At 40.6% G+C, this 134,246-nt stretch overlaps 7 protein-coding genes and 1 long non-coding RNA gene across 14 annotated transcripts in view; 3 read left to right on the top strand and 5 right to left on the bottom strand.

The window, feature by feature from the left end:
- Positions 1–20,206: 20,206 nt before the first annotated feature.
- tmdd1 (transmembrane and death domain 1) lies at positions 20,207–23,011 on the top strand. The gene is made up of 5 exons (XM_026331553.1): positions 20,207–20,276; positions 20,732–20,923; positions 21,216–21,335; positions 22,140–22,292; positions 22,767–23,011. The coding sequence occupies exons 1-5, from the start codon at positions 20,207–20,209 to the stop codon at positions 23,009–23,011; spliced, it is 780 nt and encodes a 259-aa protein (XP_026187338.1).
- Positions 23,012–29,255: 6,244 nt separating this feature from the next.
- Positions 29,256–38,752, bottom strand: LOC113145786 (solute carrier family 26 member 9). 2 transcript variants are annotated; one of them, XM_026332864.1, is made up of 20 exons: positions 38,628–38,752; positions 38,320–38,459; positions 38,082–38,192; positions 37,759–37,934; positions 37,492–37,656; positions 37,247–37,399; positions 37,022–37,104; positions 36,780–36,927; positions 36,590–36,703; positions 36,369–36,446; positions 36,164–36,259; positions 35,957–36,063; positions 35,785–35,854; positions 35,608–35,700; positions 35,361–35,501; positions 34,956–35,195; positions 31,857–31,911; positions 31,395–31,531; positions 30,357–30,410; positions 29,256–29,477 (listed from the first exon to the last, which is right to left on the bottom strand). In XM_026332864.1, the coding sequence occupies exons 1-20, from the start codon at positions 38,750–38,752 to the stop codon at positions 29,316–29,318; spliced, it is 2,448 nt and encodes an 815-aa protein (XP_026188649.1). In that variant the 3' UTR covers positions 29,256–29,315. The 2 variants fall into 2 exon arrangements, with proteins under 2 accessions (XP_026188649.1, XP_026188650.1); XM_026332865.1 differs by having other exon boundaries at positions 29,432–30,247.
- Positions 38,753–39,766: 1,014 nt separating this feature from the next.
- On the bottom strand, positions 39,767–42,607 carry slc48a1a (solute carrier family 48 member 1a). Its single transcript, XM_026333610.2, has 3 exons — positions 42,017–42,607; positions 41,277–41,444; positions 39,767–41,111 (listed from the first exon to the last, which is right to left on the bottom strand). Exons 1-3 carry the CDS (start codon positions 42,144–42,146, stop codon positions 40,975–40,977), a joined length of 435 nt encoding a protein of 144 aa, XP_026189395.1. The 5' UTR covers positions 42,147–42,607; the 3' UTR covers positions 39,767–40,974.
- Positions 42,608–43,865: 1,258 nt separating this feature from the next.
- rapgef3 (Rap guanine nucleotide exchange factor (GEF) 3) lies at positions 43,866–64,355 on the top strand. 4 transcript variants are annotated; one of them, XM_026331400.2, is made up of 28 exons: positions 43,866–43,954; positions 46,430–46,515; positions 51,004–51,048; positions 54,662–54,768; positions 54,863–54,984; positions 55,624–55,801; positions 56,009–56,093; positions 56,548–56,608; positions 56,945–57,021; positions 57,112–57,258; positions 57,401–57,507; positions 58,226–58,314; positions 58,425–58,503; positions 58,676–58,826; positions 58,954–59,036; positions 59,147–59,177; positions 59,316–59,391; positions 59,626–59,763; positions 59,931–60,028; positions 60,194–60,319; positions 61,665–61,846; positions 62,372–62,462; positions 62,575–62,625; positions 62,796–62,883; positions 62,979–63,043; positions 63,157–63,211; positions 63,372–63,443; positions 63,651–64,355. In XM_026331400.2, exons 2-28 carry the CDS (start codon positions 46,453–46,455, stop codon positions 63,767–63,769), a joined length of 2,586 nt encoding a protein of 861 aa, XP_026187185.1. In that variant the 5' UTR covers positions 43,866–43,954; positions 46,430–46,452; the 3' UTR covers positions 63,770–64,355. The 4 variants fall into 4 exon arrangements, with proteins under 4 accessions (XP_026187185.1, XP_026187183.1, XP_026187186.1 ...); XM_026331398.1 differs by lacking the exon at positions 43,866–43,954 and adding an exon at positions 45,126–45,832; XM_026331401.2 differs by lacking the exons at positions 43,866–43,954; positions 46,430–46,515 and adding an exon at positions 47,211–47,492.
- A 1,046-nt stretch (positions 64,356–65,401) lies between these two features.
- On the bottom strand, positions 65,402–95,673 carry itga5 (integrin, alpha 5 (fibronectin receptor, alpha polypeptide)). The gene is made up of 30 exons (XM_026331396.1): positions 95,222–95,673; positions 86,884–87,014; positions 83,449–83,549; positions 82,822–82,945; positions 82,661–82,722; positions 82,527–82,572; positions 82,296–82,421; positions 82,136–82,180; positions 81,844–81,887; positions 81,569–81,625; positions 80,889–80,941; positions 80,487–80,695; positions 79,814–80,005; positions 79,662–79,707; positions 79,450–79,563; positions 78,183–78,238; positions 77,610–77,767; positions 77,377–77,514; positions 74,881–74,948; positions 73,313–73,463; positions 73,122–73,214; positions 72,370–72,449; positions 72,169–72,249; positions 71,963–72,068; positions 71,488–71,646; positions 70,785–70,892; positions 68,416–68,529; positions 67,642–67,743; positions 67,417–67,539; positions 65,402–67,276 (listed from the first exon to the last, which is right to left on the bottom strand). Exons 1-30 carry the CDS (start codon positions 95,428–95,430, stop codon positions 67,193–67,195), a joined length of 3,180 nt encoding a protein of 1,059 aa, XP_026187181.1. The 5' UTR covers positions 95,431–95,673; the 3' UTR covers positions 65,402–67,192.
- A 21,255-nt stretch (positions 95,674–116,928) lies between these two features.
- On the bottom strand, positions 116,929–124,809 carry csrnp2 (cysteine-serine-rich nuclear protein 2). 2 transcript variants are annotated; one of them, XM_026333270.1, is made up of 5 exons: positions 124,118–124,809; positions 122,437–122,609; positions 122,084–122,346; positions 121,173–121,496; positions 116,929–120,100 (listed from the first exon to the last, which is right to left on the bottom strand). In XM_026333270.1, the coding sequence occupies exons 2-5, from the start codon at positions 122,594–122,596 to the stop codon at positions 119,153–119,155; spliced, it is 1,695 nt and encodes a 564-aa protein (XP_026189055.1). In that variant the 5' UTR covers positions 122,597–122,609; positions 124,118–124,809; the 3' UTR covers positions 116,929–119,152. The 2 variants fall into 2 exon arrangements, with proteins under 2 accessions (XP_026189055.1, XP_026189056.1); XM_026333271.1 differs by having other exon boundaries at positions 121,173–121,469.
- Positions 124,810–125,196: 387 nt separating this feature from the next.
- On the bottom strand, positions 125,197–133,718 carry tfcp2 (transcription factor CP2). Of its 2 annotated transcripts, XM_026331777.2 has the most exons (17): positions 133,370–133,718; positions 132,884–133,085; positions 131,800–131,951; positions 131,132–131,208; positions 130,934–131,039; positions 130,464–130,570; positions 129,554–129,706; positions 129,338–129,448; positions 128,629–128,717; positions 128,397–128,445; positions 128,245–128,292; positions 127,890–127,983; positions 127,496–127,586; positions 127,287–127,393; positions 126,739–126,881; positions 126,554–126,605; positions 125,197–126,419 (listed from the first exon to the last, which is right to left on the bottom strand). In XM_026331777.2, exons 2-17 carry the CDS (start codon positions 133,003–133,005, stop codon positions 126,382–126,384), a joined length of 1,539 nt encoding a protein of 512 aa, XP_026187562.1. In that variant the 5' UTR covers positions 133,006–133,085; positions 133,370–133,718; the 3' UTR covers positions 125,197–126,381. The 2 variants fall into 2 exon arrangements, with proteins under 2 accessions (XP_026187562.1, XP_026187563.1); XM_026331778.2 differs by lacking the exon at positions 128,245–128,292.
- LOC117152668 (uncharacterized) overlaps positions 133,120–134,246 on the top strand; it is a 10,220-nt gene continuing 9,093 nt past the window's right edge. The window contains exon 1 of the long non-coding RNA XR_004463109.1: positions 133,120–133,311. This is a non-coding gene — a long non-coding RNA (uncharacterized LOC117152668). The remainder of the gene's footprint in view (positions 133,312–134,246) is intronic.

Genomic DNA, 134,246 nt, shown 5'->3' with positions numbered 1-134,246 from the left:
TGGTGATCAGTCTTAGGTGAGCCAGGTGTGATAGGCTGCACAGCAGGCTTAACAAAGACAGATTGGGACCTGCAGGGCACAGCACATCCTTTCACACACTCCAGCTCTGAAATGTGACTGTGCATGGATCACTACTGAAAGAACAGTGATTCTACAGGACATATGCAAGGCAATATATATTTCTAAAAGTTTGGATGTCACCAATAGCAACTTAATTTATAGTAGCAGTAAATTATCAACTAATTCTCCCCTCAGCAGGCACATATCTGTAACTCCTTGGATAAGGGGCTATATAGCATGATATAATTGTAGTAAATGAAAGACTGACAGAATCCTCTTTAAAGTGTCTACAATTTCCCACGACAGGTTGGGTGGTCACTTTTACTACAAAATTCCGCATAACTGAAAAGAATCAAAGTGCAGCCTTAATGACAAAACATATGTCAATCCCTCCTTCGGTACCCTTCATTTGAGGTGAGCTCTAGTTTAATATTCAGAGCATGTGAGGTTGAACCAGCCTTTGGACAAGTGCACACATCCCTCGCATGAGCTTCTCTTTACCCTATTGACTGAGGATGAGCCTGTCACTGGATCCGGATTAAAGTCTTAAGACTATCTATAAAAGGGGTATGGGCAATGAGGGGGACTTGTCAAAGATTTGTTTGCTGTCACTGCCTTGTTAATGCCAGGAGAAGGTATGGCTGCAGAATAGCAAAAGCCTCGATCTCCCTTCCTTTTCCAAAGTCACTTCAAGATCAAACCCCTCTCTTGCCACAGTAATAATGAAAATCACTCTCTTAATTAATCATTAGCATCCTGTCATTATATTAACAAGTCAGGAACCTGGTGCCACAAGAGGCTCTCAAATCAAATCTATAAAACCCATGAATTGTAATTTAGCTGCCCCCCAGATGTTCATCAGCCTACTCTCTGTTCCAGTCTGCTCTTACGCAAGTCACAACTTTTCAACACAGAGTCCAGTGAACATGTGAAACTTCTAATCAATTGTGGCAGCTATTGTTAAAGCACAAACTATTCTGCATAAACATGCAGTATATGCATTGTTCCAGGTAGATGGACTCATTGTTTGTCTCCTATTTATACTCAGATAGGCCTAAAGCTTTCTTGGCTACAGTTAGCTGACCTGTGTGTATGTGTACCTTTTTAACTATTGTTTCACCTTAGTGAAACAGTGATGGTTGCAATGGTGGTGCAGTACTGACTGATCCTTCCCAGCAAGAATATTCTGGCTTTGACCCTGTGGTGTTTCTGTGTGAAGTATGCATGTATGCATGCGTGTCTTGTGGGTTTTCTCAGTGTACTCTGGCTTCCAGTCCAAAGACATGCAGGTTGGGGTTAGGATAATTGGTGACTCTAAATTGCCTGTAGGTGTGAGCATCAATCTGTATGCATCAGCGACAGGCTGGTGATCTGTCCAGGGTGTAGCTTTTGCCCAGTGTTACCTGGGATTGGCTCCAGCCCACTGTGACCCTGAAGTGGACTAAGTGGTATGGATAATGGATGGAACTTGTTTAACTAAGTCTACTAAAAAAACAAGGATACCCAGAAATCATCCCCATCATTATATGAGGTCTAATTTCCTCTAAAAGCAATTAGAAATTACATCTGTTCTGTTCACCATGATAAGAGATCAAATTATACTTCTGTCTCTGTGAAAAATGCAAATGAAAAGCCACCAAGTGGCTGAATACTGGCAAGTACGTCTCTGGAACCCACGTGCAGATTACCTGCCCATCGACCTGTTCCTAATTGTTATTCATGTTTACAAACTTTCATCTCTTGGGACAGGCCACAGAATCAGCTGCATACTAGATGAGTAAACAGAGGCTGCTGCAGCACACAGGAGTGGACATGAATTTATTCATGGTGAAAAGAGCCCATCCATGCAAGGGCCCCTGCGACTTCCCTCTGCCTCCCTAGAGAGCAGACATTTATGAAGACATTGCCTCAAATTCATTATAATAGCATTACCATTTCAAGCAGCCACTATACCTGCATCATATTTGCATTTGTGCTCTGCCAACCCTCCATCTAACCAACCCTCCCAGCCAGCCGTCATACCACTACCACACCATTTAGCACCATTTCCTCTATCCTACATATGTAAGTAAGCGAGGTAAAGGGAGATTGCAGTGTCTGCATTTCCCTTGGGATGTCTGGAGAGGTGCTTAGTAGCAGCACGTTTTACACCCATGTCTCACAGTGAGAGTACTCCACCACCCGCAATGGGGGAACAGCCGGCTGACTTGCAGCTATGGCACAGCAATCTGTGGGGGATAAATTGTTAAAAAGAAAGAAGGAAAAATACACAGTCCCAGTGGACCTCTTCCTTCCTCTCTCCATTACACACACACACACACACACACACACACACACACACACGCACACACACACGTTTGTGCAGCTTTGTGAGGACACTCACTAGTCTATTACCTTATCCATTCCAACTAAATGCCTAAATCCCCGCCATCTCTAATACTAATCTAAAGCTAATTCTAAATTTAGCCTGTTTGAAGATGGGACAGCGATAACCAACCATCATGTCCTCCAAACTGCCTTTACTCCCGTCATCTGAACTCAAACTGGTCTTCACAATGTACAGCAATTAATACACACCCACACACACACACACACACACACACACAAGCTTGTTGAAGCTTTTCTTTTACTACTTCACTACATGGATCATCAAACTTTAAGGTTATTTACTATATGTGGTTTTCAGTTCTTATATACTATTTTACATGTCCTGATAGTTTCCACTGTGACACGTCTTTATGCAACCACACAAAGATGCCTACTTTTTTTGTTGGTTTTGTTTGCTACGCAGGTGTATTTGCATCAGCTCAGCCCAATTAACATGTAGACAATGCTGGTGGCTTCATCGCTGATGGCAACTGAATGTGCTGTCAGCTTTGTGTCAGTCAGCTCTATCAAAACAGGAAGCTCGGTCCACAATTACAGCTCGCTGTCACTGCTTGATGAGGCTTTAAGACAACAGAACAAGTTGTCAGATTGAAGCTCACGCTGCTCAGATATTGTATACATGACACGAAACACACAACGCCTGATTTCTCATCCCACCACACAGAAAGCACATTTTGATATGAAAAAAATAAATAAAGAAAATTTGAGTGACAAATTAATCAACAATTATATTGCTTCATAGTGAATAGAAGATGTTGCCATACTAAAGTTGTGAGATGCTCTCATCACCGAATTGTCCCACACAGGCTAGAAAACCCTTAGACACCAAGGTTAAATGTGTTTTGTTTGTAGCAGCTATTAAAACAGAAACGGTTACTCCCATTAGCTAAATGGGTGATTAATGCACTAATGAATCATTAGATGAGATCATTCCGGGTTAGAGTATGCCATCTCATGAAGTAATTGAGCTTAATTAAACCAATCTCTGAAGGGTTTGCCTGGTTCTCCCTGTGTCTGACCACTGTCTGTTTAACCTCCAGTCAGCAGCTGAAGCTGTCCAGTCAGGGCCGCTCTGGAGGGTCAACAAGAGCAGATGAAAACCCTGTGAGAGAGCAGGATGTGAAGAAAGAGAGGGAGCAGCTCCAAAATAATTCTATGCTCCCAAAACAAATTGGCACTCGTCTCGACTCTGAGTGCTGCAAGGATGGGCCACAGGGAAAAGAATCAATTCCACCTGACCTTCCAACTTAATCACCACTCGCTCCACTGCTGTTCTGTTGAGACCTCAAGCTCTGTGAGGTGATGCAAAGGGCAAGGCCTGCGGTGGGCCAAAAGTCACTGGAGAAAGCTACAGTAAGCATTTTTGATTTGCTCCAGAGCAATGTCCAAGCCAGTAAGTCCTCAAAGTAACTTGTCTTCAACATTTAAGTAGCTAAGCTAAAATATATAATGATTAGTAAAGTATTTTAATAATTAAAATGTGGTTTTGATATTTTCCTTTCATGAATTCGTATTAAATTTTACTATCAAGGAAATGCTTCCAGTTCATCCTCATCCATGATTTTCAATGTGCATGACAAAATAAATTATATTTAGAAACTGTTACTGTAAACCTATTTTTATTTGTCTAAAATATTCAAATAACTATTCAATTAGAAACATGATTTTATGATGTATATCTACAGTTAAACTATACGACAAATGTTTAAGTGGTTCAACATAACAGTACTGATTCATACAGTAAATAAATATAATTTTAGGAATTGTTGTGGCAGCATAAGATTAATACTGACAGAGTGTGCATTTGTCAAAGCTTGTTTGTCATTATCCAGATATACAGGAGCTGAACTACTATGTTAGTCTAACAAGCAGTCATTCTGACATATGATTGTTTTAAAAATCATCTGGTTTAGAAAAATCTGGCATTACTTCAGGTACTTTGTCAGGTACAAGCTTCTGCACAGATAGGACTAACTATTTCAATTAAAGAGGCACAAAGGTCAAGTTAAGGTGTGAACTGGTCCTCGGTCAGAGTTTTATTCTGCTGATGTTTGGCAACTCACAATCTGTTTTACACAGCAAGACTCCTTTGCATCTTGATTGAGCTCACCAACCCCAGTTCCACTGAGCAAGCACTTCATAAATAGCTGCTAATTAAAACAAAGCAATCCTCAACATAACTATGTCATTTTGTTTTTACATGGGTATGTCATTTCATTATTCTGCATAACAAACATGATAAATGATTTTATTTTGTTTCATGGTCATTTCACATACTCATTTATTGTAATTTCTTCTCCCTGTCTAAAGATTGGTATTTATGTATACTTCATAGTTAGCCCTACCTGTGCAGAAGCCTCTCCAGGTGCCCTTCATTGAAGGATATGGGAAAATAGCTTCTCTCTTATTCTTGCTGATAAGCACACCCAGGCACAGGCAGGCCTCCTGAGACAGAGCTGCTTTTCTCCACAACACATGAGTCTGCCCTGCAGAAGGTCAGTGAGAGAGAAATCTGCTTCTGCCTGCCAGGGGCCCGGGCTGTGGAGAAGACTCAATGACCTGACACCACAGACCACTGGCTGGGCTGCACAAGTCCAACCAGTTAAAGAGTAAATTATGTATGTTCTAGTTTGTAGACAGCAAATTTATCCTTGTTTGGCCTCATACACCTGAGAACATGAGGTGTATAGAAAGGACAGTGGACTTGTTAAGTCAAACATATGGCTAAAGAAATTGAAGTAATGCTGCAGACTGCCTCAGGACTTTGCAGGCACTATGGCTTCCCACTACATTTCACAGGTCAATATTTGCTGGGTGTATTGTCTCCAGTAAATACTGCAGTCCACACACAATTCTCATTCCAGCAGACTTTGGGAATACAGTTCTGAACCAGCTGTACAGTATGAAATTTGTTGTGTCCCAGTAATGACACCACACAAAGCCAGGCAGGTGGTAATAAAGATTGTCTTTCTGCAGAGAGACCTCATACCCTCACTCTCCCTCACCCTTAATTTATTCCCTGAGGTGCTATGAGTGATTTTGTCTGTTCTTTCCCTTATATTAAACATCGCACACTATTAGCTCTCAATAATCATTTGCTGCAGCCCAGGACACAATGATTTCCCATGACACATAAAACTGCAATAACGTCAACTCAGTTTCAGAAATAATATCGCCAACATTCTTTTTTTTAAGTGTCTCTCCCGGCTGGAGAAAATGCCTCCGCATGACTCGCCCACTCTAATATGGAGAAAAGAGATTGCACAAACCATTTGTAACTTTCAAAAGTTACAAAAAAATCGAGTTTCTGCATATTTCTTCAAAAATCCATATCTTGAGTTCGAAAAGCAAAAAAAAAAAAAAACATTTCATGAGTGAAAATAGGCTACACGCTAGGAGACACAGATATTGAAAGATGTCTCATCCATGTACATACTACACTGTGTATGGTGTTCAACAGTTTCATGAATCTAATAATTACTACAAACCTACATAAATCATTGGTTCTTATACTTTGTACTTTTCTGAACAATTGTGCAGCATTTTGGAGTCTCAATATCTAAAGGTTTGCAATGAAACATATAGTAGATAATACTTCACATCATACACTATTTAGGTTGCTTTATGGTTTATTCAAGTAATATTCTCTAAAAGAAGATATCAAAGGCTGTAAACTCTCCTGTTTGATGACAATAATAAGGAACCTTTGTCAAGCTTTTTTATGAAATCACAGGTCAGGTTTGCACTCTGTGTCAAACACGTATTAGGGTAAGTTAAAGAGCAAAATTAAATTAGATGTCAAAAAGGGAAGAAATGGCTGGAACTTACTGAACAAGGGCAGGGGAGGCTACTCATTTCACATTTCTCCAGGCGCACACTGTGGACACACCATGAATTTCTATGGTAATCAAATAAAAGTTCCAGTGAAGTGTCAGACAGTGTGGGTACAAAACGGTCCCGGAGAGTTTCTAAAATTAAATCAGACAGAGAAGACAAATTCCACAGAATGTCAGGTTTCACATAATATTTTACTCTAGTAGGATCTCCTTGGCAAAAGAGCATGTTGTTTGTACTGTAGACAACACCTGAAATCCAAACCTATTCCATATCCAGCACAACTCTAGATGACTGGTCTGATCGCTTTTTCATCTCTTTCTCATCATGATGGGGTAAAGTAGAAAGATGCAAGGTGACATGAAGTGCTCAGAGAAATACAAGCATATCTACAAGAACAAAACAAAAACAAGCAGTTTTCTAAAGTTCCTTTACATTACAAGCAAAACATTCAACAAAGATGAATGTCCAGTGTAGTGCAGGGCTGTGCAGTGTAATATTTACCACGATTGTGCACATTATACTAAGACTCCATCATGATACTCCCACTTGATCTATTTGAAGTTAGAAAACATCTGTTGACACTTTGGCTTTGGTATTCAAAAGTTAAAAGTTTACTGTATTTTTGCATTGCACATGTAATTCGGTTTTGCCAACTGACTAAAAACACAGTGGCTCTTTTGGATAGAAGCCTGCCTAAAGTACATACAGTATAGATTTTACTCTGCTTCAGTAGATGGCGCACAAGTACATTGTCAGTCTCGCAGTTTGCCAGGCAAAGCAAATTCTTAATGATCTTCCTGCAGGTTATCAGTTGATCTCTGCTCTAAAGGTTCTCATTGTCCTTATACAATTAATTTTGTTTCATTTTACACTCGAATAAATTGAGTCTCTTCACTAAGTATTTTTCTTATTAAAGGGTAATCGGGTCATGTTTGTCTAATTCAGGGATCTCTCCTAATCTTTATCAGCATCAAGGCAAATAATGGTCAAGTATTGCTGGTGCTGCAGCTTAACTACCCTGCTAAAATGAGGTTTCAAATTATACACCATTATCAGGGACCCTGATCCCATTACCTACACAGAGATGTGTTGCACTGATGCATTTTGATGGTACACCCACATAATAGAGAGTGTCAAGGAGCATCTAACCGTTATCTACACTTGAGGCAGACAAACTGTATTACCTTTCCATTTCAAAGAAAATCTCACTAGTGGATCAGGTTTCTCAAGCATGCAGGACCAGTGACTTAACCAGAGCTGATCACAGAGGAACGAGAATCTTTACAGAGCTGCAGCTCATGTTGCCCTGTGTCAGCATCATTCAGCAGGAAAATAAAGGCATCCTCCACTCTGTCAGATCCCTGCAGTAACCTCAGTAGGATACTTCAGTGAGTTAGGAATGAAGGTGGAGGAGGAGGAGGTGAAAGCAAAACATTCATTTGTGAGTCAGCCCAAAGCACATGTAGAGCTTTGTCTGAGTTTTGTGGTAAAACCTTAGTTTGCAACTTCTCTCTTCCCTTTTTCCTCTCAGTTGCACGGCATGAAACATTTCAGCTGAATATTAAAGACTTGAGCATCAAATGATAGTGTATGTTAAAGCAGTTGAAAGGTCTCCCAGTACTTTTCTTCTTTATTTCTGCATTTGCTCACATCTGCTCTGCCTATACTGTTATTACACTAAATGCCTCAAATAGTTTACTATGAATTGCAATAAACAGGCTATATTCAAATGATGTACTGTACTTTGAATTGTGGAAAGTGAAGTTTTTAAGTCTGAGGTAGTTTGCGCAGACACTTGAGGACATATTCTGAGGACGTGCTCCATCCTGTCAGCATTCCTCAGATCTGCAGAAACACTTCTGGAAATTTCCCACCTGAAGGAATATCAGATGGGGGAGGAGAATTCTAAAGAAGCATAAGAAAGACAAAATGTTAAATAAATCTTTGATTGTTGGACAATTCCTTTAAACCAACATCACCTTCTTGCAGCAGGACATTCAAAGCCCTCCCTGACTATGGAGTTTTCACGCAGATGAGACTGATATGAATCTACAGTGCCTCTTTGAGCTGACCAGAAAAACTTCCCAGTAATTCTGGGCTCCTCAACTACTGAATAAGAAAGGCCAAGAGATAACTATTTATCACAGGGTAGATATCAGTACTTTCAATCAAATAGAAAACCCAGAACACCATTCTTTGGGTTAAGGTTAAAATATAAAGTGGGAAGTGGTTACTGTAGCTTCACGTACTTCATCGGGATAAATAGGCACTTGCTCATCTATACATCTACCCTACTTGTTGCCCTCTCCTCATAGAGAGCTTGGCCCATGAAGAGGAATCAGCATTAGATGATGATACATAATTTAGGTTTCCAGCTGCATTATCCAACCTTTGCTACCAAATAAATATGTAAAACCGGTGGCTGTGGCTCTTATTTTTCAGAAGTCAGAAACTCATTCTGCTCCTCATGCTCTATTCAGATAAGCAGAGGATAGAAAATAACCAATGCCAGATTACAACCTCTCATTTTAGTGCCAATAACTTCTAGAAATTGAATGATGTAGGATTTCTCCCTGGGCTAAATTATCAACCACGCTCTCTCTGTGTTTGTCATTCAGGACCGTGATTGTGTTGCAAACATTCATTTGGGTTGATTAAATATGCTTACTATCTTCAAGTCACTTGAAGACATTCCAGTATATCCTCCCTGTAACTTCTTAAAGTTGAACAACATCCACATCCTTCAAATGAATGATGGGTAAGTAACCACTTTCAGCCACATTTTTGTATTCCATTCATTTTCTTAAGTTTGTAATAGCTCAAACAGTGAAACACACATACATACCAACACCTGTAAGATGTATGTGTCATACTTGCATCTCTACATCTCCCCTCTGAATAAACTTTTCCACCCAACAGGAACCAAACATTCCTAGGAAAATCAGACATTGACAACACACCTATGCATTTCCACCTGTCACATAGAAAACACCATTTTCTACTAATTTACTGACAGCTGGGGAGCAGTACTGTAGCACCAAACTGTATAGATAACACAGGCATGCTATCACCTGATCGGCTCAAACTGATATAGTCGATCTTAGCAGACACACAGCAGCTTTAGCTCTAACATTTGGAGTCACATTTGTGTCCACCTTGACAAACCCAATTAGTCATTCTCATTTTCATTTTGTTTTGTCTTCACCAACTCCTGAGGGAAATATCTGGCTCTTTAAATGTTCCACCATGTTCAACAGCTAGTCATTAACTAGTCTGTCAGCTGTTTTGTACTGGGCATGTAGCTCACAGAGCTTTTAGTGCATTTTTCAGAGAAAACAGCTGTCTGCTACCACTGAAATTGCACTGGTGCATATAAATAAATACAGCAAGATTATGGGCTGTAATATAAAATTTAAAATGAAAATTTGCTACCAATATGTACAATGATAATCACTAAATGATTAATGATAATTCTTCATTATGGTTCATTACAATACTCACTTTACACATATTCTATATGAAAGACTGTTGATAAAGGCAGCTTTAAAATGGTCATTTGTTGTTGGCACATTTAAATAGCTTGTGGTGTTGAATAATATCAGAGATGTGTTGGCCAACAAAGTCTTTGCAGTGCAGAGGGAAATATGAAGAGGATTTTCCTCAGTGGTGACAGCACCTTCCCACACATACCACACTCGGCTTTGCCTTATCGCCATCTCCACTTGTCAAAAGAAAATAGAAACATGAAGATGGCTGCACTGCACCCAAAGAAATGTGAACCCAGTATCATCTGCTGCAAATATATAAATATATAAGTTCATTTTTAAAGTGCATGTCAATGCTACCACAAGTCATGGCCACAAACATACACAAACTGGCAATTTGACATAAAGGGGTTGGTTCTTATATTTCAACTGGACTGCAAAATCAGTAAATGAAATTGAACTCTTAGACTATAACCATTCTAGAGATTAGGTGTTGGATGTTTGCAATTTATGCTCATATTAAAAAAAGTAGTATCAATAAAAATCAAGCTTTCACTAGAAATAAATTTCCGTATGATGCAATTTTCTAACCATTTACTCAACTTTACTGCTGAAATTTCAATCAAGAGCACTTGTGAAGAAAACAGAGGTTAAAAATGTGCTGAACTCAGGATGAGTCCTTCTTGAGTCCATGTTCCTTTCTCACTGTCTGATCTGTTAACTGGCTCACCACTCAAAACTTGCTTTAATGTGCTCCTGTTGGTTTACTCCTGAAGTGTTATATAGAAATAAAATCTAGAGACTTTTGGGAAAAACAACTCCCTGGTATATGTTTTAACATCTTAAAAGGTGTCCAGGCCTACCAATCCTTAAAAAGATTGTGAGCTTCAGAGAGCATTTTTTGTTACAAAAAATACCTGCTGCTGACCTTTGCCAAAACAGCTTTGTCAGGTTGTCATCAGCATTGGTTATTATCAGTTGTTTTTTGACCTTTAGCATTCGGCGATTTAGCAAGGTTCTGATTTTAAAAAAATATATCTAGAAACATTAAAAAGTAAGTTTAAGACAATGTGTAGCACTAGCGTTAGCAGGGGATAAACTTTGGTACATGATCTCAGGCAATAAATGACTGATTCGTGACAGCCATAGGGCTGTTACTGTTTTTTATGTATTAGGAAGGACATGGTCTCTGTTACACATTTTCTATTTATCAGTGCACAATTTTCCCACCTCAGCAAAGTATAAAGACTTTTTCGGTGAATCCACTGAGGTGCAGCTATCTATTCTTACAGTCACTGTGAGTGGTAGGTATAGCGACTTAAACTACATATGTGGTGTTCTAGTACAAAACAGGCATAGCAAGAGTGACTGAGGGTGATGGGCCTCAACAACATAACAAATGTGCTTCTATACAATGTACTCACTAAAAACATTTGCTTATCTGACAGGGCAATGGGCTTTTACCTACTGATGATAAACCTTGCTTTACAGAAGCTATTGTTGGTGAAGATCATCACAACTGAAACATATTGTGTTTCTGAATATTATAAAACTTATGGTAATTTTATCATTTTCATATCTATGCCTATAAAATCCGCCCACAGTGGCATTTTCTTACATACTATTTTTCATTCTGTTTTATGGGAACACTTTAAATACTTTCAGGTAATATTATACTGTGTACTTGAGAACAGTCTGGCACTATTTACTGTCTCAACTTCAGTTCTGTCAAGCTGGCTATGAAAAAAAATCTTGCTGCTAAATTGTTATTTTGTATGGCTTCACAGTCACACCTCCCACACATTTCACAGAAACGGTGTGTGTTGATTCAATTAAGAAATTAATAGCTACCTATGCATCTACAGAATCTGTCACTTATTATTATTTCTCTTTAACACAAATGAGTGTTGAAGTCTAGCTAACTGCATTCTGTACATTAAAACCTGGCAACCTGATGAAAGGAGTTGAAATTTCATCATCCCTGTAGAAATAGAAGGGTGACTGCCTGCGGGTTTCACACAGAGGCAAGCTTCCCCACTGGCAAGCCATTCATGACACGTAAAGTCTGTTTATTTATAATTGTCACTCTAAGATAAAATTGCCAATACCATTCTCTTGTCTGCAGGATAAATTTGAAGCTACCATACTGGCAGCAGCTGGTTAGCTTAGCTTAGGTTAACATAAAGACAGAAATAGAGTGAAACAGCAGGCGGCAAGTTGAGGATGGGGGTGGGTACTGTTGCCTCACAGGAAGAAGGTTCCTGTTTCGAAACCCAGCAGGGGTGGGTTATCACACATGGGTTTACTCTGGGTACTCTGGTTTCCTCCCATAGTCCAAAAACATGTATGTCAGGTTGATTGGTGACTCTAAATTGCCAATAGGAGTGAGTGTGAGTGGTTGTTTGGTCTTTATGTTTTTGGACTGTCAGAGGAAACCAGAGTAAGCCCACACAAGCACAGGGAGAACATGCAAACTCTACACAGAAAGGCCAGGTTGTGAACCCACAATCTTCTTGCTGTGAAGCAACAGTGCTAACCACTCAGCCACCATGCTTCCCCAGCAGACCCCTGTGACCCTAAATAGGAGTAATAGGGTACATATGATAGATGGATGAAACAGCTAGTCCACCATATCTGAACATAACAAAATCAGCTGACTGGCATCTCCAATGTAATATTATTTTAATTTAACCACCGGTCAGCAGCCATTACTTTGTATCTTTCTTTAAATATCAATTTACTTTTGAGATACATTTTGGATTCAGCAAGACCAGACTAGTGTCTTGTTCTCAGTGTAGTTTTTTTTTTTTTTTTTTTTTTTTTTTTTTGTGGTGCCTGAAGAATTTGACCAAATAACCTTTACAAAGAGACAAACTGCTGCTGTATGGACCCTGTCACACCTTGCTCACTTTTTCTGCAGCTTGTTTTGTCTCTGGATTAACTTTTGACTGTAGAGGCTGAAGAATCTAAATTGGCTTTCAGGGACCTCTTTCATTCCCATCAGACAGTGTATATACTTTCTGTGTTAACGTATTCAAACCCCACTCTCTAAGGTTAGCAGGGACAAAAAGAAGTCAATCCACCGTATTTGTGTCTTTGGAAACAAGGATTCAGGAATTGAAATTCAGCTCTCAATTCACAGCTGCAATTCACAAGCTGAGGCTTCTTTCTTTTCATATTATTTTCATCAGAAAGCAAAGTGCTGTTTTTGACAAATCTATATCCTAATCACCATCATAATTTTTTTGGAAAAAAAAATCCTAAAGTGTGATATTTAACCCAGGTATTTCAAGTCTGATCTGATGTGCAATCAGGTAACTTATAGACTAATCAAAGGGCATTGGTCATGTCAGTCTTACATTTATTCCCGCCCACCACACTAACACAAATGTCCCATGCACTCTCATTCAAAACACAGCACAGGACTGATCAGCACCTCGAGCCATCTGGAATGTCCCCAGTTTCTGTAGAAGTACAGGCTACATGAAAAACCAGGCAGGTATTCTGAACCAAAAACAAGCCCAGACCCATTCACTGCATTGCGCCATTATAAAAAGTGGGAGTGTTTTGGGAACCTTTGTACTTTTTGGTTAGCTGAGAGAAAACACATTTGGCAGAGAAAATGTTGCAAATTCTGCAAAATGGGACCGAGAATGCAGCCAAACATAATGAAACAATGACTCTTAGTCCAACGTAATGTGTTAAATTCTCATGGTAACAGAAGTGATGGGTTTTCTTGTTGGTTCAGACAGAAGAGAAGAACTGATCTGATGTGTTTAGTGTCGTGTGCAGCAGTGATGGCAATGACTTAGCCATTCATGCTCCAGTAATATTCAGATAAGGCACAAATTTGCAACAAAACGAAGCGTTTTCAATGATTCCTGCTGGGTTGCCATCCCTCCACTGTTATTACTGCACGTTTCATTACACCATGTCACTGAGAGAAGCACATAAACACAGGGTGTTGACAGACCCCCTGTCTCACACATGAATGGGAGAATTATCGAGCTCCCTCCTGCCCCAACACATTCATTTTGGGAAATAACTTTTGACATGTACAGAATACTCCATTGAAATTTAAAGCTAAAGACATGTAGTCACTCAAAAAGTGGACACTGCCCCACATTCAGACTTTATATCTCACAAAGGAAATGTTTCCCAGTGGGTGAGAAGACCCTAAAAACACACTGTGTGTGGCATAAAAAATGAAAAAATTAACAACCGGATGGTGAACATCATGTAGCCTCTAGCTGCTGGAGAGCCCAGTAGTTTCTTCAAGTGGTGGTTGACATCAAACACCACATGGCGATGCATTTGAGAGTGTGGGTTGTTTAATGTAATAGTAAGACAATGAAAGTAAAAGTGGGAATGTAGTTGGGGGAACAGGTTTAGGTGTTTAAGGTTTATTAGATACCAAAGCACAGCACAGTGGTTATGATAGAGACAGGAATGTACTACTCTGGGAAGTTTTATCTTTGGTAATGACAATCAAAGTAGCCCACCAGGAATGCATGCTTGCAAGTGATTGACTAGTGCAGCGCCATGCCAGATTATGTCACAGAAAAAGTTGAATGCATTTCCCCCATTCAAATAAATGAGAAGAGCTTTTTGTTTTTATGCAAAGCAAATGTTTGTGTGAACCCTGCCTTAAGGACAGAGATTTCACTGAATGTCCCTGAAATGATTTGCTTTCAAGCTCTTTTCAGTGTTGTTGACTGGAGTAAAAACAATATTTTTAAAAATCTTCTGCATGCTGGGGTTAAATGTACTGCATGTCCGGGCTCTTGCCAGTAGTACAAATCTTAGAATTTAATCACGATTTAGACTTCAGTATTTAGCAAGGTGTTTTTGTACAGTGGCAGTAATTCTCAACAACAAATAATCAAATTACAGCATTTTTGTCTAAAGCTCATACAAATCATATTCACACAGGTTCTTCGTTATTTTCCACTAGAGAGACACATTTGTATTCTGGGTGTGACATCTCGAATCTGCATCCAAATGGGGAATGAAATATTTATACTGCAAAATGATGACACTCTTCATCGTCAATTTGCTTGAACACAAAGGTGCATTAGAAGGTAGGTGCATTCCTGCTCAGGCAAGTCAGAACAGAGTCAGCCAATGAGGCGAGAGAGAGAGAGAGAAAATAAGGTGAGGGGAGTAACAAGGTAGTGAGACAACCTCTGGGCAGCTTCAGGCTACAGAGCCTGCAGACAAGATCGACACCCAGGAATCTCACACAAAAACATTCAAATTGCAATAAATGTCAAAAGCCTGTGATGCAAATACCATCATTTAAAAATGAAAAAGTGCTTTTTTGATTATTATTGCTCAAAAGAGTGACTATTATATACATTTGTTCTGAAGTGTACCCTGTTGTATCTTGGAAGGTGAAGACAAAGCATTGATGGCGCATGGAGTGGGCTCATCATTCAAAAACTTTTGTCCTTCACGCATGAATAAAACATACACATCTGTGACAGCTGTAGTATGTTTATCTACATTTATGTATGTTTTTAGTGAACAGAGTGACTTTGTATTATAATCTAACACAATGCCACTTACATTTTAATTTTGATGCAAACCAATGCAAATTCTGCACATATACATCATAAAGCAATTCTTGCAAATTAAAATTTCTTTTTGTTAAAACAAAAGAAGTTTTTACAAATTTGATGAAACGGCACAAGTCCAAAGCAGGGTAGATTGGGTTTAACGCCATAATCATAACCCCAAATTGTTTTATAGCTCTTTTATTTTGAAATTTAATTTGTGTTTTTTCCCAGATGTTATACATCTGTACAAATTTACAAGGGGAAGTAAGGTTTAATAAAGTTCTATAATAATTACACAATGAAAACACTTTTTCACACTGTCTGCATGTGCCATCACAGAGGCTTTCTACAGATCTGAATGCCGTATTTAAGCTCACATTCCCCACAGTAACGTGTTTCAACTGAGCCTTCACTCTGCATGCTGCCTTGAGGGAATGGAGTGCTCAAATGCAGCACCTCTTCATTCAGTAAATCTCTGTTTAAGGGTCAATGCTCACCCCCAAAAGACTCTGCTTTTCTTTTCTTTTTTTTTCGAACCAGTAAAACATGGAGGTGCATGTTTTTACAAACTACTGAATGCACTGTCGGCCAACCAGTCAGCTTTGAGGTATGCCTTCCACTGGGACGAAAATACAAGTTTCAGATAAAAAAAAAATGTTTTAAAAAGTTTAAAAGCATTTTAAAGTTGTTTTTGTGACAACAATTGAATGCTTTGGGCTGACCTGGCTTTGAAAGTTTATAAAATATGTAAAAGTGAATTTATGTAGACAGGTCTGATCTGAAGAGCAGCCATGGGAAACATGCAAAAACACATTCAGTTGTCATTCAGGGCTAGATATTTACATTTTTCATACAGTTTTAGTGCTATTAATAAAAAATGATTTGAAACTAAGTAACATGATTAGTTCGCAGTGCAAGGAAACACTGCTAGTGGAGCTAAAATAAAACTGCAGCTGGAAAGTCTGTCAGTGTGGTTAGTAAGCCAGACGCAGGGCTGCCTTCGAGCGGAGTATTTTCAAAGGCTCGTTTTTCAGCTGTCACCTTCCAGTGGTCCAAAAGATTACCCTGAACGAGTCACACTGTCCAGAGCTATCTGGCCCACACAGAACACAGAGGTAAAGCACAGTCTGTCTCTAGAGAACAACAGCTCATAACTCAAAGATATTGGTGTCGTTGTCAATAAAATCATATATAAAGAAGATTGGGCTCAAATGAATGTGCTCTCGAGAGAAATATCTTGTCAGGTGAAACTTGGTGCAGCTCTCTACCTCAGGAATGTGTCGGCACTCACCCATACCCTCAGACCCCACCCACCCTTCCCCCAACCTTGCCATTGTGAGGGGAAGGAATTCTTTTCAAAAAGTCCTCCTTTCACTGCTTTTACAGGGGGGATTGTTGGGTCTCGCCCCATTTTTCATTTAAGCCTGAAAGGGAGATGTACATGCAGCTAGAGAAGTTTTTTAAAGTACAAATGCATGAATGTATGTATGTGTGAAGTGTAGGTGTGTGGCTATAGTGTGGATGACAATTAAGTTAACTGCACTCATACTAGCCGAAATGGCAATTTGCAGTTGCAAATTATCTTTCAAATATTCTTATGAAAATGGGTTTAAAGGGTTTCAGAGATAGTCTGGCCTAATGAAGGATGTAGTTTACTCTAGAGAATGACACAGAAATGAACAAATTACAGCTGAGACTCATCAAATAATGAGCAGGAGGCCCTTATTAGATGAATATTACATGAACCTCCTTTAGAATTGTAAGTTTATGCCCTCCTTGGAGTTTTCTTTCAACCAATTTGAACTGGTTAAGATGTTGTGTCTGTTATATTAATAATGTTATATTAATTAATAAAAGCTTTAAAAAATGATGATTTTACTAATGTTGTATAGTCACAGCAGGTTTGGGAATACTGATTTATTTTGTAGTTTCTGTGTTTGTTAGTTCTTTTTCTTACTTCTTGGCAGTAAAACCATGCCACATGGCAGGGTGTGGCAGCTTTTTATGACTGAAAAATGGGTGGTCCTACTCAGGCGCTTGTATCTTATTGGCTGTGGCAGTCCTCTAAAACACCACTACCTGTAGCAGGTAGAGAAAAAAGTCCGAGAGAAAACCAGATAGCGCCTTGCCAGTGGTACCTTCAGTGCCTTGTGAAGACTGCTTTGAGTATTTTTGCTTTTTATTTGCCTTGCACTCACCAAGCCAATGGGGATCTAAAGGAGCAAATAAGGTGAGTAATGCATTGTAAGCAAGGTAAGGCATTCAACCATCCACAGAAAACAGCTTAAAGTCTAATCTTGCAAATCCCTTATATTTTTCTATAGCTAAAACATACCATAACCAATACTATGATAAAAAATTACAAACTTCATCGTCAATATATTAAAATGATAAGATCACCAGGAGAAATCATAGACTGGATATCTTTCTGCAACCGACAGATTTTTGAATGTGGGAGCGTAGCACAGAAAGTGTGGAAGTCTTTATGCATAAAAGGAAGAAAGGTACGACTATCAGAAAGCTTCAGGTGTGGGGACTGAGGAAAGACTTGAGCTGGTAATGTGTTTCCCCAGGAGTGGGACTCTGAGGCAGATTGGCTGTGGTGCCTGGTGGCAGTGGTGGGCTGCAGCAGGGCTGTTAGTCATCACAAATGACTAAACAGTCGTTCAGTTCAGGCCTGTGGCAACGTGCCAGAGCCCAGGATTTCAACAGCAGTAGCCTGAAACCCTGGAGCCACAGAATAGGGCAGGCCTGGTCTCGCTCAGACTCAGACTCAGACTCAGACTTAAACTCAAGAAAAGGGAGAGGCCCACTTCCAGTTCCTACTGCACTCATTGCCGCCCACTCAGCCTCGGAGGCTTCCTCATAAATCACAGAGTTCCAATCGCCTGCTCTGCACCAGGTGCCAGAGTCAGCCTCCATCCTGAAACAGCAAGAAACACTGAAAGTACAGCTTAAGGCTTTCCTTAATGTAATTTAGCAGTCAGCACTGTTGCAAAAACACACTTAGTGTTGTACATCCGTTTGGGAAAACTATATCAGAGAAAATCTGAGACTGAAATTGAATAAGGCTGTGTTATTATATATTTTTTTCTTTTTTGACAATGTACATTTGTGTCTTTTGTTTCAGACACTTTCTGCAAGAATATTCCATGTGTTCTATCCTTCATTCCACCGGAGTCTGTATCTGTATTTATCCAGATTTCAGTGGTGTGAAGTGTAAGAGACATGGGGATACAGCTTCATAGTCACAGCTCCAGAGGACAGTCAAGTCAGAAGTCAATGCAATAAGTCAATTTGTTTCCACTGTTCCATGCTTTTGATTTTATTTTGAATGTTGGAAATTTTTGTTCTGTTTATGTACCATATAGTATTACATATTGTATGTATTTTTCCTGTGACATATAGAATAAAATATGATTGCAGGTATTTTTACCAATAAGACACTGTGTTGAGTGCAGTAATGTGACTATGTTTTCTGACCTTGTGCCCAGTGCTTCTTTTTTTCTACAAGTGCAACATCTCAAATCATTACAGAGCCATTACACCACCCACATCCAAGTTTCTGTGGTTCCCAGCCCCAGAGCATGATTTTTTTTTTTTTCATTAGCCAACATGGAGAATTTGAGACTCAGCCCACACAAACAACCTTTACTGTTTACTGGCAAATGAAGCTTATTAACAATTTAAAACATACCCTCACTGTAGCCCACACAATAATGTCATTAAACATGTTTCTCCCTGCTAGAAATTTCAACTACTCCCAGCACATTTCTCTCCAGCAGTGCCTATGGAAGGGAAATACAAACATTATCATCTTTGCTGTTTTACTTTCTCATACCTTGATGCTGCAGTTTTCTGTATACCAATTTAATATGTAGACTAGGCTTTCTAGTGTTTGTAAAGCTCAAAGTCTATAACTCCAGGGTTTTTCAACTAGACCTGATCTGGATAAAGCTAAGTTCAGCAGAATTTTAAATAAAGCTGAGCAGTTCGTCTGGACGTTGGTGAACATGCCCCTCCACTGTCAGGATTTGTTTTGGTTTTGGTTCCTGACAATCAATCGCCTCTGGAGACTTTTTAGAATGCAAAACAAATAGCAATACCAAAAAGCAAAGCAACATACTGTTGGCCCATGGTTATGCATGCGGGCTACACTCGTATAAATATAAATGCACCCTCCTGGTCTCAATGACATGGAATGGATTTTTCCCCCAGGTGTCTTTAAATGTATTTTAGTAGCTTAACATAGCCAGCCTTTTAAGTGCATAGCTACAAGCAATGATAGTCTCTCAGTCAACGCAAAGAGAGTGTGCAAGCTGAGATACAAAGAAGATGATACTATTTGTACATGTCCGTCACAATGTAAACTATGCTGCATTAACCGTCAGAACATACTGATACAATAATTCTTTGCAATACATTTCACCTAATGTTTACAGTCGATTTCATAAAAATCTTACATTAATACACCGCTGCATTAATTCCTAAAATTGTTCCAATATTTACAAACAAATCCTTATTTTTTTACACATTTAATCTAATTTTAAATTAAATATATAGAAGAAAAAACACTGGGAGTTCTGAAATTGTAGTGGGATTGTTCATATTTTTGACATATCATGGGCTAAAGTTATTTATCGATCAAAAATAGTTGATTAATCACTAAGGAAAATAACATTCATTTATTCATGCATTCATAAACGTATTCTCATTTGCATGAATATTTTTTGCGTGGTGATTGGCTGTTTGAAAAAAGACAAAGAATGCTACTCAGTTGCATTGTTTACAATTAAACTAATTCTAGCTCATTTGTATGTTTTTGCAACCTCCCTCAACTCTTGCAGCATAAAGTGAAAATATTTTACTTCAGCTGACATGAAAGTCTGCAAATTCTGTCTCTTTTTCATCTTTCTACTTCAGAGTACAACATTCGGGGAGGATACAGGTGAGCAGGTGCAGTTACATCAGCAGCCAGCATGAATTCAGTGATGTGATCTCTGCTGTGAAATGTTGATTATTCAGCTTCTATTCTTTGCAGCTGAGGAAGGTGATATGACAGTTTCACACCACAAAAAAAGCACTTGCTAATTTAGAGCATAGCTGAAGAGCAGAAATGTAGAGTGGGGTCAGCACCATGCTTCAGTAACTGGAATTTACAGTGACTTGTACAGTCACGGTTGGCACGGTGGAGCAGTGGTTAGCACTGTTGCCTTACGGCAAGAAGGTTCTGCCTTTGAACTTGTGGCCGAACACAACCTTTACAGGATAAGCTGTATAGACAATGGATAGATGTACAATCATTGACTTCAGGCTATTCAGGCCCTATTGTCTGCTGGCTACACTGGTGTCATTCCAGTGAGATTATACATTGTACAAGTAGTTTGTCTTCTGTGTGTTTAGTGGCAGAAGATATCAGTGCCCATCAAGTGCAGCGTTTAGTGGAGTTGCTGACGTCTAAGGAGTGCGAGGATCTTCTGTTCACCCTCTCTCACCCAGAGGAAAACATCTTCCAGCATCTTGAACACCTCTCAGCAGAAAATAATCAGCTAGATCACAACACCCGAGCCAAGAGAGACACTTCTTCTGCTGAGGGTTGGTGCTCAATATCTGAAACACATCTCACCCGATACCTTTGACACTTCAGACCACAGAAATCATAGATGTCCAACATCTGCATAAAAAAGTTACAAGCTAAACCACAAAGAGAGTAGAGGAGAGCCCTGAGGGGCTGAACAGGCACACTCAAAGCTGTAATAAGGTAGATTAAATCTGCCCTGAGACCTGTCTGTTTCTCACACATCCAGCTCAGCATGGGGAGCTTCTGGCAGCAAGCTGACTGCCAGGGACCTGTCTGTCTGATGGCCATATGTTTTGTGTTTACTAGATAGTGAGGCTCAGTGCCGGACGGCCCTGACAGACTGGCTGCTGAGGTACGGCGAGCAGACCTACTATGACAGGCTTTCTCGCGCCTTGCAGCACATCGGCAGAACAGACGTCGCCATTGGTGAGAAGCAAATGCAAGACAGAAAGAGGACAAATAGAACACTTTTGTGTGGTGCCACTGATATAATGAGTTTCAAATTAAAATGGTTCACTTATGTACAGAACAGTGTTGTTGATAGCAGCAAATCTTGTAAGCAGACATCACAGCATGTCCCTTGACAAAAGGAAATTGGAACAAAGCCTCATTTGGGTACACGGCAGTATATTTTCAAAATTGGTTTATTTCGGTCAATAAGGCCTCCTCAAGCCTTTAACAACAGTGCGTAATTGCTTCATTACTTTGAGATTAGTTTTAATTGGAACTTCAAAAGTGGCATATTTTGCACACTGCCAGTATCTGGCATGTGTTGCAGTCCAGTGTGCACACAACTCCACAGCCGAGTGGCGTTGGATAGAAGGAGGTGTAAATGATCTGACAGAGGACTCAGTGGAGCTGACACCAACCAGAGAACAAACCATCTGCTCCTTTCATCAGCAGCTTTGGAGGAAAAAAGACAAAGAGAGGATGGGCAGAGATGAGTTATAAGACTGTGGGGGGGTGGCTTTGATGAGAAAGACTATATGGACGCAGGATGCAGCAATTATCATACACTTGATTGCAGCCCTGAAAAGATCTGCTTATATGTAGAAACTTGAGCAGTTTGTTTTGTTTTACTCTGAAGGACAGCAGTCACTCTCCTGCCAGAACTAATTATGTCCAGGGCAGGAAAAGAACAATTAAATTCAAATTTGCAGGATGGAACAGGTGCACTTTTAGCACTTGACGTTACTTGAAGTCATTGGGCCTGTGCTTGTGTTTTCACAGAAGTGGGAAAGAACATCAACCAGGACAAAGCCTTGAGTCTGAAACGCTATGTTGAAGATTATCACAAATATGTAAACTCCTTAAACGTTCCATCAATTCAGTCGGATGCAAAAGAGCACCAGCATGCAGGCCAAAGGATCAGAAAAAGAACAGGTATGATCATTTATCCTAAGGCTTGTAGGGGTCACAATAGTTTGACACATTATAAAATAAAATAAGTGATGGAGAACTGAATCTTAACATATGTGGCTGTGCCTGAGCCCACATATCTTGGGCTACTGATGTCAAGAGGAGATTTTTGGGTTATCCCTCTGGAGGCTGTCTAAATGACAAATGATATAACGTTTCACTGAACCCTGAATCTATTAAGTGTTTAGATGAGATGCTGGATTAAATTTGGTGGCCGTGGGCATGCTTCCAACTCATTACTTTTCAACATCAAGGTTCTCAGTATATGCCAAGTATTTCCCAAGACATCCAGAAATTCAAAAATGTAATTATCACCTGTCCATTTTTTTCAATCTCCTGGGTGTTTTATTCAAGTTAAAATTTGACAAAAAATTGACTGCTGCCCCTGTCCATTGAGATGGTAAATGTGTCTGCCTTGTTTGTGTGTGTGTGTACTAGTAAGGGATCTTACATCGCGTGACCTGGATTTGATAGTGGAGCAGGCACCTGTCCCTCTGTACGAGAAGGGGCCTTTGGATGTCGCTCTACCGCTCTTGTATGGCATCCTGCTGGGCTTTGGTGGCACCTTGCTTGCAGGCATCTTTATCCTCCTCGTTATCATCCTCGCCTCTTACAGACACCAGCAGAGCCGTCACCCCAGGGTCCCCAGCAGTCCCAGCCATAAGCTCATGGGTGATATGTGACATGAAGATGCCGCACCTGGGAAATCAAATGTATTATTGCAGGGGTTTAAATTGTCAAGGAAGCCATATATATAATCATTCGATACCAATGCAAAGGGCATAGATACATAAATAAAGACAAGAATGTTTGTTTCTATTTGTTTTCCAGATGCATCTTGTTTATAAAAGATTTAAAATACCTAAATCTTTGTCCACAAGCAGAGCCAATACAAAACTCAATATCGACTCCACCACACCACAACTAATTATGACAAATATGACAAGAATAATGCACTCTCAGATTAAGCAATTTTCCATGCTGTGTATTGCTAGGCTGGTAAGCACTATTGTCTTGCCAGTGGGTAGATGACTAATGGTGTGACAGATGCACTGGAACCCAGCCCTCACACCAAAGGTTGTTCCGGTGTTACTGTGATAGTGATGCCACTTTCCATTTCCCCTCCAAGTGACGGCAATGTGCCCGTCTGGCATTGAACAGCAACTAATTATCCAGCCTCGTGCCTGCTTCCCGGGGCCTGCCGATACCTCCACAGGCAATCCAAAAGACTAATAACAATGACAAGGCTAGCAGACAATGGAGCACACTTGGTTGTGATGGCAGATTCTGGTGGGTGACAGAAACCCAAAAGAAAACACAGAGCTATATTTTTGAAGGTGTGACGTAGTGAGAATTGCTAGCAAGCTGAAAAAAAAACAGATATATGACATACTGCAGCAGAGTAGGTCCAGGAACTGGCATCAGAAACTAAACTGAATAAAAATGGTAATGTTTGGAGATTCAAATTAGCTTTGCTGTCATGTGTGAGCTTTAATTAACAGACGCATTTGCTCACAACCAGGGTATTTTCACATTCTCTGTTGAGACAAACAGTTTCATAACAGAAAATTGCACTGGAGTATTTCTAGCTTCTTGTTCTCAGTTTCTTGCGCTGTCCGTACTTCATTCTTCGCAACTGAAGTAATTACTTCATTATATAAATCTGTCCTAATGTGCTTCAGGAGGGAGATAGCTCAAATTAACAGTGGCACGAAGCAGCAATTACAGACAATTATTTCATAAATCAACATTTAAACAAATTATTGTGCCAAACTGAACTGCATGAGCAATGCTTTAAAAGGCCAAAAGGGCATGGATGTGAGTTTTGAGTGACAGATGAAGCCTTAAGCTTTGGGGCTTTCTTCCTATTTATCACCAAAAAAGAGGCATTGGAGCCTCAAACAAAGCAAGAGAAGTAACATCTGGTGGCTTGTAGAAACAAAGTACTACAGCACCTAGCCTCATCTAATATTATACGTTGTATAATATAACAAATGCATTTTTGGTCTTCTTACATAAATCAACACATTTAATTTTTAAAGAAGATGGTCTTTTTTGTCTTTTTTAGATTCTTGCAATGTAAAATTACATACAGTTAACGAATAGCATTTTGTAACAGTTTGTCTTCTCACCGTGTGTCTTCAGACAACGTTGTGTTTCACCTTCATCAGTAAGCTTCCCAGGTGGCACAGCAAAACTCTTCACAACAAACTTCCTATGTCCTTCATATTTCCCCTGCTGGCTGTTAGGATCCTGCAGGTGCTGACTATGACAGGTTCACCTGCTGTGGGCTCACCTGTATTTCTGTAACCAGTGAAGAGGAAAGTCAGACTACTGTATGCCTGACTAACTCCCAGAAACAGCATGCCACATGGGGCCTGCATCATGGTTGTGACACTACTTAGCATAGCCAAGGTCCCATCAGGAAAGCTTCTCTTACTGGATAAAGAAAACTATAGAAAGACCTCATGCCTCTTTAGACACACTGCATATGACTAGAAATATACAGCATATACTTCACATTGTGTGATTGGTTGAAAGCCCGTCCTTTAATATGGATTTCTTGGGCACCAGAATAGACCAATGTTCATTTCATGTCATTTTCATGCAAAGGGATGAAGCAATCACAAACAGCATGGATGAATAGAGAAAGAATATGACATGAAATTGACATTTACAGCCAAGGCAAAGCCAATGTGTGAGGGAACATTTTCCAGCCTTATCCATTCTCATGCAAAATAGGGCCTGTTTTTATTCCAGTGGTTCCTTAAGTTATTTAATACTTTGTGGAACAGCAGCTTATCAAACTGGATTCTCTGAGGAGGGCACATCTGTCTCTTATCATTGGCTCATCTCAGCATAAGGAGCCAAGTGTATGGATAAAAATGTAGATGGACAGAATGTGATGTGTGCCAAGGGGATGCTCCGACAGAGGGGTTGTGTCCTTGATGTGCAGAAGCTGAGCGTTCTGCACCAGGGCCTCTGGAGTGTGCTTAGTGTCACTAAAGGCTTTCACTTCCCCCTCCCTCTATTTGCATCTTCATTCATCTGCAGGCCCACTGCGGTGCAGCAGTCCCCACTCAACCATCACTCTCTCTTTGCTCAATATATATGGATCACAGAAAACAAGATCACAACACCGGCTCTTTAAAAGTCATACTTTTTTTTAATCGCCTCAGCTCCAGCTTTCACAAGTTTGTCTTTCATGGTTTCCTTGGGGGAATCTGGAGTTCTTCAAAGTTTTTAGTGCTGATCAGACAAGAGCAGCTCTGTGGGTTTACAGATAAAGTCACAGTGCCATCCTGTGGCCAGTACAGGTCATTACCGGAGACAACAAACATTATTTTTAGAATTTTGGTTTTATAACACTTCTTTTGAGTAGCTATAATAAATGTGTGTAAATGTAGTACAAGAAAAGGATGTTAATTACTTCATTAGTTTGTACTATTGGTAGAATTTGTAGCATACTTCTATACAAATAACTGTATTTTCCAAACAGGCACATACTGTATTTTATTTTTCTAGCCTCACATCTGAGAACAGCTGTGAAGAAGCAGTTACACAATAAAGAATGGCAGTTGCCAATTAAAATGCAAGAAAGTGGTGAGTAGATGCTCAAAATGCAGAGCAGTTAGAGCACAAGGCACAGTCAATCATCAAGCTGTGCTGTTGTCACAATAACAGTAAAATGCTTCATAAGCCTAAACATGTTAAATAGCCCAAGCTGTGAGTGTAATGTCTGGAGAACATGTGCGCACATAGATGTACAACCAAATAAAGCTTCTGGTTCAAATCATCCTCTGAAAATCAACTGTGCAGATGGTGCTGTAGCATACTTCAATAAATGTTTAAATAAATCTGATGAAAATCAAAATGTAAGCAAGACTGATCCTGTTTTATAACAACCGTTTAATATCATAGTCCAGGCTATATGGTTCATGTCAATCACGATGTAGCCAATTTATGAATTTATTTAGGCTTGACTTCAGAAGAGTTAATAAATCACAACAGTTAAACTCCCCAGAATGAAAGGTGAGTCAGGAGAGAGGTAAACAAAAGCAGTGAAAGGCTTTGGATAATGGCTGCGTGGCTTCTCTGTTTACTGAGATAAAAGAAAGAGGTATCTCCTCCAAGCTTCAGGAAGGTGTGTTTCTTTAGCACAAGAGACACGCAGAGTTACCCATGGGACACTAGACAAAAAGACAGCAAACTAGCCATTTTCACTTAGATTCAAATGCAGTAATATTTATCTTGTTTTCTTTCATTTTGTTTATCAGCATTCTGTTTTGAGGTTAATGAGGTTAACTGCACATGAGGATCTGTATGGAGTACTTTATTTCTAGTGCTCGCTGCAAACCTAATTTGTAAGTGTAAATTATTCTGATATATTATGCAGTTAAAGCAGGGGTCAGTTTCACTAATGCTTGTACAGTTAATTGTCTCAGCCTCTCTTAGCTGTCTGAAAGACATGTAGACCTTCTACTGTCAGTTGAGTCACAGTACGGTGTCTTACCATGGAAAGATTAACTGAAATGAAACTGGTGACTGTTGTAGATATTTGAAGTTTAGTCTTACTATGCAAATCATCACTTCAAACAGAACTGCATCTTACAAAAGCATGTTGACATGCTTTAAATGAAACACAGTTAGATATAAAAATGCCTATGCATATGGTAATAACCATATGTTCACAGCTACATTGGCACTCTCTGAATGTAGAGGGAATCCTTGTCCAACAGAGCAAAGACTGGTGCAACAGAAATTCCTTAGCAACTCAGTAGTTCACTACATAAATACACAACTTATTGGCTGAATTTAAGCTGCAGTAATCAGCCCAAGCTTTTTCTCATTTATGTCCTCCTTGGCCTGTGAGTTTATGAAGATTCTCAAAATTAATGAAGTAATTGTGCACAAGCTATTAAATTATGATTGTGTAATAACACTACAACACCCCTGATGACATATTGCAAAGCATCATGTGGCTTCCTCCCTTGCTGTACTGTTGTTCTAATGAGTTCCCTTAGCGTTGCACCACACTGTGTTGTTTTGCATTGTCTTGTCTAATTTCCCCACTGATACTGAACGGCTCAGTAAGGAGCTAGTATCTGTAGTCATCACACTGCAGATTTTATCTAATAAGAAGACAAGAGAACAAACAGTACCTGGTAGTTAATGAGTTGATGGGATGGTAAAACACTGCACTTATGACACTCATTTTAATGTATGTCCAACAGGACTGCTGCAAATCTTTATCTTGATGCCATGTTCAGGAGGAAGGTTGAATTTATTGATCTTTCTAGTGCTTTCACTTGACTCTTTCAGCATAAGTTTATGATACTGGCTGTGATATTTTTATTCTTTGCTTTTTTCTTTCTCATTATTAAAAACATTAAAAAAAAAATTCTGTGGCCTTAATTTCAAACTCTGGTGATTTGCATCATTCCATAAAAATCAGTGTCTTTTTGAAATAATTAACACAGTGATTATGTTTAATGAAATAATGGTACCGTGAAATGAAAGAACGTATTGTATCTGAAAGTTGCTAAAAAGTAAAGCAAAATGGCAGGCAGGTTGAGCAGTATTTTTCATCAGACATGGGGTTGTGGCTTAATTTAAATGTAAATAATTAACCACCCTCTAGTTAGAGATGCAGACTCAATCATTTTATGCCTTAATTAATCAGCAAAGAATGTTTCATTGTTGGTGCATTTAATTGCTGTTGAACTACTGGAATGAAACAATATGCAACATTAATTAATACCAGCTATCAGTGGCCAGATTTGCCCTCAGCAACTCAGTAAACAAATCTTGTCCAAAGACAATTTGCTGACATTGCACGATCAAGATTTATGATTCCCTGGCTGCAAAGTGGGTTGTTAATGAAGCAGAATAGATCTCCAAACATAGGTCTATAAAATACATATGCAAAGCCCCAACTGCTGTCACTTGATCAATGTCAGACAGCCATTATTTAAATTTCCAGAAGTGGTTTGGATTGCTCTAGCATCCACATTCCCTCAGATGACTCTTACAAGAAACAGTCTTTTAATACAAGCTGGCTTCCTGGCTCTTTATTAAAGTGCTCCAAATTTAAATCTTGAATCGGAAAGGTCAGAGCTGAATATTTTCTCAGTGGTGGCTCTTCATAAATTCAGGCAAGCTAAATGACAAGGTCTCATGACTCAACGAGGAGAGTCCCTTTGACACCATGCAATTAGTCTCAAAATATAAAACCACCATGTGTGTAAACAAATTTAATACATAAATCTAGCTCAAATTTCTAAAAGGGACTTTGTTAATTAAGACATCATGGTTGCTGAATGTGTAAGGGGTGTAAAATTCATTTTTACATGAACTTGCAATTACAGGGATTCAGAAGTTAGTCTGTTATAGCAGTAACTCCTTTGAAAGTTTTAGTAAAAAACATTTAATAATTCAATGTAATCATCTTTTGACCTCCAGAAAGGTTCTTCTGTACCTATAGCTCTACTGATATGAGGTAATTATACGGCACAGTATCAAGAAGGTCAAATTAAAAAGCAAACTAGGCCAAAGCCTATGGCAAATTTTGAGAAATGAAAAGAATAACTTTAAAGGTAATGAAGGCACGAGTCTGACAAGTAATAAAGCGCTGTACAACTAAAGGGTGTTATTGGTGTTAAACCAACTTCTGGAAAAAGTGAAAATGAGCTCCTAGACCACTTCAGATTTCTTTACCCCAAATATATATCAGTATCAGGAGCTACTATTGATGAGGATGAACATGATTCATACTGAACTACTGCTTAGAATTAGCATATATACGTGTAACTAGGAAAGAATATGTGAAAAGATAGTTCCATTCATTCAGTCATTTAAAGATGATGAAGCCAGAGCAGAGTGGCATAAAGGTTCATAACCACATAACAAACAATGGCAAAACTAATGCTTTCAATCAGAACATTTCACTAATTCATATTAATTAAATCAATTCCAAGCAAAGGGCTTCTACAGATACTCCAAAAACAATGAGGGAGAAAAACAGGAGAAGAATGAGCTGCAGGTGATGAAATTAAACAAAAACACATTAAGTGCTGAGAGACTTTCCCAGAGCTCCAAATTAAAGCTGATGGCCATAGAAACCTTGTAATCACTAGTGGTGCCAATTTGCTGCAGAGAGGATGGGGTGCAGAGGAACAGATGTGTGCCAGAATACCTTCGGATGATTTCTTAATAGCGTCATAAATTCATTCATGCATTACCGGCATACCAACACCACTGTCAGCCTGCTGCTAGGCTAGACACTACAGGCCTTTAAGCACCTGCTGCACAAACACTAGTTAGTTGGCCCACATATTTCTCTTTGTTACAGCCACTCCAGTGATGCAACTGGCAACAATTAGAAGAGTTATTTTGGCTGTTGTAAGTTTGTTCTGTGTTGTGAAAAAAAATGATGGAGACTGTGGTCCACAATAGAGTTTATAAGGCAACAAAGACATGAAACTGCTGATGTAGTGTATTCCTTTCATTTGTGTTAAGCCTTTCTCAGTGTCTTGCCTCCACAGGGACTTAGCCAGGCTGCTCAGCTGGCTGTACCTTACAGCTGTGGCCATGAACACTCTCAGTTAATTACAGTACCACTTCTGTATGGCTGCACAGTCAGCAGGTTCACTGCACTGTTATTGGGAGGGGTTCCCGTCATTATCTGCTCAGCACTTGTTCTAGGAGTCTTTTGCACTGGTATCTACCATGCCATCAGTGGAGTTCACCGCTGATTACTGTCACAAAGTTAAACTTTTTATTTGGATAACTGATATTGAGCAAAAAGATGCACATGGCCACACAAAACTTACATAAATTACAGTGATGATTATTATTAGAATCTTTTGCGTTTGTCTTCAGCTTATCTTCAATGTTGTAATCAACGTTCAAAACATTTCCTGTAAAAAGAAAACTGTTCTTAGAAGTAGAGTAATGGCTCTTGATAACTAACAGTAGTTAGACTTTTTTTTTTTTCAGCTTGACTGGGAAAAGTAGCTTGGACAGTACCTGCTCCAGATCCTCACTGATGTTAAAGGCAAGTTCCTGTCTCACTTTCTCCACCTGCAGTCAGCAAAGTGAATATACACATTTGAAGTCAAACAGTGACATGATTTTACTCCTTATAAAATATAAAGACTGGTAGAAGAATATGTTCTGCTTCAGTATGTATGATCACATCTAAAAGTTAATGTTACTCGTTATAGTCTGTAAAATGTTTTATTTTAAAGAACTACTTTGTCTCTGAGTTTAAAATGATGACATATATGTAACCTGCTTTCATAAATTAGATATTTTACAACATTGTTTTAGTCAAGGGGCTGTTTTATTAGGTACAGCTGAAACTATGTTTTGTAAACCAACACAAAAGAGCTGCCAAAAAAAAAATTCTACCATTTTCATGGCTTTTTATGTTCAGTTTTTGTTAACATTGTCTGAAATATATAAACCCAAGTGAGGTCATAATTAATGGTAGCATGGTACTGGACTATACTGAGAATTTGTTAGTCCTCCCTATTTACAGGTTTGCATAATAGAGGCAGACTATTACAAACAATACTACAATACAATGCAGTACAGAACAAAAACAAAATAAAGCTTATAGGTATAAAAGTAGACTTTTCAGTCAGACAGTTGTATTGGATTGCATTTGTTTGTGAACCACTGGGTGTATATTAGATGTTTAAAGTTGTCCTGTTAGATGCCTGGAAAGTTTCCCATGCTCATGACTCATGACTCATGACATTGAGATACAGAATTAAAACAGACGAGCACAGCATACAACACGTAGTATGACCTTGATGTAACTTGCAACTTTCCTCGTTATGGTACTTACTGTGTCACTATCTGATAATTCTGTTTACTCTTGCTGAAACGGACAAACTGTGGTAAAAAGAGGGATTTTGTACTTAATATAATACCAGCTTTTCTTAATATCTCCCTATAGGCTATCCCTAACCTTAAACTCTTGAAACAACATGTGCTTGTACTGTTTGTGATGTTATATAAAAGATTTTGTATGATAAGGGGTTTTGGGGCCTACAGTACCTTTAGGGACACACGCCTCTCACCAGAGGTGTGTTGAGCAAACAGAACGGCGTCATGGACAGAGAGGAAGAGATTACTACGGGCAATACTGCTGTCTTCAAAAGCTCCACCGGCCTCCAATTCCTCATACACTTGAGCTGCATAGGGGAAAGCAAAGAAGTATCACATAAGGACTTGCACACAGTGAAACTCTTTGATTTACCTGATGTGGTATTTAAAGACATAAACAGTAACTGTACTATTTGTCAAGAGTAATCAGTGATAATAAATTACCATTAATTCGGCTCGCCCTTTATTTCACAGGGAATCAAAAGATGTGCAGCTTTTGCCAAGTGTATTTGTACTATACAAGCATCCTCCACAACTCAATATTTTGAAGCGTGGGACTAGTGTAGGTCTCTGTTGCCATGCCAACTGTTCAGTAAAGCCAACAAATGTGAATGCAGCCATTTCAGATTTTACCTTGAACATTAGCCAGGTAGAGTTTAATGCCCAGCTTTGCATAGTTTGAGTTCATCTGTGTAGGAAAATAAAGGAGAAAAAAAAGAGACTTTTTTCAGATGTGTCCACCCACAGTGTCAACAATTTAAAATAAAAATTCTCTCATACAAAAGTTCCTCAAGGAACTCCAGGTTTTAATCTTGAAGCTTCTGTGTTAAAACTAGATTTGTATAAAAAACAGAACCATTTTATTATTAAGGTGCTTCTTTAACTTGTCTGCTAGTAGGGAGGAGTGCTAATGGTCGCTAACGCTAACCCAGTATTGGCTGGTGTCATTTTTACTTACATACCTTTTTCATTTAAAATTACATTTAAGTTAGACATTTTGTTAGTTTGTTTCTGTAGCATGAGTCTTTCAACGTCAGAAACTGAAATGTCAAATCATGCTCTTATAATTGGCAGTTACTTTGATTAGCTAAGTCTAAGTAACTTTTCAGTCAGAACTTTGCTAATTGGAAATAAAATGATTCCATCTTTATTTCCATCTATGCCATGTGCCAACACAGTGGAGGGCAGCTGCCTCAATCCCACTCCCTACCAAATTGATCATATTGTTGACAGTGCTATAGCCACACTGCGTGAAACCTTGATACCGTGGCCTCTCTGAAAAAGAAGTTAGTGAATCGGAGGAGATTAGCCTCATGGTATAATTTATATATCCGGACCTTAATGCAGGCATCACAAAGGCTGGAAAGGAAGTGGCATTCCACAAATTTAGAGGAATTTTATCTAGCCTGGAAAAACAGTTTATTAACATAAAAAAGCTCTCCGTAAAGCCAGAACTGCATACTATTCATCACTAATAGAGGAAAATAAGAACAATCCCAGGTTTCTTTTCAGCGCTGTAGCCAGGCTGACAAAAAGTCACAGCGCAGTGTTCCCTTAGCTCTCAGCAGTGATGACTTGATGAGTTTCTTTACAAATAAAATCACAACTATTAGAGATAAAATTCAGCAGATGCTTCCTATACCTGCAATAAATGAATCTTCTACTACAGTAGCTCTTGAATCATCTGTAAGACCTCAGTTATGTTTAGACTGCTTCTCTCCCATCGATCTCTCTGAATTTACATCAGTTGTTGCTTCATCTAAATCATCAACGTGTCTCTTAGACCCCATCCCAACTAGACTGCTTAAAGACACCCTGCCATTAATTAACTCATCTTTATTAGACTTAGTAAATTTATCTCAAGAATCAGGCTACGTACCACAGGCCTTTAAGACTGCAGTAATCAAACCCTTAGTCAAAATGCCTAGTCTTGATCCAGGAGTCTTGGCTAATTATAGACCAATATCCAACCTACCATTTGTTTCTAAAATCCTTAAAAAAGCTGTTGCTTAGCATCTATCAGACCACTTACACAGGAATGAACTATTTGAAGATTTTCAATCCGGATTTAGAGCATAGTACAGAAACAGCACTGTTAAAAGTCACCAACGATCTTCTCTTAGCCTCAGATAATGGACTTGTTTCTATACTAGATCTTGGTGCTGCATTCGACACTATTGACCACAACATCTTATTACAGAGATTGGTGCATGTGACTGGTATCAGAGGAACAACATTAAAATGGTTCCAATCCTATTTATCAGACATATTCCAGTTTGTTCATGGCCACGATGAACCTTCCACACACACAAAAGTTACTTATGGAGTTCCACAAGGTTCTGTGCTAGGACCGATTCTGTTCACCCTGTCCATGCTTCCTTTAGGCAATGTCATTAGGAAACACTCTCTTAATTACCACTGCCATGCAGATGACACTCAGCTGTATCCATCTATGAAACCTATTAACACAAACCAGTTAACCAGACTTCAAGCATGTTGAACTGACATAAAGGCCTGGATGACCAGTAACTTTCTACTTTTAAATTCAGAGAAAACAGAAGTTATTGTATTTGGGCCTAAAAACCTGAGAAATAGCTTTTCTAAAATTATAGCTACTTTAGATGGCATAGCCCTGGCCTTCAGCACTACTATGAAAAACCTTGGAGTTATTTTTGACCAGGACATGTCCTTTGACTCACACATAAAACAAATATCTAGAACTGCCTTCTTTCACCTGTGCAACATTGCCAAAATTAGGAATATCCTGTCTCAAAATCACGCAGAAAAACTAGCCCAGTCTAGCCTCAAGGCTAAATTACTGTAACTCATTACTATCTGGAGGTCCCAGTATCTCCATAAAAAGCCTCCAGTTAATCCAGAATGCTGTAGCCACAGTCCTGACAGGAACTAGCAAGAGAGATCATATTTCTCCTATATTAGCTTCTCTTCATTGGCTCCCTGTAAAATACAGAATAGAATTTAAAATCCTTCTTCTCACATACAAATGCCTTCATGAGCAAGCTCCTTCATACCTTAAAGACCTCATAGTACCATATTATCCCAATAGAGCACTGCACTCTCAAGAGTGCAGGTCTACTTGTGGTTCCCACAGTTTCCAAAAGCAGAATGGGAGGCAGAGCCTTTAGCTATCAAGCTCTTCTCCTGTGGAACCAGCTCCCAGTCTAGGTTCAGGAGGCAGACACTCTCTGTACTTTTAAGGCTAGACTTAAAACCTTCCTCTTTGACAAAGCGTATAGTTAGGGTTCAGGTAACTCTGAACCATCCCTTAGTTATGCTGCTATAGGCCTAGACTGCCCAAGGACCAAGGAGGTGCACTGAACTCCCCTACCCTAACCCTCCCCTCCCTTCTCTTCCCCTCTCTTCCTCTCCTCCCACCTCACATGTATATTCCACCATTGAATGTCACTAACCTTGTGCTCTCTCCCTCTCTCTCTGTTCTCTCTCTGTACCTTCTGCCGGTGTCCCTGGTCCTGAAGCTGTATATCGCTGATGTGCAGTTATTGACCCCACCAACCTGCAGTGTCTATTTGTTGTTTATTGTTGCTGTTCTTTTCTCTCTCCTCTATCCACTCACCCCAACCGGTCAAGGCAGATGGCCGCCCAAACTGAGCCCGGTTCTTTTGCTTTTTGTTGGATGTATGGCATATATGTTTCACTACCCCAAAATTTACAATATATATCCGTTAATGGTATTGCAAACAAGCTTATGACCTTTATCAATACTTTGATGCCCATTAGATCAATGAAGCAGACCCCTGCCAAATCGAGGATGAGGGTGTGGAAGGGCATGGGCTGGAAGTCCAGTGTGACAGCAGAAGGACTGGGCGGCTCCGGCTCTCCCAGTTCAATGTCACTACAGTGGAAGTTGACATAGCTGGTGGGAAGGTCAGGTTTACTGGCACTGCCATCACTCGTATCAAAGTCATTTTGCAGTTCAATCTGAGATATGGTCTAGATTTAGAGGAAACACATACAGAAAGGTGTCAAGAAAAGGTCACAAGTTGTATTTTGTATATAATTTTTCATATGAAATACAAAACAGGTTTTATATGTTGTTCTGGCTATGTGGCGTGACTGTTAAAGTACACAACTCAACAGTCGTGCACTTGATCTTACCTGAGATTTCATGTTAATCAAAGAGCTGGCTTTCCTCTTTTTAGTCTCCTTGTCCTTTTTCTCCTCTTTTACTTTTTCCCTCTGTTCCTTCTCTAAGAACTTCCTTCTGGCAAGAATGAGTTTGCCAGGGTCTAGACCAGTCTAGACACAAACATGCCTATGTAAACACTTATGCGCCGCATGAACACATTCATTCAAACCTACCTAACCTTGAGAGACAGCAAAAGAGGTTAATTGTTAACTGTACCTTTTTGATGACCCTCTGACGAAATATTTCCGCATTTGCAAAATAGAGTGGCGAACAATAGTTCACTATTTTCACACCTGTTGTTGACATGACCTGTGGAGTTATTACAAAAAACTGAAATATACTTCCCTTGACATCATGTGGAAAAACAAAAATACAAAAGAATATTTTGTTTACCTTACTGTAAGTCTTTGGATTTTTGTAGATGCCTGTATCCATAATCTGAACCATTGTCGAACCATTACGACTACCGGAAGTAAAAAAGAGCGCTCAATTAGCATTATATGCTTTACAAGCACTATCTTTGAAATGTAGCTTTACATTTACATTTTGCAGGGAATTTACTTACAACTGTGTCTTAAATATCACTACCAGGATAGAAAAGCCCACTCCGATGGCCACTCCAAAAGGTAAGCTAAGAAAGAATGTGGCCAAGAATGACACAACCCACACACACTGGAAGAAAATGAACAACAGAATGAGAAAAAAAAACATATAAAAAAATACATCACAGTGTACTGTAATATTGCCTATATGAGGCACAGCTTTAACTTACACAGTCTAATTTGCTCTTCTTCCACAGAAAATAGGGATCAGAAAGCTGAAGGAGTGTGTTCTTCAGGTTGATTGCAATTAAGGCTCCAAGCACTGACTGACAAAACAAAATACACTTAGATTTTTCTCCTTCTACTTAAAACTTTTGTATAATTTCTCAAGGTACTATTATCAAGGTACTGTGTTATTATATTATGTCTACCTACTTTTGGTAATGGTTTCAGGTAGGCTCCTAGTGCAAGCATAGTAACCATTACAACCAGCATCACACATAGACTTGCAAACTATAAGAGAGCAGCAACAGAGGTGTAGCAGATGACAGTTTGAAATATTATTTTCCTGTAGTCCATGCTGTGTGTCTCTATTAAAAAAAACAGGCAAAGTAAATTATTGTTGCAGTACCTTGGAAAGTTGATATAGCACTCACCTGTGATGTTCCTCCAGCACTGTCTACAGCCAGTGTTACAGACAGGGCACAGCAGATCACATGAATCTTAAAGAAGGACCCGAGGAAATTGCTGCAGCCAAGAGCCAACATTTCCTGTACAAGCATATATATATGGAATATTTACAAAATGGAATAAAATTAACTAGAAAAAGATATGCACTTTTTCTACCTGGTTGGGATCCACGTCATAGCCATGTTTGGCTCCTAGAGTCCTGGCCATTGCCAAATTAATGACATAACCTACTATTGCCAGGGAGAAAGCTGTGCTCAGCATGTCTTCCCACTGACTCACTGTTGGCAAAACTGGTTTTGGGAATCTGGAAAATAGAGACAAGAAACAAATCAAAATAGAGTTTTGAGTATTAAGTATTTTTAATTAGTGATTGATACTTATGCTGATATATGCTTTACCCTAAAGGGATTTCTCCCACTATATCCATGTGATAGATTTCTGGAAGATGTAAAGGACCTGAGATGGCTGTAGCCACTACCACCTGTGTACAGGCATACAGATCAATTACCAATATCGGCCTCTTCTTGGTTACTAGCGCGACAAACAATCCACAATACATAAAATAAAGCAAAAATTGAAGTAGGGTTCTTCTGAGTAGAAATGACAAACAATAAATGACTTACAATGATGATCTCCATCGGAATGGGGAAGGGCAGTTTGTGACGGTAGCGTGCACTCAGCTCCTTCACAACAATCAGAGCTACACTGCTGACCAGAGCAAATACTAATGATGCTATGTTGGTATCAGGAAGGCCACTTACAATATCTACAAGAGTCTGTGAGAAAAATATCAAAATTTCATATTTTACTGGCAAATCAGCCACAGTCATTTGATATTTTTTTTATCATATATAAAAGAGTCATTTACATATATAACAGCCAGCGGGCCACTATAAGGTGGCACTTTGATGCCAAAGATGTACTTGAGCACTGAGATGAGGATCTGCAATCCTGCAGCAGTCATGAAGCCTCTGACGAAGGATTCTGACAGATAAATGGCTACAAACCCAAACTGCATGAAGCCAAGGCCAATCTGCACAGACATATGTAGTTTTCAGTGAATCAGTTTCAGATTAAACTTTACATTTTGTTGTAATTTCAGCGTAAAATACTGAGCTTGCAATAATAAAATTGCCTGTATGATTGCAGTGAGACAAGCCAGAGTTCCAGATATTCCCAGCCGAACATCATTCATCCTGTCTGTGTCCACTATTGTAGCATTAAGAGTGGCATTGAAATGACTGAAGTCTGACTCTGGGGCCAGCCTGAGACAGACGATTCCCACCATAATGCTGAGAACAGCGAAAGTACCTGGACATAGATAGCAGTGTGTCACAACTTTTTTTCTCGACCATACTGCAAATTAGGTAATCAGGCTGAGTGAAGCTGATCTGCACTGCTATGGCATTAATCACTGTCATCACATGAAATCGCCGCAGAAAAATCACTGTGATTTACCTGGGACCATCTGGTGAGCAGTGCCCATGAAGAAATACGGGATTAGGGGGAAGAAAGAGGAATAGAGACCATTGACAGGAGGGAGGTTTGCCAGGAGGGCAAAAGCCATGCCTGGAAAGAACAGAAACTTTTTTTTAATAACAGTCCAATAAATCACAATAACATGCTCTATACTGGAGCTAGTACTGCAGCAACAAGCCAGTTCAGAGGCATCAGAGAGAGTAGAGGGTTGACTGACCTTGGGGTACCTGAATGGTACCAGCACTGACCCCGCTAATGACATCACACAGCAAGTTGTCCTTTACTTTGTACTTGGGAAGCCAGGTCAGTACAGGTAGATGTCTAAATAACAAGCCCTTCAGCCTAGATGCAGAGCATCTGACAGAAACAAACATGAGAAACTCTGGTTTAGTTGTTACTTTAAAAAAGTCCATACCACCTGTCTAAACTTTATATTGAGCCATAGCTACAGGCTGTTTGAACACGACATAAGCTTGTCAGAGGTGAGTTTGTGTATGCAATGTAGCAGAAGTTGACTATATGTACCTGAAGAGTTTCTTCACTTTCTCTCCAACAGGAAACTGTCGACTCTTCTTGTCAAACTCCTTGTCAAAGTCTGGGAGGTTATATGCCGGCCTGTCAACCACATAACGTGGGCGGTTCTGCTGCATGGCTGCAGTATAGTAAGCTTTATTAAAGACATAAACACTCTAATAAACTAGTAAAGACCATTGCTACTATAATTAAGTCAAGGCAGCATTACTGTTACATTAACTTCAATAGCACAAGTGAAGTGCTTACTTCCATTTTTATCATCAAACAAAACCAAGACTTTTATTTTAAAACTTGTGATCAGAAAATGATATTTGTAAACGTTTTCTTCGTATTAATCTTGAGAATCGCAAGTCCCTATTTTCCCTAATCTAACCTTGAAGGGTGAAGGATCAGCCAAATGGTTGGTGCACTGCTAAAATATTTGACCAGGTAGAGCACCAGGTAAATAATAGCACACACAAGTTCACCCTGTCCTCAATAATCTTCCACACTGCATGCAGAAAAACAAGTCGACATCATTTTTTAAATTAGGTATACCACGCTGCATATTATAGAACAAAATTGGTAATAATGACAAAACATGAACATTTTTATCATTCTGCTTGAACCGATGGTCAAACAACTGTCACATTGTTAGAAGCTGATAAACTTTTAAACCTTGTATTGAATAATAAGAAGAAATAACTTGATATAAAGTTGGAGTTAAAACAAATTTTCCTTCACTATTTATTAATAGAACCCTCATTGACAAAACAGCGCATACTCATTTCAAATCTTGTTATAAAGGAATATTAACATATACCAACGTTCAGATTTCTGCGATCAAATGTTAAGTTGTAAGTAAAAGGTTAACACATTTCACCCCCAAGTGTGATCAGTCTGGTTATAAGCATTTCTGTATTTATTAATATCAACGCAGAAAGTGTGAAAACACCATACCTTTCTGCTGAAGCACGATGTCTGCAGGCATGTATTGTGTATTGCTCACTTGTTTGATATCTTATCAAGTTGAGCTTAAGACCCCCTCTACACCTTTTAGGCGGAGCTTAACACTGAAAATCTTAAAAGCCCTGGCACTGAAAAACGTGGCTGAATTACTTACAAATCCCCAAAGAGACAGTATGACAGAATTAACAGTAAATGCATATATTTAATGAGATCAGTTTCTATACACATGTAACATCACATTCATTCTCTTAATAACAAAAATACTATTTTACACATCTTATGGTAAACGACTGAATGAGCTAAAGCTGGAGCTAAACTACTTACGAAGCCTAGTTTAACTTGACCTACACAAATCATACTACCTAAAATACATGACATATAAATAGTGCATTTCAAGATTAAAAAGGATGCAACAGACGATAACATGTAAAATGTGACTGTTCCATTGTATCTGGGTTTGTGTGCAAAACAAGGGCATCAATATCGAAGGCTAAAGTGCAATTATTAATCAGATCCATTTTGTCTAAAGAGGAATGTCAGGACTTTCAAAGACTCTTGACAAAAAAATAGGTCTCCCTCTGGTGGGACAAATGATGAAAAGCACTAATCCCACAGAAGGCCTTTTCTTTGGAGATATACAACTCAACCAGTTGGTTCTTATCAAGTGAAAAACAACATGATGTGAGAAATAAAAGTACACTTCCCACCTGTAACTACTTTCTTTAAAAAAAACAAAAGGTATAAATGAGTGTGCAACTATTCAAATCAGTGATTCAATTTAAAACTGTTTTCTCAATTGCTTAATAACTGAGGACAAATAGAGTTAAAAGCCCAACTTTGCAGACACTATAAAGTAGCAGAATATATAAATATTATGTAGTTCAGAAATGCTGCTATCAAAAAGCTAATTTGGGTAAAAACAATCAAGCACTAATATAGACTAGTATCAGCAGAGTGGCTTTAGGTAGGTGGCTTAGTTTTGGTTTAGAGGATATTCACTTTGATAGCATTTTCACTTTCATTTCAATAAACTGCTTGTCATGGTGGGGATTTCCTTTCATACTTCAGTTGTTTTAATATTAAACAAACCCAAGATAAAATCTGTGTTCAAATCAACCTGCATGTCTCTTCCTAAATAGCCTTGAACAGTTCCATTCTTCAGAGGTTTACAACTCATGACCCAGTACACGAACATAGTATCTGGGTCATTACAAAAGGGAGAACAAGTTATGATGCAACTACAGAGTTTGTCAAACAAGTGTAACCCCATGTGGTAAAAGTCAGATGACTTTTTAATCTAGCCGTGTCTGACACAAAAGCTCTTAGACCAGCCCCCGGTGGCAGCCTAAAACCCCTCAAAGTCCATTGCAGTCTATAAAATCACTGTTGACTAGAAATCACTGAGGATGCTGATGTCTGCAAACTCCTGGCGATATCTATATGAGTACAAGGCTAAGAGGAAGGACCACTTCAGCGTCAGGAAGCTCCACACACAGGCAAGATAGAGGCTCCTTGGGTCAGTAGGAGCTATTTGGACAGAACAGATAGTGTACACTTGCATTAGGAAATCAATCCTCTGATTCAATGTGCACATGAGTTGTTCATAATAAACATTAACATATAAACATATTATTCTCTATTATTCTATAGTATATTATCATTTTAGACTAGAAACAGTAGAAGATGGGTTACATTGCTTCTGTGTGATGGCGAGAGCAAGGAAGGTGATGAAGGCAGCCACTGCCAATACTGAGAAGAGCACACCCACAGCGATGAAGAACCGCAGCCCTTTGAGCCAGGTGCGCCAGTAATCCTGCAGGTACATGACATGTGTAACCAGAGCCCACACCGCTAAAACTCCTGTCAAAAGAGACAAACACACAATAGTCACTCAAGGGACTTTAAAATCAAGCCAACAAAGCTATGACAGTACATCCAAACAGGGTAAAAATACCCAGCATGATTTCCAACTGCCAAAGATGATATATTACTTTATTTTCCTCAAAACCTGGAACAATTCAGTTAACTATGTAATAAAACAAAAGCAGAAAATTGGTTAAATGACAGACAAACAGAACATGTGACATGTTTGCTTGGGGCAAAATCTCATTTTCTAGCAATGGATTTATCATTTTAGCTCTGACTGATGTATCACATACAGCTAAGACAGATAAATCAGCCCATGTTTACTTATTACACATATATGGTGTTGGTATACATGTCTGCTAATAAGTGACCAAACATTTAGTAGAGAAATACGGAGGTTTACATGCTGCAGTTAGTAACATACAGTGATGTTTGAGGGTGTAGGCCTTGGATAAGGATTAGCCAGTCTCAGATTCTGTCAATGCTCCAAAACTGTGTGAAGTAGGTCAGTGCTCATCGGTGTTTAGTCTGACAGCAGCTAAGACAGTAAGGTTATGTGCAAATACCTGACAGGCCTCCCATCGCCGCCGTCCATGGCTGTTTATAAGCGATATTCCAGACCAAGAAAGCTGAAAGTCCAACCACGGCTCCAAACGTGCTATAACCAATGCTAATGTAGACCCTGTTGATCCCCATTGTAAAACACAACTTCTGCTACCCAAAGGTTAGTAACAAGTGCGACAGATAAAGGTGTATTTAAAAAAAAAACGGGCTGCTTTTAAGCTACAACAACAGCTTACCGCCACATTATGTAATATCCTGGATAATACCGACAGGAGAAGAGCTCCCCTCGGCTGAACGAGCATAGAAAACGGCCCCTACCACTGTTAGCACAACTACCTTCCACAAAATAATCGCTAAAAATGTGCTTTGTCTACACACCTACACCGATGGCACATTTAGACTCGCAACTAGTTAGCTAAACCAACAAGCGGCAGTAAAATATGAAGGCTGTGTTTATCTGATAGACTCGACAAAGATGGCATGCTATGACCGAGAAAACACCACTAGCCTGAGTCCCGGTCTTCAGCACGTTATCTTAAAGAAACACAATTCATCGATGTTACTGATATAAACAGATACTTCGCTGTTATACAACAAAAGTGAAAAGCTAAAATCGGGTTGTCAGCGGAAAAAACGAAAAACTCGCGCTGTTTTTAACATTCTTTTATTATAAAGTCATCTATCACTTACACTTCATATATCTTTGCACAGAGGAAACCCCTTTCTAACTGAAATACCGCCCCTAGCGGAGGAAAGAGAAACAGCCATTTCAGACCTCTGATGCCAAAACCATCTTAACTAATATTTAGGTGCTATTTATTATTTTCACTAGGCTACTGTTCAGACATCATAGGCACTAAATGTAATGAGAGGATACTTTCAACAATGGTGCCATGCATAGTTTTTACTTTTGAAATAATTTCATGCAAAGTGCTGTAAAAATAACAAGCCTAAATCAAGTCACTCTATTGTGACTTCCATTTGCTTCAAAACGAGAGAGGTCGAGGTACCTGGCAGGTAGTTCATTCCCAGCATCTTAGTTCTTCTGTGGATCCAGGCTGTCTGACTGTTTTTTGTCTCTTCATGTGATCCCACATTGATGCTACAGTCAGGGCTCTTAGGACTCTCTCTAACATTTATTGATATATATATATTTTTTTGTAATGTATGATATGATGGATAGGAATCAGAACATCTAAAGTACCTGGACCTATTGCCCAATACTGTATGTATGGAGGGTAAGAGTACACATTTTCTGTTACATGAAAACCATCAGCAGCTCACGTGGCAGCTTTGTTGTTTAATTTAATTTTTATATAAAATCCGTAGTTGATGCATTAATTCATGCAGCCACTGGACACAAAAGCATAATAATAGCACAGATAAGATGAAGATGCCTTAACAACTTAATGCACAAAGAAGATATTCATATGATTTATTCAGAGCAATGTTTTACAGTTTGATTGTCTTGTCAAACAATGATAGACCAAAGTAAAGCCTTGAAATCTTTGCTCCGAAACAGAGCTTCAAAGCGTTCCTGTGGTCGTCTGTAGCTATGCTGCAGTCAGATTTGTCACAGATGAAAACCACAAGGTTTTCTTATAGTTGTCAAGTGAAAGCAAATTAAATGTTAAAAGACTGTGCAGTTGCTGATATTCGGATCCTGTCTTCACACACTCACACTCACACTCACACACGTACACACACACACACACACACACACACACTGCTGTGTCTCATTCAGCCAATGCCCTGAGGTGCTCTACTCATGACCAATCAGAAAGATACAGGAAGCTGTGTCCACCAACTCTCCCCACAAGTCACATAAACTGCACTGAGAATTCATCCTCACACATATGAAAGGAGCAAAGGCTTTAAAAGGCAAGCAGAAAAGCGTGGAAACCACTGGACTGTAGAAACAAGACCAAGACGTTGGTGAGGTACTGATCACTTATCAAAATAATGCAACAACTGAAAGATTGTTTGTTCTATATTATTTATTTCATGTCCTGAGATGGAAGATGGGTTTTATAGTCTTTATATTGTATGCCATGTAAATGTAGGAGTTATTATAAGCTGAAGATATTTACAGATAATTTTATGTGAAACAAAATCCAACAATTCATTTTATAATCAATATATCATGCTATGTTAGTTATGGTTTTGGACCTAGAACTGGCTCATTTAGTCAATATCACCATGTGACTATGCAGCAGGAGGTACATGTATTAGAGCAAAGCTGACAAAGAGGAGGATTTACAATCTGTTTTAATGCTTTTGCTCAAGTCTGCCTTATTATGTCTGCTTCAGTTTTCATTTGGCGTAGGGGTCAAACAGATAAAGTACGTCTTTACCTGTCACTGCTAACTGGCGAGGACAGAGGAAGGAAAAGGTGTGTGTTTGTGCTTGAGTGAATGTGTGTGTTTCTGTGAGTGAGTGTGTGTGTGTACCACCACACAGGCACAACAAAGACAGTTGGCAAAGTACACATTCCATGGGCGTAGATGTGATGCAGGAAATCCCACTCCCATTCCCGGTGGATCTAAATAGAAAGACACACACACATAAATAAATACAGAACAAGAGAGATAAAGAAACACAGATATGGATGAAAATAACTGACACACAAACATCATTACTAGTTTACCACTGTAAACCAAACTGAATTGAATTAATAATATAAAAGTACATTCAATTCAACTCAATTCAATTTGTATCAAATCACACACACATCACAATACAAATCATCTCAAGGCACTTTACAAAAACAAAAAACCCAACAAATTCCTTATGAGCAAGCACTTGGCGACAGTGGAGAGGAAAAACTCCCTTTAACGGAAGAAAAAACCTCCAGCAGAACCGGGCTCAGTTTGGGCGGCCATCTGCCTCAACCGGTTGGGGTGAGTGGATAGAGCAGAGAGAAAAGAACAGCAACAATAAACAACAAATAGACACTGCAGGTTGGTGGGGCCAGTAACTGCACATCAGCGATATACAGCTCCAGGACCAGGGACACCTGCAGAAGGTACAGAGAGAGGGGGGGGGGGGGGGGGGGGGGGAGAGCACACGGAATATGTATGAAGACGTTTGACTGAGGCTTATTTGACGCAGATTGCAGGACATCTCAGTTCTCAATAGAGGGCAGCATTGATACTACCAGACAGATGTGAAACGAAGCCTTCTGCAATAAAAAGTCACTAGGAGTGTGTGTCTCTGAAGAGTTTAAGATGCCAGCTGCTTAAATTGAATCTTTCATCTTTACAGTCCTACAATATGCTCTGAATCTAAACTAAGATCATCAAACAATGCAGCAGTGCTAACAAGCTTGTATTTCAATCCCAGGACCACAAAGCAATTGCTATTCTGGAAAGTTACTCAGAAACCAACCCTGAGATTATTCCTGTCAGGTGTAGATTAATCTTCTAGAAAGCACTGTTTCCCTTCTGTGGCTGAAGACTTTTTCATTTGAAATAAAACTGCCAAAAAGTCACCTTTTTCTGAATCATACACACCTGTACACACAAGCCAGTCACTTTGCCAGATGCTATGAAAAGACCATAGCAAAGTGGTCTTTCTTATCAGCTAATCTATCATGTTTACATTCCCTCAGGAGTTCATAAGAAGCCAAACAGGATTCTTTCATTATGAACATTCTTTTTTCAGCATTGTACCATCCGTGTGAGGCATTTGGAAGAGACAGTCACACACTAAAAATGCTGCACTAAAACCAGGATTTTCTGTTTTATTATACTGCTTCCTTTTAACACTGGCTTTGGGGACTAGAGCCTTCTTCATGACCCTGCTCAGGTCCAAACCTGGTAAGAAATCACTGTTTTTTCTAAGTGATTGCAGTTGTTATATACTCCACAGTTAACTTCAAAGTGGAAGGGGAGCAACATCATTTCTGGAATACATTTGAGACGAAGAAGGAATGAGTTCTCTAGGCAGAGTTAACGTACGAGAGCAACAGGTAGTAATGTGAAATAATTGAGCATAGAGGGGACTGTTCCACTGCATTGCCTTCCGACAACTCTCCAGCTGGAGGGACAACAAAAGCAAAGCATGGAAACCAGGGCAGAATGGATGTAGTTGTGTGTGTGTGTGTGTGTGTGCATGTGTGCGTGTGTGCGTCTTGTGAAAAGCTGTAGCAATCTAACTCAGACATTGAGGTCAGTACAGGAAGGACAGCCCTGCAGTGGAACAATAGCTGGGATTTAAACAAGTCTTATGTAACGTGTCCAGTTTACAGGACACAGTTGACCACTTATAACTCAAGGTGTCATTTAAATAGATGGTCTTCCTGACCTTGTCCAGTCTGCTGAAATACATATATGTTTACCTTGACTGACTACTGCCAGCTACTCTTTCTTTCCAGGCTTTTAAAAAATTAATTATTGCCTTGTGTGTTCGTACAGGTACCTTTAAAACCATCTTCTATATGGAGAACTTGGTGAAATCCATTTGTTCTCCACCAAGACGCTGTACACCAGAGAATGGGGAAGTAAGTCATCTACTTCTATCCTACAGAATAAAGTCACTAACCAGAGAGAGAAAAAAAAGATATAGTAGCATAGCAGGTTAATGGGTATGTTACAGTTTAACAGCTGGCCACGGGACAATGGCTTGTGCCTCAAACCAACAACTAAAAGTGGACAAAACAACTAGTGGGAGACATCAAGTGCTGCTCTCCAACCTGAACCTCCCTCCTGTTTATCTGCATGTACATGTGCTTACAAACCCGACTGAGCCAGACAGCTGGGCAATCTGATAAGTGCGTATGCAGAGTTCTGCGGCTGATGTGGGCTGAACAAATTGAACAAACCAGACCCTACTGTGGACATTATGCCTCCTTAAAAATCAAATACATATTCTGAAGTCACACAGTTAGGGGAAAAGCTGGACATGTACTTTAGTCTACACACCACGAGCCTGCTGTGTGGTTGTCTCAGTGTGTCAAGCATGTAAATTAATAACAAACACACTGATGATTGTTGTGTCTATGTTGGAATTTGTATCAGTGCTATGAATTAGAGCCAGTACATTTATTTTTCAGTGACGTGTTTTATTTTAAAGTACAAAATGTAAAATCTGCCCTTGTCCCCATACACATGGAGTACATCGATGTCAAGCTCTATAAATCAAGTGTTACTACTAAACAGGGAGTAAAAATGCCAGGGCATGCTGTCTCCCTGCGTGCTGACTCTGTGCCAAACCCAAAGAGCGCACACACGCACGCAACTCAGCAAGGAGTGCGCCATCCTGCGAGGGATGGCTGGACATTACGCAGCCCGTGCTAACTGAGACAGACACGTCTGGAGAGGTCTGCGTTTGGTTGCAGGAACATACGGAACGGTGCTTGGATTTTGGGGCGACAAAATGTAGTCTGGGGCTGAGAATGTCGCGGTGGTCAGTCGTCGATGTGCCGTAATGATGACGGGGTGACTGTTCTGTCTGCTGTGCCGTGAATAATGTGTGGAGGTACTGGTCCGTGTGCGCAGATATTCTGAAAGTTGTTTTCATCTGAGACGAGATGCATCTGTTTCGGAGTCACCATTACCAAGTGTTCCCGGACCGCTACTCAGTGGAAACACCGAGCATACGGGGCATCAGCTGGGTATGCTGCTTAAATGTTTGCCTCACTGAAATAACTGACGGAGGAATGGTATTTTTTTATGGAGGAAAGTAGGCAACAGTGTGTCTCTAGAAAGGTGCAGAATAAATGTAATTAGGATGCAGCTATTTAACCATTGGAATTGAACCCTAGGTTATTTATCAAGAAGTCAGACACCTCTTGTTACCCAATAGTGAACAGGTGCCCTCCCACTGGCTCTGGAAATTGTTAGGATTAAAACCATCTGAGGAGGAGGGGGGTGGGGGTAAACTAATCCCTGCTACAGTATATATATTTTTCTCTGACATGTATATAAAGACAATGGGTGTCTTTAACTGGGCAAACTTTGTGTCTAAAGTATGGGGGGAAAAAGACTGAATGTTTGATTACATAATAGAGTGATTGTAAATAATAAGGGAGATAATGACCTGGCTGTTTTATGTAGTATTGGTGTCTTGTAAGCCTCATGTAAAATGTATGACACAATAATAACAGGTTCACAAAAAAGTAGTATACAGCAGGGTATGGTAGCACAACAATATATTGACAAGGAGAAGATAGTTGAATGATTACTGCACCATCATTATTCTAAACATCACTGTGTCGTTTGCAAATCTTGAGTTTTAACACTACAATTGCTGTCACCTACTTTCTGTAAAAGCCTTGGGTTTATCAGAATATTAGTGACATGGTGTTTTAGGTAGCAGTGTACTTAACTGTTGAAGAAGGTAGTTGGCCTCTGAAAGACCAGTATGATCAATATATAAGTTTCTAATTGTTAAGGCACAAAGTGGTTTTAAAAGCCTTTAAAAGCCCCGTTTTTTGTTAAAAGTGACAACTTTGCACTGAGAGGATTTTTGCATCAAATTCATTTTGTGCTGATACTTAGCAAATACAAAACAGTCTGAGTTACCGCAGCTGGAGAGGAATTTAAAAATGGGGTTTGCTTTACTTCACTCCCCCTCTGTCCATCATGACACAGTTTGCATGTAGGTAACCCAAACATTAGTTTGCAGACATTTCAAGAATGTTTCTAATAGACCAAAGCAGATTTTCTATTGTTTTTAGCAGCTCAGCTGTAGGGACACAGGAAGGTAACAAAGCTTTTATTAACCTCAGGTTATAAATAGTGTATTGTTCATTGTTCACCTTTACCACAACACCCCCAACCAGTTTACAAAGAGTTTGTAGAGGAATGCACAAAGGGGGGGGTGGGTGTTTCCAGGTCACAGATCTATACTTCACTTTCTGCTTCACTTGACTCAATAGGTCAAAGACAAATTTAGGTGTCCAGTTTATCCTGCACTTCCTCCTGTTACCAGCTAGATATTATTTTACATAAAGTAGCTCTAAAGAGTAATCTACAATAAACAGTAATAACAGCTAATTATGGTTTGAATATGTCTGATGTGTGACCCGTAGACCTACTTAATGTAACATGCTACACACATACTCTGAAATGTCATAAGAGTACTTCAACTTGTTGTCACTGAACCAAGTGAGTCTGTGTTTATTCAGGTTATCTTAACTGTGATAAATTACACAAGTACATTTCCACAGAGAAGTCCTCGCCACTTTAACAAGATTTATAGTAGTGTATAGCTCAGGCTCACAAAATATTATCATTAAAAGCACTCTATCATGAAATGAACAAATGCAATGACCTGGAGTTATAAACATGATTATCTTTTTTGTGGGAACGTTGTTTGTACTGTGCTGTCATAAAGATGCATTTTATAACATTAAACAGCAATGTATCCAAGGGATTACCTGACGTTTCATAGAGCTGCAGATTTCAGTTCTTCCCAAAATCGATTCCAGTCCATCTCGTCTCATTGTTGTTTGGTATCAACAGTGAGCGAAACTGGCTCTGAGGCATTAGCTAACACCTCCAGTGGGTTCAGACAGTCATTTTTGTTGTGATCAGAAGGGTACCGCAGGGCTCCGCCCTTCCTGTCGTTCTTACTCTTGCATATCAACACTGACACATGGAGACAGAACAAAAAGGCTTCACATGCATGAAAGTTTGTAATTGTGTCTGCTTGTCTACAGATCTGGAAGCTTGCTAGTTTTTCCACATTCTTTTGTGTACTCAAGGGGGCACACATTTAAGTTTGGTCACAGCTGATATAACCATACAACATATACGGTTTCATGGAGGCATATTTTGGTTAAATCTTTGATCAGAAAGCAAAACACTATCAGTGAAAATTCAGTCTGTAGCTTCATGTTTCTTCAGACTCTTCATCCAATCCAGGATTTAGTGACTTATAGGTTAAAACAACATGCCATTCAGGCAATGATCATGTGACATAATTGGCTGCACAACAGGCCAGACTAAACATGCCACCAAGTCTGTCTGCAGAAGAACTGGAGACACTGCACAGATGTATATCAAAGATGTGAAGAGCTGATCACAGCTTCATGGTTAATATCGTCGGCTACTTCTTTGTCTCTGTCAGCCATACTATATGACTACTTTGTATAGTTTACATTTTTTGCAAACTTTTCATATGATGCATCAACACAGTACAAAGAAACACATATCGTAGTCCATATTTTGCAGACACAAAGTGAAATTTGGCGCCTATAAATCTGTTTTCTTTTGTTTTGTGAGAGTCCAGGCGGAACCCCGAGCACCCACAAGTTACCAGATATGGAGAGAGATATTATTATTTCATTTTAAAAAGGCCGCATTCTCCATATGTGAATTATACTGCCTTAAAGTCATTGCCTTGGGGATAAAAGTACACAATGGTAACTACAAGGGGATCATAAAAAAAGAACAAACAAGCAACAAAGAGGAAGTTAAACTTAGGCTGAAGTACAAACATGGGAATGTTGAATATTTATACATGGCAGCAGGTTTAAGTTAGGGCTGATATGGCCCTTGTGGGTACAGGCTGTGGAAAATTAATGTGATTAAATCTATGTTTTCTGTGGCAAGTGTAGTACAATTTTAAAAGAAAGGGCAGTCTACATTTAAAAGCAACTTTTTCACCTAACAAAATGCGTGGCACCAGCCTGTGTATTTTCCTTTGGTGTTGTATATTGTACTCTTTCCACCCACTTCATTACACACACTTGACACCCACCCACACCACATTGGAGGCAATGGTAACACAACACAGGTTGGAATAATATATTTGTATTGACCCTGTTCCCAATAAAAAGAAAATCATTTTTCTTTCTATGTGGACAGTTCAGTTTGGTTATATGTGTTTATTTGGTGTGACTCCTTCAAGATTATGATCAGTGACCAGTACAGCTAGCTCCTCTGGAATGCTGTTCGAAACCAAGACACGTTTGATTTCAGAGGTTTTAGACGTAGAAATGTCTCAGCTGTGATGATAACATCTGTCTTTCCGTTTTGCCTAGACACCACTGCCAGAGGCTCGGGATTCAAAGGACACCATGAAGCAGGTGTGTATGCCATGGTGTGGTGCACCATGCTTTGGTGCACACACTAATCCAGAAAACACAGTGTCAGAGGAAAAACAACATTTCATTAAGTGTTAGCTAGAAAGCAATTTTGGCTTGTATCGTGCAACGTTATTCAACATTAATGATTGACTAGATTTTCTCTGAGCTTTGGGTTAATTATTATTTTGTATCTTGAAATAAGTCATGTGGCATATTAATTTTTTAATCAAGGTCTACAAAACAGTTTCATGAGCAGGTTTGTAAGCACATATCACAATTCTCATCTTCTCCATCTGACATTCTACTTATCAGAGCAGAGTTATGGCACAGGTTGGCATTGCCCTTGAATGTGAGTCTTTAACGTGTCATCAGCCAGGTCTTTTATCTTCCTGGTAATTTTTGAGCTGTACTGACCTCTGCTATCATCTAGAGTTGCAATGCCCGCATCCCCTCAAACTGCTGAACATGTTCTTTTGTTGTTATAAATGTCCTGCATTACTACTCAAGCAAATCTTTAAAAAACACTTTCCTAGTGGGACAAGCAGTCACAAGGAGTCTAAAGGGCACTCTAGGGCCACCGTCAGTTGACCCCTCCCTACCATCCTGAGTCTTACCTCACCCAGCCCAGGCCCCCTCACGCTGATTTATCTCAGCTTCTCCGACAGCATACCAAGTAGAGAAGCTTTAACATGTTGATAACAGGGTTTGACAAGGGAAAATGAATCCTCATGGGTGTTGTGGTCCCCTCCAGAAAGAAGAAGTAGACAACAGTGAGAGCAAGAGAAAGAGGGCATCTTTCAGCCAACAAAGAACCAATGTGTGTGAATTTTACACTGAGTGTATATAGAAACTGAGTCTGTGGGAGCTGGTAACCTCTTGGAGCTTTGTTTGGTTGCTTAGCAGGTGTTGGCTGTAGATCCTTAAAGCACTAATGAGCATCATACATTCAGATGGCCCTACACAAGACAGATAGTTTTTAATAAGCTGTGTTTGATTGTGTTCCAGTTTTTATTTTCCTTGTAGACATGAAGACAGTGAAGAATTCATTGTAATAAACAGAAGCTTAAAAGCTACTGATCCTGACTGGATTTAAAAATACATTTTTCTCTTCTATGGCAAAAATGTGACATGTTGCAGGCAACTACCAGAAAAGACTGTAATCTCTGTAAAACTTCTTACATACTTTTCTTTTGCCCTTGGCTGATGTGGGCCTGTTCTGTAGATACAGGACTTAATAGATTGGATACATGCATTGTGCAGTGGCAATACAAGTGTGCTTGTGTTCTTAAGGCCATTTTTCCATATGCCTTTAGTGTCAGTGACAGAAGTTTACATAAACTACAGCTACAGCTTAAACGATCTCACATCTGATGCCATATGACCCAGTCAAAGACCTGGAAAAACATTTTACCCCTATTCATCATGTTCTGCAGTACAAGAACTTTGCTTTCAAAAGTCTGGACCTGTTTTTCTCATGCACAAAGTGGGAAAACCCAGTCCACAGAGTTGCATTAAGCTTCTTGTCAACTCACACAACACCACCCTGCAAGGTCACAGAGAGAAATGTCTCGCCCACAGAGGAGAGTTACAGCGGATAACCAAACCACACACTACACACTTGAAAAAATTCAGTGATGAACAGATTGAAGTTAAAGAAAACAATGCACTTGGACAACAGCAACTTTCCTGCAAAGTGCAAAGGCCGTAGAGCAGCTGTTCTGTAGGTAAAAACTATATGGCTATATAAAAGTGACAATACCAAGTTGATTCTACTCAGTGCTGTGGATCAGCAGTATTAAGACATTTTAGACTCTTGACTGTCGAACAACACTCAACAGTATGAGTACAGTATGAGAGTGTACTGTACTTTGTGTCACTGACTGGCACACCTGTGGGAAAGGTGTTTGCTCTGTAATTTAACACGGTTGGAACAATTACATGCGGGTTACAGTTCCTCGATAACAAGATTAGGTGACCTATATGAAGACAGTCAACAAAACCCAGTTCATCCATGGAATGAGTTACAGAAACAGATTTCATTTCAGTTTTAACATCCTGGGACTGGCCCCTCAGTAAAATATGGCTTTTGATACTGGCTTTCAAACGAGGAAGTTAGGTAATGGAAAATTTCTCCTTCAAGAAAAGGTTTTGGAGTTGACATGCCTGAGAATGTGGCTATGGGAGTCTCAGGGAGAAAATGCCCCCCTGGGAATACTTGTGAACTCTAGACAACATAACTTCAGTGGGGCACAGCAGACGCCACAGGGCACATTTACTCTGGTGATATCAGGTCTGGGAACAGGCTGATGTGGGAATGATAGGTTGAAGTGTCTACTGCACAGTGTAACCCACAGTACTCCATTACAGTTGTACATTACAATTAGCAGGAATGTGTGAACTTGGATGTAACATGCATGTAATTTAGCCCTCAGTCTAGGTGAAGGAGCGAAGATTTTTATATCCTGAGTGAGTTGTCAAAGTGGGTTTCTTTATGAAAGAAAAAATATAGGAAAACAGTCATTGTTGGGTTCTCAGTAAATCCCAAGACCACCACCTTAAGCAAACAGCAGTGCCGTAAGGAAAATCCTGAGAACAAACAGGCAGCCGTCTGAGTTCCTCGTGGAATCACAAGACCGGTTGCAGGAAAAGCAGGGAGGGGTAAACAGGGTGGAGTAAAAAAAAGTCAACTTTTGTCCATCATTAGGAAAGTAAAGTATTGGGTGATATTTTGATTCAGTTTGTTTTTTAAGCAGAACCAGAGCTTCTGAAAAGGCCTAAATTGGAAATGCCAAGGTACAGCAGCAAAACACATGCTTGTTACATAAGCTTTGTTTCTGCATCAGTGGCTGACAGGTTTTGCACCCTTTTTAGACCTTACCCGAATAAGCTCTGTGTGTGTTTGTGTGTGTGTATCTCCTGACAGGTTCAGAAAAAGGTTCAGGTTTAGTTTAGGATACAGGTTGTGGTTAAGCATTTAGTTGTTAGGGAATGCAATATAAAAGTGACTGTCTTGACAAAGTTAGCTGTACAAATGTGTGTGTGTGTGTGTGTGTGGGAGGACAGTGAGGAGGGGGAAAATATTGAGAGGAGTTCAAAGGAAACACATTGAGAGTGGTCAGAAAGTGAAAGTTTGTTGTCACTGCGTGTCAACCAGAGAGTATATTGGGCTGGGGAAACTCAGTGACGTGTCGGAAAGTTTAAGACAGCCATTTTCAACAAACCCCCCCCCCACGCACACACACACACACACACACACACAAACTCACACCACATTATACTCCAACGCCCACAGAAATCTCTGTGCATGCTGATGACGTATGTGGCATCACACATAATGTCCACGCAGAGGGGAAATGCAGTGTAACTTGTCTCCATCTATTTCACACACGCAAACACACACACACACACACACACACACACACACACACGCAAACTCATTTCTGCTGCCAACACAAGTGTTGTCTGTTTCAGTAAATAAGACCATCTGTGTTGCATGTACGCCTCCATCTCACAACTTGTCTCACTATGGTATATTCACTGCTACAATATAGAGATACTAGAAAAGACAGGGTGAAAATAAATGACTAATAACATTTTTGAAATGTTCATCAAGTTTCTTTCAGAACGTGTTGTGAAAGCAGCAAGATCTTTGTATAGCGTTATGATCGAGAGGAACCCTGGCCTCATCCGAGATAGAAAATATCACCTCAAAACATACAGGTACCTACACCAGGTGGTGTGATTTCCGCCATGTTGAAAATCTGACAATCTCTACAAATTCCATGCAAATGGATGTGTTCAATTTCTCCCACAGGCAGTGTTGTTCTGGTAAAGAACTTGTTGATTGGCTGATGAAACAAAATGGATGCCTCCAATCAAGGAGCCAGGCAGTTGGGATGTGGCAGGTCTTGGTGGATGAAGGAATCCTTGTTCATGGTAAGAACTGTAATCCTTAATATTTTTAGAACTCTGTGTTGATAAAAATATACAAATCCTTTTTTGCTCGTACTCAGTTTTACTTAACAGCCTTTGGCCAGCAGTTAAATCTAAGGACACATTAACATAATAAGTACAATGCATCTGCCAAACTCATGACTTGGAATGGACTGTAAAAGTAGGTGTAAAAAAGCCATAAAAAGTCTAGATCTGTTTTGAACATTTGAATTTATTCAGATGATAACGTCTCAGGCAGCACTTAAGAATTTCCCAAAAATGCTTAAAATGTGTCGGCTGAATGCGCCAGGGCATTTGTTTTACAACATATTCCCACTCGGTCAAGTGTTCACTAAATGCTTATACTATCTGGATGGGGTTCTGTCGTCCTGGAAGAGACCACTCCAATCACAATAGAAATGCTTCATCATCAAATGAAGGGGATCACTCGGAATGCATTTGCACTTATTTACATATATCTTGTCATTTGGGAGTTTTGTAAAGTCAGTACATGACAAGTAAATTTTCCTTAAGGTCAGTGTTTACTAATTTGCTTCCACTTTTTTAATCTGTGTCTTTAAGTTAAATAAGTCCTCAGTCTTAGTTACATTTCACAGAGTATTTTTGTTTCTTCTAATCAAGGGAAACATGAATTGAACTTCCTTGATAAGGACACCCAGTTCTACCGCTTCCATGACTCTGAGTTTGGCCTGAACCACATAATAAATGAGAGGGATTCAGAGGACGAGCTGCAGGAAAGCCTGTCACTGCTGGCTCAGCTGGGTCCTGATGCTCTGCTCACTATGATTCTACGCAAATGGTCAGTATGTTGAGTGTTTATTAACTATTACAGATGAAAACCTAGTGCATGTAGTATTCCCTGTTAGAAAAGATCTTTTCATAATAATCATGACAGCCTTGCAAAGTTTAAACAGTTCAAAGGAACCAGTACAATAGGATTTTGTCATGAAACTTGCATCCTTCAACAAGGTTTTTAAATGCATCTGCATTCTGTCCCTGTGTTTAGTCCCAGTCAGAGAACTGCCGAGGACCTGGAGGTCATCTATGAGGAGCTGCTCCACGTCAAGGCTGTCGCCCATCTCTCCACCTCAGTAAGTCCTTGAGATTAAAGACTATGTTGAATTTTTTTTTTTTTACATTCATTTTTTTCTGACAAGGTTAAGTAATGAAAATATTTCAATCCATAAATAACTTAAGCCTGCAACATCACCTCCAAAAAGTCCAAAACAACAGGTCTTCCATGTTTGTTTGTTGTGAAAGTCAAACTACAGGATGAAACTTAAAATCAATCTTAAAATACTTGACATTTTATGTTAAATGAAAGAAATTTTACATTTGAAACCTAACAGTGGCCTTCTAATGTTGCTACTATTATTGCTTATTTGTTAATAAGAAATTATAATGAACCAAACTATCAGTAGAGTTTTTTCTGTTTACTAACTGTTCACTTCCTGTGATAAACTATTTTGATTAAGAACCAGTGGAGCATAGTGCAGGACTCATGAGTGCAGTTCAGTCTTATTTCTTGCCCTGTTGTGCCTGTAGGTGCGTAAGGAACTGGCAGCCGTGCTGGTCTTTGAATCACATGTCAAGGCCGGAACAGTCTGTGAGTATAACAGCTTTGGTGATGTTTGAGCTCTGGTGGTACAAAGCCACACACACACACACTGTGTAGTTGAACTGCAATAAGCCTCCTTAGCATCCTCCTCTGCTCAATACGCCTATACCCAAAAATCACATATATTATCAAGGTGATGTCATGGTTGAATACATCAGTAAAAGTCATCATGTGTCAAATTATTTTACCATCTCTTATTCAACTTGTACAGTGTTAGACATGTTTGTGATGCATATATAATAAATACCACTGCTTAGTGGTGCTCTGTCTTCATACAACTACAATGGCTATTTATAGAGTGTAAATGTCTTTTTTGTGATACAGTGTTCAGTCAGGGAGATAAAGGCACCTCCTGGTACATCATCTGGAAAGGCTCTGTAAATGTGATCACACATGGGAAGGTAAATCCATTCACTGGTCCCAAAGAAGCCAAGCAAATCACACAATCATCATGTGTGTATAATACTTCTGAAAATGCTGTGTGCATTCAGGGACTAGTGACTACACTACATGAGGGTGAAGACTTTGGGCAGCTAGCTTTGGTGAATGATGCACCCCGTGCAGCCACCATCATCCTAAGAGAAGACAACTGCCACTTCCTCCGTGTAGATAAGCAGGATTTCATACGCATCCTGAAGGTCTGTGTAATTGCATAATATGTGCAGCATCTCAGCTTTGTTGCCAGACAATTTAAAATAAACACCATAGAGTCAGATCCACAAATCTACCAAAAAAGTATTTGACTGGGTCGTCATCTATTTTGTGTTGCTTATTCTTCAGGATGTGGAGGCTAATACAGTGCGGCTAGAAGAGCATGGAAAAACTGTGCTGGTGCTGGAGAAGAGTGCTGACTCAGCCGAGGCAGGAGGAGCAGGAAACAACAGCAAGTGAGTGAAACCCTGATGGGCTCGCCTCTAAGACAAAATCACTTCACAAGCAAATTCTCAATCACTGAGACACTTTACCTGGGTGTGGACAGACCTTGTATCATACCAACAATGCAAATAGTGCCCTTGGTCGTCACAAGGTAATGAGTGACAAGTATACGGATCTTTCTGCCAAACATAGTTAAGTTCTTATTAAGAAACTGTTATCTGACAGCCAGGAAAGAAATGGACTTTAGCTCTCCTTTGTTGAATGACTTGCTATCAGTCATGAAGTGTTTTAGCAAACAAAAAAAGTGAATTAACTTGATGTTGACCTCAATTTTAGCTCATACTTGGCCTGCTTTATATGGTTAATCTAATGATTTACAGTCCTACACTCATTGCAGCCATCTTCTCTTGTTCTTTACACTCCACCAAACAAGAATGATAAATTAGACAAGGATCTCTGAAAAGATATTATGACATACATACAGTGTTTGCCAGAAGTAGGGGGAATCACCTAATACCCTAAACTAAGATGTGTTAACAGTTACCTCAAATTACCTCGAGTTACCTTTAATTGCAGACTAAAATTACATGATCACCCTTAAAAAGAGATTAAATTAGCAGTGGTTAACATAGGGTACTGACAAGCCGAGCAATTGAATAATAAAAAATGTTAACATTAAGAAAGATAATAATTTCTTCTCTCCCCTTCTGTCATGGTATGTCTGTACAGATACACAGTAATGTCAGGAACACCTGAGAAAATCCTTGAACACCTACTAGAAACAGTAAAGTTGGACTCTAATGGGAATGACGCCATAGGTAGGAGCCTGGAGGCATATGCTTGCCTTTTATCCTGTTTCTCTGAGTGATTCAGGTTGTCCAGACTTCACCAACAACTGTGTGTTGTTGTAATGTTTGTTTTCTTGCAGATCCCAACGTGAGTGACTTTCTGCTTACCCATACGGTCTTCATGCCCCCCAGCCAGCTCTGTCCTGCACTGCAGCACCAATATCCTATCATGGTCAATGATAATCGCAGTCACACTATGATAAATATGATTTCTACTGCCACTGCTGCACGTTTGATGACTGCAGTGGGCTTTTGTGAAGAGTACTTAATTGCCACAAGTAAACTACAGCATATTCTGCTAATTGAATGTGCACCTTAACCATCATTGCACCTACCAGGCAGAGCTCTCTGAGGGTTCAGACCAGGAGAAGGCCGCCTATACTCTCACCACCAAGCAGAAGGTAGTGAAGCTGATTGGCCAGTGGGTGGTGCTGTATGGCATTCTGCTGAAAGAAGACCCTATTGCTTTGGACTTTTTGGAGGTGACATTGCAGGCTCAAGTTAAATATGTATTAGCATATTTCTATGGTATTTAAAAAATATATGTTTTATGTGTAAGGAGAATCATATAATTATTTTTTTTAATTTCCATGTTTGGTCTGAGAACAGAGGTTGAAGAAGGAGGTGGCAGTGGACTTGCGTCTGTCCAGCATGCTGAAAGAACAGTTTAGGGAAAGAAGGAGAACAAAAGTGTAAGTCTACTACAGAAAATATCTCATTTCAAATATTTCAGTTCTATGAAATTCTTAAGTCAAAGAATTATTGAAACATGCTATCTAACGTTTTGAAATCTTTTTGCTAGCTTGGAGAATGGCTATCAGTCACTGAGCAGGGTGAGCATCCGTAAATATTTTGTCCTGTTATAGATAAATGTTTGAAGATGGCAGCAGACAACAGATTGCAATGAGAAATCGGTTTGAATGTCATGTTGCTGTCACTGACTTGATGAATTACTCTGATGATATCGACAGAACCAGCAATTTGATTGGTTTTCAAATTGTGAGGAGCCAGTGGGCAGGTTACAGCCAATCAGAGCACAGGATAAAGGTATGTGTCAGGCATTAATCAGCCAATCAAATCAGTGATATTGTACACTACAAGTAATATGTTTCAATCTATGTAGCTGTAGTATTTTACAACATACAGCATTTACCTCCCATTATGTCATGTTCAGCATCAGTTAGTGACGTTCATGAATAACACACAGGCATCGTTGCTCACATCATCAATCACCTTATCAGCTGACTATGACATTTTGGCTTCTGTCCCAACTCTGTGCAGTCTTATATGAGATCTACAGGCCAGACAACAAACCTCTCACTCTGATGCTCCCAGTGAACACATCTGTACAGGACGTGATGATGGCACTAGTCAAGCCTGGCGGAGATCACACCCTGGTCAAAATAAACTCTTCTGGAGGTGGATGCACACAGCAGATGCTTTTGATTTACAGAGCTGTAAAATTGTTCCGAGCAGCATATTAATTCAGTTTCCCATCTAGCCTGTGTCATGTTTATAGATTTTCTACTGTTCTCTGTCAGTTCATTTTACTGAAAATTAGCTTTTGACTTTTTAACTATGCACAGAAAGAGCTCAGTTGAAGCTGGATGCTACTGCAGTGTACACCGCCTTGGGATTGAATGAGAGACTGTTCATCTGCACAAGCAGCCAAGTAGAACAGCTGGTGAGGAATAGATGCTTTCCATAATTTCTTCTTATTAGTTCTTATCAAAAAGGACATTTTAAACCTCTTCCTCCACTTTTTGTTTGGTAGACATGATGGTTTTGTTCAGCTTCGCTGCCTGTAAAGAAATGTATCTTTTCTCTGCTAACTGTTTTTGTCTCTCAGACGCCCCTAAAGGAGCAGCAAGGTCCAGAGAGTGGAACAACTGACATCCTTGAACAGATGAGCTCTAAAGACATCGCCAATGAACTCACCAATTATGACTGGGAACTGTTCACTGCCATGCATGAGGTAAAAAAATTTTACATCTGACCGCAGCATATCAACAAAGTGGTAAATATCTCAGGGTTCTGCAATGGACTGGCCAACTCTTTCATGGAAATACTCCTGGCCACCTTTAATCTCATCTGGCCAGCGTGGCCAGCTTCAATGTAAAAAAAAAAAAAAAGTGACAATCGCACAACGTCCTAACATAACTATAACATTAAATGACATGCAAATACTTGAACATAAATTATTTATATCATTTGGTTCTTATCCTGTACAATTGCTCTTTACCCAATTTAAATACTTTATTCATGTAGTTTCTAAAGAAACACTATATCAGGAACATATTTTCATATTACAGTCCATAGCTACACTGTAACAGGCATGAAAAAAGCTGGACATTAATTAATACAGTTTTTTAAACCATGGGACCAAATATTTATTGAAAGAAACACAGATAATATAATGCATAGAAATAAAACATCTCATGAGTGCATTACACACAAGGATTATAGTGTCATACCAGCTTTACAGAAAGCTGCCTTAAAAGACATTTTAACACACGCCCTATCAATGACTGTGGTGTTTAATTCACACAGGCTCTCCCCTATACACGATCACAGTACATCAAACTGTTCTGACACCAAATACAATAATTACACACAATACAAAACAGCAAAGCAATCAGTCACCACCATACCAAAAACACACCTGGCAACATGTGAATAATATGTTATGCATATTAATTGCAGCAGTCATTTAAAGTCAGCAGCACAAACCAGGGAATAGAGCAGCAGTAAAAACAAACATAACAAACTAACAAATTAAGATATGTATTAAACACAGAATGAGAAAAACATCTTACCTATAACCAAGGATGTCTAAGGATGCCAGCCTGGTGTCAATTCTGGCTCTGAGTTATTCCACCAAACACAGGAAATGTGGCTGATTCTTCAGGAGATGTTTGTCTAGTGCTATAAACACCACCAGTCATAATGTCACTGATTTCCCCACTATGGGTGTTGGCCCATTGCTTGTTTGTTTCTCAAGTATCATCATCTTTGTCTGTTTTTGTAAATCCAAAGTTAGTATGAGTTGCTAACATTTGCCTCTGTTTTGCCAAAAACACTTCCTCTGAGCATTGCAGGTGCTGCAAGGACCTAACTGCACTAAAGTTAAAAAACACCGCCCTCTGTAGCCTGGAGGAAAAGTATAGGACAGAACAAAGATGAGGGAGAGAGGGATGTCAAACTTTTCTTAGTATTATTTCATTTGTATGTAGTTTATTTTATGGTTAGAATTGGTTAAAATTGTTGATTCTTTAGGACCACACAGACTTAAATTTTTGTTATTTTTGTTATCTCTCTAGGTGGAGCTTGTCTACTACATATTCGGGCATCATAAATTCCCAGGTGCCATCACAGCTAACTTGCAGCGGTTTGTGCGGCGCTTCAATGAGGTGCAGTACTGGGTGGTGACTGAGCTGTGCCTCTGTGAAGACCTGGTAAAAAGAGCTGTTCTGCTGAAGAAGTTCATCAAGATCGCTGCAGTGTAAGAGCTGGTTATAAAACCTCAGCCATGTGAAATGTTTTCACAATTGTATTGGTTGCAATGAAATTTTGTACGTATCACTGTGGTTCATACATTCACTGGGTCCAGGGTGTACCTCTGCCTTTTGCCTAATGAGAGCTGTGATAGGCTCCATATTCCCTGTGACCCTAAATAGGAATAAGCGGGTATTGATGATGGATGGATGGGTTCATATATTCATGCATTAACATTTTAGCTCTCCTCAGTTTCAGCTATATGTGTTCTGAGTGCTAATTCCTGCTTAATCGGTATGTTATAACTGTCACTGTGAGCGTGTTAGTCTGCTGATTGCATTTATAGCATTTAGCTCAAAGCTCTGCTGTGCTTACGTACAGCTTCACAAAGCCAGCATTGTTGGTATGGCTACAGACTTGTAGCCTTGTTTGCTACACCCATCTTTAAGGTGCTAATAAAAATTAAAAAAAGACCCTCACAGCACTTTGTTAGTCTTACTTCACTGATAGCTATGTGCTCTCTCTGTCACAGATTAAAGGAGCAGAAGAATCTTAATTCATTCTTCGCTGTAATGTTTGGTTTGAGCAACAGTGCGGTACAGAGGCTGTACAAGACCTGGGAGGTGAGAAGTCCCTGATTGCAACAGTCATGATGAAAATAAATGTTGTGTAACTACTTACCAAACAATAACCTTTTGAAATGACTAATGGTACAGTTTGCTTGTTATACTACAGAGAATACCCAGCAAGGCAAAAAGAATTTACTGTGCCTACGAGAGGCTAATGGTGAGTTCTTTCACTTGAGTAGTTTCATAAATGTCCCAAAACTCTGAATTTAGCGTTTTTCTATAGTTTCCTATTCTTAACATTCAAAAGCAGCTCACAGAATCTTCTGTTAATTTTGCAGAGTAACATAAAGCATTATGGTGTGTCTGTTTATTCTGTGCTCCTGTTAGGATCCATCACGCAACCACAGGGCTTACAGACTGACTGTGGCCAAACTCAGTCCACCTTACATCCCCTTCATGCCACTGCTGCTGAAAGGTAATGGTAACCAGCGGTCACCTACTGTAAAATCTCAACTATTTTGACTAAATTACCTGGAAACTGATTGGTGATTGGTTTCTGCCCATCCCCAGACATGACTTTTATCCATGAGGGAAATCCGAATTACATAGACAAACTGGTCAATTTTGAAAAGATGGTGAGACTTAAAATCTGTTTCTGTCGTTGCTCAGCTGTATTATTCTCCTCACACTTAAAGTGCTAAGTATGAGATTGGCCTGAAATGTTTCCTCTTTCCTCCCATTGTTACAGCGCATGATTGCCAAGACAGTCAAAATTGTACGAGGATGCAGGAGTCAGCCTTATGGTAAGTGATCCACTTGAGTTTGTCATTATGTCATTAGCAGACCCATGTCAATGGGAAGTAGATACCCTTCATACTTTGGACAGAGTTTGTCCTCAAGAAATCAACCAGTTGCACTTATATGTAAGATTTATCAGATAAGTCAACTATTCCTCCTCTGCAGTGCCTTCATCTCCACAGAGGGGCCTGGCAGATCGGATGTTTCCAGAAGGGCCCGCTACTCGCATATCTACATGTAAGTGACATCTATATTAGCAACAGCTGGATACAGTTTTATTTTGGTTTTGACTTCTTTTTTTTCTACTTAATCACAGTCCCAGGTGTTGTTTCTTTGGATTGATAAAGATTGATATTTTCCTGCTTGTCAAAACCTGAAAATGATTTGTCAAAACAAACATTTAAATGTTTGCTGATTAAAACAGGATTTCTTCCTCTTACCCAGACTCCGACCACGCCTTCCCTCTGCGGAGTCCCACCAACATCCGGCAATACATTCAGAACCTGAAGGTGATTGACAACCAGCGCAAGCTGACACAGCTTTCAAGAACAATAGAATGCTAAGACTTCAACCTGCACATTTTCAAAGACAAGTGAACCTGTGTACAAATCTGACCACAGAGAACAGGCTGTAGCCAGATGAACAACACTTCCACCCTTGTCTAAATAAGATGGTGGTGTTGCCTGAATGACTCAGTGCCATGGATATTCAGCTTGGAGCCTGTACATTCATGGAGAAGCCTTCTGCACAACTCAGAACAGAGTGGATATGTGCTGTGTGCACAGTAAGGATTTCTACTGCTGAACCAGAGAATCCATTTCTGCGTGCATTGGACCTGTGGGACACACTGGCAGATATACAGTAGGTAACAGTGTTAACGTCATGTACAGTTAGGCAACGTATCCCTGCATTTATGTCAAAATTCATTTTCTACATTTGGTTGTCTGTGGCATAATCACTGTGGTAAGCCCCATAAGGACATATAATACAGATCCTAGCCACAGGAAATCACTTTAGGTCAGTTTTTTTTTTTTTTTTGCAATAGTATTTTCACTGAATAAACTAATGTATAAGATAATTTTTTTTGGCAATTGACATGCATTTAATTTCATACAATGTTGTTTTCTAAATAAATTATTTTCTCAGTTATGTGTATTCAATGAAAGCAAAAGTGGTTTGTAAAAAGAATTATTTTATTTAAAGTACAAACTGTAACAGGCAAAAATTGACCTCAAAAGACTCCCCACCCCTCCCAATGTATCCTCCTGAAAAAAATGTTCATAATGTTCCCCCCAATATGGGGTGAAAAAAATTGACAACAAACCAGTTACCATTTCAGTTCAATACTCTCCCTGTTATAAATATGTACAACATCTTTTTGAAAGTCTGGGAGAGTGAAAATGGGCTAAGATGTAAAAAACAAAATAAAATAAAATTTAAAAAACCCAGTGCCTTCTCCTGATGTAATCATGGAGGAAGTAGTAAAAAAAAAAAATCCCTGTCATTATAAATAATGGGCTGGCATGTTTGATAAGGACTTTTCATGTAGATAATAGTAAAGTATTTGAATCAATTACCAAATGGGGAATTTGTGGAACATATGGCAAATAGTAAATCATTATCCCATAACAGGGAACAAATAAAAAGAAGCAAGCAGATGGTTATTATAATGGTGGGGTCTGGGCAGGTGAAACAGCAAAGCACATAAATTATCAAAACTATGGCAACAAACCCAAGTTCAACTCAGATGTGTTTCTGCAGTGCTGTTTTTGTGTCAATCTCTAGTATGTGGTATGTGGTATGTACTCCCATGGTTTAATCCTATGGTTTAATCTGTGGTAACCTGTGGAAAAATCAGCAAGATCAGGAACGTGGTCCGGCAGTGAAATTTTGAGTATATCTGAAGTGAATAAATCTTTAAAAAAAACAAAGTTTCACACTTGAAGTATGCTAGGTGAGAAGTCAAGTGAAAGCGAAAAGCCAGAACTGCACAAAAGATAACCTCTGTGCTTATGTAGTTCAACATACAAAGGTTCTGGTTTGTGACAAATAAACCATAAAATACAAGAAAGCATTGTAACATTAAAAAGGAGGGAATATAAATATTGCACTTCCAAACAACATTGAGTTCCCAGAGCCTAGCTGATATCCCTTTATTAGAGGTACAAGACATCCTGCAGGATGCTAACATTTGGATGGTAGCTTTACAGTCGTTTTTTTTTTTTTTTTTTTTTTTTTTGAATTTCCATTGAGGTAATTTCATCGCTGCCTAGCAGTTAAACAAGTCATCCTGAAAACTGACTGTATTTATGCTATCATTTTGATAGTAAGATAGAACGGCTTAACCTCAGTGATCTTAGGCTACAGAGGTGAAAGGGATAAACAGGACTAGGCAGTGAGAAAGGTAATAACCATTCATACACGAACATTCATAAATATGCCAGTCATACAAATGCACATATGCATGAAGTCACACATGTATACATGCAAGCTCGCACACCTCTAACTAACCCACAGACATGAAGTATTTACATTTGAAGTACATAAAGTCTATATAAATGAAAAAAGAAACCAACACGAAGGATTTAAATGTTCAGTCCCTGTAGCCGTTTTGGTAGTGGGATGACTTCAGTCACTTCTTTCTGGATGTGGACAGACTTTTACTCAAAAAAAAAAAAAAAAAAAGAAATACAGTATCTCACAGTAACACATACTGTAAGTTGAAAACGGATCTGTCACACTCAAAAAGACTGAAGATCCTGCTATGATCTGTCAAAGCTACAACACTGCTACAACACACATCATTATGCCATGGCCATTTACTGAGCGGGCCCCCCCCCCAAGCATCATTTTCATGTGCATGGTCTCCATACTGTATGAGCTCAACACAAACATGGTAAACACTGCAAATCTTTTTTAGGGGGAAACCAATTTTTTTTTTTTTTTTTTTTACAGAATTCTTGAAGCCTAATATGAGGTTTCAATGGTATGTGCTGGTTCCAGTCCGATCCCAGTTGACTATATAATAATATCGATGCCAGCGCTGGTAACTGAACAAGAACACACAGAATTTAAACAAAGTGATTAGCTGGAGTCAAAGTCAGATCTCAAAGGAAAGTCAGTCAGTCAGTCAGTCTTTGGTGTCTTTGAAAACATATCAGTAGATTTCCTTCGAGTGCAAAAACAACTCAACCCAGCACTGTCCACCCTCTTGAGGCAGAGAGAGATCATTTTCACGAACAGTTGAGAAACATCCATCCAAGCATGTTCAATACTTGCTTGTCCCATTCAGGGTTGCGGGGTGCTGGAGCCTTTCCTAGCATGCAATGGCTAGGAATCAGGGGAAAACAGGGCTTATGCAAAAATAAAAAATTATCATAAACACTATGAAACAAATTTGGGAAATCTAAGCAAATAATATTGCCTTTGCTGTAGCCAGGTTAGTGTCAATAAAACTGGGCTTATCAGAACAATGCTTTGAGCCCTCAGCAGGCAACGTAATTCATGGCTCCTGACTGCCACAAGCTACATGTGGCCACACCCTGGTCATTGGCAGCGAACATATTAGGTCATTAGCACCACAATAAGCAAGTTAAAGGGGTATTACAGAACTTTAGTCTTCAAGAGGAAACCCCACAGGCAACTAACTGTATCCGCAGGCTGACAGTAGCCTGCACTTCTTTTGCAGTCACGATCTTGCTGTTAAGTCTAATGTTAGACTTGAGGCACTGAGAGTTCTATTTGGTAACATTCTCAACCTCCCAACAAACAAGACATAAATAAAAAAAGTTATAAAAAAAACATTCATTTGGCTTGGAGATCTTTGGATATTTTTGTTTTCCTCTAGTGCAGCACAGTGGAGTTCCAGTGGTCTCTCTTTCGCCTAAATCTTCACCTGCTTCCTGATCCCCTCTATAGGTTCCATCATGTTTCTCCATTGCAATCATATGGCCAGATACTGTGGTTCTGGTAACTCAGGTGGTCATTTATGCCTCAGAGGCAGCTTGTGGTTTTAGCTGTGCTTTCTCCATGGCAGTGCCGTAAGGCAGAGATCGCTTGAAGAAGCCAAACTGCAAAAATGAACAAAAACGTCAGAAAAAACAGGAATAAGAAAGTAACACAGACCTAATAATTCTACTGAGAAGTTCATTATCTTTACAATAACAGTAATTGGGATTTTTGCAATCCTTTGCTTCACGGCAGCACTGACCTTGTACAGTACGTAGATGAGAAGTGCCAGAAGCAGTAAACCAGCCAGAATGGCCAAGATGATGATCCACAGAGGAACGGAGTTCTCAATATCAGGCTTGTTCCACACCACTGGCGTCACCACCTGAGGATGAGAGCCCAGTTTGTATTAACGACACCGAGATGATACATACCACAGTGTGGCACTAATGAGTGGAATTCATTAATAAATAAAGATCTTAAAAACCTTTTTGTGTCCACTGGGTGCATGTTTAGGTGGGATTGCATACGGCATCTTCTTCACACTGTATCTAGCCAGGCACTCCAGCACATACTGCTTATAGGTCCTCTGAAGAAAGAAACATCACGTATCTAAATCAATTTCAATAACATGCAGTCCACCAGTTGTACACTAGATGGCGACAGTGACCAGGTGTAATTTCCAAAGAGCAATTTCTTCAGCATTCCTATCCTATGAGAAGCTGTAACAACCAGATAATGAATTTTCAATACATTCACACATGTGCCTTATGTTCACATGCAGGGGGTGATAAATAGTCTGTGTGTAGCTCAGACATTGCAGGAAGGCAGAAAAATGTATACTGGTAAAAAATTTCAGTCTGGACAGCCAGTGTAGAGCAATCTACACTCTGTTAGCAACTGTTGTTCCACTTTTTGAGGCAAATATGTGAGGCTGTGCAGCCTAAAGGGCTGATCCACAACCAAAGCTGTGCCTAACAAATAAATACATGAGACTGACTACTGCAGCTATTCATTTTTGCAAACCATTATTTGAAATTTAAATGCCGACTGTGTTCTTTTTTGGTGTTTTAAAGAAAAATGGCCTCCTGCATCTTTTCCTGACATAAAAAAAATATATATGCAGACACCAGAGGGAAAATACTAATCTGGACTGCACAGTCTTATCCTCTGCCTCACTTTTGTCATCTTGTAGAGAAGACATGTTCATGTACAGAGCATGTCTACTTAGTTTATAAGACAAAGGTCATCTTCTACAAACCTCAGTGAAGGTCTCAGCCCAGATGCGGGACCGCACTTTGAGGATGGCAGTAGTCCCCTTCTCCAGAAGACCCACTGTGCACTGCACTGTCCAGCACTCCGCATTAGAGCAGGACTATGAAAACAGAAAGAGAGGAGACAAAAACAAATGCAAATACATTTAAGTCACGTTTGTGCACACAGCAGCTTGAAAAACAATTCCTCTCACAAAACTAACAGTCACAGGACTGCAGATGATAGTCATACAGAAAAAAATTAAAACAGGTTCAACAGATATGGAAAGGACAGCCCTGTTAATGCTGCAGTTTGAATAAATATAACAAAGAGCCCAATATTATGATCGCCTGCTTCGAATTAGATTGTCATGAGACTGTAAAAATGCAGCGTGCACCACTCTGCAATTTACTGCCCAACCACTCAGACCAGCCCATTTTTCTCAAGACTGTAGAATATGCTATCTTAATTAGAGCCTCATAATGCAGCGTGGTACATTTAGCAATTTAAAACATGAACACAGTGTTTTACAGCTGCTGAAGTAGCCAGACCAGCCCTGACCAAGTGGTTTTGGTGGGTTTCCTGCGGGAGCGTATTCGTTTACTTAATTGAACAGAGTAGGGCAAAAATGGGAGCAGAGAAGAGTACCCCCCCAGTTCTTCAGAGTCAGTTCTAGACAGGCTTAATGAGAGTATTCAGACAGACAGGGAGTGTATCAGTCCACTTCCTCCTGGTAGACATCCTTAATGCCTCAGGGCAGTGGGGCATCAAGAGGTTTGGAAATGACATGAACATGGTCCTGTGCCAGAAATGGCTCAGACCAATTCCCACATATTATCCCCTGGTGGGATTATGTGGTCAAGACTTGGGGCATGGTGACTGTTCCCACAGCTTCATGAAAGAAAGGCCTGGCTACACAACAGCTGTACGCACTGCACCCTGAAATTTATTTATTGACAGAATCTGCAGAAACTGATGATCATTGTACTCTCTCAAGTCAAAGGACTTGTCTGGTTTATGTCATTGTAAATTTAATGAAATCATATATAGTGTCACTTTCTGATATGACACCCTTGATAAAGGATAGTAAGTTGCAGTTAAGGAATTTATGAATGGTAAATTATTTTACAAATTTTTCTAGATCTGTTGTAAAGTATTTTCTTTGACACTTCATGAAAAACACTTTTGACTGGTGTTTATCCATTGTACAACATAATAATGCAGTTATCAAAATTAGTTTTTTATTAAGAAATACTTCTGCGTTGTACACGCTCTACTAAACAACCAATAACATCTTCGTTTACATGTTAAGTTGTTAATAAATGAACTTTGGAGCAGGATCTCCACTGGTTTTTCTAGAGTTGGTCCATCACAAGGATTTGCTGATAAACTAGAAAGTTAAAGACACATGTGTCCTAACTGTAGAATGTCAGAGAAACAGCCTGGAAACACCAAAATAAACATGTCCGAAAGGTTGCAACTCTAGAAAATAGTTTCAAATATATAATTTCTGCTATTACAATGTATCCAATTGGTCAAAAAATGGGTTTTATTTTCAATCATTTGTGCAAGCGGAGTCTGCCCTTTTGTTCTCTATGCAAAGCTCAGCCCAAGTCTGAGCTGGTCATTTAAACTTCTCACACTATGACCTAGGCTGACAGCTTCACCCAAGCATCGCTAACACTAACACACTTTAATAAAGAGCAACTTTGACTGGAGATGTCTGTCCTACTAAGCATTAAAAACTAAAGTGCAGACACAGGGAAAAGGGGAGAATAGGGTCCTTCATACTAACATGCCATTGGACATGCTTGATAAATGAGCGAGGGTTAGAGGCAACAGGCAAACACACAAAGACCTTTTTGGTGGAGGCAGGTATCCACAGAGGGAAGCATCGAGGGCAGCTACCTACAGGTGGGTGGATCAATAGAGTCAGTGTGTAGGTACCCAGGGGCCTCACAACACTCAGGGCTGAAAATTAGACAGCACTGCCTCCCTTGTCCCATGACTTCTGAGCCTCTCCTTCCCTTCACACTGTTACAGGCTCTCATTGTTAATCACCATGAAGGGACAAATCTGTGGTGTTTTACCCCTCCCTTTACCAACATCATAACCTAATTACTCAATCCCAGGAGCCTCATATAAGAGTGGGGTCAGAGTCTCCAAAACAGATTCAGATTTGCACACTAAAGCATCACGGCCTGCTGTGTAAGTGAAACTGCATAACCACATTTACCCTAAACTGAAAACTCAAGCTCCTTATACCCTCACGTTCAAGTCAACAATCAGTCACCTATTATATTAGACTTGCATACATGCTTCAGCGTGCATCCAACGTGATGTACTTGTAGAATGAGAAAATTATCTTCAACTTACCAGGTTGGTCAAATGAGCCAGTTGATACCTATGGACATCCCTCCTCTCAACATGGTGCTCATGGGCCTTCAGTGCCAGAATAGGTGGTTCTGTGGATGTGTGCTGGAGCTAAAGGAAGAATACAAACACATACCACACATTAGGACGTCCATGATAGACCTCACCAGGCACACCACCCTTGCTGTCAATACAAGACAGAATGTCTGCGTGACCCTGAGGCTTTATGTCATTAATCAGAAGCATGTGAGCTCTGCTCCACATGGATTCCCGAAGAGAAACAACATACTTAGCAATTCACCAGGGGAAAAAAAAACATTAGCTAAGACAGAAACATTAACTAAGACTGATAACCCTGCTCAACATCTGTCAAGCTTCAACTGTAAACACAAACAACTCTTATGCCCACAAACCCACAAAGCTACAACTTGGTATAAAGTGCACATTGCTGGATGTTGAAGATGAGTAAATATATATAGTTGGGCGAGGTGGTTTATCAAGCTGTGCTGAGCATAAGCAAGAATCGAAACTTCAAAGTAGTGGTGGAATAAGTGTCCTGGGTGGGGCTGAGAGGCTGGGAGGGTGTGGGCCAACCAGCGGGCGGAACCAGCTGTTAATTATCTGTCTGGGAATCAATGGGAGATGCTCTCTGTTTGATTTCCCTCATTTAACCCTGAGGAGGTGTGCACATCTACGCATCACTCACTTTGAGTTGCAGGTGGTTCATGTTTTTGTCGGCGGTGCAGTTGATGGAGCCTTCTGTGTAGAACTCCAGAGGGTAAAGCAGAGTGTGGCCCTGGAGACTGAGGGGGCAGCGCAGCTCAAGTAGGGTGTGGCTGATCCGACTGGGTCCATTGTTCACCAGCTGGAAAGTGACAATAGGAAAGTTAAGGATGTGGCTTAAAGAGCAGCTTGATTAGTTTATATTTTAGTTGTAGCTGCAGCAGAACTATGAGCTTGCAGGTGATTTTTTTTCCTCCTTGCTGAAACTTTCATATCTGACATATTTCTTCACAGAAAGTAGAGCACTGTTTAAAGTCATCCAAGTCAAAGCAGATCAGTTTCGTTTGGTTTTCCTTCATTGCTGCCCTGAGAAGTCAACTTGCGTTATGAACAGTAGGATCAGCATTCCAACCAAATCTGCTTAGCCCCAATGAGTCTGCACAGCCATGGCTGATTACCTCATAGATATGTTCCACGGCAGGGCCAACGTCCTGCTCCACCCCATAGTTTTTGGTCACCTTCCAGTTAGCCGGTGGGAAGAAGATCTTATCTGGTCGAGACACACTTAAAACGAGAGGTGGGGGTGAGAACATGTGTAGGGAGGCACGAGAGACTTAATGAAATTCCACAGTTTCAAATGAGGGAATCCTAACGCTCAACTCACCCTTGTAGAATGACATCAGCCTGAACAACCACCTCCAGCTTGTACGGCACAACCTCACTGTGGGAATTATTCTCATTTTTACTGTGGAAACAGGGAGAGGAAAGAAAAGATTCTGATTAGCTGATGTCATCCGAGAGCCGTGGAGGTCGGTGCTGCTGAATCAGTAACCCCAGTAAGTAGCAGTAAGTATATTCTACAAACCTGCGAATCTGCAACTCAAACTGGACGGTTTTGTGCGTGTCTTTCAATCGTGGCACCGTGAAGCGCAGACCTGCCCACAGCTGCAAATACAAAGGTCCAGGATATTAATCATCATTTTAAAAAAATTGTTCAGTCCATATTTTCCATTACTAACAAACCATACCATAGTATGAGGTTTGCACAATCTGTCTGTAGTGCTGTTATTTGTAAAAGATACATATGCTCTCCTTAGAATTAGCATTGTGCACAGTGACTATTATTACACGGCTAATGAGTGGGTGAACTCCAGAAGTACACATTAACATTTTGTTTTCTCCTTCACTCAGTAAATCACTGCTACATTAAGTCTCTCTGCGTCTTTATTTTTCTGAAGCACTCAGAGGGTTAAAAATAAGATGATTCCACATCAACAATATGCTTATAAAATGGAGAAGTGTGTCTACTTCATCCAGTCAGTGTTCCTCTACAGGCCTATTAAAAACCAGCTTATGACTCAATCATTAAAAAGGCGAACTCTAGTCAGCAGGGAGCACTCATGGGAGTCTGTGCTTCCTGTCACAACATTTCCTGACACATACTGACTTTTCCTGTGCTGTTCACACTCAAGCTGGGGATGGCATGCAACTTTTTCCTAAGTAGCGCAAGAAACCATGACATGGTGTCAACTGTGCCACTATTAAATACACTTGCCATGTTCTACAGCGCTGAAACCCATTAGTCATAGAGCTAAAAAAGGACAGTGGTGTTCTTACATTGGCACCAGACTTCATGGGGTTGCCCAAATCACAGCTGAGATATCGAGTCTGGTTTTCTGTCTCATAGCTGCAGGTCAGCTGGGTCAGGCTCTGTGAAACAAGCCACAGCAAAGGTGTAATTATGTCCCAAGAGCCATACTTGTTCCTGGAAGTTGCAGGTTTTCACTGTGTTTTACATTTCTGCTCACCTCATTATTACGGGCAATACCACTGTAGTCAGCTTCAGGGGGCAGCACCACATACAGCTCTGCTTCGTACGCCCCTCCCTCACCCTCATTCTTGGCGTTGAAAGTCAAAGTCAGAGAGTTATCATCACCAAGGTAGACTTCCTTCCTGTCTCTGAGTAGCCAAGCAAAGAAATATTGATTACCAGTAGAATTAATGGTCAGGCTGAATGTTTGAAGACTCTTTAGGCAAATAAATATGGGTAAGGGTTTAATGAGAAAACAGTGAAATACAATTTTTGTGTTTGCTGGCAGCAGAGTGAGCAATAAATTGCTGTTGCTTTAATGAAACCAATACATTTTCAGGCTTTGTGCTGTCAGATATTTACTATCCTTTGAGTCAAGCTGCAAAAAGCATCACTTAAGATTAATCCCACAATGCCTCCCATCTAATGAAAACGTCATCTATGTGGCAATAAAGCTATACATGTTGTACAACAGAGTGTAAACCTGTTTGACGCCTCCTCCTTCTTTGCTTTCTCCCACTCCCTCAAACTCCTCCACAACTAAGAACAATGAGAAATTCCATATGGAGAGCCCACACAGACGCTTTTAATTATAAACCATTCTCCTAAAGCAAGACGGGAGAACAAGAGGGAAGATTTCTAAAACCGATCCTCTGCCGGCATGCAAGTCATCCATAGTCTGATCATAAATGGCATTGCACTTTTAAAGCAAATAAAAAGGCTTAAAAGTAGAAAACACCACAAAATCTTCAAGCTTTCCTGAGGGACCCTGGGTCTAATAGGTTATGTACTTTGGCAGTGGAACAGAAGAAATAACACTGCAGGAATGATGAATACATTTTTTTTTTCTGAAATGCCAATAAATCATGGCCATCCTATCAACCCCTCTAACGACCATTAGGCTTCCATAATTTTCCACAGAGCAGACAAAAAACATCAAGCTATTATTTTAATTTCACTAATCGTTGCACTCGGATGGGGCGCAGCATTAACACACACACTCAAAGCAGGTCATTCCACATGTGATGGATCAGCTATACATTAAAAACGAGGAGGCAGATGGCAGATAAATATAGGAATGTGAAATCAAAATGACAGAGCAGAGTAGGGAGTATCAGGGTGGTTGTTATTTTTGAGAAAAATGCTAACAGATTTTTTGAATCAAAGTGAGGTGGGCAGGGTGTTTCTGACAGCTTCAGAAGCAGGCGAGGTTCAGACTCTGGCATACAGCTCCCATACTTTGCAGACAGACCCCTTTCATCTCTCTCTTTTGCCCTTGAATGTTTGTCATAGCACCTGTAGAGCTGGTGTCCTGTACCCTCACTCTGCTTCAACACTGTGGCTACTAACAACCCCTTTCTGGAATGCTGAACTAAACAAAGCAGTACAACAACAAAAAGTATGCTTTAGCACTCAAATCCAAGGTCCCATTTAAGTAGAAGAGGTGAAGAGTTCAGTGTATGCTACTCTGTTCCCAGTTTGCCGTATATTCTCCACCATATTCCAAAATATTTCCTGAACTCCATATGCTTTGGGAGTTTTATGTAAGGAAATGAGCAGACTCACCCATGGACTGAGAGCTTCAAGTCAGGAACACAGATGTTGTCCTCCCCACAGTCCAACAGAATCTGAGCCTAAAAGACGCACAAAGGGGGTAATAAAAATGTTATTAGGGCATAATGAACATGAGCAGGTTCTTACTAGAAACACAGTTCTTTTACACGCAAAAAGAATTAGGCATAAGATAACTCAGATATCTGTCTAAAGGAGATGACAGGATGAGTGTAGCAAAATGCGACATGTGGTATGACTAATACATTCCACTCTTTCCACTTGACCACCGCCCAGCACACACCTGGACTGCAGTTTCCCTTATTTACACGACATCATGACTCCAAATCAGACAGTTAAAAACATTGTTGTGGCTCAGAGGACGACGACTGGCTCGGTGAGGTCATGACAGGCGCAGACACACTACCCTGAACCAGCTGTCCCATCACACACATGCTTTCTGTTTGCGACGTAAGGGAAGGAAATGATGAACGCGGTCCAACCCGGAGCCCGTGCCAGAGGACATACTCCTGTGGAGCTGAGCATAAAGCTGCCAGCTCCCATCTCTCACCAGTGTCCCACATCACAGCACTATGTGGCAAACCGCACTTTCACCACACGCTACACCACCCAGCCAACCACAGCAGTATATGATCATATGGAGTGGGAGGAGCGTACAATCTAAAGAAACCTACTGAGACACAGGATACCTCTGTTGACCTGAAAAGCACAGGCAGTGGTTCTGTGATTACAATGGAGAAAAAGACAAAAAAGAGAGAGAAACACTGCTGGATAAATGGATGACCGCTGAACGTGTGGCAGGGCAGCAGCTGGGACAGTCCTGTGGATTGCTAAATTGCATCTCGCTGCAACTGTAACAGTGTGATGATGCTCATGACGATGAGGATAATAAATAGAAATGAAGGAAGAGATTAAAGAGAGCTCAGCACCCCCCTTGTCATTACACCATCCAGGGGCTCTAATTATGGATACCATGGTAACCACCATGCAGAACTTGGCCACATGTGCACCCTGATCCAAATGTCAGGAAAACGATGTTTAACTGTAGTTGAACAACAACACTGACATCTACATGTGACATAATGAGAGCAAGCATAATGCAGTGAAATCAAAGCGTTAAACTTGACGAAATGAGTGCGTAAATTCATAAAAGTCACAATCATTTGGTCAGATGTTTTTATTTTAATAACAATGAGGGCAAGGATGCACAGATTCAGCCATTTCCAAGTTCTGAAAGAGTGACAACTGGGATCCTCTCTAGTGTACACTAAAATCCCATGGAATACAGCATCCAATACAGCATCCATGAATGATGGCAATTAAAAGACCTTCATAATGCCATCTATCTTCGTACAACCATGTGGAATGTGTTAAGATGAGAGAGAGCGAAACTGTGCCGAGCACGTCAACCAGCTCTCGTTCTCACTCCAGCTTGAAGAGAGTAAGAACTTGGCAGTCAGTGGCGTTACATAGCCCGTCACATATTCTCAAAGCATATGTGGGAATTAATAGGGCATTGTGTGTCTGATCAAGGCCAAAGCTGTGGTATAACAGTTGTTATCAGTGTTTACCCATTGTTAGATTCACACAGAATGAAGCAAGATCAATGAAATATGTTGGCAGTCTTATACAACCCACTCCCCTTTTACACACACATATCAGATTTGCCCAGTTTGGGTGTTTGGCAAAAGAAAGACTTCTTCAAGATTAGGGTTGATATTTTAGCTCAAGCATTTCTCAAGGTCTTGGTTCAGCAATAGACCACATCTGTTAAACGCCCAACACTGTTAATATCTAGGAAGGGCATCAATGACAGGGTTGGGTCCTGATCCAACAGGAAAAAGACAGAAACACACCAGGATAGCGAAACTGGGGGGAAATAGAGGGAGACAAATCTACAGTGAATACCATTTTCTCAAGTTCTCCAATCTGATGCATGCTGTGCCACAGCTGAAAGGATGCCTACATGTTGGGCCAGTTCTACTTACTACTAGAGGAAATCTGGCTAAAAACAGAGTATTTCAATTACATGGGCAAACAGCCCAGCTGTACGCCACGCTAAAAAAATCTACCAGCCTTTAGTGTCTGCAGTTCTGGAACAACCCAGCCAGCCACTGTTATGTAGTCAAGCAGACTCAGGGCTATTCCTGCAGGGACAGGGGTTCACTGCTGTGTGTATGCCTCATATTTACATTTAGAAAACGGCTCAGCAGGCACTCTGGACCTGTTCTCTGTTTAGAATTTACATTAAAAAGAACAAACCTGCTCTTTCATTGGGGACAGGAGACAATCAGGGAGTAGCAACCCAGTGATTACATGACAACTAAATGTGGCAGATATTCATATCATCAACAATTTGTTATAAGAAACACCACATGAACATTATCAGGGAACGCTGCTCCATCGTATATTGATGCAGAAGCTTTGTAGATAGTGTTAGTTAACTGAGCGGCAGAGAAGACTGAGGAGGTGTGGTGCACGTTAATGTACCTTCTGCTCAATTACATTGAGGGTCTGATAGTTGAGGATGGGCTGCAGGCCACGGGAGTCAGCAGCAGCGTTTGGATTCAAGCTGAAGTTCAAGGCTACATAAATGGCAGAGAGTTTATCCCTGAAGTCCTTCTCATCCTGCAGTAAAAAAAAGTACAGAGGATATTTATAACATGCAATTTGAAAACATGTTGAGAATGTCCAAGGATCTTATAAAATGACTGGTGCCATACCCTTAGGTATATCTTTGTGTGGTTGCACACACGCTCGCCATGGCGCACCCTCACATTCCTCTGGAGCAGTGGCTGCTGGGAATCCAGGAACAGAGCCCTCTTCACTGCACTTTTCTGCTTGTGCTTATGACTATCAAGCTGCACCTCCACCTGGAAATCTGGAACACATAACACACATACAAATGGGCATTCATGGCATGATGAATGTTCCTGAGTCGCGTAGTGACAGTTTTAAAAAAAGACCTCCATAAATACTCTGAAGCACACACAATGTAACCTAACATACTGTTCCAGGCAATGCTTGTATATAGAGGAAGGAGTAATTTGAGAAAATAACTGGGGGTTGATATGGAAAGGGATTAAACATAAAAATAGGTTTGATCATTAGAGGTGGATCACAGAAAATGTTTGGCATGCTGCACTCCCAATATTTTGTCATAACAAAATCCAAAAAGCTACATCTGCCAAAGACTTACAACCTGCACACTGTTACAGCTTTAAAACTTGACCATTGGTGGCTATTTGACAGTTTTCTTACATGTAATAAAGTACAGATGTGGAAAATTGGCTTACCTAGGATGCCTGGTAGGTGTTTCCCATCAGCAGATATGCAGAAACTCAAGTTGACGCTGTTTTGGACAGAAGGGACAAGGACATAATGATGAGGGAAGCATATTCATTTATGGCAGAGACTCAGTATAAATATACTGTACACTCAAGGCACCTCACTTGCCCTCGCTTGTTCACTCACTGCCTCTAATTCTCTGCTTTTCTTGTGTCAGCTCCCCGCATGGTTCACATTACAAGACATGAGGTTCAACGAACTACAATGAATAATATGACAGAAATTCCAAATGTTTGGAGACATACTGGCATCTGACAACTTTCTGGTTGATAAATCAGTGTGCCAAACACACATACACACACACACACACACATTCAGCAATAGCAGAGTTAAGAAGGGTGAAATTGGGCAATGACTCAGGTTGCAGTGCTGACCAGTCAGTAGCTGTCTATATAGCTCTCTCCCATGACATCAGCTGCACAACATGCTGCTGCTGTCCAAAACTCTGCAACCCCAAAACCCCAATCATTGTACTAGTAAACCCACACAAGAACAAGAGAGAAAAAGCTGGAAGTGAAAAACCGAAAGGGAGAATCTGTCTGCCTGTTCCTGCATGGCTGCGTGCGCACGCTCACAGGAGTCTACGTGTCCTGATGTTTCCCAGCTGTGTTCCACCACCAAACAATATCTCATTCAAACTAACTGCTAAAACCCTCCAGCCCCTCCTCTCACTCCCTCACTCCCATTATCCCTTCTGCTCTCCTTTCACCCCCACCAAAAAAAAAAAAAAACCTCATTGCCAGGCAACATAGCGTAATCAAGACACATGTGTATACAAGAGCTTCCTTTATAGATCAGGATCTGGAGAAGGGGAGGGGGCCAGACACATGAGCGCAGTGTCAACCATGTCAAGCAGCGAGCAACCATCATCTGTTTCCTCTCCATTTTTCTGGAACTGAATCCAGTGCACATTTGGAGGAGGCACAAAAACAGCTAACAATGCTGCTATTCAGCATGTTATGTCTCTTCAGCAAAAACAGTGTGATCTGAAGACATTTTGAAAATAGGTCAGATAACCTCGAGGCTATGTACAAACGAGTACCGTGACTGCTGATGGAAGGATGTTTCTTATCAGAGCTTTCTGCCAGGAGACAAGTGCTTGTTTGTGAGAGGAAATGGGGAAGCCCATCTTTTTTGAACATGGGTCAAACAAAAACTGACAGAGCAGAAGTGAAGCAGGAAACAAGTGTCATAGTGGGAAAACTGAACACTCACCAGGAAACAGGAATGCTGGTGTTTCCACTGGTGACCATGCAGTTTTTCTCTTCAGGGTTAATCATGGTGGGGTAAACTGTCAGGGAGGCACTGGTGTTAACTATTGGCCGGGACCTGTGGATAACAAAAACAATAGTGATTGAAAACTCTCCTCTTTTAACAGACAGAACAGCCTTCATGATTACATACATTATAAATGCAGAGCAACATACCTGTAGAGAACTGCCTTATTAACACCAAAGGCACCAACAATGAGATCTGAGGAAACAAAGGGACAAAATTAGAAAACATTTTAAAAAAGAACTAAGAAATAAAACACTAAATGCACTATTGATGGTCATTACATACTTCCAGCCTCACTCACCTGGGTATCCGTTCATGTCTAGGTCCTTAGCACCTCTAAGGGCAAATCCAAAGCTGGCAGGAATAGTCCCAGCAGCCCACTGGCCAGTGATCACCTGCGATGGCTTGTCCCTGAGTCCTTCTGAGTAACCATTATAGATATAGACCAGTCCTTGCTGATCCTCCCCTCCAAATGGACAACTGATGGCCACATCTGCCAAAGATTAAAATAAATATTATATATTTTAATATTTTCCTATATATTTACTATAACTCTTAAATGTTCAAATGTTTTGTGAAATAACATTGGTAGACTGTGGATAAATCCTAACAATGGTGTTTAGTTTCTGGGAAAATGCAGTTAGACTGTAACCACAGCAACTTAGTGAAAAGGGTAAAGGGTAACATAGGAAGTAACTAATATTACAAATGCCAAACACTCCCTTTAGGATACTTAGTTTGCCTGGGTTACATAGGTTGCCATACACACTTTCAAAACTCATACAATCATATTATCTTATATTTAACCAGTGTTCATTCTTTGCCTGTTTACTTCTACTCTTACTACTGTTAATGCTACTTCTGTGTACTATTTGCAATGAAATTTCACATTTATACAGTTTAAAAGTAAAAGCAGATGCAAACAAAATTTCTTTCAGAAATTCCACCAGTAGCCACACCATCCCTATTCTTACCATTGAAACCATCCTGGTTGAGATCTCCCAATGGTGCGATTGTGCTGCCAAATCTTCCAAATGCTTGAGTGCCTGTGAGATGAGGTACATGGAGCTCCAAGGTCAGGGGACCACGCTGTTGGTAAACATAGACTCGGCCCATTTCTTCCAGACGGCCATCAGAGCCCCGGACCATGAACATTGGAGCGCCCACCAGCAGGTCAGTCATTCTGCAGACAAGACAGGAAGATCACTCAGACCCATTCAAGCTCAGACACGCTGACGCCTGATTCTCCAGCTGTAATGTTCATGGCATCTTATATAGATTGTGCCAGCTACAGTAATTATTTTGCAAAAAAAAAAAAATAGACAGACATGCACAGAAGAAAGTGGGGGTGAGAAAAACTGACAGGGAACACTTACCCATCACTGTTGATGTCAGTTGTCGCCACTGCATAGCCAAAATATGATCCCATCTGTAAACAAAAGTGTTTTCATGACTTTGGCCAATGAAACTCTTCTTGTCAAATAGCATTAACATGAGATGAAGATTTGTTTTTTTTTCTTTAATACAAAACAGCCATACTACTGCAAACGTCTGAGTTGCTTTCTGCATTGCTACAATAAAGGGAGGCATAAAGGAAAGATGCAGGATTGATCAATTTTACAGGTTAGGCCGTGTTTGGTGCTGTGTCCTCTCCAGCTTTGTCTCGTTTTCTGATTCGTATGTCATGCACCTCAGGTTAAGAAGCACAGCCGCTGTAGAATACAGCAGCCTGGATTGCGTGTAAGCAAATTGACTTGTGATTTTATTTATTCAGCTGAGTTAATCATCACTGTTTAAACAAGCTCAGTACTTTCCTTTTCCCAGAACCATTTGCACAAATTGCCACAACACTGTTCCCTCAAATAACCAAGCTTTAAGGCCAACCACCAAAGAGACCCAAAACTAGTAAAGAGAACGCTGCAAAGGAAATTCTTTTTGCTTACACGGAGTCCACAAATTAAGAGTTCTCATGAGGAGTTGAGCAATGAAAACACAGTGGAAGTGGAGCGTGAAGGAGCTTTCTGTAGAGGTTGAAGATAGGAGTTTTCTGACTCACCTGCTCACCAGTGTACTTTATCATGGTTTTCAGATTTGTACCGTTCAGAATGGACACCTGCAACACAGCAAACGCATGTCTTTTTATAGGGACTAATATAAGAACAGTCTCTCATATGGAACTCGCTGCAAAAATAATCCCTGCAGGGACAATACAGCTACAGCTTGATTTTTTTCTGTTTACTTTTTTATCAGTCCCAAGTCTAAAGCTCGGGACTCCCGTTCTAAAAGCATCGAAATGAAAGCCAAGCTGAAGTAATGATTAAGTGTTCTTACCAAACCATAAAGCATAAGTCCTTTTGGAACGCCAGCCACAAAATCTGAGAGCACAGAGACATGAAGCAAAATATTTAGGAGAGAAAAAGTACAGGTCAAGACCAGCAGGAGGAAAAGAGAATTCCAGTATTGACGAGATTTCCAGTATAATAATCACGTAAAATTTTGGCACTGACTTCAGTTTATGTTCCTTTAAACTTTAATATTTGCATTGCAATGTAACTGTGTTTTACTTTCTACACGCCTCACCTAATATGGGTCATATGGGAATATAGCCTATTTATGAACTTACCTTCCACCTCATCACCACTGAATTCCCCAGCAGCAACAGAGTAGCCTGTGGACAACACAAGAGTACAAACATCAGCCTCAGCTTGTACAGGGCATTAAAAAAAAGACCTGTGTGGATGTGCATTCATCATAAAAGCCACACATTTTAATCAGCTTCTTACCTTGGTAGCTGTCATCATGATCTAACCGGACCTGTTTGGTTTGGATCTGACCCTTAACAGACTGCATGAAATAGCCTGGGTAGTATGCTTTGATAATTTCCTCCTTAGCTGCAGTGATCACCTCACCTGAAGTAAAACCGAGGAGAAAAACGATTAAAAGAAGACTTAGAAGGAAATTTTGAGAATTGGTTTTCCTGATTTTCTGGTGGATGGTTGGTAAGTCCTACATACCCTGCCAGTAGTAACTGCCTGGTCCCCCCAGTACCACTTTGCCATCCTGTAAGATAAAACCTGTGAATTACTACATTGAATAAAGGTTATACCAGAAACCTCTGATCATTTGTTTAGCACAACTTAGTTATTACCGTTGTGAAGTCAGCGCTGAATCCTCCCTGACAGTATCCTTGCCCCGCTGCATCACTAAACTCTGAAACACACAGGAGTGGAGTGGTGCATCATGGGTTATTTCAGATAATAACTATTTAACATTCCAGCCAAGGCATGACACTGCAGAGGCGGCAGTTACCTGTGCGGCAGGGAGCGTACTCCACAAATTTGGTGAAATTATGGACTGAGAGGTAGCAGGTTCCAGTGGCATCAGAATGGGGGATGTCTTTCTCAGTCCGCCAGGAGTACAAAGGGGCACAAGCCTGAGGTACAGAGCGGAGATGGAGAAAGACATGGATGAGTGTGAAGAGAACGGGGAGGGAGAGGTGTTGATGAATGTGGTGAGCTTTTCAGAGTGCGATGTTTTTCCAGTTGCAACAACACCCTGATGAACTCAGGAGAAGACCCGGCTGAAGTCAGTGGCACATGTGGACCGGAGTAACCACATAACTCAACCAAGGTCACAAGCCATACTATCAGACCACTCAACTTTGTTGTCACACGAGGTGCAAAATATTTCTTTATACTGGGTAGAGAAGGAAGGGGAACTGAAATACAACAGCTTAATTGACAGTCTGGGATTTGCTGAAAAAAAAAAATCTTACATGGTCTCCCTGATATGTGAGCGAGAGACCACCTGAAATAGAAAGTTTCTCACGACCATAGGGTCAGGGTAGGCTTCACTGAAAGCCTTAATAATAACCAAATAAATGAAAGTGTTAGTCCTTTTCTATCCCTCAAATCATCTCAGAGCTGATCCCCTTACCAGGATTGTGTCACCATGGGAACGCACTGTGGCACCGAACCATTGGTGGGACTTGAAATCAGCCTGGTGTTCTGTATCATTGAGTAGGACGACACGATCCCCTGGGAAAAATACAGAAAAAAAAGAAAGTGAGTGATAAAACATGCATTCCTTCAGTTGGACCTCAAGTATCCTGACTCTGCCGTCCCTTCACTCCCAGGCCTTTGGAAACATCTGGACAATTGGCAGAGAGAAAGCTCCAGTTACACAATTTCTCATGAAAAGACAATCAGAGTATGACTTAGAAAAGAATAGCATTTGCTTTCTGGTTGTCTTAGTTGTCTTAGCTTGGCCAGGTTTGGACTGGACCAGCCTAGCTTAACCTAGCTGACCCTGTGCTCTGTTTGACCACCTGGCAGCTAAGACTGATCTCCCAATTCAACACTTTGACAGCAGCAGGTGACATGACAGATGGTGTGGAGAGTCAGGTTTAAACGCGGCTTTATTGGAAGACAGATGTTACATCTATGCTGCAGTAGAGAATGAAATGCAAACAAATTGATTAGGCATGGGAGTCACATCACTACCACATAACTTATACAAAAAAGGCTTGCAATCCAATGTACACGAGATATGCAAATGTGAGTTCAAACTCAGCCTGAGCAGTTCCAAAGAGTCCACCAGTCCACCTTAACTCACAGAGCAAACCAGCATCGTCCAGGGACTAGGTACTGATGCAGAATGCAAAAGATCATGACTTCTGTGAATGTGAAGGAAGTAGGCCATGTGTCAAGTCTCTCTATCCATGCATGTCTGACTCTTGTCTTACTTCCCAGCCAACTAGGCAGCCTGGAGCTTAGGGTGAAGGGCTGCTCTGTGTCTTTGTGGAAACAGCGAAGGGGCTGAGGTCCAAGGAAAACACACACTCTGGCCTGGCTTCCTCATAGCAAACTTCAGTCATCTCTGTTTGGACACACACTTCTCTCTCCCTTTCTCTGCTTTTGTTTTCAATATTATCTCCATCTTCCTATAAATTCTTCTTACAATATCTCACAAGTCTCCATGTCTATATAGCTTTTGCTTTCATGTACTGCCTACCCTCACCCAAGTTGGTTGTTAGGACAAAGCCATTGCAAAGCCACCAAGGAAAGGTGGGAGCTACACAATGGCTGTCTTGATTTGAGTCAAGTTTCTACGGCAACCAGGAGTAGCGGCAAAAAAGTGCTCTTGTAGTAGCCTACATACTGCATAACTGCAATCAGCTATCTAGCCAAATAAAAAAGAGGAAGCACATCAACATAACCACCTTAAGAAGCTAAGAAAGGTTCTCAGCAGCATTAGTTGTGTGTCACTATAAGAGGTGATGAAAGTTCTGTGTGTTGTCTATAAGGCAACTGATGGCAACCAGCTGGAGTCCCATGAAATGTTCTCAGTAGAAGGGATTCAGATAGGCGATAGAAGGAAACCCAGAGTCAGGCCACAGGAACATGCTATCTAAATGAAATCCTACTGGGAGGCCAGTTAGCTCAGTGTGCTGATGTGACATGGTGCCCAGCCCACTCTCTCCAGGGACCATCAGAAAACGTGTGGGGGTCTGGATTGAATCCATAGACTAACTCTCGCCTTTGAACTGTGTGTGATAGGAAAGCCATTAGTGGGGTTAGAGCCTCTCACTGTAACTGTGTGTGTATTTTTGTGTGTGTCAGTGGGGTATAAGACAAATGGCAAAATTCACTCATCACATCAGCTGTCCCCGTGGGAGTATGGACAGCAGGAGAACAGAAGGGGACGGAGCAGAGGAACAGGGCTCTGGTTTCTCCCTCTTTCCTCTTTCCCCACCCTCCGTCTCACCATCCTGTATGCATGCCTCTCCACCCTCCCTCCTGGTCTCACTACCCTCTCCTGCTCTCAGATCCATAGACAGGTTCTTATCTCAATGGAAGAGGAAGTGCATGGGAGAGGGCCTCTGGCCACTTTGACCAAATTAGTTAGGCTAATTAAGAGGGTCTCTGGCCTGTGGGTCAGAGCTGAAACACAGAAAAAGACGAGGTATGACACATTTTGTTATGGGAATATACTGCATATCAATAAGATATAATACAATTAAAATAAGATTAAATAAGAATTTAATTAATAAGATTAATAAGAACCTTTTTTCATTGCTCTAGATGTTAGTATCAGAATTGGCAAAGATATCAGGGACAGCGACAATAAATGAAAGGCAGTAAATGTCAACCGTGTAACAGCTGTTTGGCATGCACACATTTGCATGCAGATGTCTATGTATTGAGTGTTCTTCCACTATGCAAAAGTTTTTTCCATGATCCAGATGTCAGGACCAGCTCTGGCACTGTAATCAGCTTTTTCAAAGCTCTTTTAAAAATATGAAGGACACTCTCTGACAACCCAAAGGACGAACCTTCATCATGAGCTCTCGTTGCTTGTACATGACATCACTCTCTGTGGTCTCTGGCCAGCAACCGAGGACATGCAACACATTTAATGTTGCAAGAAGAATTCTGTAGCAAGTAACAGTGAAGCAAAGCCTACCAAGCATCAGTGACCAGTAAAGAGTTTTGTTAAACTAGGCTTGTGCAATACTGAAATTTCTCTCCCATTTTACAGTAAATTAAAATTGACTCAAGAGTGCTAAGTGCTGATTCTTCAGAAAAGCAGCAAAAGGTGTCGCAATATCTGTCTCTCTATGAATGTGATTCATGTGGTTTGTGTGTGAGTGTGTGTTTTTAGGGAATGCTCAATCTAAGGGCTTCTAACTACACAGTCTTTGTACTTTGACTGTTCCTTCCCACACTTGGCTCCATTGCGGAAAGCAGGCTGATGGGTACCCTGTCAACACGCTGAAACATGAATCCATTCATTAGAGAACCTCTTGGACTTCCTTGTGTTCTCCCCAAAACACTTTACCTCAATCTGACTCAACTTCATGTCATATAAACAGGACATTTCTTTGTCTGACCTATTTGTTTATCAGTGGCTTATCTCACTATAGCTCCTAGGGCACGGCAACACAAACACGACCTGGAGGAAGGGAAGAGCATCCTTCAAAAACTTCTTCAACACCTCATTATACCTTTCAACCCCAAAGAGGGGACACAAACACTAAAAGGATCATCTCAAGTCCAGGAACTAATGCAGCAAACAGCAGTTCAGCAAGGTGGAACACTGATGCCTGACACAGTCACTGCTGACCACAGGACCTGAAAGATGCTCAGACCACTTCAAAACCCTACAGGATCATTTTTAAACACTATCTTCAAATACTCCCAAACAAACAGGCAATAAGACAAAAAGCAGTGTCAGACTACTCACTTCAAATTCACAAACAAAGCAATTTCTATCATCAGATTTTTTCAACAGCACAGAAATGCACATTTTGTGTGTGTGTGTGTGTGTGTGAGAGAGAGAGAGAGAGAGAGAGAGAATCGTAAGGCTTACCTTCTGTATCAAATTCAATGATGTGGCAATCTGACTGGCTGAGGCTCCATGGACAGTAGAATACAGATCCTCCCTCTTTGACATTAAGCTGCCTTGTGTTAGCCTTGGGAGCTCCTATCACCACACTTGCACTGTGAAGGACAATGAGAAAGGCAAGTTTTAAACAAAATGTTAGAAACACAACCTTTATAAACCTGAAATTCCTTTTAACCCACGGCTAGATTTTGTGGCCTGGCCTCAATTAAAAATTACGTTCCAGACCTCCCACTCGACAGCTTTAAACATATGCGGTACGCACGTTTCACTGCTTAGCAAGCTGTATTCTGACTCACAAGCAAAACATTTTAACAGGTTGCAGTGCCATTTTACATAATCCCATAAAACCAGGAGAAACTGTTCTTCTGACATGTATACACGTGATGTTTACAGACACGTTCACTCTGCTTGTGTGCAGTCAGGCACACATGCACCCCTGTGGGCCAATTCAATAGAAAAAACAAGAGGTAGACGAATTAAGTAGAGTCACTCTTGTTTCTACAGCTGTGACACTAAATCTCCATGTCCTTGGACCTACACTGTACATCTAAAGGAAGAGCAGCCAACCATTTTAACAGACAGAAAGGACCAGCAAGGTTACAGGTGTGCCTGAGACTAAAAGCATGGAGGCTGTACTTCTGAGATGAAAGAGAAGAAGAAAAGGCAGAGGGTGGTGAAACATTAATGGTGAAAACCAAGATTTGGACATGTTTAGGTCAACAACAAAAAAAAAACACACAGATAATGTATCTTAAGTGCATGGTTTAGCTATTACATCATTGTGGACCCGCTTGACCTGACAAGTACCACAGTTGCTGCATTGATGTGGTAAAAGGAGCCATGCGCCTACTGAGACCAGACGGTATCTAGGGTGATCCAAAACAGGAAGCGCACACCCTTTCCTGCCCTACATCTTCCAATAGTGCACAAACGTTTACATTTTGGCTAAACTTAGCATTCGGCCCCAAGGGTAACTGCTAATCCGGGTCCATGGGAAGACGAAAAAGACACCAGGAGCCACACAGCAGTTAAATATTACAAGACCTTGTAATGTGGTGCTGTTCAGTACAAATCATTTCACCATCTATGGTTCTGAAAACACACAACTGTGGAAGAACATGGAGGTGTCACACTGTTCCTATGGTTTCAGTACCTCAGAACAGATACAGTACAATGCCGACTCAAATTGTGGAGCAGGAACTCCCAGTTTGTACTGGACAAGAAAAAAAAAAAGAAAAAAAAAACAGTCCATCTTGGCCTGCAAGAAACTCCATCCCCCTTTGATTTCTAACCACATATGCAGATGCAGGAATATCCCAACAGAACAGCAGAGCTCCACCTGTACAATAATATAAATCACACAGTGGCTTCTACCTATGATGGGATAGGATGTCCTTCTTACACTCTCTACTCACACACATTCAAGCAGTCAGTAAATATTAATAGGGGGGAGGAAAAAAAGCTACCTGATGTTTCTAAAGCAAGAATAATCACAATAGTACACACTAACAAGTCCAAGGAAGTTGGACGCTGTATCATCTTTTGTTGAATTAGATCTGAACAGAGTTCAGCCACAGTTGGTCGTGGCAGCTTTTCAAAGGGAAATTATACAGGAAATAAGAAAACAAGCAGGTCAAGCTTTTAATCAGCAAGTTGGCAGTTGAAATGAGGTTTTACTAACTAGCACAGATACACACAGATGGGCAGACACAGTCACCCACCCACATAGATTGATAGTAATCTGTAAGTGCAGCAAATGAGGAAGAATTAGCATTTAATGGTTTTCTATCTGCCGAGGATCAGTCTAGTTCAAGCTGGCATTTCCTCAGCCCTTCACCTTATCTACTAGTTGTGAGCTCAAAAGGTAGAGCGTTTGTGTCATTAGCATTTAATGAAGCCATGACTGCAGTTGGCTAAGTGCTGCATTACAAATTCTTTTTTAATCTGTAGGGGCTCTTGGGATGTGTATGCAAATACATAGGTAATTAGTAGAGGTGATAAATTTCTCAACTATTTACTTTAAATGACAGACATGGTCATCAGGCTGTGTCCAAGCCAGAGTGAAAGAAGTAGTTCTAGACAAAAGAGTCTTCACGGTGGGTGTGAAAGCAGCACCAGCACAGGTTTGATGGGGATCACAGGAGACAAAGGAAAAGCTATGGTGACAGATGTAGTCAGGTTTGCATTTGAAAAGCAATGAAAAGTCACTACCTGTCCAGGGTGTACCCCTGGCTTCCACCCGAAAGAGAGCTGGGATAGGTTCCAGCAGATCCCTGTGACACTGGATGAGGAATTAAGTGGGTATAGATCATGGATGGATGAAAAGTCACTTCTAATACTCTTATACATAATACTCTGGTCGCTTAAATGTTTTTGCTTCTAGAGAATATAAATGATTTTCACTTGGAGGTTTTATGCTGTCATGGCCCTATAGCAAATACATTTCACAAGACTGCAGCTTGAGCAGTGTCCTTAGCAGAGGAGTCAACAGATGAAAAGTATTATCTGCTTCACCATGTCTAGCCTAGTGAACCCAACCAGCTGCCGTATAGCAGCCACTAATGACCTCCACCACCCAGTCAACAATTAAGCATTAATTCAACTGCAGTAAGTGATTTGAGCTGCAAGTGAGGAATGTGTAAACAACAGCTTCACTATAACCATGGACTGGGTTTGTCTCATTTGAAGCTCTGGCAATCAGGGGACATGCTACAAAAAAAATCTCACACCATACCACAATTGTAACCACTATTTTATGTGGGGTTGAGAAATTAAGGGTGATACAGTGTGCTGGAACTTGCTGATGTGACACTAATGTTTGTAGTCCTGGCTAATACAGTTTATGATGAGGTTACATAAGGAGGCTGTCAGAGGGCAAATTCCTCCGTTACCCCCTCCTGTTCAGCCCAAACATTTTCTCTCCATTCCACATTTAATTGTCTTCCACCCAGCTGCAAAAGCTGATGTCACTTCAACACTATTATAACCGCTTTAAGCCAATAAAAAGAAAATAAATCACAGTTGCATTTGTCGAGGGTGCCAGCCAGCTGCAGCCAACATCTGCAGTCATAAACGCAGCTCAATGAACGATACGGTAAAGGCACATATAGGTGCATGAAGTGATCAAGACTCAGTTACAGCTTAGTGAAACATATAAAGTGACCTATGGAGTTTACACTGAGCTATCAACGCATGCTTAAAGAATGGAGTGGTCCCATATTAGTAAATGAACTCAGATGCAGTGGCCAGAGGCTCAGTTTAATTAAACACCTGCATGAATGGGAGATGAAATACGGAGGTGGACTGCTAGTCCACATGCTGACCAAATTAATGAATACTTGTATGAGGTCATCTTACACCAGCAATATTGTTTTTTCAAAGCAAGCACAGCCACTTAGAGTGGGATCAGCGTAATGACAGATATGAGACGTACCAGTAGTGTGTGATGACTTATTCTAGACCACATGGAGCCATATGAATGGTCCCACATCCTGTCAGAGCCAAGGCCAGACAGAAGCTGCTTGATTCCTCACGGCTGCCATATGGACATTCGTCTATTCAGTCACACCACATACACACATGTTCTCAGTGCTGCTGTCCAGGAGCCTGAGGATGATGAGAGTAGCAGTTCCTGCTAGGATGGCGTGTGCTGACTGCAGACAGACTACTGTGCTGAGTGGAAGCCACTTTTATTTGTTGTCAAAGGTCAGATGGTATACTATGAGTCACAGCCAGATAAAGGATCTGTATGTTGCTCTACAGGCGTGAGGCAAGTCATGTTCTTGATATCAATTTTGAAATGTTTTGACATCCCAGGATGAGCTTGAAAACAAGCCACTGAGATGTGAAACTACACCAACCAGTGCTGCTCAGATAAAGAGTCCAGTCTGTCGAGGACCCGATTCCACTGTCGCCACAAAATCATTTCCTCAGTATCCTCAAAAGGATACCAGTGTTGGGAAACAGTTCAGTTTCACTCAACATGAAACAACTAAAGAGGGGATCATATATACACATAAACCTCCTTCCTTTGCCACAATTATATTTAGACTACGAGTTACTAGTTTGGTAACTGAACTAGCAAGCTGACACCAAGCTGACTTGGACAATGTTTTCAGCAAGGAACAATCACTCTGTAGCTGTATAATGCAATCATTATGGATGCTTTTACAGTTAATGTGTGAAAATCAGCAGCTGTTTTTGCACAACTGCCAACCATGTCAAGTCAGTGCAAGAGCATTTAACAAGAGGCAAGTGAGAAACCTGAAACATCCTCCTATTAATGCAAAACATCAAAATGCCTATGCATTCTCTCATACCAAAATGTTGCCAAACATAGCCTCATTCCCTCCCTTTCTGACTCTGACTGTCCTAAAATCCTCCTGCAGGAAGTTTAACTGCCAGTGGTTCACACCTCTCAACAATGTCCACATCAGGGGGTCTAGTCTTCTCACCTTAGGAGAGAGAGGCTGTTGTATTAAACATGGTGAGGGGGGAGGTGGAGCAGCTGTTGAAATACTTTTGTCTGTGCACCCTGAGTCCTAACCGCACCCACACATGCATGCATACAAACACACATATTCATAGACAGTGATGGCCAGATGTTACACCTTATTTCCATCTGAAGTATGAGTTCTGCTGCTAATTTGAATCTCAGCCAATTGAATTTCATACTGTACCAGCACACAATGGCGTCATTGCCTAGTGCCACTTATGAGGATAGACTTTATCAAGTTACCATATATGTGAGTCACTTCATGACCTGGGGTTAAAACAAACCAGGCCTGCTAGCAGTCAGAGATGAAATCTAGCAAACTCTGAGTCACGATGGCCCTGACCAATGGCCAACTCTATTTAAAAGTAGACATGATGTCCTTGGGGTATTCCCAACTCAATACGGCAGGGTTTCTGGGCCCTTTAAACACGTCATCACCATTCAAACTGGCATCTTTTTCCAGTGAAACACACACAGGCTCATTATTTAAAGCCCCTTTTACTAACAGACCTGTGAAAGGTAGACAGGCGCTTTATGTTTGGGACAGACAGCAGCATAGCCACACAAGGCAGCATGGTAGTATATCCTGACTGACTTTTACAGCAACACATAGCAATGTTCCCAACTGATTATACTAGATGCATACAAAGCTGGATGACAGAAAATTAAAGCAGCTTTTAAGAGGGCCATTAAATTAAGAAAGAAATGAGTCAGAGTGAAAGCTCCTCCAACTGAAAACAGTAAACAATTTCAGACAAAGGGCCCCATTGTCTGCACGCAACTGCAAGGACCTGGATGAAGAGTTTGGCAGTCTAAATATACAAGCTGCACTCCTGCAACTCAAACATGTACAGGGCCATAGAAAAGACACCAACAAAAACAATAACAGAAATGAGACTGATCATATATGGACAGAGACCTCAGTGCAGACACAGAGAAAACATTGCCTCTTTAGTGGCCAAGCAACACTCCGGTCCAATGTCAATATTAGTTCATCCCTAACCTTGTTTGAGAGAGTAAACTCCAGGAGAGTGACATACATGGACCTGCTGACCTCGGCATGTGCTTGTCATGGTCAAACCATCCGTGAGGTAATTCACATAGTCATGTATTTCAGCGACATGTCTGGGATGTGACTGGACTGGAACATATTACTAGCTCCATCGTGGGATCCTCCATCATTACACACTCACTGTAATAATGTCTAATCTCACTCAGTACAAACTGTGTTGAAAAATGATGTTTCCTCAAGAGTTCAGGATGAGACCACGGCAACATCCTTCTTCGCTATCATTGCATTACTTTTGGAAAAACATCAGAGCCCATTTCATTCTTTCATACATTCCAGGTCAGGTCTGTTATTATTTACAGCCCCCGACCTTTGGCCTTTTCTATCTGAGTATGATCCACTCCCTTTATCTCTGCCTGGCACCAGAGAAAGTCAAAGCATTCTCAGTTAGTGTTGTTTGGTTACCAAGTGTTTGAGGTGAGATTCAGCCCTCAGAAATTCTTCCCATGATGCAGAGGAGGGTGTATGTGGTTACTGACATACACAAACTACACACTGCAAGGAGTCTATCTCAACATAGAATAACATGCACATGAAAAAGGGGACCATATACCCTCCTGCCCTTCCTGTGTGCATCTGACAAGAGACATACATAGTTCACAGATGCTGTCCTCAGGCGTTCTTCCATGGTGGGCTATCTGCCAGTGTCTAAACATAATTTTATTATGTCAGGCCTAAGGGCACAACAGGCCTGTATATATAAACATATTGTCACAGTTGGGTGTCAAAGTAGGAGAAAGTAAACCTTTGTAGGCCTGACAGTTGTATATGAATGGGAGAAGGCTCTTCCCCCCTTCCTTTCTGCATCTGTATCGGCCATCAGTTTCCTTGCACTGCAGTCACAGCTTTTTGTAATAGCTACAATAATTTTAGTCATAAGGTCGGAGCTGGGCCCACAGCAGCTCACCCTGACAACAAGAAATTCCCTGTGCAACCCTCAACTGATCTCGACCCAGGAATCCAGCTACCCCCCCCCACTCCCCATGTCTCTGAAGTATGGGTGATTATGATGATGTGATGGCAAAACCAAGACATAACAAAAACTCATGTCATGACTCGAATAATACGTTTTGATATGTGAACTTCAAAGAAAAGTGGCAGATGCATGTGATTTGTTGATGAAGTGGTGATTCTAAAAACAGCACTATTACACTTTGTATTGTTTTAACTTCTGAACACATATCATCTGAAGAAAAAGTACAGGGTACTGGGTTGTAGGAAGCTGCACTTAAACATTATGCCTGATCTGCACATATAAACCGCTGTCTCATCTCCTCCTACATAAGCATGGGTCTGAACTGTAGAAAAGTTCAGATTAAGTCATCAGTGGGATGACGTCTACAGTGTCTCGTACTTAATGACACAAGGAGAGATGATGGGGAGAGAGACGAGACAGTGTGTGGGGGTTAAAATGCCCAACAGAATGACATCAGCATAGCAGGAAGTTAGTGGGGGGGCGGGGGTGCTGGAGAGAAACGAGGTTCCATGCATGCAAGCTTCACATACTAAATCATACCACTCTCCTTAAACCCCTACTTCCCAGGGAGAGTAATGAGAGACAGTGAGAGCAGGGGAAAGAGGGGGGGAATCTCCCTATGTCTGAGTGTCTGACATTCAGGGAAGTGGGGAGGAAAAACAGAGAAACTGGAGCTGCTGCTGGCGGCCCACTCGGCACAAAGCCCTTTCTCAAATCCCAGCATGCTGGCTGGTTGGACGGTGGACCAAGACAAGGCTGGTGCTCGGGAGATGCATACTGAGCCAGAAAGTCTGATTATGTCTGAGAGAAACCTTGACTGTGGCTGCATAACCTTTTCTTAATAAGTATTAGGATTACAGGGTTGGGTCCACATCTCATTAAAATGTACTGAATGGGTAGCACAAATGCAAATCTGTCAGCAACCAAATTAACCCATGCCTCACTTCTTTGCTGCATCCCAGTCCATACAGAATTCATGCTTCTGGGACACTGTTATTTCCTCTTCACATTAGACCTGACCGCAGGCGCTCCATGCCAAAATCTCGCAAGGAAGGAATGCTGAGACAGTGGCAGCATGCTGAGTGTCACAGGGGATCACAGAGCCAGGAAGCATCTCAATCTGCCGCAGCATTTCAGTCGAATAAGATGTGACTGCTAAAGGTTACCCTTAACAGGCTTTCTTTGGGGGGGGGGGCGTTTTGAGGGAAAGGCAGCTTAAAAGGTCAGAATGAAATGTCACTTTGTAAGGGCGATGAGATTAGGATTTAAATGAGGGTTTCAAAAGGTTTTGTTTCTTTGTTTGGGTTCATTATTTTTGTTATGATCAAACAACCACACTCTTATACTTGGATTCATTTAAAACGTAAAGTAACATATTTCATGAATATGCTAATTTACGGTGTGTTGGGTGCGCACTGAGGGCGTGTGCGCTGTGCGTAAAGCATGTGTCCAGAAAGCATCATACACACACAAAGCGCTGATCTAAAACGTCAGCGCAAACAGCATCCAACAAACGACTTACTCTGTAACTTTAACAGACGAGTTGTAAATGTTTGACAAAAAAAAAAACATTTTGAAAGAGTGTAATGGAAAGTTTGCACGCTGCGCGAAACATATCTGTGTAGATCTGGGTATCGTGCCCAGATCCAATTATAAACAAATGTTTCAGACTCGGTACTGGAGTTTGTTGTTGAAAGACACTTCTTCCGTTTGTTTTTACCGTAAACAGTTTTGAAATGACTTCTGTGTCAAACAAACTCACCTGGCAGAATCGGCCAAATAAAAGTCAACCGCATATCCGAAGTAGCTCCCCGTAGGTCCGCTGTAAACAGCTGGCTTATCCACGTCCAAGTTGAACGCCTCGCAGGCAGGCAGACAAAAAGCGAGTAAGAGCCCGATGATACAAAGCAGTGGGCGGGAGAGAAGGGTTACTATCCCCGGCGTCTTTACGCGAAATCGTTCCAATCCCATTTTCTGAGGATAAACTAGTACACCCACGTTTGTTTTAAAACTGTGGAACTGTCCTGTTTTTTGCGATTTCAAGTCCGCGGATCAAACCTGAAAACCGTGGTGAAACGAGGCTAAAACTGCATCCCTGTAAGTTAAATAAGCGGCCAGTATCACATTAACGCTCCGTCAGCTCCTCTGTGCGTCCTCACTCCAACTCTCTGCGTCTCTCTCTCTCTCTCTGCCTCTCTCCGGGCCCACGCCTTCTCTGTTCACCTAATCGTGACACAAGAAGCAGGGAGTTCCCACACCCGAGACAAAGTTTGGAAGAGGAGGAGCCTGTGATTCCCTTAGAAAAAAAAAAAAACTTTGAAGAGGACTCTCATCCACCAACTTATCTCGAATTTTCGAGTTCAGATTGTTTCTTATCAGTCACGCTGCGGTTATTAACCTAAAAAACAATGGGTCCAAATCCTCCTTTCGATTTTATCTGGCAGTTATCTTAACCCTTTGTGACTGACGTTGTTGTCCAAGAAGGCAGCATGGTAGGTGATGGGAAGGTCAATCAAACTTCACGCGTCCAACCAACATAATGAGGCATGGTCACTTAGAGCTTTTCCCTGATAAATCCAGAATTCAGTTTTTTTCAGACAGTTTTTTGTCTTTTGTCAACATTAACAGCCTTAACTCTCAAAGATAAAGCTTTGGTCAAACGAATCTCCCCAATGTTCAACGCTGCACACACACACCCTTACTCAATGTGTGATCCATATGGATTTCTATCTAATTACAGTCTTGCTCTGATTTGGGCACACGGTGTCCTCTGGTGCTCTTGAGGGTGTGGGAAGATTCTGCATTTGTGCCTCTGAGTCACACGAGACCGGGGGAAAGTGGTTAGAATGTGAAAAGCAAGTGCTCACTGAAGTGAGACCTTTAATAAACCTATCCAGGCCGAGTGGAATTAGTGAGTGTTGCTTTAGCTGATTCACTTGAAACCTCTGGGATTGAACACAGGGGCCAAATTTGGCTGTGGGGCAGTAGCAACATGAACTCTGTGTCAAGTGTTGATCGTATTTATAACTGGTCTGAAGCACGGAGCAAGTGCAGAGAGCGAAGTCTGACCAAAGCCTAGGAGCGATCCGGAGTGTCGGAGGAGCCGGTTCACAGCAGCTGTTGGGGCCACTTGATGGTTCAAGGCCCTAATCCTGGAGGGGCCTCATTCTCTCACTCTGTTTTTAGGTCCTCGGTTGAGAGCCAGAGTTCAAGGCGTGGTTCGCAGGAGGACGGATTAGCCATCAAAATGATTTAGAGTTTAAACTTTCCCACTCACGGTTCACTCTACAGGATATTTATCATATCCAAACTCTGATATGAGAGTTAGCATCTGCCACAAATGTTAAAATAATATTTTTAGTACCTGAAGCCAAAGGCGCTCGTCATCAACATACAGTCCCATGACCTCATGCATGAGGTTAGCCAGAGGGGGCAAGCAAATACCTTGGGAATAGATAATCCAGGTATCAGGCAATAGTCACAGTCTTCTTCGGTGTCTGCCCAAATGTACAGCACTGCTCTTTTGTTATCTGTCTACCCACAATTATCTCTTTGACTTCTTCAAAGAACCAGGATTTGTGAGAAGATACAAGAAATATTTCTTTCAAGTGTTCTGCCCCCCTTTCCCTTCAAATACATGTTCTTCTGTGTGTCACTCTGAGACTGAGTAACTAAGCCAGTGTATACAAGTGTTTTCTGGTAAGCATAGTTTGTGTCTGAAGCCAGAGCCTGTTAAGTCTTTTTGGTGATGTCTGGATAACTGAACAGTATTTTCCATCTTGCGCTAACTATGATTTTCATAGAAAAAGGGGGTGTGGTTTTGTTCCAATGCCTCTGCTTTGACATCATCACTCGGCCACTATGGCAACAGATCTGAAGTGCAGCAAAACACTTACAGAGCATTTCTCAGCCGGCCAGCTATTTTAAATTTAGACCTGACACATTGACATCTCTCTAAGGACAGGCATATACATGTGCATGCATACAAACACACACACCCACACACACACACACACACACACACACACACACACACGTACATACATAGACTCCCTGTTTTCCAAACTATTAATAACACGACCACAAGGCCATTTACTGACCTTATTTTCATATGAAGGTATGAAGGTGCCAACTATGCGCTTCTATAAAACTGCTTTACACATTACACGTCTTTATATAATAATTTTTAAAGGAACCGTTTGACATTTTCATAGTTTGATGGAGTAATAATTGGTATGCCTGGTGAATATAAAATTGAAGCTACTGGATAGTCATCTTAAACAGGCTGACTCTGTCAAAAGGTAACACAGTCCTCCTACCAACACCAGTGAGGCAAATTAATTAACATATTGTATCTCATTTATTTACTCTGTAAAAAAAAAAAAAGTTTAAGATGAAGTGTAAACTACAAGTTAGGTGAGAAGATTGATACCAGTTTGAGAATGGTATCAATCCTCTCACCTAACTCCCATTAAGAAAACAAATAAGCGCACTTCTCAAAAACATCAAACTATTCCTTTAAAACTCTTAATTCAAAAAATAGGGTTTTAAATTCTAATTCAGCAAACAGTCACTACATCTATCTGCCACTTTCACATTCCCAAGACACCAGCCTCCCCCCTACCCTCCCCTCTTTTCTCTTTATAGCAGAAATGTTGATGGGCTCCAATGGGGGTGGGGAGACACCCTGATGGCTGCTATTTGGCAACTGTCACCCTTTTAAGTTACAAAATAAACACCATTTTATCACTTGAGAACAGACAGCAAATAAAGAGCACAACAGGCACCTCAGTAGTTTGCACACATACAAGTCACCAGTCATAACAATCCAGAGGATTTAACTTGCTTGTTCCTTTAAGCACTTTACCATTTCCTTTCAGTTGTGTTGGATTTGTGATCCATTTAGCTATGGATAAAACATTTGTCGAGTAAGGAAAGTGGGGGTAATGATGGAAACTGTGGGTTCTGAACAGAGGGCATGTTGTGAAAAAACTAGATCAGCCCTCAATCATATAAGTCTGAGAAGAATGTGCTACTGTGGCTTGCATTCAGACCTGTTCTTGATCTAAATGGTAGGCCTAAACACAGAGCAAACTTTCCTTCCTTCCTTCTTCCCCTCTCTGTCTCTCTTTAACTATAGAAATACAGCGATACACATCTTACAGGCAGGAAATTCCTTCAGTGTAAAAGCTTGCCTGGGCTTCCTGTTTCACCAGGTTCCTGCTCTTTGCATCTCTGTTACACTGGCACAACACACAAAAATACACACCATGTATACATGCACATTCAATTCCTATCTACTTTGCTCTCTGTTCTGTGACATTCCCCATGTACAAGCAGGAAGGGTGGTGGGGTGTTGGACAGTCTGAGACACTGCTTACTGAATGACAGATTTGTCATGAAGGGGTGGTCCATGTTGCTGAGTGGACTGTCCATTGTTTTCAACACAAGCTCTTAGCAACGTAGTGGCTGAGTGAATCACATAAATGTTTTAGATGAGGAAGTCATACTGAAGGCGTCCTTACAAGGCAAAGATCACTTGCCCTTCAGCATTTCGGTTTTCTCCTCTAAGCTTTGACTGTCAATCCAGACAAATTGAGGCAACGTGTGTGGGGAGCAACATGTTCCAAACAGTGTCCATTGTTTAGTTACCTTGTAAAAACAGCCATACAAGAGTTGAAAATGAGCAGATGTGTGTTTATGAACAGTTGCTAATCAGTGTGAGGGAGCAGAGCAGTAAAGCAGCAGCATGCTTCTGCCTGCTCCACTGACCCTGTTCTACACCCCATAACACACACAAGTGTCCCCACAACGCTGACCCACTTGCTTTTAAAGCCAGAGCTGTGTTCTCTGAAGTTGTTTGCATAAAAACACAACTGTTTAAGAGGCAGCATAAAATACTTGACATCACTTAATGAGAGGTCACTGCAGTTGATTGGCAAGGATGACGAAGCAAGACAAGATGCTATCACTTGTCTACAAAAACATGATCGAAGGTGAGCTTATAATAAGGTTATGAAAAATACCACAATCAACAGTGAAACATGAAACTGGTAGCACAGCAGGCAATATTTGCAGGTTATCATGAGGACAGAAGAAGAAAACACTGCAGAGGGAATGCTGCCAAAACCAGGTCACAACCCTATCATTGTGAAAACTGGTTAAAGATGACATTTGACAAGGCGTGTGTCCACAGTTTTGCATTCTGGTCCAGTGTACGGGGTGTCTTGTTTTTTTTAGATGGCCTATTTGTCCCTCAGAGTAATGGTGAACCCCTGACCCCCTCCTGTGTTGTGTTATTGAGGTGGGTGTCCTGTGGGGCCACCGCCGGGCCTCACACTGAAGGAATGCGGCTGTAAAATGTGTGTGTCTGGTGGTACAGGAGGAGAGGGCAGTGAATCGGTGTGTGATCACTGGAGAGCCTCGGGGTATTGTTTCACACGCAAATATAGACACACACACACAATACACATGTATTACCATTCGCACATTCCCACCAATTTGCTGCTGTTGCTTTCCCACACCCACTCCTTTGGCCAAACATGTCTGACACAACACATATGGAAACAGTCACATCCAGCCTCCCATGACAAGAAAACAAACTGCACCTAAAGTGAAAATAGATACATACAAATATACATCCTGTTTCTTCTTATACCCATAGACAAAAACATAAACATCTCCATTATTTATATAGCCTTCTGTTAGTGTTGCAAAAACAGCATGGCTACATTTCAACCACTGCTGTTCTAAATTTGTATTAGATGAAAGGGACTGTAGAGGGCACGCCAGGATACTCCATTTGTGTTAATTACCATGAGAAATCTCATTAACCCTTTCATCAACAGCTGCAGTACTTTCAGTACTCCATCAGCAAAATGGTGAAGTGTTTCCTCCACAGACAGAGTCATTTCTAGATGTTATTAATGAACAATGACTGATGATGGCAGAAATAAATAATGCCATTATGTCTCGTCTATGCGTTCGCCATAAGACAAGCAGACAATGGGCTAAGCTTTTTTTTGGATGGGGGTGTGCACATTTGCTATCGTAACCTAATCTACTCTGAAATTATGGGTGTAACATATTTTTACAGTTTCCTGAGTTTTTTCTGGCTAATGGGTTCAAGTTATCTCTTCCTTCCTGTGGTCAGATGTCACATTTATCACTTTTTTATGCAGCCATGCAGTGCAGAATTACACACCTGCTATATGCTAACCCATATAGCATATAGCAGCACTTCTGGTCCAGACCAGAAGTATTTGGAAACTTACATATCCATCCATCCATCCATCCATTTTCTATACCCGCTTTTCCTGGCTCAGGGTCACGGGGATCTGCTGGAGCCTATCCCAGCTCTCTCTCGGGTGGAAGGCAGGGGTACACCCTGGACAGGTCACCAGTCCATCACAGGGCCACTTACACATTCAATTTGAAATAAAATAATATATTCATTTAATTGAATTAATGTAATTAATTTAACAGCTATTACATTAAAGCCATCAGCATGGAAAGAACTGTGTAGAAGATATAACTCTTTAACAGACAGTGCCCAAAGTTTAGGAGTTCAAAAGTTATTGGACATGTCTACTACCTGTTTCTTTGGTACATTGCACAAAAAGGCTCACACATAGCAAATTAGTATGATAGTATTTTATGAATACCACTGAAAGAATTATATAGCTAAAACAACTGGGAATGCTACTCATTTTCAGTAGTAATCATTCATAAACCAATGCAACATATCGGAAGAATAAAAAATAAATTGACCTATTGATGGTGGGATCACCAAAGTAGTTACATTTCATCCTCAGGAGGAGAAAATGTCTGTACCAAATATGGTAATGCATTAAATACTTGTTAGGATATTTCCCTGAAATATCAACCAATTTGACTGTTATCTTATATTGATTGTTATCAGCATACATCAGTCCTGTACGTGAATAGGAGCCTACTACGCCTAAACCTAACCGAGACGTTTTAACGCCGAAACCTTACCACCTAAACCTAACGACCTAATGAAGCTTCCGGTAGGTTCCAGTAGGTCAGTAAGGACCTACTGAGCCATAACTATAGTCTGAAGGGAAGTTCAGGTGCTGTGAAATATCAGCCTGTTGTTGCAGCCACAGGAAAAGTCAGGGGAGCACCACCATGATTGGGAATTGTTGTCTGTCAACCATGAATGCCTATCCAAAATTTAGTGTCAGCATCTCTAATGGAAATATTTTAGTTGGGAGCAAAATAGTGGAAGGAAAGACAGTCAAAGTGACATCACCACCTCATGAAAAAAATAAAAAATGCTGTGGTGACTCAAGTATTTATTCCCATTCTATCTCTCATCTAGCTACTTCCTTTTGTAATGTGTCATGTCCGGTCTAGTCTGTCCTCAGTCAAGGCGGCTGAGGGTCATGGTGAGTCTTAAACTATGGGGACGCCTTAAAAGAACGTACCATACTTCAACTGTTTCACCTTCTGTAAACATTAAGAAACAATGTTTGGGGGTGGTGAGTCACAATGCCCATTAAAAAGTTGCACCTACCCCCCCTGACTAACGTTAATCTTTCCTGCTGCTCCTTATAAGTCATTGTTGCTGTTAATGTTGTGCAGACCACCAAGGTGTCATGCACACTTGCACAGCCTTATATAGAAGCCATCAGGGGTTTATGATCAGTGCATTAGTAGTATCAGCTGGTGTGAACCAACATGTAAAGGGTATTCTGTCATCGTGTGCAAGTCATACTAAGGTCACACATCCCAAGGTGGTCTGGTGAGGCTACTCATTCCCTTCCCTTATATGAGTGAGGGTCCTGATCAGATCCACTACAGCATGAGGGGTCCTGGGAAATGATTGACATGTTAGTATCAGTTTTTTGTCAGGGGATCAAGATTGATGAAGGTATTAGAGAAGACTCTGCAAGCAGCACGTCCTCTGACTGGATAGGGTTACATCTCAAATAAACCAAAGCACACACACAAGCAAACAGAGCATAGGGTAAGTGAAGTGTCTTCTCTAATGAAAGGGTGCAAGGTCAGCAGCATTATTATGGTTCAACTGCAGTTTTTTTTCCCCCTCCACTTGTAATCTGATTCATCTACAAAGTTCATGTGTTAAATATCCTGAAAGGACCTCCACTGAGTCTCCCACTGTTCTCTGAGTTTTTTTGTTCACTAAAATAAGCCTTTAAATATATAAGCAGATGTTGTAAACAGTAGATATCCATGTGACATGAGCATGTAGCTTAAAAATCATCATTGACATGCAAATTATAGCCAGTAGGAAAAAGCAGTCCGTGCAGGTATTTTTATTGCCGCTGAATCCTGTTCTGGGACATCTTCCCGGAAAACCTTTTCAGTCTGGGACAACCCTTATTACTGAATCCGCTACAGCTTGTACAACAACTCTCCTGGCAGTAAGGAATCCATAAATGAAACAGGCTGCTCTGGACTAAAAATAATTTCTCCATCTTGCCTGAACTTGCCTTGCCACATCCAAAGCAAATAGTTCATCTCCGCATAACCTTAACTTGTGGATATTGCATTGACTGAATGATATTTCCATGTGTTATCAGGGCAGCACACGTTGCCACAGCCAAGTGTTGCGGCCAAACAATCCCAGTCTTCCTGCATTTGTGTTGTGGAATCTTATGTTTTGTGCCGCTGATAAATCGTCTCCTCTGCAAAGGAAGAGAGCCTCATTTCACAGCTTGTTGAGGGGAATGTGTTGACATCTCCATGTGTGACCACTCTATCTGAGGCCATGGCAGATGCTACATTATATCAGTCATCAGAGAAACACACCCACTTCAATCTGGCATTTATGCAATACTGTGCTAATTATATTAAACACATTATGGTTATACCATTTAATGCATGTTCCTGACCACACATAAGCAAAACTGGAAAACTGGGAATGTAATATAACACGAGGGCTTAGTGAAGGACCACCTACGCACTGGAACAGCAGGGTGTCTTCCCTGTGGTGAAATGACAAAATATACCTGTTTAGCAGCAGAGCTTCAAGACTTATTCCACCAAAAAATAAGTAGTAGAGCACTCAAGAACAACAACGGGAAAACTGCAATTGTTCCAGTAGATAACATCCGATAAAACTATTATAGAGGATGGAAAATTTCTATTATTTGTACCAAACCAAACAAAAAAGACTTCAGTGAACTCACAAAAAGCATCATAGCTCTTAATGCACTTATTGCAATGCACTTATAGTGGCCTCCATGATCACTAGGTTTTTGGTTTTATTGGTAGGGTTGTAGGTGTAAATACTCCTCTCTAGGTATAGTAGTCAGGATTTCTGCAACATTATGACAAATTCAGCAGCAATGACCAGGTCAGTCTGGGCTTTGTGTTTCCTGTATACATTGACTCTTCATTTCCATTTCGGCACTTTGCAGGCCATTCAAAATGGCAATACACTTCAGTGTTACTTTTATGTTTCCAAAGTCAACATGGAGGTGACAGCACTGTCTGAAAACTAAATGTCTCACTCCAGGAAGGAGCTCACCATTCATGGTAATACTTATCTCCTACAAACCCTGTAGAGTCTAAACACCAACACTGAGTGTTTGTGTTAAAATGCTGATTCATCCTCTCTAATGAATTCCCTTGGGAGAGAGTGTGCTGCCGCTGCCTTGTGACTCAAAATCTCTTCCAAGTGTGAGTCTAAATAAGGCAGTGTACTTCTCTGTGCCATTTATCAGTGCGTTCCCTGCTCGCTGGTACTCACTGTCCCGGTGTATGAGCTGTTAGAAAGCACAGGCAGGCAGAAAACAGACTGAAGCCTGAAGCTGAATGGGGCTTCTCCAGGGAAATAAAGAGACGGATGAGATTAGAAAATGTGGCAAGTTTATATAAAAATAGGGCAAGTAGAGGAAAGAGGGTAAAAGGTCTGATGGCACTGAGAAAACATTTGATTCACAAAATTACGATGACAAATCATCTGATCTGATTTCCCAACAAGCCAAATTACACTAGTACTCCAGCTCTTTCCACTCATTTCCCATTTTGACATACTTTGTCCAATACAGACACACAGTATTTCACCATATTCAACTTTTCACATTTTCTGTGTCCTCCTCTAACTCACTGATGGCTGGATTTCAGTGCTGTCAGTGAGCTCAAAGGTGAAGCCGAGTGGTTATCTGTGTGTGCACATGTGTTTAGAATAAGTGGCTTTATCCGTTGAGTCGAATCAATAAGCTGTCAAGTATGGTTTTTTTCCTCACATATACAACAGACTCACGTTGAAAGAATTATCTCAGTTCAGTCTTGTGTTGTGTTATCAGACTTTGGTACTAGTCTTGAGAGTGGATGTAGAAATCTCAGATACAAATAGGGAGTTAACACTCTCATCTCAGCTGACCTCGAAGGGCAAATAACGGCTAAAGGTTTGTTCTCTAAGACGTTGCTGCCTATCTTTCTTTCTTTGACTCCTTCCCACCTCCTCCTCTCCTCCGTTCAGTGGTTCCCTCTGGAGCTGTGCAGTCAGAAGCCTCACTCCTCATGCGCCATGTGTCTGGTTCCTATTAATGATTTGGCGCAGGCCTCTGCGTGCGCTCTGCTTAGGTACGGGAGCTGTTAAGGCAGAAATTTCCCTTTTACAACACAGCCCCCTATTCCTTAACCCGCCTCTCTCACTTTCACTGTGTACTGCACAGGACACATAGATCCACAGCTGCCCCCCAATGTCCCAGCACTGGAGCCACAAGATCTTGATGTCCTGAATATTGGAGCCTCCCAATAAACTTGTGTTTATTAATATACTGGTTTCCATGAGTAACAAGGACAGCCGGACTCCCTGAGGAGGTGCTGTATTGGGCGCGTCCAGCTGTTTTAGGCAGCTCATCAGGATCTCTGCCCAACCACAGTCACTGAGGAGTTTGGTTAATCTTGGAAAAAATACCCTGTTGTCTTGTAACACCCCATGTAATGACCACCGCCTGGATGGAAATCCAGATGAAAGAAAATAGTACTGGTGAAATGGGAGGATAAAATGTTGGATGAGCCAGTGAAAAGTGGGCAATCATCTGGATTCAGATATAATTAAATAAATCTTGTGAGAATCAAAACTGCTGGTTCACATTCAGAAATGAATATTACAGGGATCATACTATATTGCATTTTTAGGCCACAACTAAAAACTGAATATATTTCATTACTGTTGTCCTTTTTCAAAGCATACCATAAGTTCTTAGATTGATATATGCCCTTTGTGAGCAGTGTCCCTTTGATGATCACAGTTATACTGAAGAAAGAATCACCAGAAAAAGGAGAATGGTAAAAAAGTAACAACAATTTTGGTAAAATATTTGCATCTTAAGTTCTTAAGTATATTAACTGATATTTGTACTGCAATGGAATGAAATTAGTTTAATCTAAAAATGTCTGACTTGTTTGGGAATCATTGAATATAGTGTCAAAATATGAGATTTATAGTTAAAAAGTAATTTTGATTTTTTTTCCCCATCTGTCTTCAAATAGAACTCATATTACCAAATGTAAATTCAAAGAGTTTTGCTTGTTTGATTTGTGAAAAATATATTCATAAGTTTATATATTTTATTTATATTTTATAGGAAAGTTTATATCTTATGTCTAAGTAAGACTTTTTAGCACAGAATCATGTTTTTGTGTTTGTCTGATCACTGGTTTCATTTTAAGCTACACAAAAAAGGGAAATTATAAACTTTTAACTATGGAAGATAATCGGTAAACTTGACAGCTCGTGTTTACTTTACATAATCTTTGGAATATATGTTTGCACACAAAGATGATTTTTGTCCCTCATGATTTACAGTGGAGGTGCATCTTTAAATACTTTAAATACTTACTGTCAGCAAAAGCAGTTTAAGTGTATATAGTACATATGGGCAACCTGCTACTCTGTGACTTGAAGTTCCAAGTTCTAAAAATCTGAATCCTACATTTTCCATAAGTTCATATCATCTTTGGTTATCCACTCCATGGTTCCTGCACATGTCTTTCAAACTCCACATCCCCAGCTTGTTACACAGACTTTCCGATAAATTTGTGTCCAAACCCGAGAGATAACTCTCATGACATCATCAGGATGTTTATCCGACTTTACAAAGCCTCTCCAGAAGCACAGGAGATTTCAACTTTTTTCATAAGCTGAACAATTCTGTCTGACATAACATAACACAAAAAACTCCTCATTTCCAGGTACACATTTATACAAAATAGCACTGCTCTTTCTGATGGCCTCCAATGATCAGTGCCCTTGTTCACTAAAATGCAACCAGAGCTTGGATTTTCTTAGGTTGCTCAGCCTGACAGTGCTTTATGCTCCCGTGCCTGCTGCTATAATTGCTTCCATGTTTCTCAGTTGTGGCGCAGGCCATGCTGATGATGTTAGTGAGAGGTGGGGAGAGGAGGATTTGGATAAGAACAACTGGGTGGGGTCATTTACTGGCTGTGGAGAGCCAATTCTCTCAGCTGAGAGTCCTGCACACGGATGGCACAGCCATGGAGCGTGTGCGCTGAATGAGTAAGGCTTTCCTTTGCTCGTAACATGCTATTTCCATAGCAGTCATAACGGGTGTCCTTACATCTTGAACCACAACCTCCTACAGCCAATTAAAGCCACCACATGCTTAGCAGGAAAGAAATGAGGTAAATTCAGTGCATGAAAACTCATTCCAGCATTCTGAACTGTGACCGGCCCTGAAATGGAGATATACTGATTTGAAACACATCAAAAAGAATTTATAAAGTATATTATGCTTCCATTTAGGGAGACCTTTTTGATCCACGGCTCTTTTGGAAACGCTTCTGAAGATGTGATTTTTCTTTTCACTTATCAACACATGTCAATCTGACAAACCGTCAGACAGTCAAAGCCAGGTATCTTTAGGCAAACTGAACGAACTCAGTGTCCGGTGTCTATCCAGATGTTTGGACCCTTCTCACCCTGGATCCAGCAGGTGCCATCTGGTTCCTTTAACCTCGATCCACCATCTTGCTGATAAGATTTGAGGTGATACCAGGACAAACATGTGCATCTATTCTTGGGGAGAAAAACACCCAATGAGAACCAAAATCATTAACTGATACCTCTGTCTCACCCCACATCAGAGAAAGTGAGTGAGACAGACTATAACAGTACAACCGATTGTTCCCAGATCCTGGGATCCAGGGTCGTCTATATTTTCCAAATTACCACTGATCTGAGGTGGCCTCTTTGCTGAAGTTTACCACATAAAAGATTTCACACTCACATCACTGTTAATAAGACAATCGAGTTCATTGTTGAAAAGGTTTGGTCACTGAGAGCCTCACAGACAAGCCAGTGTTGTACAGCGGTGCAGGATTTCATTTATGTTGTCATTCTGTGACTCCCCTCCCACTCATTTCCACTGTCTGTGGACTGAGTTCAAGACAATGGAATGGCGGGCTCTGCTGATTTGCACACAAGTTTTTTAAAGGGGGTTAATGTACTGTAACTGTTTCCTGGCTGTTTCTTGGGGTTTTAGAATTAATGTGATGTTGCTGAACCTCTCTGTAATTGTCTTCTGGTCAGACTGGACAGTGGCAATAACAGATTAACTGTAAATCAAACTGTCATTTGCTTGATGATAGAAGAATGTTGCAAATAACTGGTTTTGCCAGCAGTAGATTCTTATAGGTTTATAGTGATAAAAAGCAGCAAAGATTCACACTTCTTAAAATGTTATTCTTTTAAAAAAGTTTATGCTCACTGTTTGAGCGCTCACCCAAATGAAAGACACACATGACACATCACTTCCTTCAAATCCAGTTAAAATGGACAGTTTTCTGTTTTCAGATTCTGTCGACGCCTTCACTCTGCAGCTGAATTTTCCCGCAGCCTCCTCTGCATACTACTGAGCACTCATGCTGGGTTAAGGCACCGGGTACCCTCATTAACACAGTATGAGGCTTAATTTCCCCTTTTCTCTCTTAGAGTCACACCCTGCTCTATCAGTGATTTAAGGCCAAGCGTTAACAGCAAGGGTTCCTAAACCTTCCATATTCGTATATAACCTTTGTCGCAATCTGGCACTCATCCATCCCCTCCCTCTGCAGCTCCACTGTTCCTCTTTAATCCATCTCTTTTATGGAATCTGATTCATTATTGCTCAGTTTTCCTGATTTTTTTCATGAAATCGTAAGGCATAGACTCTGTTACAAAGAATACACATAAACTGAACTAAACACGACCACAAAAGTATACACACATAAATACAAAAACATGCTTTAAAAGAGTCCACCCTGATGACAAAGAGTGAAAGAAAACATTAAATGAATGAGGAGCAGCTGGTAGTTCAAACAAAGGTACTTCTCTGACTCATTGCTTCAATGGCTTTTACCCCATAATCAGGGGGTGGGGGTGGCGGAGGCTACAGACCTTCAGGTGATTCGACAAAGAGTGCGTTGATTCACCTGCCAGCTGCTGGTGAGGTCGTCTGGCTGCTCAGGAGGGGAGGCTGTGATTAGTAAAGGGCTGGGACATGACCTCCCCTCTCTGGGTGAGTGGTCACACTCTGCAGGAGCCTAATGATGGGGCCTGTGTGCAAAGGAAGGCCTGCAGGGTCAGAAGCCGGAGTGGGTGAGAAATTGCAGAGGTCTCTAATCTGGTGACACCCAAAACAGGCCACTGGGGATCAGACACATGCATATAGATGTGCATGAGTGTCTAAAGTTTTGGTACATCCAAATCACAAAAAAAAATCATTTTTTTAATAAGCACATTATATCTTGTTTGTCTAAACTTTACAAACAGAAATGTAAAAATAAGTTGTGGATTTATGGAGTTTCATTACAAAATTATCTCTTGGCCAGTTGCAGTGACATGTTAACTGGTCAAATTTAGAGGTACCAGAAGCCACAGTTTTCTTTTTCTTTGGACAGAACTACTCCAGCTTCTTCACCTAGTCTGTATTACAAGCTAAGCTACTAGGCTGCTGGTTCTGAGCTTCATACCTCAACAAGTGACTAGGCCTATTTTCTAAAATAATCTGTGAAAATAGTTTTCATTGGGAACATTTCTTTATAAACAGTAGTCAAAGTGATGGGAGTAGTGATTTCTGGAAAGCTTTTGATTTTCAAATTCCATTCGCCTTCACTGTGCTGGAGCAGAGGCAGAAAGTTTGGATTCAAACATCTCAAAGTTTGGACAAATAAAACCAAATCCATCTGGAAACAATATCAAGGTATATACTCTAGATGAGCGTTTGATCATATCACTTATCCTCATCAACAAATTATTATTTTTATTAATATTATCTTCAGTTCAGTTATCATGGACTTGTAGAAAAAGCTGCACTAGAGGTAAAGGGGAAAATATGAACAAGCCCTTTTAAAAGGACACTTTGGCTGAATCATATGTCTTAAACCCTTAAAAGGGTTAAAGTACTTCTATTGCAGAACAGCAGGAACACGTTTTTCAGCTGAGAATATGAAATATGGGAATTACTCATCACTCACTGGGATGTTAGCCAGTGGAGTCTGCTCAGAAAAGGGCATAAAATAAGTGTATTGTTGGCACGGAGCCAAAACATCCCTCTGCCCACCCTAAACATGCATTCACCACATTCTCCCACACTGGCAAAGATTTCACTCAAATTTTAATCAGGTCAAGAATCAAACACTAATTATATTTACTTTAAGGCTTTGTGTCCACACCAAACACTACTACAACCTGAAGGAAAAGGTGGTGGCCTGTGGGAAACAACCACATAGGGTGCAATAAGACGGATCAGGACAGATTCTAATCATTAACCAACTAGATGCTCTCCGGTTCACATTACTTCAGCAGGAATCCAGGGCACTTTGAATTCCTCATCTCTTGCTCTCCCTCTCTGTCTTTCTCTCTCACCCTCTTTCTCTCCCCTGGAGTTTAATCTTGGGAGGGTTTGGATTTCTATTGAAATATTTAATTCAGTTCCCAGGATGCCATCGGGTGGTAGGCAGGTAAACATGTACCAACATCACGGTTGAGTCCTTTGGTGCTTTCTAGAAATGCCTCACTGGTCCCACTTGACTCTTAAAACCCCAGAAAAATGAAGATTGCTGGTAATCTGATTTCCTTGTGATTCCCTTTGAGGGCCCAGGAGGATATCTGTGGTATCTCACGGGAGTGCTGAGCTGTAACATTTCTCTGGGAGTGTCTTGGTCATTAAAGGAAGAAGAAGGAGATCAAATTGACATTGAGCAGTGCTTTTGCCCTCTTACTGGTGCATAATCTCTCCTCTCTACCAGTCTCCACAGCTCAGGTGACAGATATCTCCGGTATCCTGCAGACACAATGAACAGTGAGAATCTTTATTTAGCACCTGGTTTGCTGTTTAGTGATTTATCTGAAACCTAAACTTTAACAATGACTAAGAAACCAAGTAAACAGAAACTTATTCAGCATTTCAGAGCATTAGAGAGCTAAACCTCGTGTTCGCTTGGTTAAGCTGATCTGTGGTCTGCTAACACTTAAAGGTGACAGCAGTTGAAAGATGCAGGGCAGATTTTTAAAGAGCCAACTCTTAAGTAACCTCACGTTTCTTTGTTTGGTCCACAAGTAGCGGGAGTTTTGCTCAGCATCCAGATGAGCAGTTTATTTTTAGAGGAAGGTCTCTGATTCTCTCTGAGGGGATCCCCTTTCCACTAAAACCCTGGAGAGAGGCTGTAAATAATGTTGTGAAGTCATCCCTGATGTGTAATTAATTTCAGCAGTAGTTCCCCAGTGAAAATGTGCTGTAATGTTATGACAAGCCCCTCCATCAAGCCCCATCACCTGTTGGACTCATGCTACGCCTGTTTTCCCAGCTGTAACCAGAGACCAGGCCCCGATCCCCAGCACGCATCAGCTCCACTGAGACAGCAAGTACAAAAATATGAAAATGAATCCACTGCATTATTGAAGCACAGACAGAACTTTTTCCTCACAAACATGATCTTTCCAAAGCAAGAACCATGTGACAACATGCTCTATAACCATCAGTGGTAAAATGTAATATTTTATCTCATTGTTATCATCACTGATTTTAAAAGTAAAATATTATATAATAGTTAAACAAAAGGTTTCTTATCAGCTTCAAACTAAACTGCACCTGTAAACTTAAGCACCATGTTTATGGTGTAAATTCCCAATTAGATTATTCCACAAATAGAAAGAGCCCTCCAGCCTCAAACATCTCTGACCTCCATACACACACACACACACACACACACACACACATAATGTATCACCGCCTACTTCTGCATACATGTTTCCATGACAGCGAGGGTGATGAGAGGGGAAAAGTCATAGCCTAGCCCACACAGTGTGGAAAACTCTTACCCACAGGGACGACAGGGCAAGGCCTTGTTTTCACAGGTAGATCAGTGAACCCCTTACAGGAAATGAGATCATTTGGATAAAACTATCAATAAAGAAGACAGCTACTGAAAACTGAACTACTATAAACGTCAGCCTGGTCCCTCCTGAGAATGACTATCAATGCCAGTTTTAAACCAGAAGAGAGAGAGAGAGAGACAAGAATATGGTATTAATTAAGGCTGAGGAATGACTCTCCTGCCATGAAGGGGGTTAGACTGTTGCCACGAATAGGGACTTTTATATGATTCACTTAATTGTCCATTAGGGAATAGAGGACAGGAAGCAATTCTACATCCTTTCCCAGATTTGCCAAATTCAAAAAAAATTTTGACCAGACTGTTGTGAAAGATATAAACACAAGACTATGTCTACACCACTTGGTCTGTGGGGCTCTACTCAGGCACAGGGGTGTTTTAACTAAATGACAACACCTGGTTCTTCTTAATCTTCTCAGCTGGCATGCTTTACTATATTACTGACTGCTACTGGGCATTGTCCTCCTCAGTGTCCATTTATTTAGCCACATGGTGCTGATGAACCTTTAGTTTTTCTGCCCTTAGTACTCTCAACATATTTAAATATACTGTCACTAGTCCAGCCTTCTGCAATTTTGTGATCTTCTCCCACTGCACCTATTCAGTTGCCATTTGAAACCTTAAAAAAGAGAAGGAATCCTGAAGAGAAACTCAAACAATGAAAGATAGTCAGCAACATACACCACTTTTACCAAACAGCTGAAGAGTAAACACTGCCCTGTAGTTTGCACTGATTACGATCATCCTCAAAGTTTCAAAGGTCAGATGCAGGAGATGCAGATTCATCTTTGTCCAGATGCCCCAGTGATGAAGTCACTGCTGTCTTCCTTGGGTAGGATAGAAAAGATCCAGATAAGGATACTCATTGGTTGTTGTTAAAAGATTATGTAATCATATAGATATTTAAACTCACACCTCAAGCAAAGCTGGGCACGGGCAGCAGCTTAACTAATGGCATGATTTTTATTAAAGCACTGGAAGGAAGCAAGAACAAGTAACATTTAAAAACACACAAGAAAACATACATAAAAACGACATGCAGATTTTTCTGTAACTTCCACAGTGAATGCTGTTTTACAGTTAGGAAAGCTGGATGCTGTGATGATGGACATGTCTTTAGGGAACAGCAGGCAGAGCAAGACACATCATATTTCACCCAGCTGTGGACACACAGCTGGCTTTGTGGTTCCGTTGGGAGTCACTTAAAAAAAGCATGTTTAGGAGAATGCGGTTACAGGTGACCATGCAGAGGAAGAGAAATCTGCACTCTGTATAAGCCTGGAATTGGCAACTTTTTTCCTGTTGTTCTCCAGGCTTGGTTTTAGCACAAAAGGGCCAAAACTTATTTTTAATGTGGGTTTCCTTGTTATAAACAACAGGATGGGTTATGGTCATTTCACTGACATGCTCGACTCAAGGTATTTGAGCAGTGTTTTATGGAGCATAGCTCTGTTGCAGTTGCATCTCCCATGGTTCTTTTTATATTGATGTAAACCTACTAATCTACTTGTGCTGTAAGCAGCAGTCAACACAAAAATAACTACCTTCAAGGCTGTATACCATAGAGTTTAATCTGCATTTAGTTTAGCTTTGTTTTGTTTTGTTTTGTTGTTTTTTTTTTTAATCTTAGTGAACCAACAGGAGGGGGGTCGCAAAACAACCCCAAATAGTTGATTATGATTAAAAGGCTAAAAAGTCAGAAAACTGTTATTTTATTTCTTGTAGCATTATTTTAGCACATCAGGTCTAAAGATCCTTCAAATTAAAAAAAATGAGAGCGAAAAATCTCCCTAATGTCCACAGTGAGGCCATAACCTCACAAGTAGACATTACCTCATTTTATGGGGTCATAAGCCAAAAAGGTTGGAAATCACTGTTTTAAAGCATCCTTAAAGCATACATTCACTTTATACATGCATTACACTGTTCAAAATCATTCATTCATGCACAGCATTTGCAGAGACTATAAGAGAATACATGCTTAGCATATAGGCACCAAACTTGTAAACAAGCTCTGAGAGGTCATTTCACTGAACGTCCCAGAGAGAAGGTTTTTATTGCCTCCTTTGTTTTTCTCTTCCTGCCTTTTTTTAAGAACGGTTTTTGGTTCCAGTCTCCTGAACACAGAGAATGAACTCCATGCTGGAAGGTCTGGATTTCCCTCCTCAGTGAAAAAAAAACCATGAGCCAGTTTTATGAATAGTGCCCTTTAAAAGTGATTGGTTTCAGTGAAGGCCTAATGATGCCATAGCATTGGCGTCACATTGAGAGAGGGAAAGGGAGAGCATTCTTTCCAGGCGCTGGAGCAGCACTTTGAGACTGGTAGGCTGGAGCGAGGTGGTGTGGTGACTTTCCATCTCACATACGTCACTGCTAATGCCCAGTTGCTCTCCACGGTTCGGTCCAGTCAACAGTAAAGTTAAAGCCCAGATAAAGCTGGCGATTTTGAACATCTGTCAACACACTCTGAGATGACTGTGGGAGCTATTCATTCCTCTGATTATGGTGTTTTTTTAATGTCTTCTTGAAAACTTTCCACAGGCTCATGGTGTGTTTCATCATCAGCCTTGAAACTATCAGGCCTGGCTGGCTTCTTCCGGCTATTGCAAAGGTAAAACAATAGAAAGCCAGAGGCCGGAAAGGTTAAACCAATGATGCATAGTTCTCAGAGCTGTGTACTGCTGCCACAATTGTTCTGCAGGTAATTTGCTTCTTCTTGTTTGTGTTGTTTGTTTGTGTGTGTGTGTGTGTGTGTGTGTGTGTGTGAGCTTATTCTCAGCCCTAAATATGACATAAACACTTAAAGAGTGATTGGCAGAGATGGCAATTTTCACTGCAAGCAAAGAGAGACACTTAAAGTGGTCTGCCAGCTATTTCCACAAAGCTGAAACCTCCAAGAGACATATTCAAAACAGAATGGTCAGAACTGAGACTTAGATCTTCTCCTGTCTTTAAGATCCTTATTTTTCAGTCCTCTGATTTTTGTATAGAGATCCAAAAGCATTGGACCCTACATTTCCCATAATGTGGCTGAAAAGCATCTTTTGCCAGGCTCTTTATACCCACATCTTTCGATCTCCACCCTTTAACTTTGTAATGGAGGTTTCTGGGTAACACTTTAGAGTACAACCCACAATTTACAGTATAATTTCACTGTTTGAATCTGGTACCAATAAAACACTTATTGGTTCCTACTCTTACTTAAAATGTACTTACAGTGAAAGAAAATAAGCCTATGTTAATCAAAGGAGTTACAATTGGGTCTTATAGACAGGTAAAGAAATAAATATCTTTAAATTATTTTGGAATACAGTGGCTATCCATAGGGTATGGCGTGCAGGACCTGTAACATTGTTAGGGAAAAAGATTTTCATGGTTATTTCCACAACTGTAGGAGTGCAGTACATTCATACAACACATGTATTACAGGAGCAGGGTTGTTTTTATTTTCTCTGACCTCTCTGAGAGGCACAGACAACATCACATTAATGTTCATACGGTTAAGTATTGCTTCATTCCTTCTTTAAGATAACAGGAATCTTGGAAAAAGAAATGTTTTTTGTACCAGGGTTATCTGTATTTGGTTTGCACAGCTAGTAGAAGGGAAGCACATGTTAAAAGACTGCCTCTGTATCCTGCATCGCAGAGCAGAGACCTCAGAGCTGTGTGGGTCACACAGGCTCATGAGAAGCCACTTCTGGCTCAGGCCAGTGGGGAACAGAGAGCAGACAATGTGTCACTTTACCCAGCTAGCAACTTCCTGCTATTGAACAGAGTAGAGAGCAAATATTTTGGCTTCCACAATCAGTTGTTGTACCCAGCAGAAGATGTATGCTGTGTTTGTGCAGGGGCAATACTGAAAAGATTACCTGTTTGTTTACTGCCCCTGATCTTATTCCTAGGAATTAAAACTGGGATGATAGTAAGTATGGGAAACTTGGCTGTGAAAAAGTTTGCCCTAATGTTATCAAGTTCACATCACATATGAAGATGTTTTAAAGATGACTTACTGGTGGTGACATCAGTATCTCCTGGGGTAGTATAAATGAGTGGCATGGATAACATTTAGAGCCTCAGATTTCAGAGTAACTGGAGTGAAGCAGACACCACATGTCATCAGCAGGTCGTGTCTAGGAGGGATGCACTGAGTTTATGCTGTCATCTAGTGGCCAATCATTGTGCCGCACTAAGCAGTCAACAACCTGACCCCCCAGTGTATGGAAGAGGATAAGGGCTCCTCATCTACTTACACATAATGTACAGATTCTTAGTCATTTATGAGTTTGCAGAGGATGATAGTAATGAGTAAACAATCAGAGTATTACCTTATGATGATGACCTTCTGTTGCATAGAAAAATAAATTAGATTTGAGGTTTTTCCTCAAGGCAACATGGTGGCTGTGTGGTTAGCTTTGTTGCTTCACAGCAAGAAGGTTCCTGGTTCAAAAGCCAGCAGAGGCCTTTCTTTGTGGAGTTTGCATGTTCTCCCTGTGCTTGTGTGGGTTTTCTCCAGGTACTCTGGTTTCCTCCCACAGTCCAAAAACATGTATGTCAGGTTGATTGGTGACTCTAAATTGCCCATAGGAGTGAGTGTGAGTGTGTGAGGTTGTTTGTCTCTATGTGGTGGACTAGGAACCTGTCCTGGGTGTACCAAGAGCTGGGATAGGCTCCAGCAGGTCCCTGTGACCCTAAATAGGAATAAGCAGGTATAGATAATGGATGGTTTCTCCTTTCAGTGCAGTGTGGTACTGTCTTTTAACCTTTCCATTACACATCTTTTATGCTCTAACGTGTGTTCTGTGTTTTATCTAGCTGCGAAAAACATTTCCCCTTAGACACAATAAACTTGAATCAAAGTACCATGAAAAATTATTCTCAAAAATAGACTGTCTTTCTCTCAGCATGGAAGTTTTTGTGAATCAGTTTAACATATCCTATCCCAAACACTTCATCAATATCAGTAAGCTCTGTTTGTTGTCTGACCAAACTCCAAAAGGTGATTAACAGCAGCATGACCTGTAACCTTGCAATATTTAAAAAGTATTAAAATCAACATACATAAACATTTAATCTTTTTAATGAGTATTTTATTCCTTTTATTTTTGTATAAAAACCTTTTTGTCCACTCTAGGCAACAGTTAGCATGAGAAGAGTTCTCACAGCTTTTAGTTTTAAGTTTAAACTTAACCGTCTTTTCAACAATCACACACCCCATTCACACAGAGAAACACACAATTACATAGTGTAGTGGAGTTCAATTGATGCAGTGGTTCCAAACCTAAGTCTATTAATGGAAAGCCAAAGACAAAAGCTCAACAATAGGCAACTTCATCATCACTTCAAAGATGATACTATGTCAAGGCAAAGTCACACAAACACTGGTTCACAATAAATTTACAGCTTCATAAAAGCTGAAGGAGACTGTTCTATTAAAATCTGATGGAGGAAAGCATCATTTAATTAGGTTTGAAACCACTGCTTTGGTGCAACTCTGAAGCAGGTTTATCTTAAGACAATAAAAAAGGCAAAGAAATACATCAGACATCTCCTACACAGCAATGCATCCTCTGTTGGGTGGGCCATTACTAAAAGCAACAGCTGTAACTTTAGGCAACGAAACAAAGGACTGATTTTGTGTAATAAGAGTCGGCACACTTACGCAGATCAGTATTAATCTGACATAGCTTAAAAAAGACATTTAAAGACCAAAAATGTTATACGATTGCATTTACATAATGACAAAACACCTCATTCTGTAATCACAATGTTAGTGATTTGCAGTGCAGTAGCTATTGCGTTCCTACAAGAGGTTACCTAAAACGTCCGCTTCGTTCAGCTGTCATCGAGGAACAGCTCCTGGAAATCATACTTCTCATGATGGTAGCGAGACAAAAAATCATGAATTAGAAATCTTAAACATCAGCACCTTTCAGGAATAAAATATGTATCCACAATAATGTAACCCCCCGCTTCATAATGTGGTACATACACATGTACACCCACACACAGATGCACACACACGACCCAACACACACACACACACACACGCACGCACGCACGCACATACAGACTGAACATAAAATACACATATTCAGGTTGTTGTCAGTCTGTTTGGTAACACCACATAGTTTTATATAACTACTGTCAGCAGCACAGGCTGTTCTTTTCTATGACTCTTTAAATGCTATTTTCACCATAGGAAATTGGACTTGATTCAGAATCTCTTCCTCACAGAAGTAAACGAGGACTAGGAAGATCTATTCTGGCATTTCATCATGGCATGACAGGACTGGCATTACAGTGTAGCAGTATGAAGGAAATAACATTTCCTTTCCCTCAAAAAAAATTAAAAATTAAAAAAATTTAAAAAAAGACTGTGAGGACTTGAAAATGAACAATATCTAATCCGCAAAAGACAAAGAAAAAAAGCTGTCACAATGAAAAAATTTCATAGACATCGCAACTATAGGTAAATTAGGTCTTTGCTTTTTTTTCTTCTTCTTCTGACAAATTTACCGCATTTGCACAAGCAGCCCAAAGTGAGCAAGAGCAACAACTAAGGCCAGTGCTTTTCTGCTGCACTCTGTTGGTTTACCTTCATGTTTCATGCAGCAGAGTCACAACACTCGCTGCCCTCAGTTCACAATGTGCACACAGATCAAAACAACAGCAATGTGGCTCTGTCTTGCACATTGCAGATGCATATACAGTACACAAAAACAAGTATTTCCAGGATTATTAGGTCTAGATTCAGCGGAGGATACTGAGAGGCCTTCATTTGGCTTGACTACAGCACAAACTGCTGTAATGGAAAGTGAGCCAGTAAGTATCATAACACACCAACATCTTCTGCACCACAAAACAGTTTGTGTTTAGTGTTGTTGGCTTTATACATCACCAAATAAAAGGCTTATGTCCGCATTCACTGTTTTCTGTTTGCTGCGTTGGAAATTAACAAAGCACTACTTCCTGTACTTCTCACTGACAAATGACTCCTACACACAAGTGTTATGATTTTCTATTAAGGCCGCCTTCATCACCACAAACAGAATTACGTAGAATGTTGCCTTGTAACTGCATCCATAGTACATCTGGGGAGTCATTTGCTTTCAGCATCTCCCCTCCCTCATGTATTGTAATACTCTAGCTCATTCTCCACATACAGTAATTCAATGACACTACAAGAGATTGCAACCTGTGATCATTCTTGATGATAGCAGTAATAAATGTGAAATGTCTAATTTATTCATCTTAGATGAAGCTATTGTGCAAAATATCTGCAGAGAAGCTAGAACTAAACTTCAGGAGGCAGTGTATCCACGTGTTCCTCTGAGGAGGTCTCTCCTTGGCACTGCTCTTCAGGGAGGTTCTGCTGGGAACTCAAGGGCTCCGCTACAGCCACACATTCCTCTGAGCACAGAGCCAGCGAACTGCCCAAATTCTCCCTGCAGGTGATTTTCTCAGGCTTTTCATCCTTCGACTCTTCTCCTGCTTCTTGTTTCTTCTCCACATTCTTGCCTCCTCCTGTAGCTTCTTCTGTCACCACACACTCCTCCTGTTCAGCCTCCTCTGCTCTGGGCTGGGTCTCAAAGGTCCCAGGCTCTATAGGGCTGAGCTGATAGTAGAGCAGAGAAGTGGAGTCTTTGAGGAGATCAGAGGGACTCTCCTCCTGGTTATCAGTGATGCACAGCACTGTGGCCCCTGTGGGGAACGGCCCCTGCAGGAGGACCTGCTCCACGCCTGGCACCTCGGCCTGCTCAGGCAGCTCCGCTCCCAAAGCCCTGGACAAGAGGCAGAGAGGCTGCTCTGTGAGACCTCCACCACCCAGCTCCTGCTGCACTGCTTCCCCTTCGGCCTCCTCCCTCTCCCTCCTCTCCTGCTCCTCCGCGCTCTGCAGGTGCAACACAGCTGTCTCATTTTCTCGCTCCAGTACGGCCTGCTCTGCCAGGAGATCCTGAACCTCCACCGTTTGCACCTCGCTCTCCTCCAGCTCAGAGTCTAGGCCAGTAACAGAGGACAGGTCTGGGGAAGTAGGGCAAGTGGAAGAGGGGGAGGACATTGGGTCAGATTCAGTGTACTGGTTGCTGGTCCCTTGTATCAGCATCCTCCTTTTCTCCAGGTCCAGCTTCATGATGGTGTGCAGGTAGTGAGTTCTCACACGTAACGGGTTGAACTCGATACGACCTGCTACATTGCCACAACCATCCCTAGAGCAGCCACATGGAAAAGACATTCGATCCACCTGAGGAGGTAAACAGAGTTAACAATGTCACTTTCAGTTCATTTCAACAGGATAAGGTAGAAATACTTCCAAAACTCTTTTACACAAGTGTTATATGAGTTAAAATGGTCGCTCAGCTTGAAGGACAAAGATGACAGAAGACATGCTGAGGTAAGAAGAGTGAAAAGTCACAGCAAAGAACACAGTATCTGGACAGGTAATATTCTGAATGTATCTACACTATCCTGCCCTGATGCTAGAGCATTTTTGTTTATTACATTTCATTTTAATGAATTGAAATGAAAGAAATGAGCTGTCAAAAACCTCATGGTACAATGACTGATTCCCTGCATCAGTGCAAAGATGTTAAATTCTGCTGATTTCACAGCATCGATCAGTAACAAACAGATGCACTTCAATCTGAATGAATCGATCTAGCTGAAGCTCTCTATCATATGGAAATGCTTTCAATATAATAATAACAACACCTACAACAATAGAATCATTTTATCATTTTTAACAAATTTTAAAAAACAAATCTGTCATAACCACTCTGCACATGTACACAGGGCCCTGCAGGGGAAAATCAAAGTGCAGACACAGAATTTCAACCTGGATCTAGACATTTTTAACTTCTGGCAAACTGAATAAGACAACCAGCTTTCTATACAAACAATGTCACATGTTAACTTGGCCAAACCCTCGTGGAGGACTGCAGAACACTATTTATCTATGTAATCACAGTTTTAAGGAGATATGATAATCTGTTCAAAACTAAGGAATAAGCCTCACTGGAATAGCTGAACATTTCATGGATACACAATTCTGACTGACAAATTTAACTGTGATTCACTGCCAAATTGAATCCTTCCACAGTTCAACAAAAGTGTTTAAAATGAAATAATTAGGCCTTTCATCACAAATGTGTTCCAATGACAAAATAAATACTTCTGTATGAACTCAAATGATTAAAGTATGGTGAACAAGGCACAAATTTATCAAGCCAGGCATGCTGACTCATTCAACTCTCAGCAAATGGTGCAGTGGCTCTAGCCTTTCCACACATGCTCCCAGACAAGCCAACAATCCTCACCTGGCACTTAATGCCAGCCTGGCTGCAGCCACAGTGGCGCGGGTCGCAGTACAAGCGGCAGTCGCAGCCACACTCCTCCCGCGAGAGGCGGATGGCTCTGAGCTCAGCCTTCTCGCGTGCATCTATGCGGGCGATGCCAGAGGCTCGCAGGAGGGCTCGGCGACGCTTAGTGGGCAGCGGCTGGAGGAAGAAACAGTCGTCCACCTCCACCCCATCCACGTCGAGGTCCTCATCTGATATGTCCTCCAGAGTCAGCAGGTCGGCTTGAGCACACTCCACTGTGCCGTTCCTCGTCAGCTGTGGATGACAGTGTAGACCTGGGAACTGTGGATGGCATCAGGCTGATTCTCCAATTTATATTCAAGAGGTTGATGATTATTCTAAAGACCAATACCTCAAAAATAGATTTGTCATGGTGGGAGAACCTATTCCACAAAGAAAGGATTTCATAATCCTATTTAGGTAAAAGTCTGCATATGTTATCATCAAAATGCACTATAAGTGTCAAAAGTAAAAGTCCTCAATCCATAATCTATAAAAAGTCCCTGTGATTATACATGTAGATTACAATATGAGGTTTTTAATACTGTTTATACTTTTGTTGAATTTTACTGCTGTACTTCATCAAGATGGAGCTAATGTGAAATATTTCATACATATCTAAGTAGTTTAGTCCTGTTGTTCCCAGTCTCGGGGTCAGGTTCCTTCCAAAAGGTCATTAAAATCTGATGTAAAACCGAGATACTTAATAAAGAGCATGAAATAGAAGCATTGAAATTGCATTCACTTTTTTGTGTACATTTTAGTTGTTTTTTAGTTGTTTTGCACCACTACAAATGGAGTGATCCTCTGTTTTACAACTGATCCCTTTAACTCATGACATGTCCCACACTCTCACACAAAAAGTTTACCTTCATCTTACGGGCGTTGAGCTTCTCTTGGCGTAGGTGCTGGCGTAAAGTGTGCCTGTGGCTGGTTTCCTGTTCGCGTGCAAACTCGCCCAGCGTGTAGTGTCTGATGGAGGAGTGGTGGCGGGCCATGCCCAGCGAGCTGCCCCCTTGACTGGGCACACTGGTGAAGCCCTGCCGCCGAGGGAAGTAATACACCGTCACCACGTCAAAACGGACCCGTTTCCCCCCTGGAGATGGCTTGTGCTGTCTGAGGATGGATGTGGCTGAGGTGGGGTGAAGGAGATGGTGAATGTAATGTTACACATGAGTAATAAAATACTTCTGCTAATTAGCTCTTGGAGTGGGTTTCTTACGAGTAAATGCAGTGCTTGAAGGGGGATTGAGGCTGTCACAGCTGTCTGCGCTGTCACTGCTGGAGATGTCATCGTCAGAGTCCTTAGATGTAGAGAATGGAGAGCTGTTGTCCACCTCTTCATATCTTCTTTTGAGGCTGAGCGACGAACTTGCCTCCATGGAAACACGGTGTCTGAAGGCAGAGATTCGCATGTCGAGCCACAAAGAGCACACTCAGCACCACAAAAACTGCATTTTTGGTGAATATTTGCAAAAACCTTTCATTAATTACAAGCAGAGTGGATACTGTTTATGGCACCATGTAATATTTCTTTTTGCTCTGTTAGAGAACAAATTCTCACATTTTCTCACAAATCAGAGAACAGGCTAATTGGCATCAAATAGGTCATTTCTCATCGTCAGCTGTTCTGTCTTGCCTCCTTTCATCAGTGTTACAGCTCCATCATTTCCTCTCTCACATGAAATCCCACCTTGAAATCATCAAGTCTAGAAATGTCACCATGGCAACTAGACAAGCAGTGCTTATGGGAACAGCCTTGAAGCAATGATTGCTATGGCTTATTTTTCTCTTCATTCTGCTATAAACAGTGCAGAAGGGGTGTGGATATCAGTGATTCTGAAGGCTGGTGCTGATCATTCACGTCAGCTGAGAGGTCAGACAAGGTGAATGAAAGCAGCTCTTCTGTTATATCACGCTTCAAACTGGATCTCACAAAGTTTGTAATTAATGAATACCAAAACTGTAACTTAGGCTTATCACAGAATTCCCTGTGGTCTGAAGCAGATACTTCGGATGGCAATTAATAGTTTACTGTGCAACTCTACATGCATCTGAGGCCAACTTTTAACTGGAGCTGGGTTAACATGTCACATGCTACTGACAGCTACATAATATATCATCTTATTCAAATAGGACAGCTAGGTGAGGCATTATCCCTTCAGTTTTTAAGTTTTCAAAGAGAAACTAACATTTCAACAATATCGTACAATGATGTTTGTCTTCACAGAGAGATGATGTTGTAGAGAGTCAAATACAAACTGCTGCAGTCGTGCATAGTCAATTTACTGGGATATGAGGACACCTTTAGTTAAAAATAAAGTACAAATATGTCATCTGTCATTTAATGTCAATCATCAGGCATGTTAAGTAGTTTGCAATTGTGATGTCAAAGTGCCAAATCATCAGTTTCAGGGTCAAGTTTTCCCTTTTGTTGCTATATGGGAACGAGGTTCTCAACTAACTTTAACCCCTGCTTAAGCTGTGAGGAACAAGCGCAGGCCTTAATGGTTCTGCCCAGACACTGTTGTGATTCGAAAACCAATTTCAACCACTTTCCAACTGCAACTACATAAAGAGAGAGGGCTGAATTTCCACAGTGGGCTCTTTTCAACCCTCCTGTCCTGTTAAGGATTTAGTTGGACTGTGGCAGGAAACAGTATGTTGAAAGACAACTGTGACTTCATGGTGTATTTACTGTCAGGAACACGCAGTGTGGATGAGGTATTTGTTCAACTGTGCCTATGCAGCAGCTGACCAGACTGTGATGGGGGAGGTTGGATGTTATCTGTCTGACAGGCAAAGGCCTTTCTCTCTCTCCAGTATAACAGCTCTCCCCATTTTTACACACACACACACACGATGGCAAACCGCCCGCTTAATGTAATACTAAACCTTCTTACCTGGGGCAGAAACAGGGACCCTTATTCCAACCAAGTCGTAGGTCGTTTTTCTTCCCAAAGCGTGCAGCACATTAATCTTTTACGCCCTAGCAGAAGCTTTTTGAGCCTAAACCGAGTGCCCAGACTGCAGTCGTGGAGCAGTGCGAAGCCAAAGTGATCTGGCAGAAAGCTTGCGTGATTGTCAATTTGCAACACTTATATATGACTGTATCAGGCTATTTGAGCTCCATGTTCATTGTTCTGCACACTGAAAGCTCACGAAGAAAAATGGAGCTCTGAGACCTGCCGGTTTTATTGAAATAGTGCATGCCTATGCATTTAAAGGACAGTCGGCAGAAAGAGGGCCGTCATATGATTAGCCTTCCCAACATTTCGGTGCAACATTAAATAATACAAACAGCTGAGGTGTCTTATCTTCCTGATGTAATGCTAGCAATGGAGAAAACCGCTGACATCTGTGTGCGCTTATCCCTTTTCTCCCCGGGGCGAGCTCGCTCGGCAGGGCTTACTTCGCTGCCCTCTCGCATTAACGCGGATATTAGTTTTGTTGTCGTCTGGTGTCAAAGCGTTGCTGATATCCTAACAAGAAGACGCCTCCTCTCCGGCCGTGTCTTCCCGGCCCCGTTTGTTACGCTGTAACAATGGAGGAACAAACGCTGCCCTGTAGCCGTATATATACTCTCATTGTGACATCACAGGCGTGCCATGCGCCGGAGCATGCTGGGAAACGAAGGGATATTTTTTTTCCCCCCCTTCTTTGTTCAGGCTGAGCAGAAACTGGTGCAAAACAGGACAGCATTATGACAGGGTTAGCATTTAACAAGAGCCCGCACCTCGGCTCACACTCATTTACACTATGCTGCAAGAGTATTACTATTATTGTCCTGTCTAAACACAGTTTCCATAGCAACAAAATGACCGTCTATAGTAGCTTCTACATCTGTCCAACAAAAGGAAAGCTGGAGGCTAGCTTAAATAAGTAATTTGGCACTGTCATGTTTAAGAACATTTACAGTATAGTTTGAAAATAAAAACATTTTTATTTTACCAAAGACTATAAGGAAAGAGATGGTGGGCAGTACATGAGTAAGTGTTTTAATAATGCTGACATGGACAAAGATGTTTATCTAAAATGTCAAGCTATCAATGTCATGAAAACAGTACAATGGACTGAACACAAACTAACCATATCTTTTCACATGCAGCTCTGGTGTGCCCCACATCCCCATTACATGTGTTAGTATTCGGGAGTGGTAACATCTAAAAATGAAAAAAATGATTGTATTGTGTTAAAAAGATTATTTAAAAACACTGTCAAAATAATACATGATTTCTTTATAAAAACATTGTAAAACAATGATGAACCATAATGCTGATAAATGGCCAAAAACTACAACAAAAAAAGCAATGAAATGCTTAATAAGCTGATAAGGAGTGGATGCATGTCAGACACAGTTTGATGGTGTGATCACTAACTAGACAGTGTTTCATCATCTTTCCAGATTCATAAGTAACACCCAGGAATGCCAGTACGCGCTCTACACTAACTACAAGGGCCGCACAGTGGAAATAAAACCAATGAGCCAGTGAAAGATTAAGATCATTTGTGTTCAAAGAAATCACAGATGTGCTGGAGGACTGCTGTTTCCTCATTTCCCTTAACGTCCTGATTGCATTTTGATGCCTCTTGTGGATCTTTGATGTGACTGTGTGATTGTGTTAGATATATCATGTTTCTTGCGGACTGGCCTAGGTGGATCCCATAAGGCAACACAGCATGAAGACAAATATGCTGCAGTGCGGACTGAAAATCAAATGTAGCTGTCGTTCTTTTTGTTGCTTTTTTCCCCCTTTTGGTTGTTGGTTTTTAAAGAGATGACAAACTGTTGATTCTGAAGCACAGAGCTTTGGCACACCAGATGCTCAGCTAACAAACAGTGATAGTAGCTATAATGCCACTTAACCTCTTTTTGAGACATAAGCAACAGAGGAAAATGCAACCATTTAAGGGAGACGATAGCAGGCAAGAAGGAGAATGTTAGTTCACTGTGAAGACACATTCACTCCCTCAAAAGTAAGACAATATGGTATAAGAGAGGAGAGGGCCAGATTCTTCAGCTGCATATTCCTCCTAGCAGCCTCAAGAAGTTTCTTGGGGCAGCTCCACATCTTCCTAGAATAGCGAGGAGTATGAAGCTCTAGAGGGGCTGACTGGATCGGGTCTAAGGAGGAGAGCAGGGCTACGCTATTCTCCTGCCCAATATTCACTTCAAGATGATGTGATAGCCATCATTTGTTTCATCTGGAAAGAAAAGAAAAACAATGCAACGGGAAAGTGTTATAAATAAACTTCCAAAGAAAAAGTTCATAAAGACTCTGTTAAATATAGAAACAGATAAATCATCATCATCATTTATTACTGTCCCACTCAAATACCTTTCATTGTGTCCAAAACAAAACATACTTCATCCTGGAAATTCTGAATCATCTGTTAAAAAGACAGTAAAATGATTAAAGCATGAAAAAAACAAGCAGATGTGTATCACATCTTGTGTGACTGAGATTTCAATGTGTGCCTATAGTCAGAGAGCAGAGGAATTGTAGGAAAACAATCATCCTACCTCATCACTGACCAATACATGGATACCAGTAGGACCCTGTTTAAAGATCTGGTTTATCTGTCTGGGTGAAATGTTGAACAGCTGAGCAATCTTCTCTGTCAGCTCCGCGGCTGTAAGCTCCTCCAGGTAAATGGCATGATACACTGCAGGAAGAACATGAATATTCTTTGTTTGGCCAAAGGTAATGTAATCCACCCACCAGTAAGTCTAAACCTGAAGTTTGTAAATTATAAAAATAAAGTATAAAATCATCAGGTTATGGCTTTACACAGGGTTATGTGCAGGGTCAATTCTAGACAGGATGCAGGATCCACTAGGTCCCAGACCACAGGACTCCAAGAAAGTCTTATTTCAAATACAGAAATGAAAATGAAATTCTCACTTTTGTCTCCACAAGAAAGCACAAAAGTCTATTTTCCAACTATTACCTTAACTGTCAGAAAGTTCATGTCGCGTCGTTCACTTCGCCTTAATAACAGATTGTATTTCAAGGCCTCACTTATGCACTTTGCTTAAAAAAAAAAAAAAAAATCACAAACACAGCTGACCAAAGAAAGTGTTGGCGGCAGCATCTCCGTTTTCATGTTTTGGTTGCTGCTCCCGTGCCTGCTGGGACTCCTGGCAAACATAGATGGTCAGCCTTGGACGTACCACCCTGTACACACCATCCACACAGAGAAAATGACAAAATGGCCCTAAATGTATGAAGCCTTTCTTGATATGTTTTAAAAATTACATGTTTTCATAGTAGACCCACCGTCCTTTCAGTGCATTGAAGAGTCTTATACCATCTGCCGGCCCACAGATCTGAATGACATCTTCCCTGGTCAGCTTCAACAGGTCTGCCCCTGTTAAACACATACAAGATCTTGTTTAGACAAATAAAGCCCCTCACTCTACATTTTAATCTGAAATACACAAATAAGTTTGCTTGGGGGAGAAACAGGTTACATGTACAGCAAAGTTAAAAAAAGTAAGTAACACTAATAGTTTGAGTCTTTTTCCCCTCCACTCTACAAAAACCAAAATTTCTTCTCCACTGTCACTCCCTTTTCCAGCTCATCTGTCACACAGCACCAGTGGCACCAGCAGTAATAAGTGATGCTGTAATTTAATATATGTCACAATACTGTATGAAGAAGCCATTTTACCTGAGAAGTTGGTGAAGAGTCGACAGAAAGGTGAGAATCGGTTTCTGTGAAGCCACTGTTGTGCATCCTGTGGTGTGGCTGTAGGTAACAAATTCTGAGAAAAAACAAGATACAATCAATTTCCAAAAATGTAGCTACAATGATCTCAGTTAGGTTGTAAAAATGGAGTAACATTCATATTTGTACTGAACATTGAAAACAAAAATTAAACAATAAAATATAAATTAACATAAAAAAAAAATCAACAGAAAAATGATACCAGATTTAACATAGACAGCAATCTTTGGCTTCAGAATATGGGGATTTTGATGGTTTCCCAATAAAGAAAATGAGATGATATTCTGCACAAACTTACATGTTTGAGTACTGGTATGTTGGTTAGACAGCTACCCAAATATACAGACTGCACAAAAGACTTTAGTGAGTGAGGAACTGAACACTCAGATGTCAGCATTATATTTGTGAATATTAATATGCAATGATTCAATGAGGCAGTCAGGTACTTACATCTGCTGCTTGAATGACAGGCTCAGGCTGGTGGTTTGGTGATCCATTCCTAAAAAGGATTTAAAAAATGATATTAGAACCCAGGATGTAAAATGAAATCCACCTTAAGAAGAACCTGAACATCATGTGTGTTACCAATAAACAAACACTGACTCTGTGCGGATTTTATGGTAAATTAAATTCAAACAGTACCTTTGATCGCAACATATTGGTAGAAATTAAACACTCATACCCTTCTGCAACTGGGAAGCTGTTGTGTGTGCTGTTAAAGCCAGGGGATGGGGAGTTATTGACATATGTGACCTCAGGCCAGGGGGAGCACTGCAAAGCACAATAACTTTTGTTATCGTGCCATCCAAATAACCTCAAAGACAGATTTCAACTCCCACCAGTTATAAACTGCAGATTAACCCATGAACACAGTGGGTCAGATAATCTTACATTTTTGTAAATCTAAATATCAAATTGGACTGAATATTTGCAGATACTCAGTGTGGATGCTGAATCAAGTTCATTAGCTGCTTATGTTATGGAAATAACATTTATTGACAACTATTCTAATATCATCTCATCATCAAACATGTCAGGTTTGATTCTGGACAGTTAGTCAGACAAAAAAAAGGCACTAATGACACTGACTCCAGGAAGTTGTGAAGCTCTTTTTTCCAGAATTTTTCAAAATGCCAGACTAAAAGATTAATCTAAGAAATGACCGACAGATTAATTGTATTGACACTAATCATTAATTGCTCTATTCGCTGGTTGACGCACTCGCCGGTTGACACACTCGCCATCATACAACTGTTTTTGCTCTTTTATCACACCAAGTTGAGAAGCACAGGGATAATCTTCATTGGTTACATAAAGGTCTGTATCATTGTCACCACCTTTATTTTTTATCCAAACTCTTCATGACTTTAACATTGGCACAATGTGCTAACCTCTGTCAGGATTGTAGTTTCATAGGAGGGCTGGTACTTTTCCTTTTCCTGTGGTGCCCTCTTCTCCATTTTCTCTCTGTCCGTCTTCTGCTTTCTGTCTGCACCTTTAGGCTGAGATGGGCCATGATGGGTCAGAAACAACACTGCCAGAGGCCAACACAGCATACATTTGCACTGCAATGCATCAAATCTTTTTCTTGTTTTAACTCCCCTCACCTTGAAGACTTTGACCTGGCAGGAGGCAGAGTGGAGATGTTCTGTGTACTCTTCATTCTCATTCTCTTTAAATGTGTCGATCTGGATACGGAAAGGCACACCCTTTTCTCCTCCATGTTTGCGCATGGTGAATTCTGTGCTGATGCAATGAACCTAAAATAGGAAAAGAAAAAAAAAAACATAACAGAAATATCTACTGGAATGATGAGATTATACAAAACATAGGCCAGTGAAATCAATAAATAAACAAATCTTGTATTAGTTATTAATGTATGCAGAATGACAGCCTATTTACTTGCTGGATTGCCAATCACAGTAGAGTAATAGATTAAATGCTATAATGCTAAGATGCTATTAACTGTCTCAAATTTATTTCTATAGCCCTATTAAAACATTAAAAGTTGTGTACAAAGTGCTGCAATCAATCAGAACAAATAAATAAAGAATTTAACAAGACAATTTAAAACAACAGATATTGTCAAGATACATAATGTTGCTGTTCAAGGTCACATATCACTTGTGGAATCATCAAACACAGACTCAAACGTTTTCAGCTTCAGTCTAAAAAGTGAGAAACCAGAGATAGAATGAATATTAGAGAGCAGGGAATTTCATGGCTTTGGTGCTACAGCTTCAAAGGCCCAATCTCTCTAGCAGACATAATGTGTCAAAGGAAGCTCGAGAATTAGCTGTGCCAAGGTACATAAAGGCCTCACATTTTGACGCCTGACTAGTAGGTTTGACAAATAAGATGGAGACAGTCCGTACAAAGCTTTTAAAAATCAATCCTGAATTTGACAGGAAGCCAATGAAGAGAACGTAAGACTGGAGTGATGCTTCAGACTATTGCCACAGCTTTCAATGAATGAAGGTTAATTCAGAAAAACAACAGTGTTGTCCATCATGCTACCTGGATAAAAACTGAGGTTCTTTTTGATGGGTCCCAGAGGAACTCCACTGTGTTAAGCTGAGTAGGGTTAGCCCTGGGGTCAATAATGCCAACTGACATGGGGATATCTGCAATAGATCAATGTAAAACAAGCTGTTATTTAAAGCATTCTTAATGCACACCATCTTAATAAAATATCACCACAGTCATTTTGTGCTTCAGGTTCCGTTTAGCAGTGGTGATTCTGGCGTGGTTTTAGCTAAAAATCTTCAGTTAATATACATAAAAGACTGCAAGACATCTGTCCCAATCAAGGTTTTCCCCCGAATCCATATCCAATTCATTTTATTTCTGAATATCTGCCGATATTGGACCAGGCTTAGGTTCAGCTCAATAAAACTTGTTCAGGACATCCCTAGCATTGTGTAAGCATCAATTCTTAATAATACAACTATCTGAAGTACAACAGCCATTCCTCATGCAATGCACACCCAGGTCGAGGATGCGATCTCCAGGCCTGTTCCAACGCCAGCCTTCCAGCTGCTGGTGCTCTGTGTACTGAAGTCGTCTGTCATGAAACACCACGCGAATAATGCTCTGAAATATAGAGGCACTCATTTTTACAACGGATTCGAGAGAGATGCTACTCGCTTTCATAATGATTCTGATTTAGACTGTCAGAATCTTACCTTCACCATTTTACCAGTGATTTCTGGAAGCTCCCCAATTTTCCGATTGTCAATCATTCTTATTTCATAGGACTGCCCTGTAATGACAAGTCCACACAGAAAGTAAATATGTCTCAAGTTCTACCAGTCACAAAACACAAGACACTCAGAAGATCTACCGGTAACCTTCCCAGGCATATTCATCACACAAATGCTCAATTTATCTATCCATAACCATTTATTTTACAATACAAAACTATTATGATGCAGCATTCTGCAAATGAAGACAGAACAATAAAGCCAATTCAGCAATACCACATGTACTGTAAGACAACCATGATAGATCACAACATTTGTATAACAGAATGGAAATGTCTTCCACCATTTCAATAAACTGACAACAGGCTGAAATGAATATATTACTATACTGATTCCAGTGTGTTAAAGACATAGCCCCTCAGACCATACAGTAAGATATTTCCATCTTATTTGTTCCTCCCCACTTCTTATTTCTACGACCATTTTGTTTGTTTATAAAGATTTATGGTTATTCAGGTTATAAAACATCTAAATTTACTAGATCTAAGCAGCTGAATTTGGGTTCAGTGGTTTCTGACTTAGTGCTCTAGGATTTCAATACATTTACACAAAGCTAAAAAATACACTGTGACTTAGCATCTGATGCTGACCTTGGTTGAGGTAGGTGAGTGTTTCATCATGCAGTTTAACGGCTGGGGAGGTAGATGCACACAGAACATACTGGAAGGGAAGGATCTTGTTGTCAGTGTCCGGAGGCAGATTGGACTCCTCCTGCTTGAAGATGGGGAGGGCAAGAACATCGCTGGACAACAGAGACAACAACAATGCTGTTAGTAAGCTGCCAAAGTCTGATCACTTCCAGCTTTGCACTTCATTATTGTAATGGAGGAGGTGACGTAACAACTAACTACCAAGGTATCTAGTCAGTATCTTATTGCTCCTCACAACAGAAGAATTTCAGGCACCAGCAGGCACTTTGCAGCTATTACAGTACCATATAACAGAGAGGTTAAGCAGCCAGAAAGAAACATAAACCAGAGATCCTTCTGCAGGAAAGTACTTGAGTCAAACCCAACTTAATTTCACATAATTTCCAACACTAAAACATTGTAAATATATATTTGGACTTTCAGCACTTGAGTAAGATCTAACCAAATGCAAAACAATGAAACAAAAATCTAATTTTCCAATCAGATTTCATAAGAGTATTTTTCACTTCGTTAATGTAAGGCTGTGTAATTCATTTGCCTGTGAAACACAGCAAGCTGATTTGAAAGAAAGAAGTTTTTACATGATACAAAATACCTTAATTTACAGTCCCCAAAAATCCAAAAGCAAGATCTGTAAATGACTGATAGGGAAGTGCTTTTTGCTTAAAGAACAGTAAGAAACAACAGATATTCAGTTTCCTAGAAACAAATGTTCAATTTTGGGCAACTGAAACTAATTCATGTTGGCATCTATTTCTTAAAAAAGGCAAAGGCTCATCAGAACAGTTACCAATTATTCTTTTGTCAAAAGGCTATTCCATAAATCAATTGTTGGTTAAGAAATCACAGCTCTGCTAAAGTTCTGGTTCAAGTGAAAACACACACTTCTGACACTTAGCCTTAAGCAGATGACAACTAACTTTAGTGACAACTGGAGGAGAAATAACACTGATGCTGCCTGGATGTTTTGACTCATTTTAAACACGTCAGGATTGTAGTCAACAACATCTGTCTCATACTGTACCTCATGCTGTATGCCCCAGCACCAAGCTCCTGGCCAATGCCCGAGAGACTGGCATCAAAGTCCTGGACCAGTCCTGACTCAATCACCTCGTCAGTGAGAGGCAACTTCAGAGCCCAGGCCATGCTGACGATGTGGATGTTACGGAGAGCAGTTCAGGTTAAAACTTTCTTAGTTTTAGACCTCTGTCGCAACACCTTCCGATCTTTAGTGGAGAAGATGAAGAAATAATGTTATCATCGAGTGTGACTCCACCCATAAACCGAAAAACACGGAAACCTCTAAAAGTGATGTGTGACTGAGGAGCACGGCGTCAGAAGCACACAAAGAGATCAAATGAGCAGCTTGAGTCAGTAACAGGTAGAGCTGCTGGGCTTTCGCACCGAGCACTGACTCACTGATGATACACGACCCTGGGGTCCTCCGACACTGTAAGGTTTTGTTTTATTTAGTGCGGCTACATAATTGAGTTAAAGGTACAAAGCTTACCTTTAAGTGAAAAGTGTAGCTGTTTGCTAACACTGCGAGAGTTTCATGCCATCATGTCGCCTCTGCACTAAACTAAACATGTCGAGCTAACCTCTTAGCTAGCGACGTACGCTAACCTGCCTGCTAACTTAGCTACAAGCTTCTTGGCCTTAGTTATTGGGGATTCGAGCGGGAAACTTATTCGTGGTAGACATATCTATACGTAGAAACACATACAAACTATCACTGACTTCTGAACACATGTAAAATAACTGCTTGCTTTTGTTTGTTTATCTAGCTTGTTCAGGAAAAAGAGCTGTAATTTCCGTTTCGCACTCTTCTTCGCGTTTTTATTCTAACCATAGCAGTAAAGCGATACCAGTGCCGCTCGGAGCTCACTACCGCCACCCACCTCTTATGAACGATGACACATCAGGGTTAGGCGGGCTGCTTCTTTGATAGTAGAGACCACATCTTCGGACGTTTCGACTGCTGGTCAGGAAAAAACGCATATTTGACATTTCACACCCTGAACAGTCCATCAAACACTGTCACTGTGTTGATGCTGACAATAATGGTTGGTTTCAACTTTGCAGTTCTTCTAAATACACCTGGGGACTATCTTTCCCCAGGTGTATTTAAACAAACAATTATCAAACAGTACAAATTACCTCCAAATAGACTAAGACCATGTTCTTAAAAAAACACTGACACAGAGTCCCCCTACAAGATCAAGCTTGTGATTTGTGATTAATCAAATTATGCAGACTCAGATGATATGGAATAAACCTTGGGATTTTGGGGACCCTGGGGTCCTAAGTGGTTGCCAAGTTGTTAAACCAGTTTTGATTCTAATTGCAGTAAACACACTCCTCACAGCCCCCGTCCCCAAATAGTC

Source organism: Mastacembelus armatus, chromosome 7 (assembly GCF_900324485.2).
Source record: "Mastacembelus armatus chromosome 7, fMasArm1.2, whole genome shotgun sequence".
Lineage (NCBI taxonomy): Eukaryota > Metazoa > Chordata > Actinopteri > Synbranchiformes > Mastacembelidae > Mastacembelus > Mastacembelus armatus.
The sequence above is the reverse complement of the archived record's forward strand: the minus strand, read 5'-3'. Positions and strand labels throughout refer to the sequence as shown.

What these genes read in the sequence shown, in the direction of transcription:
- tmdd1 (XM_026331553.1), top strand. Translation starts at nt 20,207, where the DNA reads ATGAAAGTCTGCAAATTCTGTCTCTTTTTCATCTTTCTACTTCAGAGT. An exon ending in CAGAACAGACGTCGCCATTG is followed by an intron (nt 21,336 to 22,139) that starts GTGAGAAGCAAA and finishes GTGTTTTCACAG; the next exon opens with AAGTGGGAAAGAACATCAAC. An exon ending in AAGGATCAGAAAAAGAACAG is followed by an intron (nt 22,293 to 22,766) that starts GTATGATCATTT and finishes TGTGTGTACTAG; the next exon opens with TAAGGGATCTTACATCGCGT.
- LOC113145786 (XM_026332864.1), bottom strand. Translation starts at nt 38,752, where the DNA reads ATGCAGCAGAACCGCCCACGTTATGTGGTTGACAGGCCGGCATATAAC. An exon ending in TACCATTCAGGTACCCCAAG is followed by an intron (nt 38,193 to 38,319) that starts GTCAGTCAACCC and finishes TGTTCTTTCCAG; the next exon opens with GCATGGCTTTTGCCCTCCTG. An exon ending in GCATCAAAGTATTGATAAAG is followed by an intron (nt 31,912 to 34,955) that starts GTCATAAGCTTG and finishes TTTCCTACACAG; the next exon opens with ATGAACTCAAACTATGCAAA.
- slc48a1a (XM_026333610.2), bottom strand. Translation starts at nt 42,146, where the DNA reads ATGGGGATCAACAGGGTCTACATTAGCATTGGTTATAGCACGTTTGGA. An exon ending in GGCGATGGGAGGCCTGTCAG is followed by an intron (nt 41,445 to 42,016) that starts GTATTTGCACAT and finishes CTCTTTTGACAG; the next exon opens with GAGTTTTAGCGGTGTGGGCT. An exon ending in CGCCATCACACAGAAGCAAT is followed by an intron (nt 41,112 to 41,276) that starts GTAACCCATCTT and finishes CTGTCCAAATAG; the next exon opens with CTCCTACTGACCCAAGGAGC.
- rapgef3 (XM_026331398.1), top strand. Translation starts at nt 45,808, where the DNA reads ATGACCCTGCTCAGGTCCAAACCTG. An exon ending in TGAAGGAATCCTTGTTCATG is followed by an intron (nt 54,985 to 55,623) that starts GTAAGAACTGTA and finishes CTTCTAATCAAG; the next exon opens with GGAAACATGAATTGAACTTC. An exon ending in TGTTCACTGCCATGCATGAG is followed by an intron (nt 60,320 to 61,664) that starts GTAAAAAAATTT and finishes TTATCTCTCTAG; the next exon opens with GTGGAGCTTGTCTACTACAT.
- itga5 (XM_026331396.1), bottom strand. Translation starts at nt 95,430, where the DNA reads ATGGGATTGGAACGATTTCGCGTAAAGACGCCGGGGATAGTAACCCTT. An exon ending in CCCATGGTGACACAATCCTG is followed by an intron (nt 82,946 to 83,448) that starts GTAAGGGGATCA and finishes TCTGTACCTCAG; the next exon opens with GCTTGTGCCCCTTTGTACTC. An exon ending in TCATCTACGTACTGTACAAG is followed by an intron (nt 67,277 to 67,416) that starts GTCAGTGCTGCC and finishes TCATTTTTGCAG; the next exon opens with TTTGGCTTCTTCAAGCGATC.
- csrnp2 (XM_026333270.1), bottom strand. Translation starts at nt 122,596, where the DNA reads ATGGAGGCAAGTTCGTCGCTCAGCCTCAAAAGAAGATATGAAGAGGTG. An exon ending in TTCAAGCACTGCATTTACTC is followed by an intron (nt 122,347 to 122,436) that starts GTAAGAAACCCA and finishes ACCCCACCTCAG; the next exon opens with CCACATCCATCCTCAGACAG. An exon ending in TCAACGCCCGTAAGATGAAG is followed by an intron (nt 121,497 to 122,083) that starts GTAAACTTTTTG and finishes TGCCATCCACAG; the next exon opens with TTCCCAGGTCTACACTGTCA.
- tfcp2 (XM_026331777.2), bottom strand. Translation starts at nt 133,005, where the DNA reads ATGGCCTGGGCTCTGAAGTTGCCTCTCACTGACGAGGTGATTGAGTCA. An exon ending in CTGTCATTCAAGCAGCAGAT is followed by an intron (nt 128,293 to 128,396) that starts GTAAGTACCTGA and finishes TCTTTTGTGCAG; the next exon opens with TCTGTATATTTGGGTAGCTG. An exon ending in ATGTATTGGTCAGTGATGAG is followed by an intron (nt 126,606 to 126,738) that starts GTAGGATGATTG and finishes TCTTTTTAACAG; the next exon opens with ATGATTCAGAATTTCCAGGA.